Here is a 131,105-nt window from a genome sequence, read left to right as displayed (position 1 = left end):
AGGCAGATCCCTGGGAATCTAAATCAGTTTAATATTTCAGGAATTGAATTCACCCTCTTTTTCTAGACTACATGTTTAGAATAAATTGTAACATGCCCCCCAAGTTCATATTAACCATTAATTTAAAAATTATTCAGCTGCATATTAATCCATTACCAAATTAACATTAAAGCCATTTGCTGGAAGAATAATATAATATTTTTATTTGTTAGCCCAAGGTCTGAAATGTATGGAGTACTAGCACAAAAATGGTTTTCCAAAAACAAATCAATTCACTGTGAAAACTGGTATCTAAATCACAATTGCCTTCTGGTAACGGTAGTTAATTCCAGGAACCCTTGTCCAGTTTACACCTTGTCAAACCCTCCTACAGCAAAAAAAAACCAAAACATTATTCCACTCTTCTTATAATAAGCAGAAAATATGAACCGTGTGGGCAGTGTCCTGCTTTGCTTGCAGGAACTCAGTGGGAGCTGGTACCTCATACAGAAGACCTTCCCACTGTGCTCCCCAGGGTTCAGAAACCCACAAAGGCAAGATGCTCCATGCAGCGCAGGACGCTTGCAAGAGTGTCTCAGGGCCAGCTGCATCCGAGTCACCTCTTCTCACCAGGCTAAAAAGTGATTGGTCGCATCCTGCTCCTGGGGAAGACAAAGGTGTCTCAGAAGTCCGTACCTCTTTAACTCCGAACTGGAAGAACATAGCTTGGTCTTGAACATGGAAATGTCTGTGTTACGGACCTCATTGGAAGTCATTACCTCTCAAGGGAAATGGTTCATAGAGCTTTGTATTGTACATTCTTTCCACATCTTAATTAACAGGTTAAATAATAAATCACTTCATTTTATTGTAGCAAGTTCTCACAATGCAAAACCAAAAAGTCTTAACGCTATTTTAAATGGCTGGGTAATAAAAACGCCTGTAAACTGTCTCTCTCAGCAGACACACTATTGTTAAAACAAGTTCAGTTTTCTCTAAACATTACTGGTATTGAAAACTTGGCCAAACAAATGAAATTAAATAAAAAATTGGCAAAATTTAAAAATCAGCAAGATATAGACTGATTGCTACAAATACCTTCTGCCTTGCTTAAACATTATTTTTTAAAATATGTGTTCAGAGATCACTTATTACATACTGAATAAACCACCCACGGACCAGCTATATGACATTTTAAAGGTCCTCTACTAGGCATTTCTAGTTTAATGAGCTGTTTACAAGTAATTCCAGAATGAATTAACCTAACAAGGATGCAGATTCTAGCATTTTTTATTTCAAAGCAACAGTAAATTGGATTTCTTTGTAAACTGAGTTTCGTTGGTCTTTAACTATTATTATTGTTGTTGTTTTGAAGACTTTTAATATACAAAGCAGTTATTTTGATTAAAAAGAAACCACTGTTCTTCATCCAATGTTCTCATCCAAAACAACTCAATATTTGTACAGAGATACAGCCAGGGAAAGAAAAAAAAAAAGCATTTGACACAAAGATAAGAGAGCACTTAACCACTCAGAATTGCTGCTTGGAAGATCCACATCAAACATATACATTCATGTGACTTGCAGTCCAAGTTTTTGCATACATTCCAAACAAAATTAAAGTGAACTTTCCAATCTTTTAACATAGAAGATATACAGGACCAAGCTCCCAGCACAGTAATTGTATTAGAAAATGTATGCTAAATAAACCACTGAATTAAAAAATAATAACCAAAAAAAAAATCTGTGCACATTCTCAACCTGTGTTTTCAGTAATTTATGTCCTACTTGCCATGCTAAGATAGACATAGTTTTATGAAGATTTATAACTTTACTTTCAAAGGTGAGAGCACACGAGGATCAGATGCCCAGTAACTCTAATAAAGACAGTAAAATATTGCCTTAAAATGAAAAGAGGTGTAAGTGTGAAAAAGCACTGTGTTCTTATACCTGAAGTTGCTATTGCAAACAAAAGTTTCTGGTAGGTAGAGATTAATTTCAACTTTGTTGCTTAACACGAAAACTAACATTAAATACTGACAAGAAATTTCTCTTCACGCTAAGATAGCCTCTGAATAGATCATCATACACTTTGGATCTTTTTTTTTAGTTAGGAATCTGGCTGCCAACACTTTAAAGCTGAATTGTGAAGAAACTGCTTTGACATAAGAATATCCACCCAGGAGCTGCATTACTTTAAAAATGTTTCATAGCAAATTAACTTAACATTCCTGTGCAGGGAAAGACTGAGTCTTTCACAAACAGGTTGGCAGATACTACTGTACGAAGGTAAAATCACTTCTTACATTATTGCCCAGTCACAGTAAAACTAATTTTAATGATTTGTAGTTATAAAGCCACTGGAACATTACAGGCATCATACAATTCTCACCTCATTACTCACCTAACCATTAAGAGACAGGAAACAACCATTCAGGCACAGTAAAGAGGAAGACCTTTCACTAGTGACATGCAGTTATACTTTACCAGATTAAACTTCTGTACTCTCTTCTATTATTATTCACAATTCAGATACTGTTATGCTTTATTATGTTCTGTAAGAAGACAACACATCATCTTAGACCCTGAACAGCTGCAAACATCCCTGCAGGTAGTTTCTGCACGTTTTGTGTATCTTCCTTTTCCTGCCAGTACTAACACTATTACTTCTATCATATACGGTAAAAGTCTTCCAGTTGTGGAGAACCCAAGTAAAAATCCTGCCATTAGACAAGCCTTTCCTAAAATGTAAATCTGGTTCTGTTGAAGTCAGGAAGATTTTCACAGCTGAATTCAGTTAGGGGACAACTTAGACTTAACAGCCTATTCCTTCTCACAGCACAAGTTAGGGATGATGAATTGTAACGTTGGGAGTGACTTGTTCAGCCTTGTGGCCACATCCTCAGGGCTGACATTAATTCATCTTTTATTAAAAATTCCCATAAGAGTGACTCCAAAGGGGAAGCAATACTTTTGAGTACAGATACCACACAGGTGAAGTAACTATTTTCTTATTCTGAGATTTAGTAGCTATTGCTCCTTAATTCTACCCACAAAGTGTACTATTTCTGCAATGACTAATAGGTGTAGTCCCTGCTGACTGTTGTTCCCCATATTAAGTTTTAGTAGGTTACTAACAGTATGAAGCAGGAAAGAAAAAGCACCTTTAGTTGAGAATTCTAATTTTAAATACCAATGGGAAGTACTTCACCAAAAATATGGGCTTAAGCCTTGAACTTTAACAAGGTAATAAAAAATAGGAAGAAGGAAAACAAATATGTATGAGAACAATTATTTTACATAAAATTACATAAAGAATGAATCATACCAGATTACCATTACAGCAGAACAGAATTTGTATATAGTAGTCTAGCAGATGAAATGCATGAGGCTATTTATTCATACACCCGAATATATGTTTTATTATAACAGACAGTATATAATTAATCTTCCAAAAATTCTTGCAGCTATAGACTTCTGCTTCATTTCGAATGGTAATATTTTTATGTTATCATGCAACATATTCAGGTTTTGATTCTTAGTACTGAGTCATTTAGTAGTATCTCTGACTCTCAAAAGCAGTATGTAAATTTATACCAGCTGGTGATCCAGTCATCAACTTCTAGACAAACACAATACCTTTAATTTATTATTCTTCTTAATACTATTTCACACACATATATATTTCAAATTATTTTGCTGCAGGAGAGCAGCTCTTATCCATCACAATCAGAGAAGCTATAACATGAAGAATGACTGCTTCACAGCACAGATACTATTTCTGCTTTCTAATACTCACGTAGATTTTTAGTTTCATGATTGATTTGCGCCACAACCAATCCAGTTCAAAGCTAATGATATGTAAAGTATTAACCTTGTCAGCTGAATAAAATCTTTATATTCAAAAAAGTGAAGAATGAGTGGACAGAGGCACCGACACACACTTCCATGATTCCTAGGAAAACATATTTACAGAAAGCAATTCAGAGCACTTCAATGCAACCAAGCTCTTACAGCTACACTAGCTGTTCCCCACTAATTTTCTACATGGGCACTCTTGAAGAGTGATGATTTTTACCTCTTAAGATTAACGCACTTTCCAAGAAGACTAAAAACAATGGTTCAAAAGTAATACCTTCCGCATAGTATTTTCTCGCACCAGAAAAATCTTAGTAAGCCATCTCCACCCATTTCCAAACCAGAATACTGGTGACCCTCTTCTCTTTCACTTGAAAGCAGTGCAGAAGCTCACAAGTACTAACGTAGCTGTGTCATATGAATTGACATTTGACCAAGTCTTACATTCCTCTTAGTATTTTCTGAACAATTAGCAAACAAGGGAAACAAACAGGAAGATCCTGTTTGAAAAACCCTCACTTTGAAGGGCTGACAAAAGCTGCCTCACTACAGCCATTGCAGCCAAATGACGCTTTCTATGACTGGCAGAACAGAGCAGCACACGGTATTCATAGGGGATCCCTTTGATCCCAAGAGTATCATTTACCTGTGTTACGGGTCATTTAATTATTTGTCTTCTCAGTCAATATCCTTTGATGTAACAAATTCAGGATGCAAATGCTGCAGTATACGGAGCAGTAATTAATTCCAGCAATAATGTCTTCAAAGATGACGTTGCAATACAACACAGAAGAAAAAGCCCCTAAAAAGGAAAGAAGTTAGACATAAATTGTGTATCTCTCCAATTTGGCTAAGAACTAAACTCTGCATACTAGTTTGAGTGAGTTATAAGAGAAGCTAGCTACAGAGTGTAGCCTTTTTCCTTGTTTTACATGATGCATGTAAAAATGTAATCGGCAGATGTAAATTCATGGGACTATATGTTTACACATTCTAAAGAAATGTCATATTAAAGTGCTAAAAATAGCACTCACCTATTTTTTAAATGAAAGCATTCAGGATGTATTCTCATTCCTTTCCTAATAACCCTCAAAGTACAGTGATATTGAAGCCATGCAACACGCATTTGTGCCATTACCTCTAACTTTACAAACCGTACAATTTTTTGAGGTTGATCAAGGCAGACCAATCATAAAATAAGATTTTAGTAGTATAAATAAGAAAAAGTCCACCCTTGCTGGGCTTTTCTTATCCCTTTCTATAATGTACCTATGCTCCTTCGTATTTTCTAAATTCCTCTGAGGCTCACTCTTGAGGTGCCCTGGACTATAAGGGAATATGCCCACTTTTATCCTTAAATCCTAAGAACTAGATTGACTGCAAAAAGATGAAGTTCTGACTCAGAAGACTGAGGTTACACCTGCATGAACAAGTAGTGCAGCCCCACAGGAGAAGGCTTGTTTAAGCAACATGGTGGTGAGGACAAAATATCCACACTACTGGCACTTCAGGAGCATTTACTCAGATACCAGCTTCTGCAGATCAAATGCTCGTTAGCAGTTTGGACTCATCTGTTGCACCCACCTTCAATTCATAATTAGTTAAAAAAGATTCCAGTGTGTAATTTCTGATACTCCTTCCCGACATGAAGTAAAACACAGTAAATGGCAATGATTGGGATATTCACTTTAAAAAGGTGCATTCTGGATAAACAAACAAACAGACAAACAACTAAGTTCAGCAATCCACTGAACAGTGTATGATTTCATGAATATCCGTAGTTAGTGTAGCTGCACTAAAACTTGAAGTTTAATATGCTTACCTGCTTTGTTAGAATTCAGCCAAAGTGCTCAGCCTTAAAATTTGACATTTTACTCTGTTTCATACACTCTGACTCCAAAGAGATGAATTCAAATAAGGCTGGCAAGCAGTCAGGCTGGAGGATTAAAAGTCTGTTTGCATATATTCCTTTTAGACTGCTATCATGGATTTAGACTTTAAGATTACTCTTTGATGCATATTTTCTAAGGTTTTTAATCTGTTCATTATCTTCATATGAGTTTTCTGTGAAGAAGTAAATTATCAGTTTCAAAGTTATGATCTCTTCAACTCGGTGTAACAGATGAACTTGAATAGAAAAGCATGTGAATCCTGACACTTTTTTTCTGAGTGGCAGGTTTGTTGGCAAGAAATTGTCTTTATTTCTATCTATGTTTGCTCATTTCTATAATGGGATAATGGCTGTAGTAAAGGTCATATTGTTTTCATATAGCGCCAAAAAATAGCATAGAATGTTTTGAACTCTACATCAAATAAATGTCCTTACCATTTTAATAATTTTATCCTTGTTTTATTAGATGTACCATTTAACCATCCATTAATGTGGAAACTGCATAAAGTGTTAGCAATTTACACTTGGATGCTAGCCCAAAATAATAACTGAAGATAGAACTGATGAAAACACAGTACTTCAGCTGTTGGCTCTATGCCTCAGTGTATTTTTTTTCCTCAAGCAAAAGATTATCCAGAGTGAAATATTACAGTTTGAGAACACTATAATGCTCCAGAAGAGCTGCATATCCATTAGAGAGAGGGGAGTAAACAACTACTCATAAATATGGATTTTCATCTTTTCTGCTTTGTTCAGATATCACGGGGAACCAGAAAAATAATGGCTGTGTATCACACAGTTCCCACACGGCCTCTGCCAGCCTTTCATATCAGCACCTGTCAAAGTTTGATCCACAAGCTGACTTAAGGTGTAGTCACTCCGAATGGTTGCTTTTCCATGAAACCTCCTTATCTACCTGCTGTGATCGTTAGAGATGGAAGAGGTCATGGCCCTGGGAGGAGTTATTTGCTGACTTTCCTTCCCTTTTTTTCATTTTGTTTTTTTTTTATTTTAAAGATAATCTGAGTGGCGTCATTTACAGCCCTGTTAAGAAAGATTAGCAGAGCTGAAGGACAGTACTACAGATATAAATGTTATGATGTTCTTGCTCCAGGCTGGAAGAGATGAAAGTAGAGTGCTAATGACATAGAGTTTTGGTGTTTGCTTTCAAGTTGTGGCAAGGAACCTGAACGTAAGAAAAACATATTTACAAAGGTATTAAACCGTTATGATATGGATAGGTGCTTTTATGTACCCAGCAATTCTTCCTCCTCTTCCTACCACCTCCTCCTCTTCTTCTTAACACCCTATTAATCAACAAGAATGGAACCAGCAGTGCACATACCATGTATAATAGGCACGATAGCAGAAAAAAGATAAAACCTTGTAAAGGTGAGATTGCAACAGAATTGCAGGCTTCCTTTAGAAACACTACAGGTATATTCAGCATCAACTGACAAATTAATTGAGCTTTTAGAAAACAGCCTAAAATGTAGCACAAAAACATAGTTACACAAGGGACGGGATGGTGATTTTAGCTCTCCATTTGTTTTGCAGTAGGTGGAAAGAGGAGACCAGCTATTTTGAAGCAGTGCAAACCAACCATTTTTGTTTTCTGTCTTATTATTGAAGATTAGGAACAAAGTAGAAAAGGCAATTTATAGATCCAACATTCCATGCTTGATATTAAGACTATTACCAAAGAAAGACCTCAAAGGAACGCATTTTAATGTCAATTATAAACATGAAAATCTGCTGAAACACCTTTCTCAACAAAGCTTGATTAACATTTGAAATCTGAGCTATATAAATGTTCTGAGCGGAACATCCATTTCATTCGAAGTGCAATCACTGTCCTTTCCTTCCAATTTGTTGCCCTTATAAGGCTTCAGGAAACATTTTATATTATTAATCATTACTCCTAGTGATTAGTTTTACAATTCTATAAACATAGACAATAAAATACTGTTGTTTTGGAAAAAAATCATGTGACTTCTTTCTGCATAGAGGAAGTAATCAACAATAATGCATTTTATTTAACACTTAGTAATATTTTCAGTATTTCTGGACCTGATATGAAATTCTTCAGTGGTTTTTGCATTGTTAGATATGTAGTACAAAATATTTATTTTACTTTGCCAAAGCATTTACTACATTTTAGATAATTTTCCCATCCTTTAATTACGACTCCATTCTTGCAAACATATTTTTCTAGAACACTTTTTTTAAAAAGTATGGATTTTCTTGCCATTCTTTTAGTTATTGGATGCAAGTTCTCATTTTCAGACTTAACTATTCTGCTTAAACATATTTGAAACCAAGTTTTATCTACAGCAAATACTTTTTTCCATGCTACATGTTTTTACCATGCTAGAACATCAAGCATCTCTTAAAAATACCCATTACAGCTATTAACATTGTAATGTTCTAAACCAATTACGCAAACACATGCAGAAATTCCTTTTCAGATCTGAAGTCTTCAGCCACCTACATTTGTAGTTGCAATTTTCGTAATTAACCATCTCAAATCCAGTCACAGAATTTATGAATCAGTAACTTTCTGCAGGAATGAATTCCATAAGATGCCTACACACTCAGGAAGACGTGTCCTCATTTTAACAGCGTTTTCCCCTCTGTTTTCTACCCCTTCCTCAGAAGAGTGTTCAGATCCTTTTGCATCCTTGAGTTTGCATTAATTGTATAGCTTGAATGATAGTATAGAGAAAGTGTCTCTCCCTTTTAAAATCCAAAATTTTAGTGAAAGAATGCAAATTAAAGTATTTAGTATTTAAAAAAAAATTATTTGTAAAATTGTTATAACTACTGTATCCATTAAGATGTTTCAAACTGTTAGAAATTACATCTGTTTTTTTATGGTTTTCAAGAAAATTTGCTGATATTTAAGTAACTAGTTTTCAGCCACCATTTATTTGATTCATGCTCATTTTTTAGTTTGGACACTTTTTTGTTAGAGATTTAAAAGCAAAAAGTCAAGGACTGACCTAACTTCAAAACAAAAACTCTGAAAGTTGGCTCATCTTTAACATTCTTTAAACTTCCCTCCTCTTTGACATTTATAACACTGCCCATCTTTGAAGGATAACACATGATCTTAAAGAACGAACACAGAATGAAGTACAAATATCTGCATAGCCACATGCCAATACTGGCGCAACCTTGGAGATATGTTTTTACTTCTCCTGTAGAGACCCTGAAGCTACTGGAGATGGGACGAGCTACTATCGCTGCAGCTGCTGTGGCTTTGGTACATTCAAACTGAGTTACAGAAAATGGTAACAAAACAATGGCATGACTAAAAGAATCAAGTCTGGAAGTAGGATGAGAGTTGGGGTCACAAAATGAGGAAGTATAAATCTAACAGAGAGTTATAAAAAGTCATGGATAGACAGATCAGGAAAGGAAAAAAAAAGCAAGATGAAGAGAAAGCAGGAAATCAGGCAAGAAATAAATTTTGAATGTGATGTTTTTCACTCAATTGTCTGTCCCTTTTACCAGTAGTTACACATGATCTTGCACTAAAGGATCCATTATACTGGCATTCTTTTAATTGCTTATTACCAGAACTACTTCTCTTCATTGCACCACTTAAATGACTCTTAGATGTTTAAGATTTCTTTTTCTTTCCAGCTTGGCTCTTAGTCTGTTTCTCTGGGTTCTTAGACCTTTTTTTAAAGTTTTCAGTGAAAGCTTTTGTACTACCATCCTTGGCTAAACACTTGTTCATAAACACATACAACAGGAAAATGTTACACTTCTTTGGTTTGCTTTTCGTAAGTTTCAGCCAGGCATAAGACTTCCTTGACAGTGGTGCCATTCTTATTGTCACTGTCAGCGTCAATGAAAGCACAACTGGCAAGGAAAATAGCTTCCCTTTTTGTCATATGAATAAAACCAAGCTCAGCAAGTCTAAGAACACAAACTCAGCAACACTAAAAAAACATGGAAGAAGAAATTCTAGCAGAGAAAAAAAAATATGTATCACTATAAATAGAAACTGAGAAAAATATATATATTATATCTCTCTTGATTAAAAAGCAATTGATGTGTACATTCTGCATGCTAAGGAAAACCCAGCATAGACATCAGCAGCCCTTGCTACTCATTTATAGCACAGTGAGCTCAGTGCTTCAAGAAAGCACAACATCCCCTCAATTCTTCAGAGTTCATAAAATTATCTACTTTTTTTTTTTTCCTGGTTTTGGCAAAAGCCTGTCTGTGATTATTCTAGTTATCTCCTCTCAAAGTGTCATTTCTTTACTTTTTTCATTCATAACATCTCTTATTACCCTTCTCTTCTTCCTCCCAAATACCTTCTACAGACTTTGTGAGTTGCAGAGGACATAAAAAGTGCAGTGGGAATATGAATGGCATTTCTCAACTAGTTTTCTTACAGTACGTGTCTTTATCAATGTTCTGTTGTAGGGAAAGAAGTTGTTCACACCTCCTGTTGTAAGCAATTTATTACATTTATGTGTTGTTTGCTTTTGAAGTATCTATTTTGTTCAGGTGGATATCTAAAAAGCAGTATTACTTCAGGGAGGTAGCTTTTGGAATTTTCGTGACAGGTGGCTCCACTACCTAAAGTGTTGGTACGTATTTGCTTAGCTGAATTGGCTGTAGATAAGAGTTATACTGAATAGCCCTCTCTTTCCTCAGAAAGCGCATAAGGCTCATGCAGTCTGTGACACAGCTCTTCCAATTTAGGCACCTCTCTCACTGTTTGTCTTGTCAGAACCTCTACAATTGAAATTGTGATGATTACCAGCATACCTAGATTTTGAGTGGTTAGCTTTTTTGGCTGAAATTGCTTTCCCACATTTGGACTCTTTCTGAAGTGTCCTTGTCTTTCAATTGCTGCTGCGCTTCTGTCTGAATTCGTTGTGTACGTTGAACATTAAAAAAAATGAAGAAAAACAAACAAACAAAACCAAAAAAACCCACATCGCAATCTCCAAAAAATGTTCAGTGGGTTGCAAAACAGAAAATTATATAAACTAATTGTAATACAATTACAATTACTAAAAACTGATGTTGTGTAGGTTGCCTACAGTGACAAAAAAAAGTTCAGTGCCTGAGTAATTCAGCACTTGTTGATAATTTTTAAAATGTCTAAATTTTACTTTTAGCCAAGTTCTGACTTACCTTTGCTAAGAACAGGTTGTTTTAAGCTGCCTCCAGTTCCAACCATTCAGTTCAAATAGGCATTGATCTGTGAACCTAATGACATTTTAAGAGTTGCTTTTAAGACATCAAACCAAACTTGTAAGTATGCTGAACTGCAACTTCTAATTTTAGCAGTTCAAGAATTTCAGGATAAAGACATTGTCTTCATACATATTCACAAAGTATATATATGTCTTGCTTATGGGAATAACTAACAACATGATAAAGAGGAATCTAAGACAGAATCATAATGCTCCATACCATGTAATGTTTTGTATCAAGTGTCTTCAGTGACCTCAGTGAGGAGAATGTAATAATTCATGACCAAACCATAACAAAAAAATGGGACAAACTAAAATAAAGCCCTTGATCCTCTAGATTATTCACAGATTAAGGTGACTGTATTTTCTCTTTAGTAATACCCCTCGACAGCTTTTTTTTTTTTTTTTTTGCATGGCTGGGGACCTCTAAGTAACTGTCTGTGATAAGCCAGACTTCACAACACTTTCTGTGGCCCATTGTGGTTCCGCTCACCCTACCTCCACTGAAATGGTCAGTGGTTATCAGTTGTCTCCAGCGTAAACGTGTGCTACAAGATGGCCTTACAGCAAAGTCCTACCAAAGTTCTTTCCCTTCCCAAAGGATCCTAATACAGTTCATCTGTTTCTGTCCTTTGTTTTTCAACATTCCCAACATTGTTTTCATTTGTTTGCATACCAAAAGCTGAAGATAAAAATAGCTTCCTGTGTTAAAGACCAGCACTGCTGGACTGTAACTCTGGTTATGTCCAGTTATTCCTGAACACATGAGCACAGCTTATTCTGAAATGACAGTTCAACTTGTGTTCTACCCTTCAGGGAAGTTCCAAATCTTAGGCTTAACCTAAGATGTTAAGAGGCCTCTGAATCACCATTTCAAGATGCTAACACGCTCAGGAAGACATTGCAGCATCATTCAACTCACAGCACACTAAAGCTCTGAGGTAGCCTAAAGCTGTGTGTTTTAACATTTTTTGTCTCATTAAAATATTCCAACCATTATACTCGTGTATAACGTATTTCAGACTGGCCTTAGAAATGCTTCTCATTCATGTGTCACTGATTAGTATTTCTTTGATTCTTCAAGCATATATGAAAATGTTCAAAACTATTTGATTTGAGAAATTCAGATTTTATATCCATTCCTATGATGGAAAGCTCACTTTTCTATTGACCAACAGACTCATGTATCTCTATATTAATCTGTGTTCTCCAATACATATCAGTTGCACAGAGTAGGAACAAATGCACCCAGAACACTTCAGGCACTTCTCCAATCACATAAAATATAGAAGAGAGAATGCAGAACTATAAGTTACCTAGACTAGAATACATAAAGTCCAGACAACTGTAAAGACAGTCTCTCTCAAAATTATTTATTTTATTTATCTGCCAGCCCCCATCAAACAAGTCGCTTAGTCTTAAAATCTAAAATTTAAAACATTCAGTCAATCACACATGGAACAGTTTATGACACAGCCACAAATTCCTACTCCTTGAAAATTAGTTTGAGAAAGCATTTCACATATAGGCATGGATGATGATGACAGGGCTGCTTTACATAGTAGTTTTTTCCATAGCGTTGCTTATCTCAAATACTTAGAAACCACCTTCCAAGAGCTATTTAAGAAGGTATGCAGCACGTGCTGCTAAAATTTACCAATGCCTAAATTTTATTGCTATGTTTTATTCTCATTGACAATGTAACTTTTTATTCTGTAGTGGAACTATTTCAATAAAGAAACAATAACGTCAATAGAAAATACTTCTCTGCTGATAAAACTGCAGCTACGTCACAAGGCTAGTAATACTCTATAGTATGACATTCTGGAGTAGACAGGTCTAAGTGACAGCAGCTCAGAAAAGATAAAATAATCAAATATGATCTCTTCAGCTAAAAGCATGTTTGCCCTGTGCTGTGGAAATCCAATCCAGGCCTGATCAAGCAAGCTCCGGAATTACAAGTAGCAAGGTCCCATTAGCACAGCTGAGTGGCAAGGTTTATTAGCTGGAAAGCAGAGCCTATATGATCCCAGCTACACTGCTTTCAGGATATAAGCCACAGAGTGCTGCCCTGTATTATGCTGAGGAAAGAGAAGAGCCAGCATTAGTTGTGACAGTGCTGTTGGGGAGTTGTTTAGAATGGGCAAGCAAAAAAAAAGGCAGCTGAAAAAAATGGAGGCAACAGCAGAGATAGGCTTGTGAAAAAAAAAAAAAAGCAGTAAAATGAGAGACCTGAACTAGAGATAGCAAGGGCAGATTAGGAAGAGACCTTATCTATTCAAGAGAGGATTCAATGGTCTAGAAGCCAGGGAAGCCTTAACTCCTTTACCTCTGCTCCTGAGGACACTTCTAGCCCACTAGCTCAAGGCATAAGTAGCCCCTGAAGAACTGCATGAAGGACTGACCTGGGCAACCCGTCACGTATGTCTCAGCCACATCCAGCCACACCAGTCCTTACGGCTGCCTCTGTGTGATCTCGTTTACTTATAGATAAGCAGTGCACCTAACTAGAAAAGTTAGGAGCCACGTTTCACTACTCAGTAATAAAATATTCAGCTGAAGAGGTACTCTGCTGCTAATGTCATCAGGAATTTCGACCTCAGCATGAGCTCTTGTTCTGTATGAGGTTTTATCACAGTATAAAGATCTCTGCACCCATTTTGCTGGGGCTTGCATAGTTTCTACACCAGAGCAAATATGACTCTGATAGTTATTGAATGTATTCAGGCACTGTATTTTTTAAATATACACAAAACTAATGATAACCACTTTCCATCTTTTTGCTTTTGCGTGTCTTAGAAAATGCCAAACAAACTGTTTGAACTTTGGGAGATATAACTCATATTATTTAAAACAAACAAAACATAAAAATCTAGTTTTGCTGCACTTTTTCTTCCAAAACTGATTGAGGGAGCAGAAAAATGAACAGAATAGACAGACTTCTGGTCACTGCCTTTTAAACTTACTGATATTATTTCATTGTCCGTCTCTTCCCTCTACTATTACTTACACTTATATTATAAAAGATCAGCATTTCAGAAAGGATATCTTTTATTATGCTGATAGACCTAAGTGGGAGAAACAATCTTTAGGACAGGTTTGAAATAGAAGTCACAGGTTGAGAACAATTTCCGTTAAGCTTATATTAATTATATTAATAAATCAGATGATCCAAAGGAATAGAAAAGTTAGAATATATATAACAAAAGAGGGCATTAGTAAGCAAAGAGTTCTTGTGGGACAGACTAAAACGCAAAACTGTTAGGTGATGTAAAACATATGGGAAAAATACAATGTGATAAAAACAAAACAAAAACCAACCAAACCAACCAACCAAACCAAAACAAAAAACCTCAAACTTCTACTGCATTCCTAATATTATATATAACATTTTGGTTTCTATCTCAGTCCTGAAATATGGCTTGTGTGCCTGAAAAGTCATCTGTTTTTCTCAGAGAATGGGTTGATCTAATGAACGATCCTTTTTCCTATAAATCTTGCCTTAAATCACCCACAGCCACAATGATACTATGATTATACAGTGGGGGTTTGGTGGGCTTCAGCTTTGGTTTTGGATGGTACCTACAGCAACAGGCAGTAACCCATGTCCAGGCTGCCTGAGCACTGAGGTGACAATACAACTAATACTGACCCATCACCTCTCCCCTACTTCTTGTTGGTCTTCCAGATCTAGGATAAACTTCTGATGAACATGGGACTAGATGGACCAATGCTATTAGGAGGTACAGTTGTCACCAATTTTTTTACATCTTCTAAAAAAGAAAATGTCTGAGTTTGTATAGCCAAGGACCAGTAACTATGACAAAAATCAAAGCCTAATAAAACGCAAGATACATGGAATTGCATAAATTAGTAGCCAATTGGCATTAAGGTGGTATGAGAAAACATTAAATCATCTGTTATTGCTGTAAAAGAGAACAGTGCCAGTTTACAGCAGACTCTAAATAAATTAAATCAGAACAACTTCTGTGTAAAAACAAGCATCACAGCAAATTAAGACATTCTCCAGTTGTGTGTGAGCAATTAAAACAAACTGAACCAGTACCGCAGTAAACCTATTTTTTAAAAGTGATTAAGAAAAATAAATCAAAGGTCTATTTTTTTTTAATCAATCTTAATGAAAATTAGAATTTAACTACTTAATTAGGTTTTGCAGGTTTTTCTTCTTAATAAGACTTCTTGCTTTTATGTGTTTTGTTAGGAGACCTGGTTTAATGTTTTTATTTCTTCCCAAGTTTACATTTACCAGGGAATATCAAATATTCACTTATGTTTACTTTTTTAGGGGTAGTTCGCCTCTGTCAGTTATTTGATGATGCAGTAAAGAGAACTGGTCTTTTACCATGTTTGTTAACGGATAGATGTTCAGACAGCAATTTAACATACTAACATTAAATATCTTTTAACAAAAAACAAATTTACACATTTTGAATTGAAAATAGTTGTGTTTGATGAAGTGGGGTACTCTCCTCAGTATGCAATGCTGGGACACCCCACTTTTGTCAAAGCTAATTCTGTACAAAGAATTTATTGTATAATGCTAAAACAATGGGAAAACCCAGTTCTTATAGCTCTTCACAAAAATAGAGGAAAAAAATGCATTTTTTATTTGGATAGCCTTTGTCTCCATATAGGTAGATTGTTAAATTAATCTGGGTAAAATAAAAATTCAAAGACTATAGCTAGCTTGGGGAAGAATAGTTCCAAAGTTTTAGGGATTGAAGTTACCCTTTACACAAATCTAAAAATACACAAAGAAATGAAAACGTTTCTAAAAAGCTTTTAAATGTTTTTAGAAGGGATATAATTGTCTAATATCTATTATATCAATAATTGTCTAACTGCTATAACAGATATAAACACAGTCAAGTCCTTTCAAAGCTTACTGTTAAATACAATAGGCCTTTCTTTATAAGTTACCCTACCAAGCTTTTCTTCACTATTTCTTTTCTCTGAAACAGTCTTATTTTTAATACAAGACAATATAGGTATCAGCTTGCACTGACTTGGAAAATGAAGATGTTTATTATATGTGCCATTAATTCATTAACCCTAAACCATGCTATTTTACCAAAGGGTGGACAAGAGATTAGAGGGAGAGAATACCACCCTTTCTCAGCATTAATAAACCCATTCCAAAAATGACACTCTTTGTCTCATTTGTAAGACACATAGTCCCATAAAGCCAAGGCTTATAAGGCTGTATATATTATGTGTACATGTCAACAAGACAAAGGCAGCCCGTCAGTACTCCGGTGTGCTTTCCATCACTGAACAAAAAAAGAGAGGAGCACACAATTTTCAGAAGGTCTCCTTTCATCCCCTGGAAACATCTACAAGACAGACTGAAAGCAGAAGCGAAGTTATTATGCTATCTGAATATATCTGTTGGGCTTCTGGTTAGACAAGAACACTGGGGGAAGGAGGGGTGGGGGGGGCGGGGAGAGTGCTGGAGCAGACTCAAGAAAATAATTAGTAGCTTTTCTGTGAAAATTAGAAATCTGTAACACTCTGGACCTTAGATGCCAGGTCAATAGGTGAACAACCATGTTATCTTACAGAAGTAAGATTATTTTTAATTTACGAGTGTAAAATAAAAGATGCATTTATTGTTAAAAATCACGGTTCTCCAAATGTTTCTACACATTCTTTCAAGGAAAAGACAGTCTTACCACAGTTAATTAATATATCATCTATTTCACATTTTATTAATTTTCTCTTTCTGCTAGCCTTTTCACATGAACAATGAAGCTACAAACAATTTAAAAACATGAAATTTAACAATTAAAAACCCTGACCAAATTATTACGGAGGATTTAGCTTCATCCTCACCCTTGAAATCTGCACTACATCATTGCTGGTCCTCACTATGGGATTATACATATGCATTGAACCTGGGGGAAATTAGTCATAAATAAAGGTTACTGGGATTTTTCTTTTAATTTATTTTGTTGGGAAACACTTTTAAGTCAACAGAAATTTTCTTAAGGTTTTGTTTGTTTGTTTTTTAAACCATTCTGCATCTTCATCAAAAGATAAAAGCTGGGTTTTAACAAAATCTATTTTTAAAGGACCCAATATTGAAGACAAGTACCATTTTCTTCACAAAACAAAACAACCCCACAAACCACAAAACCCAAACACATTCCTAAAGCCATTCCAGTTCAAGATGTTTAAGTTCAGTTAACTAGGTTTAGTATATCTAACACCACCACTAGGATATCATCACAATAATGCTGATAGTATTGCTAAACATGGTCTGATGTCACTGAAGACAAGGTCCCTTCTGAGTAGCAATTATATTTTCTGTAAGTGGAATCCTGAACAAATTGAAAAACAGGCCATTTTTTTTTCTTTAATTAGCCTCGGTGGTTTGAGATTAATATTTTCTGTCCGCACACAAATAAAATATCCAATGGTGCGTACAAGTGCTACACGGGGGCTGCCTCCACCTTCTTCTTTCAGACCTAATCACTCTGTGAGATACTAGAAGTGGAAGAAACTTTGTGGAGCCAAACACAAAGAATGGTTGGTTGATAAGACCACCTGCCAGGGACAGAAAGCAAAGATAGGATTTCCTGTTTGATAACGGAAGAGATACTGAATCTCAGAATAAACTGATAGTATTTCAACAAAACACTGAAAAAAATACTTTTCTGTGTTTTGTACCAGTTTTCTAAGTGTTCTCTACAACTCACTAGGAGAAAGACCTCATACAAATTTCCAAATAACTCACATTTTCATTACTGTTAAGTTTGCTCAGCATGAAGAATTTGCCATCAGTTTTCCAGGGCAAAGACTTTGAGATGTTCTCCCCTACTTACAATGAAATACTTCAGAAGATACATTTCCTATAAATTACCTCATTGAAGAAGGTACTTTTGTTTTATGCATTTCTACTTACCATGACACTCCAGTTAGCAGCCACTGCAATATGGTCAAACCATTAATATACATTATATTAAAACTATGAGAGACTAAATGAGAGGAATGTAAACTCTTTCCTGTGAAATACTGGGCTGAAGAGCTGGCTCTCAATTAAGCCTGACATGATAACAAACACTCCTATTAGCCTAAAATCATTACTTTCACAGTTCTGCATACCTCATGACAGCTATAAAGATAAATTCTAGGCAAGGATAAAACAAGAGTACATTAAATGTATTTATGATTTCAGAAGCTGCAATCAGATAGAAAACACCACTTTTTGTAGCGGAAATCAGTTGCTGCTCACATACATTAACAAGCAGCAACTAAGCATGCTGGACAAAGATGTTTTTCAAGTCTTTCACCTTGTCATACCAAAATTTTCCTAACAATACTTATTTATTCCATGACATCTTGGCCTAGCAAAGTATTCATTCCTGTACATAACTTTAAGGAGACCTTAGTGAAGCTGATGGATCTACCTATTGACTTAAAGATCTGCATACATTCAAGCATACTGTTGGATCAGAACCTACAAGCTGCAAAGGATGGTTGGTAGCTACAATATTCATTGGGACACACAGGAATTGCAAGCTCTCAGGACCTTTCCGTATGTTATGACCTCATTAAAAGCTTCTGATCAGTTGCCAAATATTTACTTAGCTGTTAGAACACTGTTAATGTGTAACAACTGGAACAAACCCTGAAAATAACATATCTCAACCAGCTAGCTGTAAATCACCAAGTTATATTTAAAATCTCTATAAAAACTCTACATAAATCATTTAAGCTTAGAGTGTAATCAATATCAACTTTCTATTTGGGTTCTTCTTGGGTCTTCTTGAAAAAAAAAAGAGGGAAAAATATTTTTGCAGTATAAACATTACTTTATTATTTCAATTACTACTGATACACACTGATAAAATTATACAGTATATTCTTTATCAATAAAACTGTCAGCTAAGTTTATTACTGTTAAGTTTAAAATAAAAGGTCCTAGTAACCACACACAAATCCTTTGAAAAATGGGAGAAGAATAGCAAGTTTGTTTGAGGCTTCCAAAGATGACTGCAGTCAATTTCTGTTTGAATTCTAAGTTTCCATATTTCTAGTATTGCAAGTATTTAAAGTCATGAAACCCTACTGTTGGTATAGAAAAACATATAAATTATCATACAAGAATAGATCATGGCCTACATGCCAGAGACAGACAGCAGATTAAAAGAATAAAAGTTATAGCTGGTGACACTGAAGTAGAATGCACTTATATTAACACAATATTTCTTATACCCCTCATATAATTTATGTAGCTCTCTAAGCACATAGCATTTAGTGTTGGTTAATCAGGATGAAATTAGTACCAATTCAATGATGGCCTGTTAACGCGGGAAGGCTACCCCTGTCGCCATGACAGCATAGCTCTAAGAACAGGTTGCAAACACATGAGAGGACACAAGCAAACACTCAGGAGCACAGCTATTTCACTGTTACACTGCTATGGTTACCTGAGCTAGCACATCAAAACCTTGTATGGGTAAATCACTGCAGCGGTAACACAGTCTTGTAAAGAACACCTCTGGTGCTCGTTCTATAAATTCATTCTTCATTGTGATTTCCAGCTGAAATATCATCCACAAGTTGTCCAAGCTACAGTCCACAGGACATTTTCTGTCGGCCAGAACAAGCTGTGGAGCTTTTGTTCTCAGTCCCTCCCAATCTCCAGACCACAGTACCCTTTCCACATCTTGTGAAAACTATGCAATCACAGTACAACAGATGGGAAATCAAATGGCTCCTCAGGAAAGACTGCAGAAGCAAGAAACTACTGGCACAAAAACAATTAATCCAGCTGGTGTTCTCTATCCTGGCCATTCCTGAGTGCAAAAAACTCTCAACAGGCTGCAATAAATGCCTGGACAGTGGTGGCCCACATCTCTGGCCACCTTCTCTCAAAGCAGCTTGGAAGCCAAGAGGCACTTGTTTGTGTCCATGGGCAGCGCAGCACTCACAAAGCCCAGCACCTCTAAGACTATCCACGAAGGCGCAGACTGGGAGACCTGAACCTCTGCAGTAGTCCCAAACATATGATAGAGGAGTACTGAGCCTTCCCCAGGCTTTTAACATTGGACATCACTGAAATTCACTGTAGATAAAGAATAAGCCTGCAAGTGCCATCTGTACCCAGAGCTTTGTAAACGCTACAAAAGGGAAACAAATACTGAAAATAATTGCAGTCACATTGAATCCAAGCTCAAAATTCTTGAAAAAATGACTTGGCAAAGATGATGATGTTTGATCTCACATTCAGTGGACTTTTGCTACTGCGCCCTTGTAGCAGCAGGACAACACAAGGTGGACAGGGGGTAGAGGAAGAGCATTACTGAGCCCCTGAGAGATATCTGGAGACCCACACAATACAGAAATGGGAGAACTACTGATAGCAGCCTCTGCCACTTCACTGCCCACTCAACCTCCTTGACAGAAACAAGCCTGGAGCCCTGCATATTATTAATCCCTGTCTGTTGCCAGGACAGCTTCCTAGAGGCCTCTAAAGAGTTTAACCTACAACTATGTAACACAGGGGCTATGCCAGCAGCCCCAGGCAGCTATGGCAGCCAGGGCGCTGCACAGCTACCTCATGTCTGCTGCACTTGGAAGGCCTGTGGACTGGCCAGAGGAAGCTTTCTAATTTCAGCTTTTAATTTGCTCACTGGAAATGAAAAGCTGTGTTTTGCTACCTATCAGCACTGCAAGACATACTTGAGCTGTAACATTCATGCTGGGATTTTTCCATCCTGCATGTATTGTGCTGCAAAAATATTAATTTATTTAACTACAAAGACACAAATCATTTTGTCTCCAAGTATATCCTGTAAACCCACTGCTAGCTACCCACTGCTTATCTTAGTGGCTTATTGAAGAAGAAAAAAAAAAATGGGGCAAAAAGTAGCCTTTGTATGCATACATATGCACAGTAGCATCCAAATGTGAAGGCCAGTTTTCAAAAGCACACTAAAAGTCAACCCTCAGTGGGATTTGCTTCTGCAATTACTTTCCATTTCAACTTCTTTTCAACAAAGAAATCTTCCTGAAAAGGTTTAGACAATACAGAGCTGTTTTCATGAGCAATAGAAACAGCATTTCAATCAGTTTATTTTTTGTAAGAAAACATTATGAGTAGAATCACAGAAAACAAATGAGATTGTCTCACAGCCGACCGCAACTAAGCAACACAACCTGGATGTAAGCTGTGCAGTAGTCCATAAAGCTAGAATAAATTAAAGTTTCTTTAAACTTAAATAGTTAAGAAATTCAAGGAAATTGCTAATTACTCTTTCACTCTGTATACATATTTATTTGTATCAGCTTGAAGGACAAAAGCCTAAATTTGTTGACTATATCTTTTATAGGATATATTCATCCCACTATACTCTTACATTTCATAATATCCAATCCAAAATCAAATGCAAGTGGTACTAGTGATACCATCACTCAAGTATGTGGTATGCATATTAGTAATACTATGCACATTAGTAATACTGGTCCAAAAATTGTGAGGTCTTGTCTCAGTTTTGAAAATTTTTGTTCTCACCTGAATTTCATGCATAAAAATTAATTGTGTAAATTTCTGCAAGACCTGATTTTGCTTATGGAATAAATTATATTATATTGTGTTATTGCAAATGAGTAACTGAACACCAATTTTGCACATGAATAAAAGGAAAGTATGCTTCCAATATGAAGAAATACACCAGTTTATGACCAGGACACACAACCACACAGAATTATCTGAATGAAGAATTCTTCAGAAGGAATCAAATTGTGTGGATCTGGTACCTTAGCATCTTCATCTCTGTATCAATAATAACACTATCTCTGTATTTTAAAGGACTCAAACACTGCAATTAGGAAAAAGTTGAAAGGAGCAGGGACCACAGCTTTTGCAAAAGAGACTTTATAAAATGGCAGACATCGAAAAGAAAGTTTCTCAGGGTCTCTGCTAACAGATTTTTAGCATTATTTTGCAGAAGTTTGCAAGCTGAAAATATTTACTAGCCTTAAGAGCAAATAAATCCACTGCCAAATTCAACTGAGAGTTTTAAAAGCTGTGATGCAACACACCTCATGAACTGCACTCCCTGATGGTAGGTTAAGTAATGCATGTAACCTGGTGTAACCTCTTTTCCATAAAGCATATATTTTGTCTGAGAGTTGGTGGTTTTGCCTGCTGTTTTGTTTCCTGGATTAATCTATTTTTGAGTGAGTACAGTATCCATTGCAAAACTCTGATGATCCTGGAGGCTCGAGATCTGCTTTGAGGGCTTAACGCAAGGATGCTTGCAGCGAACACCGAGATCAACTCAGTTTACTCTGAGCTTTACTTTGTGCCTTTTATTCACATTAGATTACTATTTAAAACACATATTGCAGAAACAAAACCAGGGCAAATCACTGCCACCTTTCAAAACTAGCAAAATAAACTCCCAAAGCATTGCTGAACTGCTGCACAGCTGCTTCAGCTTCTACTGGATATCCTTTCATTGTACAATGTACCCAATGTCAAGCATTGCAAAAATCTCCACTACCTCACTCCTGCTAATTTAGTACTTGGTCTTTCCATTGATAAAGATAACACTATTCCATAGAGCTGTAGGTGCTGTACAGCCACTTATCTCCTTATGGGATTAGAAAGGGGTGCAGGTTACAGTGCTCTGTCTTGCAGTAGGCTTTTTCCCCTCAAAATTTCCCACCTTTCCTATCAGTGAAGCTCCAACAGTGGGAGAAATGGTAGGATCATTAGTGTTCAAGATCCAGGGCAAGCACTGACCAGAGCAGTCATCTAGCAAGTGCAGCACTTAAAGCACCAACAGCTTCTTCGGAGCAATCTTTTCAGTGGCACAGACTTTGCTACCACTGCACAGTAACTTAATTAGCCAGAGTACGTAATTAAGAAAAATATGTTGGCACGAATAGGTCTCAGTAGTCTATCATTTAAATCTTGTCTCTTGGAAAATCTGTTAGTAGTTAGAAGCATACAATATCTTGAACAGCTAGTAAAATAGCCAAGGTTAGTTATCATGTAGGTGCTGTTATCCTCACTAAGAGTAAACATTGCAAAACATTTCAATAAACAAAGCTATATTAGGTGCAACTGGAAAACATTGTTCTTTCCCATACAGCAGTCAAGAGACAAACAATGTAGGAATTCAATGAGAAATTCAACATTTTCCTAAATACAAGCCTGACTTTCTTGCCTTTGTTATTTTCCATGTGTTGATAACTTTTATTTGAATATAAGCGTGGAATTCCTGCTTTTCAGCTTGCTTGAAGGTTGGGAAAGTGAAAAATCATACATACCTTCTCTGCTTTTGCACCTCTCACCAGCTGTGTTGGCAACGGAAAGGCTGACCTTCCTGACCACCACAGATAAAGAAATAATTCAGAAAAATACGAAAAGGCAGTACCACAGCCTAGCCAGTGATGAAGAGCCAGGCAGAGCTACAATCTTTTTGCCAGGAGACTAAGACCAAGGAACCATACCAGAAACGTCCAAACCCTCACGGGAAAGCCATACAGAAAGTGCATATTTCTCCTTGTTTGCAAGTCAGTGACTGGGCTTGCAGAGGTTAATATGGAGATTAACAGTGACAACTATTTTGAATACTAAAACACCACACTAGACCCCCTTACGTGAACTTGAGCTCCTTCTTCCAACAGAGCTCCTTCATGTGACATCATATCCCTAATGATAAACTGCAAGCAAGATAGAAAAAATAAAAATCTACTGAAACTGCAAACCAGATTTACTACCCAGTCATAAGTATGAATACGCAAAGAGCTAGAGGGTCATTTGAAAATCTCTCTCAAGTAATTATTCACCCAACCCCTACAGAAACTTGCCAAGCACATCCTAGCACTTCCTGCATTAAAATTTTGCGGTGGCTAGTGGCTGCCCAGATCCAAAACAGAACATCAGTTATGTAGAAAATAATCTCCAGGAAATTAAATCTTTCTAACTGAAAGGCTTTCTGAAAATTGTACAACTGAATGGAGAGATTTTGATAAAAATTAATACTCTTCCAAGTGCACGTGAAGCTCTAAATCTTAGAATTTAGGACAAAAATCTATCTGCGTTTCTTTGAATTTTCCCTAGCAAATATAAACACAAAAATGTATGTTAAATACTGCTGTAAGCACCTCGGCTTCCTAAATGCATAGGTCAGAAGCTGTAGCAGAAAGGTAACCTCATTCACTCTATTTACATGATCACTTATAAAGGGTTTTCATTGTAACGTAAAAAATATATTTTTAAAATAGTTCCCGTGCTGAAACTTAGAGCACAAAGGGTCCAGATATGCAAGGCAGTTACATATTTGAATGTTAACAGGCAAATAAAAATTAATTATAGAACCTTGTGCTGTGCAAGCATTGTGTTTTTTCTTGAACATCACTAATTCAAGACAACATAAATGTCTCTTCAAATTAAGAAAGCTCAGAAATCATGACCAGTGCCAGAGAAGAATCTGACCCCGAATGGGTTGCCAGAAACAGAACATGTGGTCGGGATCACAGGCACTGATGCTCCAGAGTTTGCCTCTTTGTTTTTCTAAATAAATAAGTAAATGAATAAACAAACAAACAAATAGGTAAATAAATAAATAAATTTATTTCCTAGATTAATTTTAGAATCAAATGTACTTGTTAGGGATGGAAAACAACTAAAAAATAACCTCAACTTCAAGCCCATGAAAGTGTGTTTTCCTTAAGGAAAATAATAGGAAATAATAGGAAAATCCTTCAATATGGTTCTGTATGTAACTGATGAAATCATCATTTGCCTAGGAGGGACTTTATGACTATTCAGGTGCATGGCTGGTATTATTTTCATTGTATTAAATGAAATCAACCCTACAGATTGTAAGGTTACAGAAGATAGACCCAAATCTACCAGCGAATGTTGTTCCATTTTGCTATTATTCTAATATTCTTAATATTCTAATTATGGCTTGCACTGGAGTAAGATGCTGGGGATGCTGCCATGGATGCAGCAAACTTTCTTCCCAGTTTAAAATTTCTAAGCTGTGCATCCCTGCAACGCACATGGAAAACCCTCAAAGCCGGGGGGAGAGGTTGGGGAAGTCAAAATTATACAAGGTTTAGCCCAGTCTGAGCCGTCCCCCATTTCCTCTCCTTGAGCACATCTGTCTCCAGTGTCAGGTTACTGGTGCGCATTCTTTCTGCCAGATGACCACCTCGCTCACCATTTTCTTCAGAGCACCCTCACCCCCCAGGCAGGAAAGGCAGCTGAGCACAAACAGGCAGGGAAACAGATTTTTTTTTCCTCAAGAAAAAGCATAAAATGCAAAAGAGGTGGAACGGATTTTAATTTCTGAGTAGGCTGTCATTTCCAAGGGCATTAAAATAATGAAAGAAAGCCCATCACTTTCTTATGAAATTGTAATTCTCAAGCCAATGAGTGTTGTCTAGAAAAAGTATTCTTCACAATTATACTCAATGAAGGAGGCAAACATTACCTTTGGCCTCCAATGCTGTACCCTGGTCTGCAGAAAAAAATATCCTGTATATTCGTGGCTGGCACATAGACCAAATAAAACCATGTGATAATAATCCCCAGTGAAATTTGTGGCAAAAAAAATGCATCACTGATGCCTTAACAACATTTCAAAATTTATCCTTTCCGGCATTTCTTTGCCAACTTTTTCCGCCTTCAAATAGAGACTCATTTTTTTCCCATTTTAGTTTTAATTTGTTGCACAGTTCATATGCCATTTTGCATTGTAATAGAAAAGAACTGGGAAAAGCCCATAATTTTTCCTAATGACATTTGCCATTGGACTTGACTATTTGCTTCATCAAATTATTTTGAAGTAAAGGTTTTATCCCAGATCTTGTCGGGTTGCTGAAGTAATTCCTCCAGATCAGCAGGATGGGTGGATTTGAGGAACATAAAACAAGGAAATCCGATTAGGAACTCTGATATTATATCTTATCTGACACTTGTAAGTCAAAATAAACAAGAATTTTCACTGTCACTATCACTCTGACAGGCATTCAGCATGTCTTGTCATAGCACAGTAGAGATCCAAAATGATACGTGTATTTTTATGGATCTTTAGGATGTGAAGAGATATTATCCAAGGGGGTATCTGATATACAGAGACTGAAAATAGTATTGCCATATATAACAATTAATTTTGGTACTTGAGAAGCTTCATTTAACATTTTATACTGATAGCACCTGAAAGCTGTTCTCAAAAATTAATGACAAACACTAATATTTATGTGCTGGCCTTCAAAGGGAAGGTAGGATTCAATCCCTGACTAGCAGCACAATAGGGAATGCTAATTAATCCCTTACTCCTTACTGCAGGTGTCCAATTATCCTTCTGTCTTGTTGTTATCATCCAACTCTGCTTATTCTACTTCTACCTGTTATTTTATCCTTTGTGCTTCCAGTCACTCACTCATTTAAATTATCAAAAGACTTTATATGTTTCTGTACATGACAAAATAATTTGATATTCCCTCAGTCACTTTTCCCTGATTTCTCCCAATCTTATTCATAGAAATGGCACAATGATTTTAAATTGTTTTTCCCCCCAAACAAGCAGAATGTAACAGCCACTCTGTACTGAAAATGTAATGCAGAATAATTTATTGTGTATCCAGTGAAGTGATACAGTATTGAATAAGACTTACTGAAACATGTCAAGCAAAAGACAATGCCATGTGTGTTACTTACAGTTAATGTCTGATAGCCAGGAAAGGCAGTCATAAATTTTCCTTGTTGGAACTTTTGAAGTTATTTCTGCAATGTGCTAACTATGTTTTCCACTTTCTTGAAGTAAACTGATAATTTGATTCTTTCGATCCTATCAAAGGGGAGGTAGGGAAAAGAGTGCGTCCTGGAAATATAGCAATGGTATAGGCAATAAATGCTGAAATTGTCATTCCTTTATTGTGTTCCTTTCAGATTATAAGAAGGGAAGGTTTTGATTCAAATAATTAATTATTCGAGCTCATAAAGCATTATCTACTGACCTCCAGCTTTCTTATGTACTTTACACTGCCTTTCCTCTTAAGCCAATAAAGACCAAACAAGCCCAAACCAAAACCACACCAGCAAACACTGCGAAAAGGGCAGAACTATTACATCACTGCATTCTGTCTAGTTGTTCTTTGCCTACTCTCAAGTAGTGGTATGCCACATGAAAGAAAGTACCTGAATGAAAGTGGCTGGCAAAAGAACTATAAATTCTAGACTGGGACTGCAATACATTTTAGAAACTTCTTCAGTATGTAAGCATCAAATTATTACTAAAGGGTACAGGAAAATTACAAGAAATCTGTAATGGCCATGCTATAGTGACATGGTCTTTATTATTCAAATAAGTCTTTGTAAATTTTTTCACTAACTGGAATGAATAGCTCATAGTTAAACTAAAGCAGGAGAAAAAAAAAAGCACTTAAATATTGTCTCTTACTGAATTCCCTTAAAATGTAATGTCTCCTCAGTATGTCTGTAAACTTCACCATATACAGGTGCAAAAAAGGCCTAGATAGCCCGAGGGACTGGCAAAGGTCTATGCATTCTTTCTGCCCTTTTAGCTATTTACAGAGTCCCTATCACTTTGAAGTCTGTACTACTTTCCACCTTAAGGTTATGAGTCTGAACCTTATATAGCTCACCGCTGAACGAAAGTCATCGTCATTTACAGGGCTGTATGAATACCATGGCTAGTGTATTCTCATTCATGGCCAACAAGTGAATGTGTCCCTAAAAGCAGCCCTGTGGAGACAACGCTGGAGTGAGATTTAGGATATTGAGGATATAAGCCTCATTCTGTCACAAACTCGCTGTGTGAGGTGGTCACACCACTTCTCCACCACTTTTCTATTTGAAATTATACACTCTTTAGGACAATTCTGTCATTGGCCCCATGGGACCCTAATTTCAGCTGAGCTAGCAGCATCAGTATTAAACAGAAGTCTAGTTTAAAGGCCTGAGATTGTACAGAGATAACATAAAGAGCACCAACCTGCATAGATGAACACTGGGATGGATGCATGTCTGACAGATCAATGTGTTTCAATCAGTAGAGGATTTGCTTTGTTGCTGTTTTGTCCACGACATCTTCCACAGCAGCTTTGACATCATTTTAAAGTAACAACATTAATAATTACTCCCACCATGTATTCAAGCTGCAGGTTGTCATTTAATTCACACAGACATACTTTACCTAGACAAATCAAGTAAACCAGTAATGACACACAACTGTAAGAGGAGGGACTAGCATGCACTATTGAGTTAAATAGGCTTTTAAAGAAAAAGGGAAAACCCACAACAGGGGAAAAAAAATACAATTGAATTAAAAAATTCCACTTAAATTTGAGAAGAAACTTCTTCTCAGTGAGGGTGACAGAGCACTGGAACAGGCTGCCCAGGGGGGTTGTGGAGTCTCCTTCTCTGGAGACATTCAAAACCCGCCTGGACGTGTTCCTGTGTGACCTCACCTAGGCGTTCCTGCTCCAGGGGGATTGGACTAGATGATCTTTTGAGGTCCCTTCCAATCCCAAACATACTGTGATACTGTGAAAAAAAACCCAAAAACATATTACACTCTTTATGGAATTAGGCAACGAACAACTTTTGGACAACTTTTGATAATACTTAGCTATTAGTACTACTAGTATTTCATCTATGCAGAAATGTACTCTTTCATGCAGAAGTGTACTCTTTCCTGCTATTTTAAAACACAAATGTCTTCCAAAAAGGGGCGAGTTTTCATTTTTCTACTCTCCAGGTGCTATTCCATCCCCCCAAATGTTCAGGCTGAAAATAAGAAAAGGACCAGTCAAATTTTAACTGATGCCAGTAATTCACTGGATTTCAAAACCATCACTGCTGCTAAGACATTTCACGGGGCTTGTCTTTCTTCAGGCTTGCATACCTGCACTTTTATCACACCAGCTGTTTTCAGTGCAGGTTACTGAAGCGAGCTCTCACCGTAATCTAGTGAAAATATAATGCAACGTACAGATGGGCTACGCAAACGTAACGTCCTAGCCAAAGCTGCTTTCCCTAAAATGACACTATTGTAACATTTATATCACGTAATAGTTCTGGTTTACCCGTCATGGTTAAAAAAAAAAAACACCACACACACAAAAGCCCCAAAAAACTCGCAAATGAATTCCTGAATATTCTGATCCTTTAAAAATACTTGACGGTACAAAAGACAGCCATTAGCCTTAACTGCTACCAGTTTCACTTTGAATAGCCACAACTTCGCAGCTAGTTCAGAGAAGAGAGAAAGTATTTGAGCTACGAGGAGGGCTGTGCTGGGGGGCACTTCCCAGCTCCCCCCCCCCCAATCAGGAGGGACAAAGGGGAGGGGGACACACACACTTCCTGCCACTGCCATTGCTTTCTGCATGTGGCACCAATATGGGCAATGTAAAGTTTAAACAGTTGCAAATGGGGGAGGGAACATCAGGCCTTGTTTTACGTTGTTGTTTTTTTTTTTTTTCCCTTGGCCGGGTTGAATTTAAAGTGAAGTCGCTGCATTGTTCAGAGGCCTCCGTGCCCCTAATGCATTGACTGGAGCTACTGTTTACACGGACTTTTCATTCCTGTATTGTTTGCTTATGGAAAATAAGGGGGAGTGACACCAAAAAAAAAAAAAAAAAAAAGGAGGAAAGGGAGAAGGGAGGCACGGAGGCACTGACCGCAGAGCAAACCAGGAACCTTGCCCCTGCCTGATCATTAACCTTGCTGGAAGACGCCGCTGCCTGCGGGCTCCCCAGCTTGTCACTGGCATGTGAGCCAGGCGGGGGGGCGCTGCCTGCGGCGCTGCCGGCCCCTTGCAGCCACGCGGGCCGCTATTCTGTACATTTCTTCGCCTTTATACATCTCTACTCCCTTCAGAGCGCGCCTCTACGCTGACTGCAGACATGAGACTCCAACTGCTCCTCTGTATCGTGTTTCTGCTCCTGGCGAGCCTCCTCCCCGCCGCCGGGCAGAGGCCAGGTAAGCGGTGCCGCACCAGGACTGCGTGTGCGGAGGGGGGTGTCGCGCCTGCCCTGGACACCGCCGGCGCGTTTCTCAGACCGCATCCGACACGCGGATTTTGCCCTCCGGCCGGGTTCGTGTCTGCCTGGCTTCCGCGGCCACGCGTTTTACGGAGGGTTTTTGCAGCCTAGGTTTGTATGCTCTTCATCTCTGCGTATAGCGGCAGCGTGGGATCATGCATCAGGTATCTCAGGAGTCTGGCAACTTTGGGAGGGTCAGAATAAAGTAAAACTCAAGGTAGGGAGCTGTTGCACGCCCGCTGCCGGGAAGCACAGCCGGCAGGGGAGGCGCGGCGGAGGGCAGCGGTAGACCCCGGGGAGCGGCGGAGCCAGGGCTGCCCCTGCCCGTCCCGGGGGGAGCAGGACCGCTAGTCCCCGCGCCGCGACTACCGGGACACATTGTCAGTGACCCCCCCGCCTCACGCCCTGCCTGCTTCCCTCCCCTCTTCTCTCTGCAGCCAACCTGGCCCTGCGCAGGAAGCTCCACCGGCACGGCTGCTCCCACCGGCGCTGTGTGCCGCTCCACTCCAGGGTGCCCTTCCCCTGAGCCCCGGCGGGACGGGGGCCAGGTAATCCACACCGCACGGGTAGAACGCACGGCAGGAGGGGGCAGCTGCCGCCGCCTCCCTGCACAGTTCCTGCGGAGCGGGCTGCGGTGGGGAGTGCTCCCCGCGATAAGTACTTTTCCTAACATACACCCGCGTTTCGGAAGAGTTTAAGAGGTATTTGACAAAGCAAATCAAACCGCAGGTGTGATTTCACCCGGTCTCCGGTGGTTTGTTTTGAAAAACAGGTCACAGTGGGACGCGGGGTGAGCGCCCGGCTTTGCCCAGGCCTCGCCGCCCGCTCCGCGTTACCCTCCCAGGCCACCGCTCCCGCGCAAATGCCTTTGCCGAGGCAGAGTGGGAAATCCCCGGGTTTGCTATTATAAATAGGTCCAACTGCTGCCCTGCAAACGTTTAAAGCTATTGGCAAAGCTGAGGGGAAACAGTGTAGTGCATGTGAAGGAGGCATAAAGCGGTAGCTGGAGAGGATGCTCCGGGACTTCCAGCGCTAACACTTCTTTCGTGTTGGATGCAGGGCAAAGTCACCTCGCTCTGCCTGTCAGTAACACGAAGGTAGTAGCATTTACCCACTTCAAAGGGGACTGTAATTCTTAATCATTGACAGCGAAAGACTTTGAGCTCTTTGGATGAAAGGCTATACAAGTGCAAAACATTAATGCTTTATAGCTGATGAGGGCATATACATTCAAATACTGAGTGACTGCAGAAGCACACAGGTAGCATATGTAAATAGGGTAGGCTTCAAAAGGAAACCAAGGCGCTCCTGCAATTTAAGAATGAATAAAACATGCAGTCAGGAGTTTTGCATCTTCTAAACTCATTATATATTAAAATAATGTAGCCCCAGGCATGAGAGCATCATAAACAAATGATGGCAAAACCCAAGATGTTTCAATTTACTAAGCAGTTAACAGTAAAAAAGAGACCAAAGTCAGCCTTTTAACAACTCTATACCAAGAATCTCATCTGGGTGAAAAGAGTGTACACCACTCCCAAACCAGCCATGGAAAAAGGTACCATTCCACTATATAGTGCCGGCCTATAAACACGTAGAATGTGCATATGGGATGGTAAACTGGCAGCTTTGTGAGGCTGAAAAAAAAATACCGTATCTTAAATTTAGTCTCAGATGGGCTGCATACTGAGTGACAGAATTGAGTTTCAAGTAGAAAAAGGTACATGCCAGAAGGATGCTTTACTACTGAATGCTGTCTCCTCACTTCATTCAAAAAGAGAGATTAAATGAGATTTCCCTCATCAGTTTAAGCATAAATCTAAAGACATAAGCAATCGGATCAATTCTCTCCACATGCAGAGACTGAATGACAGGGACAGTGGAATTTAGGTCTAGAGACTTCTTGAATGACTTTTGAATGGCTTGCTTCACTTCCTAAGAAAAGTAAATTTACTCCATTTTCTCCAGTTCAGCTTTCATAATCTGGAGACTGTGCAGAAAACAGTTACGTTTTCTCTAACATGCTCTGAAACAGTACATAATGCATTTAGCTTGAGACTGCAGCTGCTGCATGATGCATAGGCACTCACACTACATAATATCAAGATAAAGCTATTTTCAGCGTTATCTCCTTTTCTTTGGGGAGCTGATTTATTATAACAAAAGTCAGTGATGAAGCCAAACAGTGTACTTATCAATTCATAATATGTATTCATCTTGTAGACATTTAGTTAAAGATAATTCTGCTTTATAAAGCTGTTTAGGAATCCAGAAAGCTTGACTGGGGAATAAGGGGTGACAGGCACCTGAACCAACTCTGTTAACTCCAGTCATCATTGTGGGTGCTCAGCTTCTTTATCTTAAGTAGGATTTACCATCTACGTTTACATTCCCTTCCAGTTTTAGTCCTAATTCAGCAAATATTTACATGCCTGGGTAACTTAACTCAAAGTGAGTAATCTTATTGATCTCAATGGAGTTGTACATATGGATAAAGCTATTTGCAGATGCAAACAGGATGGACCCTTAAGCTTGAATTTCAACAGGTGGTTGGAAACTGGGATGAGCATAGCAGCCTCTCTTTTTCACAACAGTGCTTGAAATGATGAGAGCATTGAATTTGATTTTTAATCAGTTACATAGGCAAAACATGGGACAAAAAAATGGAAGAAAATCTAATATTAGAGGCCTTCTTGCTTCTGGCTTTTTGATTTTTTTTAACCTTTTAAGCTAAAATTTCCAAATTAAGAAACATTTCCCAAAATTTCAACCATGTATTAGATAAATAACAGATTATATCTTGTATAATACATTAGACCTCTAAATCTCTCCTTAATGGTGATTTCTCTCCTTTTTTCCCCAGCAGTTTCATAATGGGCTTTCCAGTGTTTTAAAGGAGCAACAATTAAACCGATATTTAACCACAAATCCAGATCAAGAACTGCTGACCTGATAGAGCCACTGCAGTCCCACCCTCAGCAGCCCTGTCTGCCACATTCTGCGAGACCTGGAGCAAAGGGCCCTGGCTCACACCCTGGGAAGGGAGAGAAGAAATGGATGGTGGCGGTGGGAGGATGTACATGAAATTCATCTGGTTGAAACATTCCCTATAAATTCTTTGGCTCTCATAAAGACCAGTGAAACTTAAAAGACCAAATCAAACACCAGGTGCCTAGAGATGGATTTCCCATGGCATTATTAAGGATCTGTCCAAGGGCACTCAATGGCCTGTACTGTTCGGACTGAGAGAAACCGGACCTGCTGTTGACTACTCGATTCAGGCTGTGTGCAGGGCAGTAGTTAAGAGTAAAATAATGTCAAACTCCAGCACGGAACTACAAAGTCAATTTTTTGTCTATACATATTAATACTGTATAAATACATGTTTTAACACCTAACATTACAGCTTTATGGAATTACCTTAATAATATAGAATTTATTACTGTAATAGCACCAAAATCAGCACCACACTAGTGGTCCTACTGGCTTACTGTATCATAAGCGTAGTAAGAGTTTACAATATAAGAAAGCAAAGAGAGTGTTATCCCTCATTCTATAGATAGAGAATTGAAATACAGAGATAAGAGATTAGCCAAGGGTCATGCAAAACTGATAACTCATATCTCTCAAGTCAGGCCTTAAGGTCAAGCCCATCCTCCTGTCTAATGAGCTGTTACTGCAAAGCCTGTCGTTTGTTTTCTTAAACTGAGCTGCCAAACCAGACAGCTAAACATACTTGAAAATTCAGTACTAGAGAACTATTTGCTTAATAGTAGTTTTCCTAAAATACCCACTACAGTATTATAAATAGAGCACAAAAATAGACCATTGAAAATAAACCTTTGTTTGGTCAACCCCAGTGTTGCATAGTACTCTGTTCCTGTAATTAAAATGAATGGGATATTTGGAACACAGCACTACAATGAATGAGAACTTCAAACAGAAAATAGGATGTTCTTTTCAGCACTGGAGGTCAAGAATACATTGAGCTTTTATTTTACGTTTTGTTTTTGAAAATACACGTTTCACATATTTTTATATCAGCAGAAATTACAAACGTACACTCAAGGAAAACATGGTAGCCCTTTCATTAGCAGAATGAAAACCTGAAAGTAAGTCATACCCAGATTTTTAAGTAATCGCACTAGTCTTAAAATAGTCTTGAAATGAAGTTGAGGGAAGATCAGCAGTGTCATAGTTTAAATCCAGTATTTTGTCTTGCCGCACGCAGCTTCTAATAAGTGAAAGAACAGTAATCAAGAAAAGTGGATAGCTGAAACTTTTTAATCAGTGTCTGTATGTAGCCCCTCATCTCTTAAGAACTTAAAACCTTAATCAGATTCATACTGGCAGAGCTTGACGGGAGTTTCAAATTTCTCCATATAGAAAAATCCTGTTCCAGATGGGATATAAAAAGATGGTCAAACTTTACTATACCTACAAAAAAAAAACCTGGAGGTAAACCTTTAGAAGTTTTGAAAAAAAGCCTTTTCCAAAATCAGAGGCATGCTACCACTGACTTTATTTTTTAAGTATTTATTTAACTTAGCTTTCACATGTATCCATGCCTATGTATGTTTAGAAGGACAAGTAAAGAATGTGGGAAAGCAAGAAAGGTGAAGAGTAACTATTTAACAGTTATGCCTTATAAATGAATATATGGATTTAGTGTGGCACTGGATATTTTATATAATCGTAATTATTCAATTAACTTTGATAAAATAATAAGAAAAACATAATGTTATCTATCAGAGAGCTATATATGCATCTACCTTTACAGATGTAAAAGTAAGTACCAAAGTGTCCTAGGAAGCCCTTTGTCAGTCTACAAAATTATTGTAAATGTCCTTTATACATGCTGATACCATAAAATCTTCTTGAAAAAGGCATTGATTATGATCTTTGATGGATGTGTTTATAAACTGGCTTGTTGACTGTATGTTTCGTAAAAAGATAGTATGCGCTTCAAATAACATCTCATTTTAAATAAATTGTGTACACTTGTCAAAATTTATATTCTTCGGTTGTCAAAGGTAGGGTATCTAAAGAAAACGGAGAGTTTGTCTTGTTTCCATGTGGATTCAGATGGAACTTCTGACACAAATAAATAGTAATTATCATGTAACCATATTCCTCACATTTTCTGTTTTTCTAAAAAACACAAAAGTCTGATAAAAGCCATATAGAAAAAAATTCATTTAAAAGTACCAGTTGGTGTAATCACAGCATGCTCTGTCATGACATCTTGATACTTGATTACTTCAGAACGCAGATTATGCATTGTCTCCATGCCCACACAGAACAAGCAAAAACTTTAATTATCTCAGAATGTTAAATATTGAAATCTGAATGCTCTCACAAACTAAAGAAAATGTCCTTATTTCAGGGGAAAACAAAAAAGGTCAGAAGCAGTGCGAAGCATAGCAGAAGCTGAAATATGTGCTGACTTCTCCTATTAAAGACTGGATACCATAGATAAATTTTTAAGTGCTACGCGGTCTTGCACAACAGAATTAAAGAGCTGAGTGATGCTACTACAGCACAGCACTATATTGGCATCTAACTTCAGTGAGGGCAGGGCTTCAAATTACCTTGTTTTCAGCTGAGCTGGACTTACTTTTGACTTTGTTGAAATCACCCATTTGATTTGCACAACATAAGCTTCATCTGGTAAAAACCAGTTTGGCATGGGAACAGTATATATATATAAACATAAAGCCTTTGGACACCGTGCTACAACAGCTAAATTGACTGAACTCTCCATATGCATAGATGAGCATACATATAAAAGAAGTTTATACAAGTACAAATTGCTGTGTACTGAAAGTCAGAATTGATGTTTGCATGGATGCAGTTAACAAAATACTTGATCCAAAAGTAAACTCAGACTTTGAAAGCTAAAATGCAAGTTTTTGAAATTTAAAATTAAGTTTTTGTCTTGTAGAGCTACATACAAAATTTTTAAATTTTATTTGAAAGTCAGTTTCATTAAATCTTGGAAATTATTTGTCTGTTTTAGAGTGAAATATAAAATGATGTAACAGCAGGTCAACAGGAAATAGAGGTAAATGTAAGGCTGCGGTGAGAAACAGCAGCTCAGCGTGTTCCCAAAGGATAATAAACAATTCACCTCTTCCCTTTACAGTATGGAAGAAAGGAAATTATAGAAGAATAAAGACTGGAAATATTTCCCTTACGCAACATACGTATACTATAAATATCTCAGTATCTGTACACGCAAGGCCAAATTTTGTTAAGGATCACATAAGATGTATACCAACATCAATCAGGAGAAGCATTAGTATGGTAAATAAGTTTCAAATGTGTGACTGTCATCAGATGAGTACAATTAGCATACTGATCTCTCACTGCTGCCCACAGTTTTTATTTTTCTTGCCAGTGATCAGGCTGAAAAATATTTGTACAAAGTGGGAAGCACTCCAACAGCACATATAGCACAACCTATGTCTTTAGTTAGCAATAATGCCTAAAAGCCAAACTCATTCCAATAGTGAGGATGCTTTTTCATATCTCTTGAGTTACCTCAAGGTCAGATTGTTGTCTGCCCAAGCACCTTTGGTCATTGATACTTTCTTTTTTAGATTAAGAATAACTGCAAGCAGGCTTAACTGCATATTTGTGTAGAACCTTAACAAATGAAAATCCTGTTAAAATTGTTTGCAACCAAGGATTTCCTTTTTTGAGGTGAAATACTGAAGCATTTACATAGAGCTTCCACTATGAGCAACTCAGAAAACACAACTACCAACTGAGAGTTTTTCCCCTTGAACATGATGTGCCTTTGTAAAAGATGATCACAATGTCTCTTCTTTCATGTGTACAAAATATTTATCACATTTCAGCATTACATCTAGAAATTAAAATAATCACAACTAAAAATCCCAGTGTGAACATTATTTTGGGCAGCTCCGAATCTTTTATGTTTCTTAGGTAGTCTGAAATACTTGTTTTCCCAAACCTGAAAAACATGTACATTGTTTTTCCACAGAAACAAAAAGCTATTGGGGTACAAACTGAATAAGAATATTATTACTGTTTTTTAAAATGTACAGTTGCAACATACATTAGGAAATATTCCTTTTTTGTTATCTTCTTGCTGCCTTGATTGCAATCTGTTTACCAAGATAAGACAACAGGCCTACAAATATTTATGCATTTCAGCAGCTGTAATTACATGAAGAACATCACTCATTTCTTCAGCTCTTCAGACTCACATGCATTCACCTACATGCAGGTTTGCCACAGCATGCCCAAGAAGGACTCCGATGGTTTGCAGCAGAGCATGTGCAAACCACCACGTTCACCAAGTGATTCTTCTTTTCCTGAAACTTGCCTCTAGTTGTGAGGCTGCAGGGGTGGTTACCAGGCTGCACTGTTGGTGACGGGTCCCGAGCTGCTCCACAGCTGGTCAGATGGTATCAGCCACCACAACACCCAGCACCAAACCCTACTCTGGTGGAGGCTAAAGTTAAGATAAACAAGGAGCCTGTACAAGCATGAAAAGTTTGTTATTTTGGTTTTTTGTTTGCTTGTTTTCAGAAGCTTAATCACGATAGGGTGGGTGTATCATACAGATATAAAAATGAGGGATGGTTGTTTAAAGTTGTTAATAATTTGTGTACTTATGAAGAGCTCTGAATTACAAAGGTCAGGAGATAGAACCTGCACTTTCCCCATCCCATGGAAAGCAATACTGCTGGTTAATTCAAGTTTTACTTTAAGCAGGCTTGGATGAGATGAGGAAGGTATGAGCAATGCCCTCAAAAACACAGTAAAGTTGTTCTGCTACACTGCACAGCCTATTCCTCTATGTTGGAGAGAAACAGGAATAGCAGGGAAGATCTGAAGTGCAATTGAAAAAATGTTATCTAGGAAAGAGAATAAAACTAAGCCTAAAGCTTCAAAACAAGTAAACAGCTATCCTTCTCACATAACAGTTTTTGGCTAGTTTTAAGCACCAAAACTGTGCTGTGAGAACTCCAGCAAAACAGAAAATCTGAACAGACTGCCTGTTGCAACAAGCTGCACCAGCTGCACATGAGCTTAGAAATGACAGAATTCACACTTGTCCTCAGTTGCATTTATTGTGCATGAACTTCACAGTCACATTTTACTGCTTTTCATAGAAATTATATAAATTGATATACACAATCACATCAAAACCTGAGTTCTAAAACCAAAAACATTGGTATTCATTACATTTATACTATAAAACCTTGGATGCATTTTCCACAAACAGTTAATGAGAACAGTCTAGTGTTGATAGCAGCAAAGCCTCCAATGTTTATTTTCCTTCCTGTGTTTGTTGCACACTGAACAGTTTAGTTATTTCTGAAGTTGTGCCCTAGTACCAAAGTAAGCCAGTAAGGTGGATTTTTTTTTTTTAAATTTTTCTTATATTGAACCACAAGACTACTCCTGATGAGAGCCTTCCTCTCAGTTTTGACTAGTGATCACCCATCTCCCCAGAGGTATTGGCTTCTAAAATAATTCTTGGTCTACACCGGTAGACAAAAGTAGTACCTGGAACAGAATGGAACCAGCCTTCCCAATAAACCCATGAGACAGAACCTAGAACTATTGTTTCTCCAACTTTTAGAAGACCTTTCTGTCTTCTGCTGCTTTTCACCTCCCCACATACACCGTTTTAGCTTTTGAATCCAGATGCTGACATTTTAAGGGTCAAAGTAAAGAGCAAGGATGTATGTAACTGATGCATCTTTAAACCCATTCAGTTAGTTCAGTTGGCAGAGTAGAAATCTTGGATTACCAGCCAGACTTCCAGTAATGAGAAAGTCATCAGCCCTAGATATCCTTCTTACAGGTTTTTAAACCAGAATTCTGAAAAACTGCTCAAATTGCTTATAATGACATTGTCTTGTAGCACACACATATGTGAGATTTGCCATTCTAGGACACCCACTGCTTTTTTTTTAATCCTAAATTAGATGCTAAATTTTCCCACTGGCACAGGCAGCAGTTTAATTCCTTTTCTTGACAAAGTACAAAAGGAGACTGATCTAGAAAGCAGGTATCTATGTTGTATAGGATTATTGAAATACACCACCTCTAACATGAGAAGTAATGGGACTCTGACAGAATACATCTAGTCTCAGCGTCAGCACTAGAAACTCAAAATACATCCTTTGTGAAGTCAGATTTTTTTAGAGAACAAATGTGTGTTCTAGAAATATAAAATACTTTGGTAGTTTGAAGCTTAAAGATTACAGCAGTACAAAATGATGGCAACAACTGAACAAAGTTGAACCATTACCTCAGGTCCAACTTTAACCTATTAGGAATTAAAAATCCTTGAAGCTCCAGAACTGAGAGGCAGAGTGTCCAGTTGTAACAGGTTTAGAGTGTATGCAGAGCTCATCCTTCCATCTTAACTTCTATTTCAAAGTGTGAAAGATGATTGAAGAAGAGTCATCTGTACAAATCAGTCTGGATATTAGATTACCTCATGGTCCTACCAGAGCTCCAGCAGTTGTTTTCCAAATGCTGTTAAGTTTTGATCTGCTGAGATGTTAGTGCCAATAGTCTCTTGCTGAGCAGTGCATTGTGTCGCTGAAGATATTCTATTACATCTCCTTGCTTCTCCACTATCTCTTCTAAAGTTGAATTTTCCCTTGAAACAACAAATGAATATGGGTTTTAATAAGTGACAGCAGCTTTCTAACACAAAAAAAATGTCAGAGCTAATTAACAAATGCTTTAACGAGTTTCTTCCCTCAGCTTTAGTTTTGTTGATCTCAACTAATTTTTTGAAGAAGGAGACAATTTACAACACCTTTATGTTTAACCTCCTTTTTGAATAAGAAGGGAGGAAGAGATAAAAGTTTGCCTGAACTTCATGCCATGTATACATAATTGAGTTGGGTATTTCCCGCTATACAGTTACAGAAAAGTTGCAGCAGTATGATCATTCTTACTGTTTAAGAAACTTGAGTTAGTGAGGCAGACAACATGCCAGAAGTATACTGAGAAATCTGTGGCACCTTTTCCAAATACATTAGGAAGTTTATTTTAAGCAGCCATAATATTTTTATTCAGCTGTGGGTTCATAAGCTGTTTAAGACAGAAGTTTACTGATGAACCTGCAGTAGCATACATGATATACTATATAAAGTGATATTATCTGTCACAAGACCATAACAGCAAACAGATGTGCTATTTCAGATCTACCTTATGTACAGCAAACCTCCCACTTAAAACATTTCCAGCTTTCAGACATCCTTCACTTTAATTAGGATAATAACACTGCAACATTAAGTAGAGCCAAGTTGGGAAAAATCTATAAAAGTAGATAATTTTGTCAAATCTATAATACCTAAGAGCATAGCAAAAACAAGTACCTATGCCTGAGCACATTCCAGTCTTCCCTTACACATTATTTTTTCTATTTCACTTGGGAATCTGCCCTCTCAGTACACATGTGAACATCTCGGAGCTTAGAAAGTTGCTCCTCAGCCTTGCAGCATTTTGAGGAAGAACATTGCCCTTTTCATAGTTCTTACAAAGTGCCAAGGAGAACAGCTAGTGTAGGAAAAAGCTTAGGTTCAATAAAAAAAAACCTACGATAGTTAAACTGAAAAAAAATAAACAAGTTCTGTAGATAGAAAGCTTGCAACCTTAACCAGTAGTCTGTACAACCAACTTGAAGAGGTCCTGATCCATAACCTGGGTTGTAGAGGTCATAACATTCAAAAAACATTCTTACAGCCAGGGTCAACAGAAGGCCTGACAGGATTCACTTTTCAATAGACCTTAACTCTCAAGGGAGAGAGAGTCAGACTTGTATTGAGCTGAATTAAAATAACTGTTTTGCAATCAGTTCTCACAGGAAGTTTGCACTCTCTAATCAAAAAAATCCAGAGTCTTTTCCTCAGCTGGTCATTGTTGAAGACCCATTCTCTGGGCATTTGAGAATTTCTCAAGGGAGAAGCTGAATGAGAAAGTAATGAGGTCCACCATGCATTCACCATGGTGTTTATATCAAGATGGAAGTCAGACATTGTATCAAAATTCAAGACAACTCTAAATCCTTCCTGTATCCTGGACATCTACTTCCAAGTTCCATAAAAGCATGTGCATGCTGCATTTGTAACAACAAGGGAAATGCCGAAGTATTAGTCACCTCTGCACTTCAATTTTTTTTTTACTAAGGCACACATACAAAAGCAAGTCATTGTATCAGAAAACTCCTAAATAAATTCTTGTATGGAAATCCATGTGAGTTTTGATGATTGGTTTTTGTTAAGTCATACCAGATTCATTTCAGCAACTGGAAGATGTTCAAGTAGTCAGAAGGTACATAAAGGACAAGCAAGCCAGAAGTCTCAGTGCTAGTGAGGTTTGTGTTGGATACCTTCTCTGTCTCACCAGGAACTTTCTTACCTCTTATGTATCCCACCCACCTTTAAGTACCTTCCCAAGCTGGAAATATATTCCAAAGCCCTTGCTAGAATCTCATGTCCAACTGCTGGCACAGAACAAAGCTGCAAAGTTTTCTTTGTCTATCAACTGTCCACAATTTATATTTTTTTTTGTCTGAAACTGATGCAGAAGCTAGGCTTCTGTAGGCATACTTAAAGTAACAGGGTAAGACACCAGTTTCTCTCCTCAAACTCCCATATAAAGTCAGCTAACACAGATTAAGCACAGTTATTTATAGCAGATTGAAAAAAAATCATGCAACAAGCCATAAATGGTCAAATCATTTGTCCTCATGTTTGAGGATTTCCGTATCTCAGCAAATTGCCATCATTATGTAAAAAGTACAAGACTGTGCTACTTCTCATCTGTGCATGTGAAACAGCAGCCTTAAGCATATAGTTTCCTTCAAAACACTTATCTCCTCCTCTGTTTTGGTTGCGAGATTCAAGATTATATGTAACTCTACAGAAAGTAATGCAATTATATTAGTCAGCATTACCGATATACCATGGTTGAAAACAGCACAAGATTACCTGAATCCAATTTCTGAGGTAATGTGACTAGGGTAGGCATACATCTTTTCTTCTTCAATTATGTCAGGTCTTGGCTTCGCACGATTGAAGTTGCTTATTTTCACTGCAACAAAGTTTTATTAATAAAAGTTGGAAAGCAACCCACAAAAGAAAACCTTTGTGATCAGGCTCTAAGTTAAAAACAATTATGTATTACAGATTTTGTTAAGACTGCCTTAGGATAGGAGTTGAAAAGATAATAAGGTAATCTGGGGAGTGGGGAGGAAGGAAAGAAAAAGCAGACTCTCCGCTCATGTCTGTAACGGCTTTGATTATATGTTAGTGGTGGTTTGGTGGGCTTTCAGTTTGTTTTTCCCCTCAGCCCTACTGCTTGGAAGACCACAGAGAACTGAAGACCCAAATGGCAAAGCCTGGACATACTGCTTAACATCTGCAAAGTTTATTTTGTCACCTAAGAGAGGCTGAAACCTTAGTTGTCTTTGAGAGGGTACTGAGATTCTGTCTCCAAATTCAGGCCATAAATTAAGCTACACACCATAAAAAAAAAGTTGTAGAAGTTATGATACTTGTATCTAGGTCAGAACTTCTAACATAAGTTCTTTGATAAATACTATTTTAGCTAGGCTACCTGCAGTGAAGCAGCAGCTTGTTTGCCTGCTGTAAAACTAGGGCAGACTTGCTACAGAAAGCTATTAAGTATTCAAACCAGAGCAGCTCTGATCAGCTTCAGATTCTGAGCCTTGCAGTGCTGGCTATCAAAACCAGAAATCATTCCTGGGCACCTGTGAATAAAGTTTAAGATTAAATTGAAACAGATATGGAACGGGGATGGGTGGGGGTAGGAAAAGCTGTAGGCACACTCTGCATTATTTATGGAAGGAAGCTGAAAATACTCAAAGCTATTCAGTATCAGACCCCGATTAAAGCAAAGTACCAAGAGATCTGGAGTACACATTTAGGACTGCAGTTAAGGCTGCCTGTGAAGCAATAAATCTAATGCTACTAAAAACATTACAGTCTGGCTCCATGAGAAATCCAAGCTACTGCAGAGAAATACTGTCCTTACAAGTCAATGATATGATGGGGTATCTTACAGGCCACCCTGCTAAAACAATGCTAAGACCCTCCAGAGGTTAACTACAAGTTAGGCTCAAAGGTTAGTTATTTCTATGACTGTATTCCTCTACAAATAAAGCCACAAAGGAATGGGTGTGGAATTCCCAACATGTGTTGTTTGTGGGAATGTTAGTCTTTTACTCAAGTGATACTAGAAGTATGTAAGAAAGTCATTAAATACATATATTTAGTAAACCTTTTAAAGCTTGACTATCAATAACAACCTTACAATAGTAAGCTGACATTTAGAGCTATCTGTATCATACTTCATTCCATGCACATTTACCTCACTTTAACAATTTATATATGTCAAGCCTGTTGTAAGTCAATCACAGCAACTCCTTGCAGATTTCTGAATCCCTGCCTCTGCATGCTACAGCTACATATACATACACTGCTGAATGGAGAGAGTTTTAAGGAGGCAGTAGTACTTCACAGAACATCAGGCATCATACAATTCATAAAACAGCTCCAAGCAAGAAGAAATACATAGAATTACAATCACTTATTCCATGCCACCACTTTTATTTGTGAAGTAGCAATATTTAAATAAGTCAGGTACATTAATTTTCTACAGGTAACTACTAGAATGAGGCAAAAATGCTTACAAAATAATTATTCTACCACAGAGAAACAATTTATGAACTGGTGCTACTTTCCCTCCAAAATTTAGGAGTAACATATTAATGCAAGGAAGAGGTTGATCATGAGTTGCTAGCGTAAAGTGACCGTGATCTCCTCATTGTTGCTCACCTACGTTAGCTGATACTACCTTATCAGTGAGTGGTATCTGGTAAGTGCTTGCCATGGAGAGGGGCATTCTAACCCTGAACAGAGGACTGCCCTTAAAATTATCCTACTGAAGAAACTTCAATGCTTCCAGTCACATACTCTGTGCTGTTTGAGAGAAAAAAAAAAATTATTGGAGTGTCACTATTACTACAGATTCTCAGGCTGTTTTCAAAACTAGGCAAATACATTTGTTTTGCTTCAGGAGAGCTTTAGTTTGATGCTTAAAAATGTAAAAAAAAAAAAAACCAAACCAAAAAAAAACCCAACCAAATACAATTATGCAAAAGAGACAGACGTGCAGGCAGTTTCTTAGCTTACCTAAACATGTATTAGAACAGAAAACAAGTTACAATACCCTCTGGTGACTGGAAGTCTTCCTCATCTTAAGGCAAGTGTAACTTACAAAAATTAACCTCAGTTTTGCATAACAAGCTTTTGAGAATGAAGCTTACAGTGTTGTTTTGGGGCTGCTCTGAAAATAAGGTAGCTGTTGCCAGAAGAGGCCACCTTACTCCTTCCTCGCAATGCAGCTCTGCCCCTCCTTCACTTCGGTTCCAGGTCTCACTGGACCCTTCAAGCCTCCTTCAACTGGGAAGCAAAAATTTGCTCTCCACAACTTCCTAGTATAAGCTGGTTAATGGATCTGATGGGCACAGGAACCAGCACAGTACAAGCCAGGGAACAAGACCCTATGGGTGACAAAACAGAAAGAGTTTGAGAGCACTTGTGGAAATCCAGACTCAGACCTTACTACTATGAAGGCCACACTGCCTTCTTGCAGTCACTTATCCTTTTCTGCCAGGGTAAGAGGCACATAACGTAGCCCTTTGAGCTCCAAGAGGCCTCAGGATAAGAAATAACATTTCACTGGAATTCCTGATGTTCTATTAAATTTTTGCAATTTATCTCTTCCTGAATTTCCCAGGAAAGTAAGCATGCATATGCAAAAAAGGGATGATCTCCAGCATTCTTGGAATAGTTCTCTAGGGCCACCATGCATTGCCTCTATTGCTCCAGAAGACAGTTGGTCCACTTGAGCCATGCTGGTTCAATTCATGGGAAAGCCTGACCAGCCTACAGCACCAGGGCCTCGGCACAGTTGTAAGAGAAGATGTAGTTTAGAGGTGGGACCTTATTTCTTGGTGCATTTTGATTTTAATGTTGTTGCAGGAGAGTCATTAATAGATTTTTGTATATGACCAAGCTGCCTGGCATTATTTCTCTGCAAGTCATTACTAATAACAAAGTTTTCTCCCCCAAAATAAAATACATCCTAGACTAATTACTAATTATGAAATCACAACAGAAGTCAGATTAGCACAAACACTGATCACCACAGCAATGGCTTTTACTTTAAGCCTTAAGCTTCATGCAGTCCCAAAGGATTCTCCTTCCTCCTGTTTGATTAGAAGTCAAGAGCAAACTAAGTTTTGCCCACTTGTTTTGTCCTCCCTGCCCCAGAGAAACCAGCTCTACTGAGGCTACTTAGCTAAGGTGTCATCTTCTTGGTTTAGCTGTAAAATATCAGAAAACATCATTTCAGAAGCAGATGCATAAACTCACTCAAGAGCAGGAACTACATGTCATTTAAACAGATATGAAATTCACAGTAAACACCTCTAATTTTCTTCAGGCAACAAAAATAATGGCATTTTAGTGTCTTATAACTTTCCATATTTTTTTTCCTAACTCAATTATTTTCAATCAAGTTAATGCAAGCCATAAACCCAAACAGTTTTTAAGATAAGATCAGAGAAAACTATTTGGTTCAAACATTTATTAATCAACATTTTAGATAGTACTGAAATAGTTTAATGGAAAGAGGTATATCAAGGCTAGATATTTTACACCAAGCCTAATAGCAGATAACCTTACAAGCCAACAGTGACAGTACAAAGCAATGCCTCACAGTTTTATGAAGCAGTATCTAATTTTAGTATTAGTATAGATTCCAAAAGCCATAATATTTTTTTGAACATTCATTAGAGGGAATCTTCCATTTTGGTGACAAGGAGGAACTGAAGCTTTTGGAGTAGGATTAGGGAAGGAGGAAGACTCTGAAGGGTAAGGCACAATCATGCTATCAACTATGCAAGTCCTGCATGTAAATCCCAGAAGCAGTTCTGATTAGAGCCAGGTACCTCTTACTGCTTCACAGCTTGTGGTGCATGTATTTGAGAACACACTGCTAGACAAGCCTGCGCACAGGATACTTTCACAACAATTATGGATTTATTGCCACTTCACTGGATCAACAGCTTTGAGGTAATACAGAACATTCATTTAGAAGAACCTAGAGATCAGATCAAGCCTGACAACCTTCCCATTTGTTTTGGATTTGCCTTAGTTCTTCTACAAGCACAGGATCATTCTGTATTTATAGTTGCAGGTAAGTGTCTTGGGGTACCCCAAATGAGTTACTGTGGATACAAACAAAACAGTTAAGTAGCAGCAATAAGTTTCACTCAAGAAGGCAAAAATTGCCTCTCACCTGTGTAAATCACTAAGCATGTCAGGGAACTAATCAGCTCCAGGCCCAGGACTCCCAGGATAAGATATAGATACACCTTACTGTGATCAGGAAAGGAATGCTGCATTGATAGAATCAAAAGCAGGGCTGCATTACCTACAAAACAAATATTTCACAGGTGTAACAACTGTTGAAATAACTTTGCGTTCTCTCATCCCCAGTATCTGCATTAGGCTGCAACACTTCAGTAATGGTTTTCCATTTCATACTATACTTGCCTCTTTGTCTAATGTCCTAAAAACAAGTGATGCAGGCTTACAAGTGCTGGCAGCAAAATGAGGTTTCATTTCAGTATTTGACTGCAATGGTAAAGAATTGTGAATTTTCTTTATAGATTTTTCTCACGTAAAGAGGAGTGGAAGAAATGCACTAGAAATACCTAATATATATATGCGTGGGCTTAAAGAGTTTCTAGCCTTGTTGCTGCTATCCATCCCCAAAACTGTTGGGAGACAATTTCCTTCAATTCCTAAGAGGTCACATCAGTCAATTCCAAGAGAGAGGGAGGTTTCCTTCAAGTGGTGGATTTGAGTGTATTTAAGTGAGGCTAACAGAGAGGAAAAAACAAAAAGCAAAACACCTTCCTTTCACAGGGAGATACTTGCATAGTCTTTCATCAGTTGCCTAGCTATTACTTACAAGTTACTGGAAGTTTAACTGAAATGACCACCATTAGTCGAAGAGAGCAACTGTTGAATTACAGACCTAACAAGCTTTTTTTTTTCCCCTTTACACACCCTCTTCTCTGGTATAGAGTGTGAAGCGTTCTTTTCTTCCCTGTAGAAATGTTATAACCAGTGGCTGAATAAAGCACTAAGTGTATTAAAACCATTAATGTAGCTAGGGGACTATACAGTTCTCTTTCATACTGCATTAGGTGACTGAACTGTCAGGCTAGAAGTGGTATCAGCAGCAATTAGCAAGGCAGTGAGTTTGCAGCAATGGAGCCAACCACCTTCTGAACTATGGATGATTTACATAAAGTCCACAGCACACAACTGACTGCACCTGAACATTTATACATGCCCAGAGTTTGTCTGGTAGGGGAGAAGTGAACTCCATCTCATACTGAAGACAGAGCTAAGTATTCCAGATTACAATGCAAGAGGCAGAAATAGTCCTTTTACTCTCTTTCAACACATCCTTAAACGTGCTGTAGCCTCATTTTGTCACTGCACTCCAAACACATCTTTACCTTCAGAGCTCTATCTAGTGGCCACAGCCTGAAGTTTCTACACATTCATCAAGTTGCCCAGCTCTTTTAGTGAGTGGCTGGAAATAAAGCTAGGTTTTTATAGAAAGCAGGACCATGTAACAACAATTTTTGTGAAAAAATAAAAAGAGTCTAGCTATTCAGAAGATTTACAGAAGGGAGATTGGATTATGAGCCACAAAAATACTGTAAAAGCCACCACTGTTCCCTCCCCCCTGCTATTTCTGTGTCAAAAATCCCTTCTAGTTATATGGATTTTAAATTTGTTGAAGTCGTTCGTATCTGTTAGAAAAGCTACACTAGCTAATTATACCAACATTTCTTTCAGCTTCACTGGTCAGTGATGTAACTTGGAACAGAGAGTTAAACCACTCCCATACACTAACCTTCCTCCATAGAAAGTAGAAAAAGGCAGAAGTAGATTAGATCAGAAAATCTCTTATTTTACTGATTTCAGGCAGCTGTTGAGCAACAGGCAAATCAGCTGTTTCTACTTGAATTGCTGAGCTTAGAAAGAAAAGAGGAGTAGTAGTAGTCCTTCTTGGAAGGACTAGCAGTCTTGCCACATATCCAACTAGACAAATGAGTATGCAAATCAAGATCCCTGGCAGCCAAACACAGACCTTGCTGGCTGAACATTTTGTGGCTGAAGACCAGAAGGAAATGACTAGATACTTTACTCAACTTCACACTTGTGGGCATTTTTCCACTACGAAGTTCTTTATGACATATACCTGGCAGGTGAGAAAGCTCAGTCAGGAGGTCTATCTGACTAAAATACCATTTATAAATGCTCATAGGCATTTGAAAAGTTCATAATATATATACATTTATATATAAATGTTCAGTCTTTTATTGCATCATAGTTTAAAGCTTTAAAAGAAAAAACACAAATAGAAAAACAAGTTCACCTGTGGAGTGTATCAGCAGTGGAAGCCTTTTTAGATGCCTTGTTGATCGGTATATTGAAAAGTAACCTCTGCTTCTGACTTTACTGTGGTGGTGCTGGATATATCGTTCAAAAACAACATGTAAAGTCCACAGAATTACTTTTGCAGTGATTATGACAGTTTGCACTTTAAGTGGGTGAGTATAGTTTCCAGGGCACTTATCCTGATTTGGATTGGGGTAAGAACAGAACATGGCTGCTAAAAATGCCAGAACAACAAAAGCAACCTGGAAGAGAAAGGGAGAGAGAAGAAGAGTCTTGAAGTCAACATGTAACTGTAAACAAAACAAACAAAAAAACACAAGCTTATGTAATTTATTCCTTATATATTATTTTCTGAATTGATTCTATGAGAGCTGAAATAATGGATAAGACATTAGACACTTACTACAACCACAACATGTCATTCTGGGAACATATTGATGACTGAAATTTCTAAGTAGTATAATTGTTTTCCAGGAGGGCAACAAGTGTCCAGCAGAACAGAGCTGAGAATTGCCACTCGTCCCAGAATTTCCTCTAAATCAATTTCACTGTTCCAGAGATTCCCCTTCATAGCGAATTTATCTTATTTCAGAATACGTTTTTACTATGTCTTTTTACTTTAGGGGGAACTTCATTTATATTCCTTCAAAAAACAAACAAACAAACAACCCCACACATATTTACACTTGTTTACCACTCTGCAGGACAACCTCATATCGTATTGGTACATTCTACATTTCATTAACTTGAAATTTCATCAATAAAAAATCAACCCTTTGCTAAATCCATTACAGATAATGACATTAAAAAAAGGGAAACATCATATTAGCTTACAAAGTGAATTATTAACACCGGCTAGGCACCTTTGCCAGTTGGTAATCATTATTCAGTATATTTACTATTACCTTTTTCCATTTTGCTCAGAACTTGCATCAGAATGACCAGACTACAGTCAGATTATACATACACTTATCCTTTCATTCTGGTGTCATTATGCCATAACTTTTCCCATCTTCTAGACTCTTCAAGTCTTCAGCATCAGCAATCTTTTGGCCAACCAGAAGGCACATTATGCGGGATGTATGCATACACAGAGGGCTTTTTTTTAACCCTTATAGAATACTTTTGTCAGAAAATACTCTCTACCATTTTCATTCAGTGAACAATACTTTCTCATTCTGGTTCATTCTGCAGAATAGGAATATTTTCTAACAGAACTGAAAACAAAAACAGTTTGTAAGCAATTCCCACCAAGTAAATTGAGAACTTCTAAATCTAACAAAAAAATTGCCTCAAGTCTGCAAAAGTCTAGTACCTCTCATATACTTTAAAAGCATCCAATGTTCTACATCTCATAACTGATAAACACAACAGAACCGAAGATGGAGGCAAGTGTCAGATTTCATTTGGTAGCTTTGTTTCCATACTCAATTGTCTGGACATCTAAGAGCCCACCACCTTCTTCCCACTCCCTGAAACTTATTTTTCATATCTTTGCCATTTCTCAAACTGCCTTCACAGATATTAGCCTTTCAGAACCATTCAATTACTCTTGATATGAGCCACCCTTAGCTTGCTCTGGTTGTGAGTAGAGTCAGGTAATTGGAGGGAAGAAGGGGGAAATAACTTTCACACAACAATCATACCTAAACCAGACATTGTAGAGGACAGACAGGACAGAAAGTTGGAGGAAAAAAGTGTCTGTTTTGTATTATCCATAAAACCATTATTCAAATGCAAATTAAATCCCAAATTACCTTGGGATAAGTACCTAGATTAAGTTAAAATAAGAGGGAGGATTATCCACAACATTTTGTTTAATCCATTATTTTACCACCTCTGTTTCTAACAAAGCTAAGAATAATCGAACTAACCCTTATTTTATTCAGTCCACTTACTGTTCAGTTTGCCATTTTAAACCAGTAACACATCTAGTTCTACTCTTTCCAGGTGTTAATAATGTATTTCAGTGCAGAAAATGGCTATATTAAAGTGATGTGAGCAGGAATGGCCTGGCATTGCAGTTCTACTCATCTGCTATCAGGGTGTGCAAGAAGAAATAGGTAGCTGGCATTCAGGGTGACACTTAAAGATGTTTTGCTTACATTTCAGGACAGTCCAAGAACAGGTGCTTTACCTCAGTACAGGGGATTTTTATATACAAAAAGTTATTCTTAGATAAAGTAATATTTAAGTTCAGTTCTGTGAATGTGCATACACAGAGGGGATTAAGGAAAGATGGGGTTAATATAAAGAAATTATTGCTAGCTTGGACACTTTACACTGCACTCCAGAGTCTCCTGATAGGAGCCAGAAGCCTGCAGAAGAGCAAGGCTTGGCAGAAGGAAAGCCATCCAAAAACCCAGCCCTACCACACTCTAATATATCCTACTCATACACTCCAGAACTGTATGTAACTAGGCAGCTGCCAACAAAGCAGCTATTTGCTGCCTGACTCCATTTCTTGGCACAAAAAGTTGGAGGAAAAACAATACTCCATGGTACATACAGATAACTTTAGAAATGCATTACAACTCTAGCACGTAATAGTATGATGGCTTAACTTCTCCAGGATACTTGTCCCTTTGGCAGGCTGTGCATCAGAAGCTAACCTGGTGCTTCCACATCCCACAAGGTTTGTGCACATTTGCAGAATCAAATTTGCAGAATTTGCAGAAGCAGAGAGGAAAGAAATCCAATAAGCTTGTTTTCCCCATCCATGTTTTCAGCAAGCAAGACAGCAACATTTCATATGGAAAGTATAATGCTGTATTTCACCAAGAGAAAAGGATACTTCTCCATTTCCCTCAAGCGACCAACCAGCCACTGCAACAAGTTCAGCAATAGCAGCAAGACTTTACCTGGAAAAGTGTGTGTTGACAGAGGCCTCCACAGTTTTCCTTCTCCTCACCTCCCCATACTTCTTCCATTTGCAGCAGAAGGGAAGTGATGGGGACAGAAAAGGCAGCAGTTTCCTAGGATCTGGGTGGCTGACATTTGGCTAATCAGTTATGGCAGCAGATAGTAATGCCCCAGGGCTAGGTGGAAAAACATTTACTGCTCTCTTACCAATAGCAGCATCTACCTTCACAATGCAGACCTCAAGTGGCACCCTAAAGGGATGGTACCAGTAGTCTTCTGGTAGTAGAAGGGAATAAGGCTGGATATGCAGTTTTCATTAGGAATTCTGATAGTTTATTCAGCATAGGTCTCTCGTAAGTCTACTTGATAGACAGAGGGGCATTTCTTGATATTACTAAGAGGCACACAACACAATTACTGCTGAAATTGGAAAGTTCAGACATATGGTTTGAACAGCTTTATGAAGCTACCCAAAGAGAGGCCTTAGAGGTCGGTATGTGCTTTTAAAGTTCTGGAAGAGGGTATGTTTTGCAGAGCAACTGGGCACAGCATTTTTTGTCTGAGATCAAATGAAGTTCAAATATAGCTAGCAACATACAGCTCATGTGGCATGTATGTATCTGGTTTTATACACATACTATCTCCAGGTCACTGTTAGTGGCATCATAGAATCATTTAGGTTGGAAAAGACCCTTAAGATGATAGAGTTCAACCACCTACCTAGCACTATCAAGTCCACCACTGAACCATGTGCCTAAGCACCATGCAAATACAATTTCAGTTAGATCTTAGGGTCAGAGCTGTTCACCCTTCCTTCTTCATTTTCGGTTTCCACATGCTCACAAGCAACAATAAGTCTCTTCACCTTATCAAGGATAAACCCACTACTAGACCGGAATCTCTACTTCTGTCTACCAGCCTCAAATAGGCCTTCATACTGTTACATGCCAGATTTGTCCTTTATCTGTGCTTTTCACCCTTAACCTCTAGAAGTCAGAACAGGAAGTAACATTTTGATTCCTTTATAGCTTCATCCACTACCATGCAAAAAACCCTGGAGCAAGTTCAGCTTTACTTGCTTAGTTACCATAAGAAATACCTTAAGTCTTTCCTGTGACATTAAATTCAGCCTCCACAAGGCACTGCATCAAAATTATCTTGGCTCTCTAACTAGTATAAGCACTTCTACAGCAGTATTATTATTTTAAAAGTACATTTCCAACAGCATATAAGAACAAGACTTGTAGCATGTTAGCACTGACAAACAATCAGAAAGAAAACACAGCAAGTATAATGTAGCATTCACGCTATCAAAATTCATTTGCAAGTAATATTTCACTGGTTTGGAAGAATAGTGTATGCAAGTCTCAGAAGAAACACAAACAGCAAGAATCCAGAATAGAGACAGCAAACATTCGTAATGCAATCAAGCTTTCTAAACTTACATGTATTAGCAACAGAAAATTGGCAAGGAGGACTGCTGGGATAGCATGAAATCTTGGCCTCAGCTGGGAATGCAATGTATGAGATGAAAGAAGTGGTGCATCCAGTAGGGTATCATCTTCCAAACTCTGTGTTACTTCCAAGGAACCCTGGAAAAGAAGGGGAAAGCAAAGAATAACAACAGGTAAGCTCTAAAAGTCAGATACAAAGGTTTAGCAACTTCCTGTTATCAAATCAAGATCTGGGGAAAAATTAGATTAGTACCTTGAGATAAGCTCTTAAATTCTACGTAAACTGTCATGACATCTTTAGGTAAGAACTCACTCAGATACTTGTATTACATTTTAAAGACTAAAGGGATCATCACTCCTGAGAGAGGCCTCAAGTATTAGTACGTTTATGTGGAAAGGTGGAACATGTGACAATTCTCTTACATACCTTATACAGGTACTGCAAAAATCCTTATTATTCTTACTTCTATCCAACTAAAGTTGGAGGCAATAACAAAGCTGCAGTGTACTAGTAAGTGTCAGGTGATTCAGTCACTGACATGTCAAAACACCTGCAGCAGTAATTCAAACTGAACCCAGGCAAGAAAGCAGCAGCAGTTCAGAGGGAAGATGTTAACAACTGCTGGGCAAGACATTCTCTGCTTTCAGTAGAGAACATGCAGCCCTTACTTGGCTTGTTGGTACCAAGTATTGGGGCTTTGGCTTCACATTCAGCTCAGATGTTTTGGCTATGTAAGTTTCCAGAAGTACCTTTTTTTTTTTTCTCTTTTTTTTTTTTTTTAAGGTAAAACTAAGTATGGGTGGAGGGAAAAACCTTTTCTTGTGGACAAGAAAATTGCCCCACTGCTACACATCTCTGCTCCTTCCAGGCCAGGACACAGCCATTCAGTATGTCTCAAACTGAACATACACAGCCACTACAAGATCTCAAACCGCTCAAGTTCCCCTCTAGGCATCCTGTTATGTCCCATGCTACGACTTGGTTGCTTCAAGAGAGAAAGAAACTCAAGATTCCCAATCAAGTTTTGACACCTCTTCTCCTGAGTGATACCAGCCACATCCCTGAACAAGACAAGAGCCGGCCCCATCCCACTTCTGACTATGCAGAGACATGCCAGGGTTGACTGGCATAGTGTTTTTAAACTAAGGACTTCTCCTTGCCATGGCAGAAAAGAGCAGAAGCCTCAAGAGAAATGAGGCATGTCATTCTTCTATACACTAGCACAAGAAAAGAGAGAAATAGAGCTTATGGGGTTAGACCTAGGTTTATACTTCATATTAGCTGGGACAATGCCGATTGTCTCTTCAGTATTATTTCACCTACAGACAGCTGCCTACAGTGAAGGAACTAGACATCAAGGATTATTTCAGTCAACAATCAGTTTAATTTTAGTAGTCTCAACACCACATTTGCCCAACCACAGAAGAGTGTGAACAGACCTCCCTCACCTATTTGATACCTTTTAATTAGCCTGGTCTTTGGCTGTAAACAATCCTTGCTGAAATACCTGCCTAGTAAGATGACCTTTTACTGCAAACCTAAAGGTTTACAAGTGACACTCTTCTTATGTCACCAATAAAAAACCCAGAAGCAAGAGTACTAAGATGCCCTCTGTTGCTCACTTCCCTATTTTCAGGGATCAGGTATAACTTTAAGCTCTTTAAGCAAGTGTGCAGGGCCAGCACTTCAAGTCTCCATCTTGCCTCATCCCTTCCCAACACAGAATTACTAACAAAGTTAACAGCTCACACCTCACATAAAGAAAGCAATGCTCCTTAGGACAATATCCTTTGTCTAATGGGAACAGGTAAACTCATCACTTCTGCAGTACCATGACAGATCAGTGCACTCCTTCACAAAGCTTTAACAGAACACGTTTGACCATGTTACTTACTGCGAGACTGACTACTACAATCCATCTTGGCATCCTGAAATCCAGCTAGCATTAGGAGGTGCTGGATGACATAACCTCCCTAAGTAGATATTATTACCAGCAACATGGGGAGGGTGGGAATTAAAGCAAGAAAGATGATGATGCCATGCAGTCAATCTGACATAAAAAAAAAAAAAAAAAAAAATCTCTTAAGTGTCCTAATTAGATCAAACACAGGTTTCATTTAATTAAGAGGAACCAAAACCACAGCTGTTAAAATCCAAAACACCTTAAACATGGGGCTTCTGTTAAGCACTGATGCTACCACAAGCACAGGTCAGGGCTCCATTCAGCCCCTTGGCTCCCTGGCGCGTTCCCAGCCTGTGACCACCTCCGCAGCCGCCCAGCACCAGAAGAGCCGGCAGGAACACGCAGGGCCACCGCCAGCAAGCCTGGCCCGGCTGAGGGGGGTGGAACACACTAATGAACAGAAAAACGCCGTGGTCAGGCCAGCGCACCGCATGTATACAGGAGATAACACTTACAGGATCTGCCTGCAGAAGAAATAACCCAGAAGAACTAAACAAGCCACGGGAGCAGGCTCGATTAAATTAATAACCTTGATTAAAAACACCCGCACACCCAAGTTACTTGGGGTTATTTCAAGCACAGCCGGACAGGGACAGCGCTCGGCAGGGCCCGGCCCCGGCCCGCAGTAGCGCGGGAGGCGGCGGCCCGGCCGGGGAGCGGCCCCGGCGGCCTCCTGACTTCCGAAACGGCCATTTGCGAGGCGCCTCGGCCGGCTGCTCCCCCCGGAAGAAGAAGATAAAGGCCTCGGCGCTGAGTACCGAAAACAGCAAAAAGCAGTGGAAGGAAGAGACGAAACACGAAGCGAGGCGCTCTCCCAGCAACACCCCCCGTCAGCAGCAGCCTGGTCGCTCAGCCCCGCAGGAACGGCTCCTGCAAGCCCGCACTCACGTTGTCCAGGTCCTGCCGCCGCCTCCCCGCCGTCAGCGCCATCTCCAATCACGTTTTCCACCGCTCCCGCTGTATTTAATCGGCGGCCCGGCCGCCGGCTGGTCAGGCCCAGGCCCCGCCCGGCTGTCCCACCCAGCCCCGCCTCGCCATTAGCGCCCCGGCCGCTATTGGGCCCGGGCCTCACGGCACGGCCGGCCCCGGGGTGGGGCCGCAGCCGGCAGGCGTGATCCGCGGGCCGTGGCTGCTCCTTTAGGTTGGGTTTCCCACTTCGCGGTGCGGGGTCTTGTAGCCAGCAGCTGTGACCCAGACTTGTGCTTCCCGGAGCCCAGCCTCGGTGCCGCTCTCTCCCTGGGCGATGCTCCGTCAAGTTGACTCAGCAGCCCGGGACTGAATTTGAAAAGGGCGGGTAGTTGATGCGGGCCCGGGGCTGGTTGTCCGTGCGGGGAAGGTGGCTCAGGAGGCATCGCAGGGTGTGGAAAGTAAGAAAGAAAAAACAGCAGCGGGTGCCTAGCAAAAAAGTGTGGGGTTAAAGGCAGCATAGTGTTGTTGCAGGGACTTCTCAAGGAAGAGGTCTGTGAACTTTATTATTATTTCCAGTGGATCCTTTCTCCATGAACTTGCCTGGTTGCCCCTTCAGACCATGGAAAGTTTTAGCACATAGTAAGTCATCAAAGATATTTCTGGCCCGGTTCTGTGTTTTGTGAAGAAACATGTTTTCTTTAAAACCTGCCCACTGCTCATTTCATTTTATAACCTTTTGTTCTTGAGAGAGCCTATGACCTCTCAGCAGTGTCCATGCTACCCTATGGATCTCTGTCTTATTACTCCCTGGCACGCTTTTGTGTGCCAAATGCTCCTTTACCACTTCAGTTATTCTCTGGCAATCTTTATTAGCTTCTTCGGCCTTTTTCAGTTATATCCTGAAAGGGGAAGTATTAGAATGATGCAGTATTCAAGCATGTGCATAGTATGAGTTTACAAAACAGCATATTTATTATCTGATGTGTGCTCTGTTTATCTGCTAATGTTTCTTAACCATCTGTTTGCTTTATAAGACCACCCATGAGCGCTGAGATGATGTTAGTGAGGACACTGGAGAGGATCAAAGTTGCAACAGGGGCTTAAAAGACAGTAACACTGTTTCATTGCCCGGTTGGGATTGTTCTTTGTGTACTACTTAAGAGAAGCCAGGCCGGTCATCCCAAGCAGCTGGTGCAGCTCTGCCTCTCTTGAAAGAATGCAGGAGTGCCAAAGGGGAAAAGCTGCTTCTGAGGTATGGGCTTCTTCAGGCTGTCCCAAGTTTTTCATCTCTGTTTCTGTGACTTCTCTTGGGTCTTTTTGTAGAAAAATACCTAATGGAATCCTCCCACCCAGAGCATTTACGTCCATCACTTGCATTCATTTGTTCTTGATTTATGTAGAGACACATATTTAATGACCTGGGCAACTACCTTAAATGAAAAGCCTTAAACTTGCTGGTTTCAATTCAGCTCCTGTGATAAGAGCCTGCTCAGTTCCACTTCTCAGTGAAAATGTTCTTTTTTCCTTTTTCTTATTATGCTTCCTCTTTTTTCCTTCCTCAGAAAACTACAAATCCTACTGATCAGCAACCAGAGGACTAAGTTTTTCTGTGGCAGTGAAATGAGGCCACAATTCATGGGTTGCTGTTCACATAATCCGCATCACTTTTGTAAGGTGTTCTGCCTTGTTGAGTAGTTGGCGTGGCAGGCGTGGACTAAACCTACACAGATCTAATAACCATCTACTTTAAAGAGAAGAGTGGTTCAATAGATCAGTCCCAGAACTTCCCATTTCTTTGTACAACTATACAACTTACCTGTGTGGTGCCTTTGTCTGAGCTTTTGGTCAGCTTGAAAAGCAAGAAGTCTACCTTTTGTTTGTTTTGCAAGGAGCACCAACGTCTGTGTTCTAGTTAACACGTCTGTTCTGGAATAACCAGAAATGCTAGTGTGCAGTGTATTGTACGTAGTCCCACAGACAAGTATCTAATAACAGTGCCAGTTAATGACAATGGTTAGAATATTTATGTTTACCAGAAATACATTTATGTCAGTTAAGATACTTTATAGCAATTTATTTTTAAAATAATTAAAATAGTATTAAACTTTTTTTAAGAAACAAAATACACACAAAAAAAAAGTCTCTTACAAAAAATAGTCACAAATCATCTCATGTTGCTTAGCTGCTATTGTTTTCATTTATGATGAAACCAAATGCTGAACTGCACATTTATTTTTCTCGTTTCCCCACATTTTGTTTGCTTGCTTATGTGCATACTTAGGAATGCATACATGTTTTTTGTCTTTTAATCTAGAGGTTTGGATTCTGAATTTGGCAAGGATGATATTTGAGGGGAAACAGTAACAGGGAAAGAGATACAATAAAAAAGAAGAGATTTAGAACAGTTGTTAAAAGACTTCAGAACCAAGAATCCTAAAATGAGAGATTTGATTCATCATTTGGACACCCAAGCTCAAGCAACTACATTTTTTTATTAGCATAATAATTTCAGTTGTAGAAGTACTCCTCCAGTTGCCAGTCTTCCTGAAATACTATAGGCTAGCTATAATCTTGGGTTTAGACTGTTTCTTCAGATATCCAATACAGTCAGCTGAGAAAACACATACTTTGTCTGCATTGTATCAGCAGCATACTATCTAACAAGTGAATGCAATTGCTGCTATGTAGTTCCCATTTCTCTGTGCTTGTTCAGAGATAATTTTCTAACATTCTTTATTTGTTCAGGTATTTATAAATTTGGTCTAATGTATAATCCATTACTGCAAACTGCTGTACACTTACAAAACACCTCTACTCAATGGCTTCCACACATATGCAGTGTGCATGATAAATGGCACTAGACAAGTGTTTGAGGTTAAACCAAATAAACAAATGCTTCTGAGCATTTTAGAATCCTGAAGTCCCAGGAAGTTTGCATTTGTCAACACTCATTTGAATATGGCTAATTTTATATATAAGTATTTTTTCTACTCAATGGAAAACAGAGTGGTCTCAATGGGTTACTGAAAAGCATGGTTGGGGGAAAAACTATGAGTTTAAATATTTGGAATGCATAAATGTTTATTGTACACAACACTAGGTAGCGTTTTTGGAAATATGTGACTGCCGATTTCAACTGGTTTATCTGAAATATGTATATAAACTTTATAGTATTATTCTACTTTTGTTCTTAGTAGAGCACCCAGTCTGTGTTTTGTTTTGGTATACTGTTTTAATGATTAGGTTTGCATGTAATTTTTATAGTTAGAGGTTTTAATGATGTAAGTAAGGACTTAAAGATGTAAGATTCTCTTTTGCTCAGTTCCTGTTCCATCTTCTGGCCGATTTTGCAGACATTGTCATTTTAGTGCATCTGACTTCAAAGTCCACTCCTGAGGGCTCATCGCTCATCCAGTGCTGGGGAGTCTAGACCAGATTAAGGTATGGCCTGTTCTTAAATTACTTCCTCTGCAACTCCATCAATAATGATGAAGATGTCCGATAAGGGTATGGTAAAAAGATGTGTTGTGGCTGAACAATGCTGTGCTATGGCATCCTTATTTGCCGGCTGCCCTTAAGGAAAGCTAATGTAGATTAGAGGCCCAGTCTTAAATCCTATACTAAGGCATAACCTTTCCCATATCAGTAATAATTACAATATTTGGGGACTAACTTTCACAGTTGTATCCTCACAAAGAGGCCTAGTATCTACTTTTCCTCCTCTCAGTTTTATTTAAAATTTGGCATGAATGGAAACAGGATTGGGATCACAACCTTTTTCACAGTCAATTATAAGGTGTAATTATTATTACTGTTTCTTACTCATATTACAGGTGCAATTAATATTTGAACTCTATTCAGCTCCATGTAATATATGCAGTCTGTGCTCTGAAAATATGGGGTTGTGACAGATCCCAGCACAACTAGAAATAGAAAGGGGAAGTGAAAAGGTAAAAATAACAGTAAAGACTATTTTATTTGCATGAATTAGTTGTAATAGTCCTGACAGTCATAATGCTGTAAGCGCAGTCTATATTCTAGCCTCAAATTACAGACACTTCACAGGTACCTGTTTTATTTCAAGCTTCTGTAAGTTGTTAAAATCCTATGGAGATTAAAAAACAGATCACTTCTGAATATATTTAAAATAAAAGAACCTTTCTCTCTATGTATAGCTTCGGATTTTCACGTCATGCAAGTGTAAGTTTTGTGTGCTGAACAGCGTCAGGCTGTTTATACATGGTAATCATGTAACCAAAAACTGCTACTTGCTATGAAGCTTTGGCTTAATAAATAAAATGCCCTTTAAAATTTTGTGGCTGTTAAATGCAAGCTATTGAAAAGAGAAGAAGATAACACTGGTATTAATAAAAACTCTTTCAGTCTTTCACCAATTAATACACAAATTTGAATGCTGGAGGCATAGTGTGGCCATTTGTTAATTCAGCTAATAATAGATTAGTACATATCAGCTAGCAAAACGTCCTGAGTGTCCATAATGAAGCCCAGAGATAAGACTGATGAAAATAGGTAGGTAAAAGTTAATACAGTCATAGAGAGAGAATTTGGACTGCTTAATGCAGATTAGACAAAGGACATAATGTAACAGTGAATGGAAACATTGTGAAGAACAGAATGGGCACTCTTGCTTACTTTAAAAATTTTGCTGAATTTCCAGCTATATTAAAAAACAAATAAATTTAGGTTAAAGAAGAGATAAGTAAATAAGATATATCATGATACTCAGATTTATGCTTTCAGTGTATATTTCTAAAAATAAATATGGATTTGTATCTCTGTTTATTTTTCAAAATCACATTTCTGTTTATATTATATTATAAAGCCATCACAGTATGACAAGCATTTACTTACTGTATAAAGGGAAATGCAGAACTGTTTCTGAAGCTATTTGGGTTTAGATTATATATTGTCTAGGATAATTTTCATGGGAAAAGAGGAATGTTTGAGATAATTTGCCTCAAGAAAACTACTGATAAAATTAAAATAAAAACAGAGGATGAAATTTCAAGGAAAAAAAAATAAATATTTTTTTCCCACAGTTCTTTTTCCTTTTTCTAAATATTTTGTCTGAAAATCATAAAATGAACATGTCAAGAACTAGCTTGCATAAACTAACATTTTAGACTCTATGGTTAAATATTAGCCTTCTGACAAGGGAATCTTTTGAATATTCTGGATTCTGAGGATACCTATTTTTTTTCCCTAACATATTAGTCTGGATAAAAATATTATTCTTTTGCACAGAAAAACTGTCCAGAAACTTTCCCTGTTGCCAGTGAAAATTGACTGCTTACTATATGAGCATCTGCTTGTAGCAGAATTATTGGACTAAGCCTTTTCCTACTTAAATCTTTCCCCTTCATTTTTTTAAACTCAATATAATAGGAGTCCAATTTTACTAGACATTCTGCAAAGTTAAGTGTACCGATCTTGAGCTCTTTTCTTAATCTTTACAATGAATTTGTAATACCTTTGAGTCTTTCGTACACAAAATATTATTCCAAATGGGGATTTACTCAATTTCTGGAACAGCAGCATGATCTGCATTTCACTTTCTACACAACCTGTCTGTGCAAAATTATATCTGGTAACTACATAGATATGATTGTTATGACTTTCTGAATATAATATTTTTTTTTTATTTCATTGCCTTTTTGCACAACAAAATAATTTGTACAACGTGTGAACTATATCCCACTTGTTCTTTCCCAGTCTACAGCATTTTTCATTTTCACTCAAGTACTGCAGACTCTGCAAATACTGTTCCTCCAGTCTTATTTATATATGCATATGAAATAATATGTATTCAGATTGATTCTTTGAGCATACTGTGTCACTTTTCCTAGTGTAAATTGCTCCCTATTACTCTTCTTAGGTAAGCTCACTATATGCATGACTACATGCAATTTGGTGAGTTTATCTATTCTTTTGCTGTAGGCCAATCATAGATACCAAGGACTATTTGAAATTAATAGAATTTCTGTGTATAGTTGTGCATCCAGGAGGCACTAGATGGCAGTATATCAATTGTTTAAATGTAATTTTAATTAATTAGCTGTACTTGTTCTCAACAAACCGTGTAATAGTTGATTGAACTGGTTAGGACTATCTTATTGCTGTTAGAGTGCAGAGCAATTGCAGTGGAGCAGAAGCACACTGACTTCGATGGACTTGCACCAATAGGTATAGTACTATACCTTACAGTTATTATCTATGAATAAAATTACTTCTGCTTCATTTTTCAAGAAAATAATGTTTTGACAAGTTACACAAGCGTGACTGAAAATAAGAATAATCTACACTCTTTTGAAGTAAAATGATCAGGAAAACACTCCAGTGACTGAGAAGACTTCCATGAGCAAGAAGACTACCCTAATGGGTAGTCCTGCTTATCCACATGATATATCACTTGCTAAGGACTGGATCTTGTAAATCCTTCTTTTTTTTTTTTTTTTTTGTGTGTGTGTGTGTACAGGCTGTCCACAAAACCCATGCAGAACACATTTCAGCGAGGTGTCATTCTGTTGAAGGGTGGAGCTCCATCATCAGCTTTGCCTGCAGCTGATTGGGATGGTCCAGCTTTTCCCAAGAAATCCTTGCTGCAGGTTTCTGCTGCTACCTTTGCATCATGTCCAAGTTGTCACATGGCTACAAGGTGAAATCTAATAATTTTTTGTGGGTTTTCTGCTAGTTCAGTGAATGGAACCCACTCAGTATAGAGACCCAATTACCAGGAAGCAACACAAGTCAGAAAGTAGGAGCTGGTCCGTCTCTTCCACAGTCATCTTAAGGCTACACCATACATGAAATACAAACCTTCATAGTGCTGGGCCTCAGATCTGCTCATCAAGATTTATACTTTGCATCTCAGTAATTTGCAGTACTAATGTGAATCAAAGTCATGACCTATACTTGTTTCCATTTGTAATCCTTGCTTGAACTCAGACTACATTTTTCCGTGGCACTAAAATGAACTTGTAATCTACCAGGAACACTGCCCTGTTCAGCACTGATCGCACAGACTGGACTTCTCCACTGAGCAGAACTCAGACTTCATACTATTTGCTTTTTATTTGGCCTTTCTTTCATGAGACTCGGGTTGGAGTATTTAAAGCCTGTTTACCAGGCTGTGTGCTATGTCAGGTCTTTTTGGAAATTGCACCATGTCTGGTTCTGGTTTTGAAAACTGAAAAAAAACAGTCCTTAGTTACTAATTTTCTTCATCACATAAGGTCCATGAACTCTACAGCATAAACCTTACTGTTTACCTGTTTTCATTAAGTATCACAGTATCACGGTATGTTAGGGATTGGAAGAGACCTCAAAAGATCATCTAGTCCAATCCCCCTGCTGGAGCAGGAACACCTAGGTGAGGTCGCACAGGAACATGTCCAGGCGGGTTTTGAATGTCTCCAGAGAAGGAGACTCCACAACCTCCCTGGGCAGCCTGTTCCAGTGCTCTGTTACCCTTACTGAGAAGAAGTTTTTTCTCAAATTTAAGTGGAACCTCTTGTGTTCCAGCTTGATCCCATTACCCCTTGTCCTATCATTGTTTGCCACCGAGAAGAGCCTGGCTCCATCCTCATGGCACTCACCCTTTATATATTTATAAACATTAATGAGGTCCCCCCTTAGTCTCCTCCAAACTAAAGAGACCCAGCTCCCTCAGCCTTTCTTCATAAGGGAGGTGCTCCACTCCCTTAATCATCTTCGTTGCCCTACGCTGGACCCTCTCCAGCAGTTCCCTGTCCTTCTTGAACTGAGGGGCCCAGAACTGGACACAATATTCCAGATGTGGTCTCACCAGGGCGGAGTAGAGGGGAAGGAGGACCTCTCTCGATCTACTAGCCACCCCGCTTCTAATACACCCCAGGATGCCATTGGCCTTCCTGGCCACAAGGGCACAGTGCTGGCTCATGGTCATCCTGTTGTCCACCAGGACCCCCAGGTCCCTTTCCCCTACACTGCTCTCTAATATGTAATTTCCCAACCTATACTGGAACCTGGGGTTGTTCCTGCCCAGATGCAGGACTCTACACTTTCCCTTGTTAAATTTCATTAGGTTATTCCCCGCCCAACTCTCCAGCCTGTCCAGGTCCCGCTGGATGGCAGCACAGCCTTCTGGCGTGTCAGCCACACCTCCCAGCTTAGTGTCATCAGCAAACTTGCTGATAGTACACTCTATTCCCTCGTCTAAATTGTTAATGAATATATTGAATAATATTGGCCCCAGTACTGAGCCCTGAGGCACTCCACTAGATACAGGCCTCCAACTAGACTCTGCACCATTGACTACCACTCTCTGGCTTCTCTCCTTAAGCCAGTTTGCAACCCACCTCACTAGTCTATTGTCTAGACCACACCTCCTCAACTTAGCTGTGAGGATACTGTGGGAGACTGTGTCAAAGGCTTTACTGAAGTCAAGGTAGACCACATCCACCGCTCTGCCATCATCCATCCACCTTGTTACATTCTCATAAAAGGCTATGAGGTTGGTCAAGCATGACTTACCCTTGGTAAAGCCATTCTGACTGCCCCTAATAACCCTCTTATCCTTGATATGCCTTGAGATGGCACCAAGGATTAGCTGTTCCATTACTTTCTCAGGGACAGAGGTGAGGCTGACCGGTCTATAATTACCCGGGTCCTCCTTCTTGCCCTTTTTGAAGACTGGAGTGACATTTGCTTTCCTCCAGTCCTCGGGCACCTCCCCCGTTTCCCAAGACTTGGCAAAGATGATGGAGAGTGGTCCAGCAATGACTTCAGCCAGCTCCCTCAGCACCCGCAGATGCATCCCATCTGGACCCATGGCTTTATGGATGTCCAGACTATTTAATTGCTCCCTAACCCAGTCCTCATCGACTAAAGCAAACTCCTCCATTGACCTGGCTTCATCCGGGGTCTCAGGGGTACAGGGCCCCTCAGGACAGCCTCCGGCAGAGTAGACAGAGACAAAGAAGGCATTCAGTAATTCTGCCTTCTCTGTATCTTCTGCCACCAGGGCACCCACCCCATTCATCAGTGGGCCTACATTGCCTCTGGTATTAGTTTTATCTGCTATGTATTTGAAAAAATTCTTTTTGCTGTCCTTGACCCCTCTCGCCAGCTGTAATTCTAAGGAGGCCTTGGCTATCCTAGCTGCCTTCCTACATCCTCTAACAGCAGCCTTATATTCCTCCCAAGTGGCCAGACCCTGCTTCCATGACCTGTAAACTCTCCTCTTCTGCTTGAGCATACCCAACAGATCCCTATTCAACCACGCAGGCCTCCTGGCTCCCTTCCTTGACTTTCTTCGTGTGGGGATGCTTTGATCCTGAGCGTGGAAGAAGCAATCTCTGAATGCAATCCAGCTATCTTGGGCCCCTTTTCCTTCAAGCAGTCTTGCCCATGGGATTTCCCCCAGCAATTGCTTGAAAAGGCCAAAGTTAGCCCTGCTAAAGTCCAGGGTTGCAATTCTACTTGCTATTCTGTTCCTGTCACCCAAGATGCTGAACTCCACCATCTCGTGGTCACTGCAACCCAGGCAGCCCTCAACCTTTACTGCTTCGACCAGACCCTCCTTGTTAGTGAGGATGAGATCCAGCAGTGCACCTCTCCTAGTCGGCTCCTCCACCATCTGCATGAGGAAGTTATCATCAATGCACTGGAGGAACCTCCTGGACTGTGGCTGGCTGGCTGAATGGTCCTTCCAGCAAACATCAGGAAGGTTAAAATCCCCCACAACAACCAGGGCCTGTGACTGTGAGGCCACTCTCAACTGCCCATAGAAGGCCTCAACAACTTCCTCAGCCTGATCTGGTGGCCTGTAACAGACGCCCACAACAGTGTCACCCCTGCCAGCCTGCCCCTTGATCCTGACCCATACACTCTCAACTCGCTCGTCATCCACTCCTGGGCAGAATTTAGTACATTGTAGTTGCTCTCTCACATAGAGAGCAACTCCACCACCATGCCTGACTGGCCTGTCTTTCCTGAAAAGGAATGTATGTATCATTCTTAAGTGCTCCAGCAATTGCTTACACAGAAGAATAGTGCTAGAAAAACTAAACATTTTTATCCATGCTTAATTGTGTTTAACTGATTTTGGTCACAGTACAATTTATTTTTGAGAGCAGCTGCTTTGTTATGCCTTATTTCACATTCCAAATTTACATGTCTTATTTTTTTCTCTCTCTGCCTACTCTCCAGTACGTATTCCTCTGCAATCTCATCCTTTTCTCAGTCTTCTGCACACACATGCTTTTCCTTTTCACATTACTTATCAATGTAATTCTTCCCAACTGCATTCACGTCCTTAGCTAAGTGGTTCTCAGAAACTTTGAATATTCCATTCTTATAGAGAAAAAAAAAAAGAGTCTCTTACACTGGAGTAAGGCCTTTTAAGATTAGTTAATGATAGATTAATGCTGATATTAGTGCTCAGACAAAAGAATGCAGTAATAGCTAATGCCTGTATTGACCTCAAGTCCTGAGGTCATGAATGCCACGTAGGTCCTTGTGGATTGTTTAGATGCAGAGGCCTTGGTTGTATACAAGTCTGTTGCTGGATGGTAATGTTACTAGGGGGTGAAATGCACAGGGAAAGCAATGGATGTGTGCCATGAATTATTTTGGATAAAAAATACTTATTTTTATGCAAATTTTATATATAAATTACCCACAACTAAATTCAGTAGTATACAAATATAATAGATAACCTAGCAGATAAAAAAGTGAGGAAGGACCTTGTTTTTCTGTTTGAAGCAATAGCAATACAGAGATACACTGAAGTCTTCAATTCTAACCCCTTCCTTTCTTCTTCGTCATGAACAGGATCCCAGCCTTAGCAGCATCTTCTAATAAGTATTCTGGCCAAATTGTTAAAAAGCTATGTCTTCTAATATGTTAAACAAGAATAAATATTCTTACAAGTGTATTTTTGTCCTTTTTGAAGAGGTCTTCCTAACTTGCGTTTGTCAATTAGAAATACTGGTACAAACTTATTTCACTGTTCTCTGTGGCTAAACCTAATACAGATTTCTTCTAACATGACCACGTCAGCACGGTATGTGATGTCTTAAAGATGCTTGTAGAACACCATGTATACATGCAGTTACATTGACTGTTACCAGGATTGCTTATTCCATGTGTAGAGCTGTGTAACTCATGGAACTATATTGCTAGAAAACAGAGCATTTTCAGTGGATGTACTTCACTGATGTCTGGTGGCAGGATTTCTGTATCATTAAAGTACCTCTAGTGTCAATATAGCCAAAGAACCGTGCAGTCACTAGTAAGCATTGGCAGCATTCCTTTAAAACTCTCTAAAACAAGTAGGAAAGGACCAAGAGTTGTTACAGGGCCGTCCTAAACACAATTGGGAGTTTCCTCAGTAAATGCAGCGATTTGAATTGCTGCAGCATAAACAAACATGGCAGCTGTTTCATCATAGGTAAGAAATGTAGCCTCTTCCCTTTCAAAACAACATATAAACACCCCCACACGTATTTAAGTGTTTTTGTTTCTGTTTTTTCTCTGTTATTTTCTAAGAGGAGGTATTGGAACAAGCAAAATCCCATAGAAATCAAAACATTGTATTTAAAGGATGTATTTTCTCATGGTTAGATGTGTAAGTTGTTTTGCCATAACCACATAATGCATTTTGGATGCAGTCATTTTTGTTTCAGCTGTTTATGATTCCTTTCAGGACTAGTGAAGTACAAAGACATAATTTTAGAAAAAAAAATAGAACCCTGCCCTATTTGTGTTTCATTTTGATGTTCTGTATCACAGAAGTTACTTCAACTAACATTAAACATTTGGCTCAAAAGCCAAAACAACATCGCAAGAAAATGACAGAAGTCCCACATTGGAAATGCTTAAAGTTCATTTAAAAATGAACGTTATTAAACAGTACTGCTGTTTGAACAAGGGGCAGCATCAGCAGCTGCCTATATGCTTGCAGGATCTATATGTGTGTACACAAATCCTCATCAGCTTCCAGAGAAGTTTACAATGACTTCATACTCTAATGTGGTCCCTTAAACACAGCACAATCTACTACTAGTAAGATTCATGTAGGTCTTACAGATCAGTAAAAGTAGGATCTTTGTCTTACAAAGTGACATGAACAGGAGTTAGCTCTGGGGGAACAGAAACCTACCAGTGTGATGTGACAGTTGTCAGCAACTCTCTGATCTACCCATGCCAGACCTGCTGATGAACTCAGAACTTGCTGACTCTAGGACACACGAAGCCAGCTGAATTTTAAACCTCTGTTTCAGGGTGTATGATTGCTGGCTGGCCCCTTCGGAGCAGACTGCCCTGCAAGCAGGTTTTGTTGCATCTTTCAAATCTTTAACATGTAGCTTGTCTTCTCCAATACAACCCAGAGGCAAATCTAGTTGTCTCTTGAGAAGAGACAAATTCAGCAGTTACAAAGCACAGATTTCATAAAAACAGGCACTGACAATTGCAATTATTTCATTTAGGAAAACCTCCAGTGGAAAGCCATTGAAAAAATGTAAAAGTGTTCTCAGATCAAACATCACAGTGCAGTGAAAGAGGATTGGTAAACCGAGAAAACTAAACCAGCATTTTTCAAATGAGGAATATTATTAGAGATTAACAAACGTGAAATAAGAAATTAGAATACATTTAGTTTTATTAACCTGTGTTTTTATTAGAATCATTGATGAAGGCTTTATGTATCCATCTGTAATATTCTTCACTCAAAATGCACCTGCCATTTTCTGGTTTGCCTTATTACAATGTGCTGTCACTCTTAGAAAAATAGTTTTCATCAGTGAGAGACTTATTAGTTATAGATTAACTTAATCAATGTCAAATCTCTGGTGAAGAAGCATTTTGTTTTTACTGATACTATAACTCTTGAATAGCCAAATCGTGTTCAGCTTGCTAACCACTACATAATCTTCTGAGATGCGGAAGTAACTTACAGGCATTTAAGTACAGTGAATTCTTCTTGAATCCCTCAAGTTAAAAGTTGCCAAACATACTATTTTTCATTACTGTTTGAATTAGTTTCGCTTACAAAGACACGTGTTTGAAATAGATCCCAGTCCTGTTTGTGTTTCTTTTTGCCTAATGGCAAACATAAAACCACAACTCAAGTACTTAATGGTCAACATCAGTGATGTTTGTGATTGTACAACTAGAGACAGGAGGGCAGCTGTGCTGAGTAGCAGAGTCACTGTTCTGCTGGACTGGTTCAAACAAAAGTGGAAGAGATCCAGGAGGTCACAGTGAACCAGAGCACCAGCGCAGCAGCCTGTTCAAACCCAGCGCCCACCTTCTCTGCCCCGACGTTCTTTTGGGTTCTGCTTTGGCTTCCATTCTGAGGTGGCACCACCTGCACAGGCTGGTGTCACGCCAGCTCCTCGCCTGGCCTGGGTCGCTGGTCGTGGTCGCTCTCCGTTAGGGATGGTCTTCTCGGAGAAGAGACCTGTGACTATTTTTTTTTTTTTCCTGGAAAAATAAAAAAGGAACAGTCTCGCCTGGAGGGCCTGGAGCAGGTCCGTGTCCCCCCACGGGGACATCACGCCATCCTCCTTCCTCCTGAGGCCGCCCTGCCCCGGGCGCTCCATGGGACACGTCGCCGGCGGGACAGCTCGGGGCGTCGCTCTCCGGCCCTGCCCTGATCCGCCGCGCTCCGGCAGGTGGGCGATCCCCGCTCAGGTGCCCAGGGACGGAAAGGGGCACTGGACCCAGGCGCGTCCCCTCCAGGACACGCTTCTGACAGCGAAGGGGAACAAACCCGCCCGTCCTTCTCCCAAAGGCGAGGGGCGCGCAGCCACTCGGGCGGGGCTGCACCACCCAGGCAGCAGCCGGCGCCGCAGCCCCGAATGCTCCCAGCCCAGCGCCCGGGCGGGAGGCTCCGGCGCTGGGGAGCCTGCGCACCCGCGACTGCGGCCGCCGGCACCGCCTGAGGGGCGACCGCCCCCCCGCCTCACAGGGGCCGGGCGCCCCCATTCCACTGCGGCGCCTGCGCGCCGCGGCCCGTCCCCGCCACCGCTCTCCCGCGGGCGGGAACCCGGAAGTGGGCAGCGCCGGCGGCTCCCGGCGGGCCGGCGGGCAGCGGGGGCTCCGCCGGAGGGGCGCAGCCGGCACCCCGCAGCGGGGCAGCGGCGGCTGGCATGGTGCTGGCGGCAGCGCGCCGCGCCCGCGTTGCACGGAGGAAGCCCGAGCGGAGCCGCGATGGAGATGCTGCTGCCGCCCGTGTGAGTGCGGCAGCGGGGCGGGCGGGGAGGCTGCCGGGCTCCCCGAGCCCGCCGGGACGGCGGTGCGGAGCGCTGGGCAGGGCTGGGGGCACGGGGCCGGGCCCAGCCGCCCAGCAGCGAGCTGAGCTACCGCGGCGCTCCGCAGCGCGCCCATCCCGCGGCGCGGCCGGCCCGCTCCGGGCCGCTCGGCATCGGGAGGGAGCGGTGCCCGCGGGCAGCCCCTGCCCCGGCGGGGGGCAGCCGGTGGGGGGCAGCGCTGGCGGGAGGGTCATGTCGGCGACCGGGTGGCGGAGCCGGTGTCTGGTGCCCGGCGGGCCAGGGCTCCCCAGGGCCAGCGCTGCCGCCCCGGGGTTTGAGATGCCCCGTCGTGCCGCTGCCGCCCTCTGCGCTGCCCGCGTCGGCAGGGCGCTGGGGGCCGGGGCGGGCATGGGGCCGGCGGGCCGGGCCGTGGGGCAGCGGGCGGGCAGGGATGCCGGCACACCGCGCCCCCCTTCCTCCTCCCCGCCTTCCGTGTGCCTTCCAGCTTGCGGGGACAGGCCTTTTTTTATTTATATTTTTTTTTCCTCCTCCTCCTCAGTCCTTCTGCTTCCTCCATATGTGGTCCCAAATTACACTCCCCGTTTGACTCAGCAGTCATGCTCATCACACTCTCGGTTTTCTGGTTATTTAGTTAAGCATCTTTTTTAGTAGCAGTGCACTAGGCAAGCCACCTATTTCGAGCTGCACTTCAGTTGGGTTGATCCAGCCTGTTATATGCTCCAGTTCAGCGCAGCTTCATCCCGCGCCTTCGGGAGGTTGTTTTCAGGTACGTGTAGGTGAGGCTTTTGGGATCGAACCAAAGGGAACCAGTTGCACCAGCAGTGACCTAACTGGTGAAATGGTAAGAGATGCTCAAGTAGCTTCGGGCAGACGAGCTGTTCTAGAAATAGAAGGCATGTGACTGACTGTTTTGTAGGCTTCATTACCTTAAAACAAAATCATCCTTTGTGACAAACTAGTGAAACTTCAGAGAATTAATGTATGCTTCATAGGAACTCCTCCATCTAGCCACATTGCTTGGCAGCTCTTTACAGGCAGCTCTGACCAGCGTTTCTTGCATATATGTATGTGATGTGTATATAGTTTCTATATGTGTGCAGATATGTACACATCAGTATTTGATGTATTACTTTGGAATGTAAAAAGCATTCTTATCTTGTACTTGGTATGTCAGTGGTATAATTAAAAGCTGTGTCTCTTCTTCACAGTTGGTCTTTGGTGTTTTGAATGTTCCCTGAAGTCAGTAACTTCTGTGTATCATTTTTCTGAATGCTGATCACTACATATGTCAAAGAATTTAGAAGAGTAATATTCAGTGTAAAGGAGTTTGCTAGATAGGATGTCTTTTTTTTTTTTTTTTTTTTTTATACTTCCATACAGCAGCATGTGCATGTGCTCTATAACATATAACTTGATTTTTTTTTTTTTTTTCTGATTGATGCAAATTTCCTGTCTTGCTTGGCCCCTTTCAGCAGTGAGTTTTATAATTTTCAAAACTGAGCATGTAAGTTTTAATTCATAGCAGTTCATGGTACAGTGTAGCAAGTTCGTAGTTTGAGTTCTGCAGAGGGACCTTACTTTGTTAGCCAGTGTTTTACAGATACTTTTTAAAATTCCTTTGTTGCTTGATGCAGTTTTGTGCTGTTTTGCTCCAAAACTTTGTAGCTAGTTTTAGAATAATGAAAAGTAGACCCAACTACTTTGCTTTGCATGTTGTTGTAGTACGCAGAATATAGAGTTCTGGGTTAAAATCTTAAATTATAATTGAAATTTTATTTTAATCTTCCTTAGACATGCCCAGGTAAAAAGTTGTTGGTATGGTGGAAGAGAGGCTGGGTTCAATGCATATGTTCAATTTGACTATTACCGAAAGCTAGTAAGATTGAGTTTTCGTTTGAAATCAGTTCTCTGAGGTAAAGTGACTTCAGTGACTTTGCTTATTTCCAGCTTGGTGGTTCAGGAATATAGTTACAGTAGTGCAGGTAAAAACATCACTGATGCTAAGCATTTTCTGAGTACTACAACAATGTAATTTGCCTTGCAAAAATAACATTGTGATTGTAAACACGAAACTCATTGGCTTCACTTGGCATAAAAAACCCACTTGTGGTTTGAACAGTCCTAGTGCCTGAGTGGTGTGCATAACTACTTGTCTGCAAAGGTTAGTGGCTGTAGAACTTGGGTATTTCTTAGAAAGAGGTAATTGTAGACACAGTTAATGACTTTTCATACTGCTCAGTTTTTCTCTTGCTATTTTGTGTGGGTTTTGAGAGTAAGGAAAATTAAGGTGTTGGTCATCTTTTGCTTTTCAAAACATTGAGTGGATCAGCAAAACTACCCAGTTTTTCTCATACTCACCTATATTTCATACTGCTGCTAGGGAAAGCCAGGACAGTTGCAGTAGTCATCACGCGGTCTTCCTGTCAGAGATGAAGTGGGAGCTGCATGAACCAGTAAGGGAGGTCCTGGTGGAAGGGCAGAGAGCAGCTTTTGTCTTGCAGGCAGTGAAGGCCTTGAGAGTCAAGGGTGATGGATGCTGTGTTCTGCCATCGATTTGTATGGGCAGCAGGCTAGAAGTTCCCAAACCTCTGCCCCTCTTCTCACTTCAGGGTTTATTGGAAATATTCTGGAGCGTCATCTTCATGTTTTCCTTAGTGGAGACTGTTGTTAGCCCTGGGTGCTTCTGTTAGCCTTGCTAGTGTTGGTCACCAATTTTTTGCTTCCTTAGGAATTCTACCTACTCTTCCACGCTGTTGGTAATAGGGAAATGAAAATTGCTTGGAGTAAAGAATAAGCTGAAGCACAAATCTTTTCCTTGTCTCCAAGGTGAAAGTGGAGAAGATAAGAGTGACAGAACTGGAGATTAGACAGAAGTATTAACTCTTCTTTTCTCTTTCTTTCCAGATGTACCAAACTTTGCCATCAGAAACCCTTGGATCTGAAAGATGATAACACTGAAATTCACTGTCCTGTTACAGTAAATCCATGGCACATGAAGAAAGCTTTCAAAGTTATGAATGAATTAAGAAGGTATTACTTCACTGTATACATCTGCCTGGAGTCCATAATACATTTTTAACTTTAAGTTAATAATAATAGTTTATTTATGCAATTTCAGAAGTGTAGCTGATGAAAAGGATCAAATATCCATTGAAGTGATAGCTGAATAGTAGTCATGTGATGATAGCTCAAATGTTTTTCCCCACATAAGTTAATCAAAGCTAGGTTTATGAGACTTGAAAATTATTTAGAGGTTGTATTTAAGGAGTTACAGCTACTGGTCCTGTCTTATATGTAGTTGATACTGGATAGATGAGAAGTGACTCTTTAGTTGGCTCTTTGCATGTCTGTTGTTGATTTTTGTGGTAGGCTGTGAAGTGGATAAATGGTAAAATTTTGTATTCTGGAGGCAAAGGTCACAGTCTAACAAATGTAAACCAACTGACAGTATGCTCTCTTTTCTTTGTTATCTTTTGCTTGTCCCCTGGTGGAAATTGATGAACTCCCAAATCAAATGTTGAAAGTAACTTTTCTTAATAAAGTTTTATGAGACCTTGAGTGATACTACCATCAGTTTCAGCAGAGCTGGGAGAATGGTGCTGATGCTGTTCTTAGCACTCATATTGATTTATTTTCTACATACGAGTAGGTGAGATGGTGTTGAAAACTGTGACAGCTGGTAATTAGAACTCACAACTGAGCTGTGGTAATTAGAACTCACAACTATCACTGACAGTAATTCAGTTTTATAACTAACAGCAACAATGGAGAAATTAAATAAATAAAGCCTTTCTCTGGCACAGACAATACCGGAGGGTGTGAAAATCATGTAGTCTTTTGTAATTTCCCATATAAGATTAAAAACTGGAGAGGCTTCACCTGAAAAAAGTCAGCAACTGATACCCTATTAAAGTATGCCTTTGATCTTCGCTGTTATGTATGGGTAAATTGTTAATACTATGGTAGAGACTGTGATCAGATCAATGCATTTATCTGTCTCTGACAGATTGTACTGCACTGGAAGAGGGGAGAAAATAATATGTTGACTATATGACTTAAACGCAGCTCAAAGACTTCCTTAGTCTGAGGATAATGGCATAAGGGCAGAGACTATTTTTCTAGTATGTTAACAGCCTAGTTGCTTTATGCTGGAAGGACTGAGACTTGTTGCTTCCCCTTCCTTACGCCTTTGGCTTTTTCGAGGATCCCAGTAACCAGATTTAATTTTTCAAAACGTGTAATAGAGCCTGGCTAGAGTCAGCAGCCATGACTTCTGAAGGATGAGCAAGAGTTTGGATGAAGAAACAGTTTTCCAGAATGAATCTTACAACAGTTTCAGAAGTCAGAAACCTTACCTGCATTTTGTTGTCTTGAGAGTAAAAGATTCATGGTCTTCCAGCAGAGCGCATTGTTGAAGGCCTAGGATTATTTTCAGAATATAGTTTAGTTTCCATGGTTACTCAAATTTGAATTGCTGTAGAAGCAATTTGAGCAATTTTGCCTTACATGTATAAATAGTTAAATTTGGAATAGGAGTAGTGTCATGCAAACCTTAACTATTTCTTATTTAATAAGCTTGCTGATACAGCAATCTTTACTATTTGAATACAGCTTTTAAAATGGTAAGTGCTGATTATAAACATTAATATTTGCATTTATTTGTTTGAATTAATACATGGAAATATTTTAGAAATGTTTCAGACTTTGACTTTAAATGAAGACTTAATCAAGGAAATTATATTTTTTATTTTATTGACTACATTTTTAAAGTGGTTTCTGTCTCAGTTCTTCTCATTAGTGTAGCACAAGCAGGTATTTGCCAGAGCTATACTCTCCAGAAAGTGGATAACTAGTGAAGACATAATTTGCTTAAGCATCTAAAATACATTGGTTTTGGAATGCATAAGTCTGTGAGTTTATATTACATTTTTGGCTGCTGTCAAGTTTCCTGGATCTATTAGCTCTTCAGAGGGTTTTTCTGTGCCTTCAAATTTTGACAAATTTGACTAATTTTGTCCTTGGTATTTTTTGCATTTCATTACTCACAATTACCTCAACACTGAGTCAGAGAGATCATTAGGATAGCTAATCAGTTCTTGATATGTGAAGAAATTACCCTCTGATGCTTATCTTTGCTCTTCATTATAATTTGCTTTTATCACAATGGAATTTGACCTTATTTATATTTGTTAAAATCTTCATTCTTACAAACAAGACTGTACCAAAATCTTTTGAAGATGTGGGTAATGACCTTTCTCTATATAAACTAATGAAGAACAACCTGCTAGCTGGTAAACAATTATTGTTCTTAAATCTATACTTTTTTTTCCCTCCATTTCTTGTTTCCTTCACCAAAATGCTGTACTCCCCAGGCCTTTGTTCATTCAGTCACTATACAAGCAAATGGTTAAAATGTTGCTTCAGAACACAAGCTTTTCCAAAATAAATTGGTGTGCCCTCATGAAGGTGCTGAGTTGCCGTGGAAGCCACAAGATGCTTGCAGCAGAGTACGTGATTAAGTTTATAGGCTTTGTTTCTTTATCAGTAGTTTATTTAGCTTGTCAGTTTTGTAGTAAGCGAGGATGTATCCATTCACCTAATGCAGTACCAGACTAGAGATATATCCAGAATACCTCTGACTTGCTATGTCTATATATGTGCAATGGAATTAATTCGCTGGAGTTTTGCATTGATGTGTTTCTGTTGCTTCAGGCTTCACTGTTCTCTTTGGTATTTCTTTGCAGCTAAGTATCAAACCTTTTGTTCCTGTTTTCAAGCTGCGTGCAGGTGTCTGAAAAAGCTGGGTCTGACCTCTTATGTGCAGCTTTCTGTTTAAATTTTTGTATAATAAATGTAATGGTTGTTTTCAAGCTCCTCTGAATTCTGTGTTTTATCTTAGTATGGTCATTACCTTATATTAAACATATTTTTGTTAATAACTGTATCGCAGGCTAAACTTACAAGATTTAAATAGACGTTGTAGGTATTAAGAGCTGAAAGGGGGAAAATATTCTAATACTAGGATTGCAATATGGCCCCAAAGGTTGGCCACCGAAATTTTTGGTGTGTGACCTCCAGTAGGCAACCTTACTTGAGGCTGAACTCAAAGATTCCTTGTTATCTGTAAGATCTTATTTCTTACCTCAGTTTTTTAGTGTTTGGGTAGATAAAATTATTTTTTCGATCATAGTTATTCAAAGAGGCCCAGACTTCCAGTGAAAAGATTTTATAAATTGGACTGATACAAATTTTTGTTATTCAATGCAAAAAAAACTTCTATGCAAGAGATCGCAATTATCACAATTCAGTTGTCTGGTTTTAGAGTTCTGTGTACCCAAGCACCATCTGTAATCCGATTGAGTAATAGCCATGTGGTTGTGTAACACATTTAAAAACAATGCTTTATCAACACTATCTGCCTCCTTCTTTTGAGGGCATGGGAAAAGAAATTGTGAGAGAAGTTATATGATTTTCTGTTGTAGTTCACTTGATAAAATTGCTTTCTTTATATTTCTAAATAGTCAAAACTTGCTGTGTGACGTGACGATAGTAGCTGAAGACATGGAAATTGCAGCGCATAGAGTTGTGCTAGCTGCGTGCAGCCCCTACTTCCATGCCATGTTTACAGGTACCACATGTTTCAATACTTACTGTGTTCTAATCCAATCCAACTGTATAAAGCTCAAAATTAAAAGACTTTTGCTTTTTAGGATCTCCTTTAATATTTAGATAAACCAACACGTACATTTGGGTTTCCTGATGGATTAGTTTTTGCAGTCTAAAGACATACTGGCAACTTATTCTATGTTAGCACGATGAATGCTTTAAAAAGTCTCCTTCATTTAAAACAATTTATACATTAAATAAGCCAGGAGTAGTAGATTTGTTATACCCTTCAAGGCTGTAGTAATCTCACTTGTCCAAAAGAAGGTTAAAATAACTTCCATGTGAATTTTGGAGTCAATTGTGTCCTTTAACAAGTACTGCTGCTATGTTCTATAGTCCCCAAGTACTGTAGGCTGTTAGTAGATATTAAAGCTTTCCATGGCTTTGGCAGCCTATGGCTGGAGTGCATGTTTCAGTATTTTTAGGGTAATTCTCTGTGACAGATGTACTCTGCATCATTGCCACAAATTTTCTGTGCAGGCTTTATTCTGCCTCTGCCCGCTCCACGCTGGCCAAGTTGTTGCTTTGCTACTACAACAGGAACGCTGAAGGCTTGTGACGCTGAGATGGGTTCAGATATGTAGGAGCCTCTGGCTGAATTCCTGTGCTGTGGATTTAATTTCATAATGGTTATAGACACATTGAAATCATGTGGAATTTGGTGTAAAAGTGATAATGCTACTAAATGCATGTTAAAATTAATTTTTGAAGTCTTGCCTGTTCCTTCTCACATCTCGTGCCATTTTAGTAGCTAATGTTGACTGTCTGAAATGAAAAGCATTCTCTGCAGCATGTTACTTCTAAATACCAGCTCAGGTCGAGGCAGAAGTGTGACTCTTGGGCTATCACTATGCAAGCAAAATGGAGTTTTAATAACTTAAATTGTGTGCAACTGGAAGGTTGAAATATGAAATACTGTTGTGTCCTGGGGAAGCAGCTGATTATTCTTGATTTTATGTGCAAATATTTGACATAACCAAAGCTACAAGTGGAGTCACTACTAGCAGCAACAATGCTTTAAAGTTGTGTGTAAAATTATATATCTCTTCCTCTGGTAGTTTGTCAAGTTTGCTTTTGCATTTGAAACAAGCATTGCAGGTGACTGATAGATTCTTTCTTAATTTTTCCTGCTGTCCTTCAAGTTAGAAAGAAAGCAGCTGCTTCTACAGTTCCCTTCCATCACCTTAGCAACAGAAACACAAGCTTCTTACATTAGTTCTGTATTAAAGATTAACTGTTGTTGACTGTCACATTGAAAATACTCTTTTCATGGAGTGTAGTTTTATATTATGCTTTCTGTGGTTAAGACATTTCTGCTTGCCCCGACTGCCCTTTCTGTGAAAGAGTTTATTACCCGTGAGGAGTGCCAGTGCTCTAAGTGTCCGTGGCCACTCTCCAAAGGGAATCGCTGAAATCTTGCTTCTTCTCTTGCTTCAGTCCCTTTACAAATGTTTAGCTTGTTTTATGTTTTTAAATATTCATCTCCTTTGACACCCAGTGGTGCAGGAAGTGGGAAGAGTTTAACCTGTACATCTGTGGCAAGGTTAGTGTGGTTGGTGAATTAAATTGGTGGGAGTTTAAATATAATTCAACTGTGGCTTCAAGATTTATTGACGGATTTTCATACTCCTCTCATAGGCTGCTTTCAGCAAGGCCCAGCTGTGGTGTTGATGTATTTCAGCCACTCCCCACTGAAAAAAATCCTAAGTTCATCATAATTTTTATCTCCATGAACCCTGCAATTCACACTTCTCTGGATTTGTATTCTCATCCAGTGATCTGCAAGTTCAAACAAGCAAGTTTGATCCCTTCACCAGCTACAACCAAATGGAAAAGTATATTCCTCCATCCAGAATAAAACAGTAACTGAAAAGACAGTAAGAAAAATTGCACTTTAGTGCTTCAGGGTTAGTTCTTGACTAGAAATTAAAAGCTCATATTTAGACACGTTTGCAGGTTACTTCCATCTTTCTCTGAGTCGTTAGGTACTGACTGCTATGCAGGCCAGGATATAGCATTAACTGAGATCAAACCTTCTGCCTCGGGATTTTTTCCTGTTTGCACTTGTAATGGTAGAAGTAGCCCCATTAAATCCAGAAAGAAAAAGTTACTGCCTTTTAAAGTAACAAAATCTGTTATGTTAGTAAAAATTATCCTATGGGGGAGGAAGGGGGAGAGATTAAGCATTTGAGACTGTTGTTAGGAATAATTCTTTCTTCTGTAGACAGTGGAATTCTTTAGAAATATGTATTGTGATCAGAATTAAGTACACTTAAATGTTTAGAGGAAAGTATTATAAAACATCGGTAAAGGGACATTTTAGTGGCCTTAGGGCCTGCCTTGGGACAAGTGTGACCTGACTTTGTCTTTTCTGTGATGGCAGTTGTCCTCAGGGAATTACCTGCTGTCTTTGCTTCCATTCTCCATTTGTAAAATTCTGTTTAGATTAAAAAAAGAAAAGCCTTCCTTACAGTACTTTGTGAGGGAATGTATAAGCTTTTTAGGTAGCATTTTAGTAACTTCAGCTCAGCTAGTGCTCTGCTGCTCCTGCTTGGGAGGTTAGAAAGCAAAGCACTGAGCTGGTCCATTCGTGATACACTTTCAGTTCCCAATGTGCTTTCCCTTCTACTTGCACTATGTTTTCCTGTCACTAACAACTCTGTGGAGATGTGGTGGTGCTGCCTCCAGTCATGAATGGAGTGGCTCAGCAGGTTGAATTCTAGACTGAGACTGCCTGGTGAGTGAACCTATGATTTCCTGCATATGATCTGTCAAACAAGTCTGGAACACAAGAGTGTTCCAATCTAGAATTGTTGTAAGACTGCATGTCCTTTTTTTTTTTAATTTTAATTTAATTTATTTATTTATTAGATTCTGGGCTCTGTTGTTAAACAGAGAGAATGCCTATCCATTGCTCTAGAAGCCTTGACACAAAATCTGAAAACAGAACTAATGTGCTTGCAGAATATCAAACTCTCCCACACACACGATTTTCCCAAAGGACCACCTCCACAGCAGCTTGCATAATAAATGACTTGCAGCATGCATGCTCTGAAGATCAATAGGTTTAATCTGTGTCAAACTCAATGTAGAAACTTGGAATACAGGGCCCTGCAGAGAGCACGCTGCAATCGTCTTTCAGTGGTGTCGGGAAATGATTCAGAAGAGCAGGTGAAAAGAGAAAGTTCTAGGGGGCTGGATTTTGCTGGTTTTGAGGTGGTTCTTCATCAGTGTTTTCCAGAATGCTAGCAACCTGTGCTGCCATTAAGTAGTAGTATGTTGCTGTAGATCGTCTTCTTCACTCCCTACCATTTAAAGGGTTGATTGATAATGCCATTCCTTACCCTTCAGCTGAAAAAAGTCATTAATAATAGTAGATTTATCAGTGATGATCCCTTTGTCAAATGCGCTGGGTAAAATGCATTGTTTGTCACTAATCCTGGAGACCCCAGGATAACGAACAATGAAAAAGGGTATGTATTTCATAAAGAAATATCAGCAATGATAAGCATCTTCTGATTCACTTCCCCATCCTGTCTGCTCTGTTGTTGTATACATTGAATTTGTTGCCTCATCAATACCCTTATCTCTAGATGTCTAGGGGAAAGAAATAAGAATACATCCAATAAAGAAGAATAAGAAATGTGTGTATCCAGAGACTGGGATATACTCTTCCAAAGTCAAAGCTGATATGTCTACCAACATAACTGGTGTAGTTCATGTTTTGCTTCTCAGTGCAAGTTGATGCAAAAAGGGGTAAAGGTCTGAGATGACCAGGTGTGTGGTTGGTAGTCGTGGATAAGGTTATAATCATTACTTCAAAATGTGTCTTTGGGCAATTACTTCAAATATAAGCAGAATGTTGCATTTTGAGAAACATCATATTTTAGAAGGTGGAAGCTATTTTGCAGGCCTTCTTATGAAGATTGGTTGTGGCGTATGGCCAATATGTCAGCCTCCACAAAATGGGATCCAACAAGTTTTCCCTTGCTTACCATTTTATCTTAGCTTGAGTTTTAACTGCTATAACAGATGTGTAACAGAGGTGAAATTGCTGAGAGAGTAATAAGTAGGCAAGCAAAGAAATATGTATGCTAGTTCTTCTGTGGGGATATACATTTTCTTTTTAAAGTAAAGTGACTCCAGACTGCATTTGGTATGCTCCTTCGATTAAGAAGTTAATAAAGCTAGAGTATTTTAATAGCTTGCTTTGCCAGCAAAAATGTTTTTGTATGCATTTGAAGAGTTTTATTTAGGCTTGATAACAATATTTTCCTGATACTATACGCTGGTGAAAATAGGTCACCTGCAGTAAAGTATTAACCCAGGTAGCATTTGTGTGATGGTAACAACAAAACCTTTCTCTTTGGATGGATGAAGGAAAGAAATTGAATTATTATTATAATATGAAGGTTGTTTTACTATCACAACTGATCATACACAAAAAGTTCTGCTTCTGGCAGGAGCAATTACTATTAAACTTTTACATATGTGCTGTATTTCTATCTAATTTATTTGACAAACTGTATTTGTAGGTGAGATGAGTGAAAGCCGAGCAAAGAGAGTTCGAATAAAGGAAGTTGATGGCTGGACTTTGAGGGTGCTTATTGATTATATTTACACAGCAGAAATTCAAGTTACAGAAGAAAATGTGCAGGTAAGAGTGAGAATATTTTCTGCAAAGAAAGAGATGTAATGTGCAGAGTAATTTATTTTGTCAGTGTGGTTCAACTCTGACGTGAAATCTCATCTGCAAACTGGAATTTTTTTCAGACCTCATGCTTTCAAAGCAAGGAGTCATGCTGTTTTAATTCTGGGTCAAATTCAAAGACTATTGAAGTAAAGGAAGGGTCAGTTCACTTCAATGGGCTTTGCAAGCAAACCTAATGAAATACAATAAAATAGGTGGTCTACTGAGCCTAAAATTAATGCTGTTGGTCACCTCTGTACCGCCCTTTCTATGATACTTTAGTGCAATTTACATAAACAAAGTAGATTTGCTTCTAAATGTGAAACCACGATCTCCAATTAAGCTGTTCTGTTTGTTTTAATATATTTTTTTTCCTACTAGCCTGCGGAATAAATTATTTTCTCCTGCTCAGTCTCTGCACCTTGCCAGTGGCCAGTTGTGGAGAAAGTTTTAGGTACTACTGTTTGCTTGGTGTTTTTTAAATCAACTAACATCTAGCATGAAGGCTTTGCCCATCTCACACAAACAGAGCTAGTCAGTTTTTCTAATCAGCTGTAGCTTAAGCTGAAATTTCAATTAGAATAAAATGAACACCAAGTTAGAAAATATAGCTTCTTGCCCTGAATGTTTTCTAGCCACAAATCTTGAAGATGAACAGGGTAGACTTTTGTTCCACTGTCTTTTGAGATTTGGTAAATTTAAAACTAGTTGCGTGACAGGTGACATATTTAATTCTCTTGTTTTTCTGCTAGCTCTTTGCCCTTGTTTCTGGTCTTGCCCAGTGCCAGATTACCAGCAGTTATTTTGCTGCTTTTACAGGGATCAAAAATATGTTACTGTATTTGGCATTGAAAACTTCTGTTGCAATTGTGTATTCTGAAATTAATTGCTTTTATTGGGCATTAGGCTGAAATTAATAGTTTTTAATTGGCTCTTGAATCTGGTGAGGTCTCTGCTAGTTTTAAGTATGCTTGCTTGAATGCCTAGAAATGAAAAGTATAACTGACTTGAAACAAAATATCCTATTACTAAACCCTATATATCTTAGGTAATACCATGAATCTTAATTCTGCAAGAATAATTTATTGTCACATACTTCTTAAGGAATTGTTTACTTCTGGTCTGATGATAGGTGTATGTAATGAAAAAAATAACTGATATGATGTTGTATCTTGGCAATCTGGTGGTTGTGCAAATCTCTATCACCGTGAAAGACCTTGGGCAAAATCCAGAGGCGTCAGAAATTCCCTAATAGACCTCTTCTTGCTTGCTCATGCTGGCTTTTCATCCTTGAAGCAGAATATTCTGTCTTGCTGATACACCTTAATGACATTAATCTTCTACTTTTGATGCATAATACCAGACTGGATTTAACAGGCAGCCTGCTGTGTTTCGGCTGTAGGTGCTGCCTAGGAGGATGTGTTTTAGCCCATCGCTGGCAATACTGACTCTTCTATGTTCATGGGAGTGAAATGTCAGTGTTATGTTTCTTCCTCATACAGAAATCATTAAAGGCCAGAAATCTCCAGGTTTGAAGCTCCTGAGTCTGATAGGGCTTTCATTTTCACAGCTCCAGATTATCTGGTGATGTTGTTGGGGATGGTAATATAAATAATATCACCTGGCGAGTGACATTACAGGTTTGTGATTACTTGAGTACTGAGGAGACAGTCAAGCTTTTAAATGGATTTGGATTTATTGCAATATAGTTGCACTTTAATGTTGATACTGAATTTACTTGTAATATGACTGGTAACGAATGTAGAGCTGTTCTTTGTCACTTTCATCCTTTTTGCATTATTAGTACTAGGTATGTACTGTTTATTTGCATTACAGCAGAACCAAGCACTGTGGATAAAAACCAATACACTGATGCAGGCCCTTTTCCTTAAGTTTGAAAGCCAAGGTGGGAAAATGGTTCCTCTGAATTTCTGGAAACTTAGAAACCTGGTGCAGACTGTCAGGCTTAGTTAAAACTGTATTCTCTTTATAGACACGTTGCATACTCTTGAGATGAATTCTAGCTCTCAACTTCTTGTTTATATAACAGGAGTAAGTATTGCTAGAAGGTATTGTGAAATTTCAGTAATGGTTAAGGATTTATTTTGTAGGAATACAGAACCATGAATACATAAGATGCTGTGTAATATTGTCTCTATAAATTTTTGATATTACGGCTAATGTGCTAAACTGAATCTTCAGCTTGTAGGTAGCTGGTTATGATTCTTATTCTGATACCTTTCATGGGATTTCATGTGCATTATTCTGTCTCTTCAGGTCATACATGCTAAGAATTGCTATTAAATTAATTTCTAATACATAATAAAATATTGGTTTGAAAATGATGTGAGCACTTCATGTTTAAATAATGCAGAATTGCTAAGTACTCTTTGGTATTAAAATAACTACATTGTATATGTATGAAAACTAATTATAAATCAGTACTTAGTGGTATAGGCAAGCTCACTGGTCTTTCTCAAGGGGCGGGTAACTATGAGCTTCTTTCATTAGTACCTTACCTGATCTGGACATGAACAGGAGATTACTTCCTTACTGTGCCTTTGCAGCTTATGAGTAAGAGCCATTCATTTCTGGTCCTTACTGTTGCATTCTCCCTTGTATGTTTTTGGGCAGGAGAGGGAGGGAGCTGTAGAAAAGTCAGGTGTAATCAATGATGGAGGAGAAAAACACATTCATTTAGTGCATAAACGTATCAACATGGGATGCCCTCAGCACTGGTTGTTGTCACTGCATTAGTTAAATACAAAGGAACTTCTTGTCTTCAGTTCATGGTTCAGTAAATCCACCCAGCCCTCAACAGTAAGAGAGCTGGTATATGAATGTGTACATTCTTAGTTTTCTTGTAGCATTTGTCCTTCATTTAGAATGAGTTACATTATCACTCATCTCTAATAGTATTATGTGGAGTGCCATACTAATGTTTCTGTCCTATTTACATATTATGTCACGTCTTCCTGCATTCTTAACTCTTTCTTCGTCTTTTTTTTTTTTTTTTTTTTAGTAATGAAATTAAATGTCAGAATTAATGCAATATCACATTTTTCATCTTTTAAGAAGGGAACATCAAAGTTAATATTTTCAGGAGGCAAATCAACTTCCTTGCACTTCAGGTTTTTTTTTTTGGTTTCCGTACAGGTATGAACTACACGCAGTGCACAATGTGGGAGAGTTAGTTACTATAAGAAGCCCATGCGTGAGTAACTCTCCCACACTATGCGTATGTATTTCAGCATGTATTTAGTCAGCCGTATACCTCGGACCTCTTCTGAGCACAAATATATTGGAGAAGAAATTCCTACAGTTGTTTGCCAACTGTGGATTTGTTAAGGGCTTTAGAGGTCAGCCTGGTACAGGATGAGTGGGGTATGATTGGGGTAAACATGGGATAAAGCTGGTTGTGTTCCTTTCTGATTCCCTGCTGCAGTTCTCTGTTCCTGTAGTTGTGCTGATACAACTGTTTGCTGGACTACTTAGTAAACCAGATCACTGAACTTATATGAAAAAAAAAAACAAAACAACAACACAACACTCCTTCCCACTCCACTCCCCCTGCCTTTTTTTTTTTTTTTTTTTTTTGTGAGTTATTCTTGACTTGGATCACTTCATGGATCTGGTTTATAACGTGGCCCTGCTGGCCGTTGAGTTCACACAATACACTGGGTTAGTGTATTGAATTGTGAGAACATACAGCTGTGTTGGGAGTGGACATGTCCCTGCTGCATGGGAGAAAGACCTACTGATAAACATGCTGTCTTGCCTTTGAACAAGCATTGTGCACAGGAGGTAGCAGAAGAGAAAATAACAAATAATGGCATGTTTACAAAGCTCTGCCCTGGTGTATTTTTCTCTTGATAGAATTTTGTAAGGTACAACCAACACAAAGCCCAAACAAGCCCTGAACAAAATCCTTTTTAATATGTATCATTTTTTGTGTTCATTTTCTGAATTTATTCAAGAACAATGTTTCTATAGTAATAGGCATGTTATGGGCACAAATACATAGTATGTGTGCATCTTTCCTTTCTAACTCTAACTGTTCATGCACAAATTACTGTCTAAGGTATAACAGACATGCTTCTGTTTGTATGGCGGCATGGGCAGAAGGGCTGGCAGCACACTTGACTTGAGGTGCTGTCAAAACAGGGTCTGAATAAGCAGCTGATTTCCCTAAGAAATCCTCAAAAGGAAGATCCTCACGTTGTCCAAAATTTCACTAAGGCAGTCATTTTGCAGTACAATATTTGGCAACGTGGGCTTTGCTGATTCGTGCTGCACCTCATCACCTGTAGGGTCTGTTAGTTGAACAACTTGGCAGAGTTGTTGAATCCTGAAAATTCCTCTAGCTTGAAAATGAGCAGATACTTCACACCAAAAGCTGGAGGAGTCTCACGGCTTATGAAAACAGATGTGTGCTTATCAAGATGGTCAGCTTCTGAATTTTGTTTGTGGCCTGACACACTGTTGGACAGGCAGGATGGAGAGTCTGTTAAACAAAGCAGAGAGGAAGGAGGAATGGGAGGTTACAGGGAATACCTTCAAAAATTGAAATCTGTTAAGTGAAACAACAACTGAATGTATCTAGTCCTGGCAGAGCATATTTCATCTAACAGTGGAAACTCTGTAACTACCCTTGTGTAGTTTGTTCCAGTTGCATTAATAGCTTTTGTAGTTCAAAATACAGTATCTGAGTTTAATCTTCCTTGGTCTGTACTAGACCAATTTCTGGTACTTCTGCTGTGTTGTAGAGCAACTTGTTACTAGTTTCGCTTAACAGTGTTATGCATTGGAGGACTATTCCCATTAATGTAATTTATTTTATTTTTGTTTAAGCTGACTCATAGACTTTTCTTTGGAGGCAGTGTTTTCTAAATCTTACCATTCTTCTTGATTTTTTCAGTTTCACCTGTATGTACATTTGCGACATTCAGTGGCCACAGTTTGACCCAGTAATCCATTGAGGCCTTTTTACTGCAGACTAGAATGAAATTATGCTGTGGATAAAATACAGAGCCTGTTTCTTTGTCATTGGATAAGATCTCTTATCCACTAACGACATTGATTCCAGTAGTCACTTTCTCTTTATGGCAATAAAGAGAGGGAGGGAGAATGAGAACATGAAAGTAGTTGTCATGCAGTGGGAGAAGGACATCATCTTAATTTTGGTAAATGCCAATTTGAGTGATTTGTTGTTGTAAGTGTTTATGCTTATTAGTGTAATGCTTCTGAAAAAAAAACACCCCAAAACCCAAAAATAGAACCAGCAGAAGACATCATCTGGTTTATAGTAGTAGAGTGTCTTTGAATAAGTTTAGTGGGCAAGACATCAGTTTCACACTGGGAACTGTCTGTTATGAAGAGATGCCAATTTGCAAATCTGTTTTCAGAGTACAGCCGCATGTTAAAACTGGTTTCAATCATGAATGCAAAGAAATTAATCACTTTCATTTTGGAGAAATGTTAAATTATATTGAAATATATTGACCATTAAATAAACCCCAGCAAGAACAGAAAATAATGGCCTACTGAAAATCTTATAAACTAATGTCTGATTTGGAAGTGGGACAGCAGGGGAGGAGAAGAAAGTGTACAGGTAATTTAAGAAAAAAAATGTTTGGAAGAATTATGTAGAATATCTTTTGAAGAGACCATTACACAGTATAGAATGAAGAGGAATGAGTAATCCAGACTTGTTTCTGTTGAGCAGGACAAAAACAAACAAAAAAACCAAATCAAACAAAAAACCCCAAAACCTACCGAGGAGTAGATATTAATTCCAATAAAATGTAGTAGAAATATGGGCCATCAGTAATATGAAGTTCATGTAAACATACGGTCTCTGTTTCCCATACCTAATCTTTACCAGATGCTAATTTAAAAGCAAAATTAAATTTCTTTGCAGCATGTAACATTCCTTGTTTCTTTTTCTGATGAGCACTACAGTAGGCTCAGATCAAAGTATTCAGAATAAATTGTATGATATTTAGAAGTGGTTTACTTATGATACACCACACAGTTCTGTGTGGGTGGGACATGTGAAATGAGCTGTTTAGGGGCTACCAGTTTCTTCTGAAACTTGTATTACCAGAATATCAGATTTGGTAATGAAGTTTTTTTTTCATCATGCATGTGTCTCATAATGATTTCAGATTTCCTCCTTCAGTACCCTTTCCACTAAGGGACAGGTACACAAGTTTACAGGAATTTAGTTAAAAAGAGGGTTCAGGATCATGATGGATTTATCAGTTTAACAATTTCCTACTGCATATCAGCTAGAACAACAGCAGCTGTTCGCGTGTGCTTTTAGCTTGAAGAAAATATAAAATGACTTTGCATAAGCTACTTAGTATGTGCCACAGTCTTTGAGCACATACATGATCAAATTACTGTAGCTTAAATTCTAATAATCTTCAGAGCCATACTGTCCTTATATCTGAGCTGAGAGTCAAAATACTTCTAGGAATATTTTGATGCTTGTCAAGCTTTAACCTCAAAATAAATACTTTGTATATATGAACTGATGACTGGACTAACAGTCTTCATACGAGTTAGCAGCACTATGATGTGTAAAGAGCATGAAGCTTGTTTTTTGAAACAAGTTTCATTTTAGATACCTCACTTTGAGTGTTTTTCAAGAGTTTCTAAAGCCTACCAGTAAATTACACCTTTGAACGCTAAAGAGCATCTCTTTTTCTTTGTTGGATCAAGGAATGTCCCTAACCTTTCAAAGGACTTTATTCAGTTTTCTTTATAAACACAGGGAATTTTCTGGTTTAAATGGGGTAGACTTTTCCATTTTAGAACCAAAGGCTGAGTGTCCTTTACAAATGTGTGACTGGGCATCATAAGAGGAGAGAGTTCATTTCATTACTTGCACAGAGACGTGCATTCTGTGTCCTGTAAATATGCCTGCTGCTGCAGAAGTGGGTGGGAGAGATAAAAGGCATATTTATTCAACTGAACTGAATGCTGTGAGGTTTCCACTGAGTATTATCATACAGTGGATTCTGTTTTAAATATAACATATATATATTTTATATGTATAACTGCTTTGAGACAAAGTAATTCTCAAATTGCTTCCACAGGAACTTGGTTGTTCTCCTTCAGAGATGCCTGGAAAAAAAATCCTACACTTGATTTAGGAACCTGAAAACGACAGGAAGGGAATAAGTTTGGTCTTCATGCGTTTGCAGATGTGCCTCTCTAACCACCTCTTCTTTAAGGGCTTTTTGATTATCAGGGAAAGTGAAAGAGCTCAAATGAAAGTATAGCTTGAAAAGACAGAGTGCTAGGTAGGCCGGATCTAGGCAATTACAGCCCTATTGGTCATGATTGCATGTCACCAAGAGATCAACAGATAATTAATATAGGTCCAGTACCTCCCCAGTTGTGCACTCTACCGAAATGCATGACTCCTTAAGGAGAGTTTATCCTGAATTAATATCAATCACTGAATGGTTTTCAAATAGACTACTGTACACTCGACAGTGCAGTTTGATGGCAGGCTGGAAGCAGTCACAATCTTCTAGCAGATGCGGGTAACTTCATAGAAATATTATGGCTGTACCACAGGTTAAATTCAGTATGCCTTAAGTTTGCAGGCTGGTTGTTGGTAAAGGCCTTTTGTTTACTTTTATTTGCTTCTACTTACCACAATTGCCTGGTGATATAATTTTAAAATAATTTTTCAGAGAATACTTGCACTACTCATTAAAATCTTTGCCATATTATTTATTAATTGAATACAAGTTTTGAATTTCTAGATGTATGCTTTAAACCAGTGGGCTTTTAACCTCCACAGTTCCTTTCACAGCTGTCCTCACGCATCTCCACAATACCTGGACAGCCACTTCTTACAACCTTTTCACAACTTTTTCATCTTGGTTTAGCCTCCCAGGTCTTTCAATGGCTGCTTGCATGTTTGGTGCTGAAGACAGAATCTTGGGACATCTGAGTATCCTTCTGAGCTGGTATCTTGCGTCTAAAGAACAATGAAGTTAGGTCAGATAATAACAACACTATTGAATATAACAGTGATACTTTTTTGTTTTTTTTTTCTTCCTTCTAGAGTACATTTTTTTTGAGTGAATGAGTCTAAGTTGATTATCTTACTGTCCCTAAAAGGTGGAGCAATATTGCTCTGATTTTTCTGTTAATAGCCACAGTAGATTTTTTTTTTTTATGAGAATAGCTCTGACTTTACCTTAAAGCTTATAAATATCATTGACAGCGTCTTCTGAGCTGAAATCTGTAAATTTGTCTTTCCTGTGACTTAAATGTAACTTGCCAGAAACTCTTAGCAAAGTATCCTGGGACAGCACATAGTTTTTTAGACAGTTTTTTAGGCGAAATGTTCATTAAAACTGTAAAGCTATCTTCCAAGCTGCTTATCTAGCTTTATTTTTCTGACCTGATATTGAATTCTGATACCCAAATAATCTCCTGTAAGCTTAACATTTTGGACAGATTTGGCTGTTGACCATTGATAGAGCTGCTCAAGAATGGATTTTCTCTCCATGTAAGATTAAATATCATGAAATGTTAAATTGTCATACTGCGTAATTTTTCAGCACCATTCAAAAAAGAAATGGCCATTGCACTGTTTTCTGATGCCTCAAATCAGCACAAATATAACCTTGCTTTGATGTTTTGACCTGCTAAGACTTGATAATCCTCTTATATGCCACAGCAGCTTGTCATACCTGCCCCTCCAGCCAGTACGTCTCAACATCTTTCAGCTGAAGGGCCAAGTGTTAAACTATGTACCTGGACTCTTCTAGTGCTCCTGTGAGTTTCCGTAGGAAGCAGGTAATTTGTCAAGATACGACTTTTATAAATGGGATACAGGTACATAATTTCTCATCAAGCAGAAGTAGGTTATGCACTGACAGACTAAATTGTCACCTGCATTAATTTTCAGATGAAATACTGTTGTCAAAAATGAGTAATTGACACTGTTGTCTGTAACTACTGCTTTAAGTATTGAGCCACACACTTAGAATTGGGGCTAAAATTCAGGAATGCCAATACAAAATGTTTCTCCTCTGTCTTAAGTGTGCTGAGGCATTTGAAGACTATGTGGTGTGCTGCAGCACGCAGAGCCACCTAGCTTTACTGGCGATTCTTTTCACTGTGGTTCACAGATTATTCCCTTGTGAGAACGTTTTGGAAAGAGAGGGAGGAGAAAGGTTAGAAAACAATGGTATATGCAGAGGTCTTAAGGAGAAAGGGTATCTTAAGTGGTGCTTTCAACCTTCTAATTGATGTGACAGCTTTTGTGTTCCCTTAACAATCTTTTACATAGTAATTCTTATAAAATATTTGCGGACAGCCTCCCCCGCTTCAATATATGATGAGTAAGGTGCTAATTATTGAACCCCGTGGTGATAAGTTGTAATCCTGCTTGGTTCTGAGGGAGTTAAAACATTTGTGATGATTTTTGGCTCTCTCACCTTCCGCATCCTCCACCAGCAGGTGTTTGCTGGACTTGGCTCTTGTAGGTGTCCCATCCCTGGAAACACTCAAGGCCAGGCTGGACAGGGCACTGAGCAACCGGAGTTACTTGCAGATGTCCCTGCTCATTGCAGGGGGGTTGGACTAGATGACCTTCGAAGGTCCCTTCCAACCCAAACTATTCTATGATTCTATGAAGCTGTTCTTATGCTGTCCACCATCAGGTTTCAGCTTACCATCACTTTTTATGCTGCCTTCATGGAGACCTAGAACCTTCTGTCCATAAGCTTAACTTTTTCCTTTGCTAATAGGTTTTGGGCAGTTGCACTAATTCTTAATGGCACTTTCCTTTACAAAAAGTGTTTTGTGCAATAGAGCTATTGAGTGTCAAAAGCTATCAGCAGTTGGTGATGTTATTTCCCTGACATGGATATTATTAAAGGTTTAGGAGGAGAGGGATTATGTATTGGATCATATTATAGACCTGTAAAAATAAACAAGCTTTTGGTCTTTCTGCTCATCTCTATCGTGCCTGCAGGGGCATTGCTACTAAATTCTGGAAGCTCTTGCAAATTCCAAAGTTGTATCCAGAGTTATCCAGGTTAAAATGTTTTATAAAACTGGCTCATCCTAATGACTTCATGATTAAAACTGAATTAAAAAAACACAGTTAATCCTGATGTGTGTTGAAACCACTCTTTATATGGTAATCCAAACTTTTCCTTTTATTCTTTTATGCCAGCATAGTTCTAATATTATTAGGGGCTTGCTGACACTGCAGAGAAGTACTGAAATCCAAGCTGGCATGAATTTCATTATAAACCCTATTCATGGAAACATTTTTAAGTCTTACCGGGCAAGAATTTAGTGTTGGACTAAACAGCCTTATAGTATACTGTTTGATTGTGTGCTGAAAGAGCGTACCAGTGGAGTACCACTGCGTTTTGCTGTTGTACATATTTTATACATTTGGCCATCTGGGTACCTCTTTTGACCCATTTCTTTTTGAATCTGTGACAACAGCTCTGAGGATTTTAATAATGTGAGGACACAACTAATATGTGGCTTAGCTGGAGGAAAGACAGTGGCACACTTCTTGAATATATATGCATTGTAAGACATGTCAGGCAACAGTAAATGATCTAATTTTTCCAGTGAAATAATCCTACTGTGCATTCTTCATTTGCTTACACGTGCCTGCCTGTCAGAGTGAGTGTAGGAGGGAAGGGAAAAGAGAAATGTGATCTTTCTACAGGCATATTTTATTACCAATACAAGCTTCATTAATTTTTTCTTTAAATGGCTAAGCTTTGTATAAAAGAGCTGCTGACCAAAATACTAAGTGAACAACTTTGTGGGAAAACTTAATGTTTTGCTCTCTGTCAGTCTTAAAATGCATATTGAGTAGTATGTATTTTTCTCTACATATTCTTTTTTTCCATAGCATATATTTTGTGACTTTAGCTATTACGTGTGTGCAAAGTGGAAACTGCCTGATTTTTGTGGCACAATGTTATTATGTACACCTCAGAATTGATATGGTTACTGTATTGTTACTACCCTTTCAGTGTTTGTTTTCCTCAAGACTGAGAAACTGGGGGTTTTAGTTTGGTTGAAGGTATTATTCCATTCACACCTGACTCATAGACATTTGATGCCCTCTTAGAAAACTTCCTTTTCTGATTTGGCTTACTTTGTGACACATGATAGCAAGAAATCACGCTGTGTACTTGAGGAAAGTGATAAAGATTTTTGAATCTGGTAGCCTGATAACAGCAGGGTGGATGCAGCTCCATGTCCCCAAGCTCCAGCTGGTAGTGAGGCTGAGCATGTATTTCCAGTAGGTACATACGCAATCACATGTATACAGCATACATACATCCAGCCTGGCACACAGATCAGTGCAGCCAGAAACACTCAGCTGTTGTCTTGTCTCTGTCTTGAGCTGGGCTCTCTTCCTAAAAAGTCTCTTGGACGTGTCTGTTCAACACCTTCTTTTACATTGTGGTGTCAGACCTAGAGCAGACCTTCCCAAATTATGTTTTAAGCCAAACCGAATAAAAATAATTTGTGCTTCTTCACTTAGGAATAAAATTCCTTACTATTCTCTCCCCCTGGATATAGATGGTACAGTGAAGTTTCAGGAGGTAGGTAGGAAAGGGAGTTTGTAGAGAAGGCACTTGCAGTTTCTGCTTTTTAAAAATGTTATTTTCTGAAGATACCTTGTTGCTGTTTCTCTCTGTCCTCCAAGTGATGCTTTATTCACATTTTGTTGGCATTTTCCAGCCAATGAATCTTGTTATAACATCTTTTTTTTTTTTTTTTTTTTTTTTCTTTTCCCTTTTTTGCTATGGTCTTGCTGAACACGACATCCTAGAACTTTGTTCATAAAGAAAATTAGGTAGTCAGAAAGGTATGAGCCTTTGAAGGATGATAAGATACCTGAATGGAAATTTGAGCTGTTGTACATCAGCTTTTAGTTGCTAAGGAGAAATACCTAAGGGAGAAATAGAACTGAGAATGAGCACAAGGTATTAAGCTGAATCTAAAATGTGGATCAAAAGGTATAAGGAGTGAATGAAAATTGTCCTGAGGCTGTAAAAGACTGTCTTGGATTATCAAACGCCAATGTGTGTGGGAGGCAGAGAGTCTTGAACTTCTTCTGGATAGAGTCTGAGGTCTGACAGACTGAATCATAGATTTTTTCCCTGTTTCAAAATCTTTGTTTCTTCAGAAGATGATTGGGGGGGGGGCGGGGTGTAGGGGGAGTAAAACCCACTTATTTCTGCTTATATGAAAGAGAGACTTCTGGGCAAGGGCAGTGAAGAGGCTTGTAGCTTGGCTGTGCCAGCATGGTCTAAGCAAGAGCCAAGGAATGAATCAGAAACCCATGGAGGAGGTGATGAGGTGAGACAGAAGTGGGGTTGAGGTAGGAGTCCATTATAAGTGAGATACTGATCTGTAATCCAGCACTTCAGAAGCATGTGATGCCGCTTGATGTGGGAGGTGAATGGGAAGTCACTGAGGGATTTAAACAGGCATGTTTAATTTAAATGATAAAAAGAATAAAACACTTTTACTCAGCACTGTGGCTCTAAATATAACAGCTGTTCATTTCCTGCGTGTTGTTTCTTTAATGAGTGATTTAGGAGAGCGTGTAGGCTGCCAGAGCCACGCATGAGCAAGGTGCCAAAAACTAATTAAGGTAGAAAGTCCCAGTTATGCCAATGGACTATGCAAGGTGCATCCTCTTACAGATCAAGGACAGGATTAGAGAAAGGGTCAAAAAATGAGGCACTGAAGCAAATGAGTATCAGAAAACTAGGGCAAACAAGATTTTATAGAAATGTATATAAAAAATAATTCTTGCCTACCAATGCAGAAGAAACTTTTAAAATGAGGTGGGTGAGGCTGTATAAATGTTATATTCTCTTGCTGGCTATTTCTTCCAGTTTCAGCTCACATTTTGGTAAATCAGTACAATGTCTCTAGTGATCCTGAGCATTAAAGAGACTATCAAGGATTTTTTTATTGTTAGTGTCAGGTAACATGTGGAAAGTGCAAACTTTCCAGATGTTTTTAAATTCTGCTTTTGAGTTGTGCATAGCTCCTAAAAACCTTCTTTAATTCTTTGAGTGGTCCAGAAATAACTATATCAAAGGCTTTTGAAAGCCAAGTTAGTTATTGTCTCTCCTAAATTGTCACATGATGAGCAATAAATGCATCAAAAATCCCTAGGGAACTCAGAATCAAAGAGGAATAAATAGTTGGTTTTCACTGTATCAAAATGGTTATAATGTGTCATAAGCTTCCAAAGAAGGATGGATTTTCTTTAGTTTTGAAAAGTGGGTAGCAAAAGGTGTAGATGTTGAACTGGTTAAAGGATTCTTTCTCAAGACGAGACAAAAATAGAAAATTTCAATGCTTTCTAGCTGAGCTAAATGTCGGGCTAGCATGATTGCAGACCAAATTTAATGTTGGAAAGTGTGAAGTAATGCATGGAAGGAAAAATTTGAATTACTCCTACGTATTGCTATGTTTTATATTAACAGCTTTTCTTAGGATAGAATAACATATTGTAGTCACCTTAGAAAAACTTCTGCTCGTTGTGAAATAGTGGCTTTAAGAAGGAGTGTAAAAAATGGCACAGCAGCATCGGTATGTCATTGTACAAATCTGTATTCTCACCTGTAACACTGCTGGATGTTCTGAAATATGACAGGAATAGCACCCTTTGGGGAAAGGCTTTGGGCTGTTAAAGTCATGGAAAAGCTATCATTTAAGAGATGGAGTGAAGGCACGCATCTTTTAGGTTGACTGTGAGATGGCTAAACAAGGACTCTATTTTTCCTCCAATATCTGTTTGTTTCAAAGACTCCACATACCCCTTTTAGGGGTAAAAGAGTTAGTTATTTACTTATGCCGAAAGATAATAAGCTTTTCTTCAGGATACCTAGAGAGAGGAGTGTATGAAAACATACATGTGCATATAGATTATTGTTATTATGCTTAGAGTGGATACCAAATGAATAGTGCATGTTGCTGCAAAACACATGAGAAGGAGGAGCTGCTGAGGATGCAGCAGTTGAGCAGTGTCCTTTTCTATAATAATAGCTGCACTGACTGGTTTGGAAATGACTGCTTGTGAAACTGTGTTCCAAAGCAGGTATTTTCACCCTGTGAGGTTTACCTCCCTAATTAGATGAAAGCAGTTGACGTCCGGGTTTCGGTTGGGTTTACCTTTTCTACTTTCCTCCTTCCTTTTCCCCTTTTCCCTGGAAGGGGGCAGGAAGAGGATAGGGATGGAGCTGGTAGAAGTAGAGCAGTGCTGTGAAGCTTCATTTCAGTGAATACTGGATTTAACCACATGTTGGGTAAGGGAGGAGGACATAAGAAATTCTGTCTCGAGCCAGCCTCCAAGCTTGGTTCCAGTGTGCCTGAGAGTGTGGAGATCCCTGGCTGGTTGCAGTAGAGCTAGATAAAAACAGTTCTAAGAAGGGCAAAATTTTTTGCCATTTCTTCCTCTCTTTTACCCCTCTCCTACTTTTAGAAGAAGCCTGCATCCCTGGCCCACCAGCCAAAACTACATCTACCACCACAATCTTTTACTGTGCCCTTTCAAACCTGTAAGACCAGGCTCTTGTCCCATTGCAACCCTTACATTTATTTATCTATGAAGCACTGGACACGGCCAATTTCATACACCTTTCTGTTATTGTGGATAAAGATGGGTGTTCCTAGACTACCTGGAATGAACAGGCTATTGCTTTGGTCTAATATATAGTTAGCCCTGTATTTTAATTATTAACATGATTTAAGGTTGGTCTCAGAACTGAGCAGAAGTGCTCAGCACCAGAAGGGTGTTTGCCTTCTAAAAACAGGGTGGGAAGGTCATGCAAATAGAAGAGCATGCAGAAGGAAATTATTATTTTTTTTTTCTTGCAGTTGCCTAAGGAGCAATGCATTGCTTTTTCTTTTTAGGAGACAGGGATTTTACCCATTATTTGAAAATAAATTTGGCTAAAAAACTTTTAAGTTCTAGCCTAGCCTGGAAAATATTTTTAGCTGTTTGTTTTATGGGCCAGCTAGGATTGCAATTCTGTTGTGAGAGGTATTATAGTGACAAGCTATAAGTATGTTGTGGCCCAAAAGAGTTTACAGACTTGAATAGATTATTTAAAAAAAAAAAAAAGAAACGGAGAAATGATGACCCATAGGTAGGTCAGAAGTAATCAGGACTGACATCACAAGCTTCCTAATTTTAAAAGCCTGGTGCCTTCATCCCGCCTCACTAGTATGTGGTTGCCCTTTAACTAGACGTGAATGAATAAGAACTTCTGTATGTAAACTGCCTTCTCAGACCGAACAGCTTCTGTAACTTTTCTGAGTCTGTGATCTTTAGAATGATCGCGCTGCTAGGCTGTGTTAGAGACTCTTCTCTCTCAAGTCAGATGAAAGTAGCTACTTCGCAGCGATGACCTTTACCATAGGCATCCACGTATCTATTTCTGTGTATGACCATAAAGCTACCTGTAGCAAAACCTGAAACACAGCCCTTGCCAACTGAAAGAGCACAGGTCATTTGCTTGTTTTTAAGGCATTCTATGCAAATGAAAGCATGTGTGCCTGTCCACTTCCCTGTAAAATTCGAGGTGCTTATTATGAGTAAATTAAGCCACTTAAAGTACAGATTACATGTTTGACATCTCTTGCTTGCAAGTAGGTTCAGCATTATGTTGGTAGACCTACGATGAAATTTCTGAAAGTCGAATAAAGGTTTTCTTGAAAACACTTTTTTTCTGGATATTGGTCATGCTTTAAATCATGATACGTATGCATTAAACCTCTATCTGAAAAATCTTTCAAATGGGAAACTAGATGGTGTTTGCTGTGGGAATTCTGTCCCTACATACCTGAATTTTATAAGCCCAACATCTAGATTAAAGTCATTATGAAATTGTCACTAAGCCTAATGTGGTTTATTTTGTTTTGTTTTGTTATTCCTAGGAAGAATTCCCCTGTGACTTTTCTAGGAGAATATAAATATGGTCTGCTGTAGGAAACTGACAAGTAAAAGATTATCTCAATAAAATATAAAAAACCATAACTGTAATGCTAAAAGTTCAGAGTACTCAAATGTCTTTTGAGTCCACTGAAGGGCCATTTATTGCACATTAGATGTTAATCTTGCCACAATTTTGTGTTGAAGATAAGCACCATGCACACAAAGCATTTCTATTTCATGTTATTTCTGTTGTCCTTAGTTCTTTGGTTTGTATTAATATAAATCTCAGTAGTATGGATACATCTTTTGTACCAGAGAGTGGGATACTGGAGAAAGTAGAGGTTCACAATTTACTATCTCAATTATGCTGCTGTTTGTTTTCAGCACAGGCTTTAGGGTTTTTCAAATTGTGTTTCAATCCCTCTCTTTAAGATTGCCAGCAAATACGCAGTTGTATCAGCACACCAAGCCTTGTTACCAGTCAGTCTGTAATGTAGAAAAACAAACAAAAATAACAAAACCACAACAAAGTCCTTCCACAATGCCTTCCCTCTTAGCCCCCAAAGCTGTCTTTTATACTTTAGGAAACGTAGCACATGAATGTTTTGATTCTTTGTCAGCCTTTTAAGTATTTCTTTTTAGAGAATATTGTAGAAATATTTCTATCATAGTAATCTTTGGTATAATTGAACTCAGTGTATCTGTCAGTGGTGTCTGAGGCTGGTCTGGTCCTGAAGATGTGAGATGTGATGGGTAAATCCTGTAACTGAAGCGCACAAGCTAAAAGCATTGGCTGATACAGCGGTTCTTTATGTGGGTCAGCCTTTACAGAAAGATCGAAGACAACATAGTATGAGTTTGTTATCCTGCCTACTTAATTTTTTCAGCTTATTTTAATCCTTCTCTAGGGGAGCTTTGTGTGCTATTTGACTGGCTAGCACTTCAGCTCCAATTAATTAAAGAATAAATTGTCCAGTTTCTGAATGACAAAGTACCAGCAGCAAGTTGCTTTGTTCAGACTCTAGTTAGTCTTGTTTGAATTATCCTGTCCCTAAGAAAATATGAAGGTATTTTTTATGCAGCTGTATAATCTTTTAAGCACTGAATTACAGTATGATGAAGGATTCTGAGCTTTCATTTTATTTCTGTTTCACTGTTTCTGTTTCACTGTACCTATACTTAAATTCAGTGACCCAAGTTCAAATAAAAACCTGTTTCTATTAGATCAAAATGTTTACGTATTTTTTTCACTGAAAAAAGTCTTCAATTCTAAGTAGAATTATTTTAGGTTCAAGAATGTTTCACTCCAAGTGAGACAATGTTTCAGTTCTATTTCCAGGATCTTTTTAACAGAAGAAGAGGCTATGAAAGTCTGAGATCATGACAGTTAACAAAAATAACCATCAGAGTAGAATATCAGTCTTTCTTCTTTGGCTTAAGCCAAAAGACACTGTTACATGGTGGTTAGGACACTGTTCTGGTAGAGTAGATACAGTAGAAGCCTCAGGCCAAAGAAGACTGCATGGACACTATTAATTGTAGCATATTACTTGATTAAAGTGACCCTTCTATAATTTTGTTTGCTTCATGCATCTTTTTTATGCATTTCAGCAACCCCTAACTGCATCCCACATCTATCAAAAACTTCCACACCTACCCCTTTCCAAAAAACCCGAGAAAAAACCAAAGCAACCACCTCCACCCCAGATATTTTAACTAACAATTACTAGTTTGTTCAGATTAATCCTCTGAAGTGATGTCTCTTCTAAAGCCATTTTTTGAGCAAATCAGTTGCTTCCTATAAATTGCACATCAGTGTAACTGAAATGGACTCTTAAGTACAGATTATGATGCTGGTTAAAAACGAGGTATGTAGAACAGTTACTTTTTCCTTACACTTCCCTTCAGTCTGTCATGCTGCTTAGTATTTTGTAGATCATGTCAGTCATTCAAAATATTACATGATCATGATTGTTTTCTTGTTTTCACCTGAAAGTGCTCTACCAATTTGTGGCTAGTGCTAAGGGAATGTGATGGAATGGGACTGTATCTTGGTTAGCAGGCTGATTCCTTCCTCTGATACTATAAAACTGCCACCTACACCTGGCTTTTAATTGAATGTGGCTCATTAAACTAAAAGATGTGTTGATACATCCAAGTCTTCACAGTAGCGGATAAAGCCATGGGTGTTAAATACCCCAAAGGTATACTTTATGAAATACATGGTATCATGTTCTAAACTCGCAGGTCACGCACATCTCTAAATCCAGTGAAGCATTTGATTTGTCTGTATTTAAACATGGGAAAAGTGCACTTGCACATCTTGTCCATATAGAAATGCTAGAAGGGTTCAATTTTCCAAAACTGGAACTTCTCTATTTTGTCCCACAGATGCAAGTGTTAAAATATTTGTATCTATTTTAATGGTTTTGTATGCATACTCCCAAATAGCGTAATTTCAATGCAGTGCTGAATGATTTCACTGGAATATGGGCTACATTTCAGTTAGAAACCACAGTTTTAATTACAGCACAGATGCGTTTAGATGAGAATAAAAAAAAATAGGATAATTTGGATGATCTTTGGCCATTCCTTTGATTTCATTCTTCCCTTCTTTGTGCCATGATAGTATAAAAAGGGATGCCCATTAGGTCATCCAGCAGCCTTTGGGTAGGATGGACTTCCTTGTCTGGTGTGGAGGCACTCCAGGGCAGCTTCTCTGACCCACTTCTTCTAGATAGTCCATGAAGAGAGTTTAATGTTCGATATAAAATTTACTTATTTGAAGATACCTGGTGTTACATAGTGCTATGTTTTGATTTACCAGAGAGATACAGCAATATACTGAAATCACAACACAAATACAATATTGCAGTTGCAATTTACACTTGGATCATCATGCAACCATGATTTACATTACTGGTCTCTGTCAGGATGTTGGGCATCCTCAGTTCACCAGGAAGGGAAATGTGGGCTAAAGCCAGCTCAAGCTCCTTCTGATGGTTGTTCAGTTTTTATACTTTATGTTGGGTTGAGCCACAAATGCACCTCTCACCCCACTGGTCTGGCTACCTGGGGAAGACATTGCACTGTAATAATTGTCTAGGGAAGGTTGTTTACACAGCCTGATGACTCACTGGTGCAGCCGTAAGTCTAAAACAAAGGTTCCCCTCCAGTCCTCTTTGTGTTGTTGCTTTCTCTACGCTATTTGGTGCTAGTGCCTTACATTTCTTCCCTGAATTCATTGCCCTTGCCCATCTCTTCTTAGCTTTCTTGTGTGGTAGGGCTTGGGTCAGTCATGCAGACTGTATCTCCGTGAGAATGTTGTGAACATGTTCCTTGTGAGCTAATGGCTCACACGTAACTGGAGAGGTGCAGACCTGAATACATATATACTTTGGTCATGTGAGGTAAATATGTCCAGCTGCATTAGGGTGAACAGAGACATGGTGCTGTCTGGGGTCAAAAAAATAAAAAAGGGAGAAAAGCTGCAAGCAACATCATAACCCTCAGTCGTCACCGGGCTCCTGGCATGTATCTGAATGGCCACCAGAGAGGGCAGCAGCCTCAAATATGTGTTGACAATTTAGCTGGGTTATTTTGAAGGGCTTGAATCTACCCCAGTGAAAACAGGGATCCAAGTTTAGGGCCTTAAGTGGATCCCTCCTGACTTTGCAGGTGATCCTGTAGGTGGATTTTAAAATACTTTTACCCGATCTCATTCCTTTTTGTCTCAGTGAGATTGGGAAGGTGTGTTCTGCACGGCGGGTGTACACAGCTTTGGGAATAGGAGTGTCACTGTAGAATGGAAAACTAGGAGGAGATAACTAGGAAATAGTCTTCAAAGACTTGTAAGGGTTAAATGCTCTGCTCTAGGAAATGTAGTAGTCGTTCCAAGATTCACCACCATGACTTTGACATCAAAAGGGAATACGTAATTCCTTTCTTGCGATCTGTAATAATAATCGCTTCAGTTTTGTTGATTATGAAAACAACAACCACTGTGATGAGGATACGTTTTCATAGAAGAAGCAACTGGAGATGATTTCCCCCCTCCCCTTCTGAATTTCTTGCAGTACAAAGCAGTCTGCATATTAAAGTATTTCTTTAAAGGAAAGTTAGGATACCCTCTACTGGCTATTTTTGGAAATAAATCTGAGCTGTAACCTACCAGTTTAGAGTCAGCAGCAGTTAAACTTAATCTGCACTGCAGTTTTAATGTAGTCTTTCTTTATGAATTTGAGAGGAGGTTGCATTTAGTGTGGTTGGTGGGGTTTTTTTGTTTGGTTGTTTTTTTCCTATGTAGTTCTGTCCCTCGGTTGAGCACTCTAAATGTGTCTGCGATGAAACTGTATTTTTAAATGCAGGTTGTTACAGCTTCCAGGCTGACAGTTCTATAGGTACAAATGGAAATAGCTAGATGTTATCACAGTTCTTGTTGCCTAGTAACCAAAGCCCAAGATATAATTTCATTGGGATAAATTTGATGCACTTTGCCTCTCTTTTCCTTTTATAATAGTAGCAGAATGCACATGAATATAGATTTAAATGTCTTGTTGTCTAATAACTAAAACATATTGAAATCTGTAACTTTACAAACTCAGTTACAATGATTTAAGAACTGATGTAAATTTTCCATAATGAAGAGTGATTTTGTAACATTGTTTTAGTATTCATACCAGTGAGCAAGTCTCAGCGTGACTGTGCATACAAATCGTCAATTCTTTTCTGCATACCATTCTCAAATGTCACCTTTCCATTTCTTTTACTGATTTGATGATGATTTTACATATTTTTCTACTGAATCCTTTCAAGCAGTCAAGGATTGTTCGCAGAGTTATTTGCTCAGCTATACTGATAACGTGCCTAAAATTATCTAGAACATTATTTGAATTAATTCCTGAATTTGTAAGCAGGTGTGAAGTGTTTGCTTCATTGGGGCAAGTTGCGTGAATAAATACTTGTATTAGATTTCTAGCCCTGATTCTTGATATGTAATTTCATGATCATATCTTATCCTAGAATTCACTATCAAATGATTTGTTTACTCGCTGTTGTAACTAAATATATTGTAGTTCTAGTAATAGAAGTTGTATTACTAATATTTCCTTCACATTTTCATAAACATATGCTAAAATAAAATGAGTTCACTTTACTGTTTTAACCTTGTCGCTTGTAACCTTTAAGCTTACTAAATTTGTTTTGAATTGTGTGTCTTCATCTGACGGTTGTGCCTGTTACATGCAGATCTTCTCCATTTAATCTAGTTTTTAGTTATTTTGCTTAGCAGCAGACTCTGTATCTCAATGCAGTCAAATTTGTATTTTTCCTTTATTTCTCTTTAATTAACAGTTGATATTCAAAGCAAACTCTTTTAAATATATGATCCTTCTTTTTTGCTCTCTACATTGGTAGTCAAATGTGTAAAATAGAGGCTATAGTGGATTATTGCTTCAAATTAGAGATTAATATCTTGATGAACAGAAAGAGGGTTTTCAAGCCGGCTTCATATATGGCGGGCTGGGGGAGAGGAACAGCCATAAATAGCAGAAGCAGGACCAAAAAATGAAGTTGAAAGCAGACATTAGCTTTACAATGTTGTATTGCCTGAAGTCCTTTTCGGTTTATTTTGGGCCATAACAGTTAGTTTTATTTCAAGATAAAAGCCTGAAGTGTAAGCAAGAACAGTAGCTTTTTATAAAGCAAATAGATGCTTACAGAGATGATACTAAACACTTGATTCTACAGACAGTTACTAAGATTAAAACTTCTTCCATAGAGCAATAAAGTAGAAGCATATTCTACAGCTTTCATGTAGTAAGTGTTAGACAGGTTTCTAAATTGTTTTACTCTACCAGCTCTTTTTTTCCAGTTTCCTTCTTGTTTGGTTCTCCTTAATTCTACCCAAATGAAAAGCAAACATTAACAAGAGTAGTGCAGTTGTTACCTTTGACATTTGTTTTGTTTGCTTATTGATGCAGCCTTATAGTATATATTTTCTCTAGATGTGACTAGTTGCAAGGCTTCCATGTAAAAATATTGCCTGTTGTCATCCCCTGAAGAAGCAAGCTAACACTGATTTCACACTTGAATGTTCTATAATACAAGTCTCATTAAAATAACTGTCAAAGGCACAGAAAATGAAAATATTGTGAAGAAGAAGTTATAGATAGCGGTATAGAATTTCGCTCAAAGGCACATTTATAGTTCACCTAAATCTTATGTTTAAGTTTTACTAAGCAACCAAAATGTGTGTCATACAGTTTTTTTTCAGTTCTTCTTTACTTTTTGCTTGCTTTATTTACACTAATTGGTTATTGATATGGATTTTTAATGAGTTATAGAATATATTATATGCTCAGATTTTTAAATGCCTGAATTGTCATTCTTCAGTGAAGGTCACAGACTTCTTTGGAAATTGAATTGAATCCTTACTGGAATCAGTTACATAAAGATGCTTATTATTGATGCTAAAAAATGGTACAATGTGCAGTGCTCGCATACAAACAAGATTTACATATTCTATCATGGTCTAGAAAACTTTGATTTAGAGAAGTATCTAAAGCTGAAGGTTTGGAAGTGAGATGTAGTTATGGAGTGTTGGTAACAGTAAAAAGTGAACTTGTGAAAGAATATTGTGAAGAGTTTACATGAAGTGTAAGAATTTTAATCTATGGAATGATTTCCCAGTGAACACGGTGACAGAGATTGTTGCTTGTTATTTTAGATCTTAAATGCTATTTGCTGGGAGGTAAATCATGTTGGGGTTTAAGTTCTTTAGTTGCATAGTGCTGAAATTTTTGTCTCTCTTTTAGTCTTTTATTTTTTTTATGGATTATTTTGTTTTTTTTTGTTAATATTGAGAATACTCTTGTATAAGCTCAGAATCAAACTGGCGTATTAACTACGTGTTGCTCCTTTCAGGTCTTGCTACCAGCAGCTGGTCTCTTGCAACTGCAGGATGTGAAAAGGACTTGCTGTGAATTTTTGGAATCCCAGCTTCATCCGATCAACTGCTTGGGAATTCGTGCTTTTGCTGACATGCATGCATGCACAGATCTCTTGAACAAGGCCAACACATATGCAGGCAAGTTATCATTAGTATAGCATATAGCTTGAGATCTGTGTGCGTGGGCACACACAGGGTTCCATGCCCACCCAGTAGCCCCCAAAGAAAACAGAATTTTATCCAAGATATTGCAGACATGTATCTTCTGACAAAGAATGCATTTGATATGAATGTCTTTAAGAGAAATAGTATCCTGGCTGGAACATAGTTATAATAATAAAAAAGGCACAGCATCTTCATGGCCTATCAGTGCCACACAGGGTCCAGGCAATTTGTAATCCAGAAAAAAAAACTAGCTTGCTGACTTAAAATTTTGCACCATCACTTAGAGGAGGAAATCAGGAGAGAAGAGTTAAAATTCTGGCAACTGCCATAAGCCAAAGTCTATAGGAAGCTACATGGTGTAACAAAAAAGATGCAGGCTGAGGGCATGGAGCTATCTGTAGCCCCTGTACTGCACTGGCTAAGAAGCAGTAAACATACCATGATTATTGTGTTATCAACTTGTCTTTTGAAAATCCTACTCATCTAGCCCAAGAGTTGACATTTCCTACTGTAAAGGGTACCTTTAGTCCAGAGGTATTGAACTCATTTTCACCGGGGGCCACGTCAGCCTCACGGTTGCCTTCAAAGGGCTGAATGTAATTTTAGGACTGTAATGCATTTTTAGGAGTAATTTTAGGAGTAGCTACTTTTATATATTGTCCTAAAATTACATTTGGCCCTTTGAAGGCAATTGTGAAGCTGACGTGGCCCCCGGTGAAAATGAGTTTGACACCCTTGATATAGCCTCGTTTTTCTATCTTGACACGAAGTGAATAGAGGTGCATCTTGTAACTAGCCATATAGCTCAGTCAACAAAATTCTGCTTTCCTTGTAAGGAGCACTTGCCATTGGATTATCTGTCATTTTTTTTCTGAAAAAAATGTTCATGAAATACTTAATTTTAAGACTATGCCACTGATATCTGTAAGAGGACTGGCTCATGACAAAGCTTGACATTTTTGAAAATTAGATTCTCACTTTGCTTGCTGTTGTGAATGAAAAAGCAATTCTGTGGTAAAGTAACACTAGTGTTGTAGGTGGTTGACAAGGGAGAATAATTATTCTCTTTTTCTTGATGCTGGTAAGGCCTCAGGTGGAAAAATGCTGAACAAAACTTTAAGACAGATGCAAACAGGTTGAAGTGAATCCAAGGGTGTTTAACATTAACATATTAAGAAAACAGACTGACCTATGACAAAGGCTATGAGAGAAGAACATGCTTTCAGTCAAGAAACTAGGAGACTAGGAGGATGAGAAGGAATACAAATCTTCCTCTGCGTAAAAATGACTGAGAATGAGTAAGATTAATTCATGAGGTATTTTTAAAGTGATTTTATATATTAAGTTAAAGTTGAACTGTAAAAGTAATAAAGATCAGGCAAGCTGTCTGTGGAAGTCATGGACTCCCCACTGTTAGGCATCTGTAAATAAACTGGTTAGGCTAACTTCTGATTTGGGTTGATCTAACTCACTCCCGTGAGCAAAACTAGATGATTTGAAGTTCTTTCTAGGTTAAATTTCTATGATTCTGTGAAGGCTGAAATCCTTTTTTAAAATTTTTCTTTTATATTCCAAATGCATTTTCTGCTCTTGGAAACTGATATAAATGTATTTTCAGATCAAGTATTACTAAATTGGTAATTTTTAACGTAATAGATTAAAATCTTGTTTGACTGCTCTTGATGCCAAGACAGGTTGCATAATGTAGGTTACTAAAAAGCAAACAAAACATTGTGTAAGTTTTAAAGTTTGTAGCATAAAACTGAGACCAAAACTAAAGCTTTCAGTTTGTTCAAGTGGCAATGATCTCACTGTTCTTTTATATGTAGAGCGCCTCAGGGTCTTGGAGTCAATCCAAGACATTGCACTGAGGAATTACTTTTTAGTGGTTGCTTTTTTTGTAGTGAAAACTAAAAACAAAACAACCAACTGCTTTTATAGGGTTTAACTTACTAGCCAGATAAGTAGCACATTTTGATTAGAGCTTTGGCAGTGAATATTCAGCGAGTAGGACAAATTTGTTTGGAAATTCAGAAGTGGCGGGTTGCCAGAGGCTAAGAGTGACTCCCAGGTGTGCTCCTTACCTGCAGCTTACACTGTCTGCCCCATCCCTGATCTGTCACTGTCTCTTCAGTGTCTCTTGGATGTTTCACTTTTACTTCAGGTTCAGCAAAACTGAATTGCTTTCCATCTAATCTTCTTTCCCTTCTCCTTGTCTGCCTCTGTCACTGGTGACTTCAGCGTTTTACCAGTCATTCAGGTTCATAAACTTGACAACTTCAACTCTCCTCCACTATTTTCTCTCACCTGCTCAGTTGTGTGTTCCTCTATTTTGTTTCTTCTCTCCCTACCAAATCTACTCCATGTCATGTTTCCCTTTTGCTGCAATGTAAATCTATCTTTGTCGTGACTTCCTCTCTGCTAAGGTAATTTTACTGATTGTGCAATATTCCTTTTCCCCCTGGATCAAATTCCAACCTCTCATCCTTGGCATTTCCAGATCAGCAGAATTGCCCTCACTTGAATTTTTATTTCATCTCTCTCTCTACTACTTTCATGCTTTGAACTAACCTTCTCTCTCCTCCAAAATCAAACTGCTTTCCATTTCTGTCAAATTCCTCCAGAAACCACTTTCCTTGTCTATGCTTCCATTTTTGTCATTGTATTCTTGGCGTCCTGCTGGCCCATACCATGAGCTGCCAGCTCAACTCTTACTGTGTTTATGCTGTATCTGTGTGGCGAATTTTAAAGCAACCCACACTCTGTTCTTACTCTTGAGATAAATATGCTGTGCATAGTCAGGCTGTGAGCTATTTCATTATATTGCACTCTCTGCACTGCTTTCCTTAATCCCTAGCACTCTGTCAGGCTTAGTACAAGAGCAATACAGAAAAGAGAACTAAAAATGAAATACTCTGATACGACTGCAGACAAAAAAAACCCCATAGGATTGTGCTGCTTTTCATAACTTTTCTAAAATATACAGTGACAAATTAGCATCATTAAGAATTAGTACAGAGTTAGAAACTGAAGATTTTCCTGAAATAGAGCACTAAGTGCTTCAATGCATATATCTAGGTCCAAATAATAACTTTTTATTGCCTTGAGTAATTTTAGACCTTTACAAGGTCTAAACAGGATTTTGATGAATGCTTTCGGTTGCCTTAATTCCTAGAAAATGTGTTTTCCAGTACAGATCTTTTGTTTCCACTTCCAGGAGATTGTAGTATCTCCATCAAGAATGGATGCTTCAGGAAAAAAACAAAACTGCAGCAAACTCATATGATTAGATGTCTGTCAATAGAATCCTTGGTTACTGTCTTAAGTATGAAACTGAGGTTTACAAATCTGGCATACTTAGATTTTAGTCTAGGGAAATTGTATTCAAACTATTTATATATCAATTAAAAAAAAATTCAAAAGCTATTCAGGTTGGTTTTGAAAGTGCTAGCTTTTGTAATGCATATGTTACCAGAGAAGTTCGCATGTATGTGACTGAATGACTTTGTGATAACTGTGTTTGGACTGTTATGCAAAATGTTTTAATTAAGTCTTATTGTCTTTGAGTAATATAATATCCAATCCAAAAGAGTATCATATACCTTTCCAGGTCAGTGTTTTTCCTCTTGAATTTTCAAGCTTCTTACTGCCTGTATCTCAGCCATCATAGCCTGTTTTCCCCTCTGTTCTTTTCTTGAATAACTCTTGGTACATTGTCAAGGCTTTTTCTTACGACTGAAATTGTCTCAAAATTCTGAGCCAAAGATGAGTGGCTTTGCCATTTCAGAATTCGGCCTTGTGTCACAGAGAGACAGTCTCCCAGGAGCTGACATTTTGGGATTAAGGCTTCAGAAACCAGAATGAGTACAGAAGAGGATTATTAGATTGAAAAAGCAGTGAAAATATTTCCCTGCTAGAGAAAATCAAAAGCATTTGGATGTTTAACTTCTAGTCTTTATTTTATTATGCTTGCTATTTTATATTTAGGAAAAAGAGGCAGGAAGATACTTCTGGTAATAGACAATGACAGCAAGGTTACGTACAACGTGGAGATAAATAGGTAAAGCCTTTTGATGAAGAGGGGTATGCCATCTTGGACTAGAGAGGCACTTGCTCAGTGCTTAGGCCTTGATATTTCTTAATTGCAACCGAAGAAGAATAATAATGTACTTCCACTCACCGTATAGACCAATGCAGCCTTTGGAATCATTGGATAATTTGTGGAAGAAGTGTCTTTTGAGGACCAGCTTTACATGGCAAACCTTGGCTTTTAGCATTGCACTGATGAGATGTCGAAGAAACTTTTTTAATGGAACCTTAGCATGTACTGTGAAGCAGGGATTGAGGTGTTGTACTTAACTGTGGGGTGCAGCGTTCTTGGTGTGGTGCTCTGAATTTAAAACTTTGAGCACTAACTAGACTCGGAACCATGTATGTCTTCTGTAGACTATTCTCGTGTACATTCGTATGCATGAGATTGAAAGGATGTAGTTAGCAGAATCGTTCTTACGATTCTATTCTGAGTAGCAACGTCTGTTGCTATGCTTCTGTTACCCTGGCTGCTATGAATTTCATGGTGTTCTCAAAAGAAGTTATTTAAGCATAAAAGTGACAAGTAAATCAGTTTTTTTTTTTTTCAAAAAAAAAGGATTCTGTAATCTTCAGCTTCTGCTGGTTCTCCAACTGGCAGAGCTTGAATCTGTCCCTCTGTAATAAGGCTGTGGTTTCTGCTTCACCAGTGACTTATGTTAGGCCATTAGCAAAGACCTTTGTCTCGAGCCAGAAAAACCCACAATATGACATTGTGAATTAAAGCAATAGTTTAAAAATCTAATTCTTCCTAAATATTTTTGTTTCATCTGCTTGAGAAATTATTGTTGTTCCTTTAAGTGAATGCAGGGCTTAGATCTCTCCAAGCTCCCATGCTCTGCATTGCTCTAAAACAAGAGGTTATCAGTTCAGAAAGAAGCTACGTAATCATTATCTCTTTTGTGTAATGGAAATACTTGGCCTCAACCAGACAAAAGACACTTAGGAGACTTGATATATTTGATTGTGATATTTTGTTTCACAGACTAGTATATGTTGGATTACTGTTATAAAAGGATCTAGGGAATATGGGGATTTCACCCTTTTTCCAGCTGCAACCTCTGACACTGATAAGCTCTGGTCATGTTTTTCATATAATGTGGCTTTGGGAAATCTTTACAAGAAGACTTCTGAAAGTGCATGAAATGTTAAAAAGATTTCTGGAAATGGATATTAAGTATCAACAGCTGCCAGAACACCTTAGAAAAATGTTAGAAAATGACTGAGGCATGATGATGGAACAGAAATTTAGGAAGTCTTGAATGTCATACACAAACACTGACAACAACCACAGTCATAACACGTAAAAGAGAGGAGGGGTTACAGTCTCTTATTTTTGGCCATCATGGTTCTCTGAAAGGTTTTTAACCTGATGGAGCTTCAACAGACCTTTGCTTCTGTATTTGTTTATTCCATTTAGTAAAGGCAGTTCAGCCAGAGAAGCTCTGACTGTAGGTATATAAATAAATGAAATAGTGTTTGAATTAATCACAATTGCTTATAGCATAAAATGTCCTGTGCAGATTTCGGATGTAGTGTTTCTTCCTATGTAACTGAAAAATAAAAAGTTAGTGACAGTATCTTTATGACCAGCTAGACCTTGTGCCTTTCAGGTCGAAGAGGTAGGTCAAGCACTTACTGCTGCTGTGTGTATGTCGAACTCATGTCTCCAGACTCATAACGCAAAATACCAAAAACCAGTACTTTCACAGCTCCTATTGTCTTCCTTTGCTCTCCATGCTGGCATCATTTATTATACATGCAAACATTTTGTTTACTAGCTCCTCTCATGTTGTTAAGAACTTCCTTTTGTCCTTTTAGTTTGTCCCTGAAGTCCCATCCTACTGGTACAGGGCAGACAAGGACAGATCTTCAGCTATTCAAACAGAAACTGTCTCTATAGGTTGTGAAAATGTGAAAATCTGTTTTTCATATGCAATTGGAACAGATATTTTAGAAATGTCCTAAAATGGAAGGGATTTTTTTTTAAAGGCAGATTTTAGTTTTGATAATAAAGAAGTAGGATCCTACTTGCTTAGGAAGTGGGACTTGGGGAGCTAAGTCTCTGCAGCTCTGCAGCTTGTTTCCAGGCTGCCAGCTGGCTTCAGTATCTGGGTGAAGTGGCAACAAGCAGTGCAGGATTCCAGTATGAATTTGGCAAAGTTTCACACTATGTGGAAAATTCTGATTGGGGGGGGAGGGAAAAAAGGTATTTTGTTTACTTATGAAAACTTCCAGCCATATAGTTCTATCTTTTTGCTTATTTAGGAGCTGTTAATGAAGAAAGAAGTATATTACCTAATGAAACAAACCAAGCTAATTTGAGATTTTGCAGGAGACAGATGCATGAAATATTTAATCGTGTCATAAGTTTCATGATATTTGATGTTAATATCTCCAGATTATTGAAGCTTTCAGGATGTGAGCAATAATATTGGATAATTTAAATCCTAACTCAGGAGGAAAAAAAATACATGCACCCCCAATACTATTTTTCTCTCATATTTATTGGAAAAAGAGAATCTAAGTGGGATTTTTGGAAGTCTTAGTACTGTATAATATTATTTTCAAGAAGTTAATGTCCTTCTTGTTAAAAGGAAGCAAAAAGTTTGAATTTCATAAGCATTATTTTTATATATAATAAAAGAATGCCATCTGTCTTCAGCACTTGACCAGCTTTAGATAAATTGCTGTTGGCAGATTTATTTGGTGTTTTTGCATTCCCTTGTTCTTTTTCAGTTTCCAATTGTTTTGAATAATCCATTTAGCTCTAATTTCAATTGGCCTCTGCCAAAAGGTTATCTATCAATCAGTGTAAGATGGTCTCCTTGGCAACAAGAGATCTGATTTTTAAGATACAGGTTATTTCACCTCATCTCTTTTTTTGATGACTAAAATTTAGATAGCAATCTACTCTCATATTTGTCTCTTTTTTTTTTATTTTCCTGTAATTCATTCAGCTGAAGATTTATTTCTGGGTATTGCTTGAGAGCCTGAGCCTGTAGCTACTGAATGAGAAGTTTGTTTTAATATCTCCTTTTTTCACTCTTCTTTCTTATCTTGGCTGCGTGCCTTGTTTTATATTTTAAGCACAGAGTCTGACATCCAGTAAAATAGCCTTAGCTTTTGTTGAAGTTCTGTCTGTTTTTTTTTTCCAGATTTTCTTTTACAGTTCTCTTCCTAGTATGAAAACAGGAGACAGCACCATGTTCATTGTGAATATTCTCAGCTTCTACTTTTTGGGTTTAGATGCTGGGTCTTTTCCTATTTAGAGCATGTCATAAAGCTAAATCAACTTTTAAAAAGCAAGGCTTTTGTATATAAGCCTGTAAAATCAAGTGGGTATTTCTAGTTTACGAAGTGTATCCTGTTGGATCAGCTTTCTTGGGGGAAGATGAACAAGGCTTCTGAACCTCAGATTTGTTTGAGACCTGGATCATGCTTCTTCCTAACTCAGCTTCTGAGTACAGTCAGGCATGCTGTTTTGTGACACTGTCACTTGAAATTTGGAGTTTATCATAAAACTAATTTATGCAAATTACATTTCCCAATTTCTATTTGCCATATGCAAATAGTAAAAATAATCAGATACTTATTTCAATAATTGTACCTTGGAAAATTCTACTTCAGCTTAAGACCCTGCGTATTTGTAGTCTTAAAGCAACCAGACAAAAATTTGTAAGGAGTGGAAAAGTAATGGTGGTGTTTTAAAAATCAGTAGTATTTCTCCTCATCCTTTCTCTCCCATTGCCTGGAATATGGCAGAAAATACTACACATCCATAATACAAGAATGCTGCAGGATTGAAGGGACAGGTAGTAATGATTGCATGAATCAAAAGGCTGGTAGGATGAGGGACTGAAAAGGCAAGGACTGTCTACTTAAAACAGAGATGAAGGCTAAAAGGAATATAGAATAATTAATGATTTTCAGTAGAAAAGTTTCAGCTTTCCCTATCATTGTATTCAGGATATTCCATGAAAACCGTTCAATGGTAAACTGGGTGTTAAATTTAAATGTGGGCCTTTTTGTTCAATGAGATTGTGGCATTATTACTACAGTAAGGTGTTAAAGAATTTACCAGGATTCAAGGCGACTGGATTGTATCTCACTAAATTTATTGTTTAGTAAATTGTGGTTAAGGTAAGATATCATCCTTCTGGCTACCATTCTCTCATCTTCCATGGTTATAGTAAGACCTTTATGGGAGGAGCTTATTTTGTTATCAGACATTTCATACATATTCCTGGACTTTTGTCTGAAGCAATTTGTGCTGCCTGGTTCAAGGAACAAGATGCTGAACTAGATAAAGGACATGAATTATACTGTGTTGGATTTACCTTTTTATGCTGTCTAATCTTTAGTTTAGTGCAATAAAAGCTGTTGTACCCTGCAAAGTCAACCTGAAAAATTTAAAGACTATTTGATCTCTAAGCATTCAACATTATTTAACTTTTTTTTTTTTAAAACATATTAAGGCAGTTTGTCAAGCATGGATTCTTAACTATAGTAGCACTAGAGAAGGCTTTATAAAGTTCTTTAGTTTGAATATGCTTTATGATCTTTCTTTACTTGGTCTAATTTTGAGTGGATTCTTAAATTCCCATTAACAGTTGTTCCTTCTAACTTCTGTTAAGGATAACTGAAGAGGGGGAGAATAACCTTTAAGTGGATGGAGCTGCTTTTTATGCAACTGAATGGCTTAAAAAGCAATCTTAGGGAAGCGAGAGGACAACTGAATAACTGAATGACAACATGATAAAGATACAAGCTCTATGTTATAATGTCTCATTCTACAACTAAAGCATTGATTTTTATCAGTTTTGTTTACTTTGAGGCATTTAAAAACAAGCAAACAAACAAACAAAAAAAAAACAACACCCACAACCAACCAACCATAAAAAAAACCCCCAAATCCAAAACCAACCAACCACCAAAGACCCCACAAATAAACAAAGCACTTGAGGAAAAACTACACATCTTGTTGTAGATATTGTGCTATGTAATATTTTTATGACCTTGGAGAAGCTCTGAGAGATGCAACAGTAATCAGACCTGTTGTTTGATTTGACCTATATTAGATTGCAAAACTTCTGGTTAGTTCTAATGTATCAGCCATTGTTCATGTTGAACTGCACATTTAAAACATTTGTCAACAGCACAGAGGGCATATACTTTTTCTGTGATCTTTTTTGCTGTGTTTGTATGTACAAAGATAGCAAAATGAGATTTAAGTAATTGTCAACGACAAGGGCTGAGATGAGCCAGTGCTGAAAATGTTAAATTTCTATGATTGTGCTACTTTTAGTATTATGTGTTTTAGTACTTCAATTATTTTTAAGAATTTTTAAATACAAAAGCCGCTTGTGAGACCAGGCTTTAACCTATAGAAGATATTTTAAGTTAAGGTATCGCTTCTATATATGACAAAATAGCAGATATATTGACTTGTTTTCTCTATTTTTCCTCTGCTGCTTCAATGCTTATTGTGGGATACCACTGTAAGTTAGAGTATTGCTTTTCCTCCAAACAGAACAGCACTTTTCTGATGTCGTTCTTAGTGAAGAATACCTCAATCTTGGTGTCGAGCAAGTGTGCAGTCTTATATCCAGTGACAAGCTCACAATTGCCTCAGAAGAGAAGGTAAGACCAGCTGGGTCCCAGTATTCTTTTTATTCTTTGGGGTGAGAGAGTGAAGTGCTCTTACTGCACTTGTGCACTTGTTTGGATGCGTTGTTTCCTCGGTGAAGTTAGGCATGTATTGTCCTCATGGTTAAAGGATTTTTCCCAAAACTGTTGACAATTTTTCCCAAGTGTTGTCAGTCTGATGTTGAAAATTATTCTCAACTCTTAAAAATCCTAAAACAGTATTAAATCACATAACCATTTGTTGTTTGAAAAAATGGAAACAAAATTAAATGCAAAACGCTTCTTATGTTTTAGCAGAACAAACAGGACACATGCTGTGAGTCACATACACAGGAGTTTGGTTTACCAAGAGATAAATAACTCAAAAATAGTAGTTTGAAGAGGAAGTGTATGCCAGATACTGACTTAAACATCAGCAGTCTCACAAAAATATTAAAGCTCTGTATGTGTATGTGGGCTGTCAACCCTGACTGAAGAAATGTGGGTTGCAAAAGGAGATGGCTGGGTAGCTTGGTGTAACCACACTTGACTTTAAATATATGTGTTGGTTCACCTTTAGCTAGATCTCCTTCTGTTAAAGCCATTTTTGAAACTCTCTGATCTTCACTGAGCCTAGTGCATCTCTTTGAACCTCTAAGGGTTTACAAGTTGTAAAAGTATTCATTTTTTAATCCAGTTGTGATCAATTTAAAATATGTTTGTTTTCTTTTTTCCAAGGAGTATATAGTTGTACTAACACCTCTGTTCAAAAGAGGCTAAATTGTATTCAAAAGCATGTTTGAATACTGATTTGTATGGCTAGGTAGTGTTTCATGTTAAAAACTTTTGAAATTTTGAATCTAAGAGCTATCTGCTTAAACCACAACTAGCAAAGTCATGTTGCTGTTCCCAAAATACCCTGAAGGTCCAGTTTTATCACTTTGATTTTGATACCTGTGATGCTGCTTCTGTGGATTATAATTAAGGTTTTAATGTTCTAGTGCATGACAAGCTGCTGTGCAATAGAGGAGAAACTAGGCTTGAGTACTCTTCCCATAAGACTCAGTGATGACAAGTCATTTGAATGATGAGGTGGCAGGTCAGTTTTCCAAGAAAGGAAGAAAAGTATGAGGATTGTAATATCCCTGCTGCTGTGTTGTTTGTTTACCTAGTTTTATTGGATTTTCAGTATCAATGAAATTATTGTGTGCATTTTGTCGATGTAGTGCAGGTATTCTTGAAACGTCAGTAGAGGGGTGACGTAAAAAGAGACTGGCTATTGCATCTTCAGAATTTAGTAGTGGGTAAATATAGAAATAATGGGAGCTGTAACTGGTGTTGTCTTCTTTCACGTTAGGAATTTTAGTATAAGCAAAAACTGGTTTTTGGAGGCATACTGCTATTTACTGAATTTGTAAGTCAAAGGGACTCGCATTTGTTTGTTTCCTGGAAGGTATTTGAAGCAGTGATAGCGTGGGTTAACCATGACAAAGATGTCAGGCAGGAGCTAATGGCACGCCTGATGGAGCATGTTCGGCTGCCTTTGCTTTCCCGCGAATATTTAGTTCAGGTAAGCAAAAAAGGAATACTAATTCTTCTGCATGTGAACATTCCAGTTTCTTTTTTTAATGCCAGATGGATAATTCTAAATTTAAATAGTGTAATGCAGTGTGTCACTGAAAGTAGAAATAACCACCCAGCCACCATTACACATGTACATGCACGCACACACACAGAGTCAAAGGAAGGATTGCCACATAGCAGATATCCCATATAAGTCATTTATCTGTTTGGCTGGCTACTTGTCATGCTACAATAGTAATTTGAATGATTTAATTAGCTGAGATCAGGTTAGGTTTCATTTTTAATATGATATTTAATACAACACTTTGTAAGTGAATTTTAAATTTCAGAATTGAATCTATTGTCTAAGTTAGTTAGGACTTGCTGATAAAGGAAACAGTTCTTTAGCTGGTTCAGATATAATACATTTTTTCAACTTTTATAAGATCATTTGAATATTTAGGTGTCGGGTCAAATATTTAAGATTGAAAATACCAGTTCGCTATTAACATGGGTTAGTAGGTATAGTAGCAGTCTGGTAGATGTTTATTTTAAAAATCCTGGGTTTGTGGTATTAATTTTTTCCACTTCATGTGGGTTGTTTTGGGGTTTTTTTGGTGTTATGTTTTTTTTTTTGCTTTTGTGGGTTTTCATGTTTTCTTTTGCTGTTGTGGTTTTTTATTGTTGTGAGGTTGTCTACTAGTTTGTTAAATTCTTTTCCCCACTCACACCTTAGTGTGTTCTGTACTCTGTATTTGAAAAGTCAGTAAATGTGCTTGATTATGAGGAAATAATTTGCCTTGCCTAACTGTTTCTTCTACTCACTAATGAAGAGAACAAACTTTTTTTGCAGTGACTGCATATTGCCATCACATAAATTCATGTCTAACTAGTTAAACTACAATCTAAAAAAATCAGAGTAATCTGCATTTGTGTGATATAACACAGACTTTATTACATTTCAGATTATTTGTGTTTCACTTCCTTAACATGCTCAGACCTTGTTAAACTTCTATTAATAAACAGAGAGTTGAAGAAGAAATATTGGTTAAGAACAGCAGTGCTTGTAAAGATTACCTCATTGAAGCGATGAAGTATCACTTGCTGCCAACTGAGCAACGAGCATTGATGAAGAGCACTCGGACGAAACTGAGAACACCTGCTAGCCTTCCAAAAGTAAGACTGTTATTTTTCCAGTGTACTTATTTCTTCAAACTCTATTTTAACTTATTTCATGAGGACATGACTGTCACTTGGGGTATTCCCGTAAAATTGTTTATCACAAAAATGTAACAAGTGACTACCTTTATACTCCATACTACTTGTGATATAGATGTTTTAGTCTCCCATCTTCAGCATTTGAGAAATATAAGAAATATACAGTTGTAGGCCTGGTGTTACAGCAGAAGTAAGCCTGTTTCTTTGAAACAACAAAATCCTAACAAAGACTGATGCTTCTGAGTGGGGGCATTTATTCATTTTTAGCTAAATATAGTCTTTTGTTCATTTTAGAAGAAGAAAATGAAACAAACATCTGTTATTATCTTATTCTCTATGAAATAAAGAAGTTTATCCTCATAGTACTATTATGGCAACTGCAGTAATGGAATAAGAGGTTCCATTCAGCAGATTTAGTACATTTCTCTCAAAGGGAATGTTCCATTGAGCACCATAGATGTTGAGTTCTCATACTTGAGGTCAGAGTAGGATGTGAAGAATCAGCAGGATCTACCCTATTCATGGAAGCTCTATCTGGACTCTAATTGCTTCCTGGTTTTCTAGTTCAGATATTTCCTCTGGACACAATGATTACAAATTGCATGTGTTTTTTAAAAAAAATTATTTTTGCCTGGTTTGCAAGATTCAAATTTCTTATTTAGGAGAAGCATCCTTTAATTATTTCTTGTACAGAAGCTTGTTTTACTTTTTGACACTTTTTTGATCTCTCAGGTTCTCTCATATATGCAAATAATTTTAAAAAGATTGTCTCCCTTTTAGTTGATGATGGTAGTTGGAGGACAGGCACCAAAGGCAATTCGCAGTGTTGAATGCTATGATTTTAAAGAAGAACGCTGGCATCAGGTGGCTGAATTGCCTTCCAGAAGATGTAGAGCAGGTAAATGATACCTCATTTTTTGTTGCAGTTGGTAATGCTTCAGAATTAGGCGTCTGTATGAAGTATCGTATGTTCTTTCAAACAGTACTTAAAATATTTATCTGGAAAGTGCTAAGCCTTGACTTCAGTGATCATCCTTAAAATTCTAATTACTTGCTGATCTGGAACAATACAAGTTTGATAACTTGATCTTAAGTTGTGCTTCAGTTTGTAATCTCTAGAAAAAACTGCTTTATTAGCTCCCATAGATGCAGAGGATAAATAAATTTAAGTATTACTGCATTATAGCAATGAGTAATTTTACTATTAAAATACCCTATTATTATTAAATGGGATGAAAAATGTGAAGAAGTGACAAATCAATACCAAAAATGTGAAAATGTGATCTTAAAGCAACCGAGATACCTCAGCAAGAAGAAATTCAGCAAGCACGATATTCAGAAGTGTGAGCTATTAGTAACAAAAAGTGTCAGAATTTCTAGTGCTTAATCTGAATGAAACATGGCTCTAGGATACTGTCAAAAGCCTGGTAGTATAGTACTGTAAATTGTGTATCTGCATCCTTAGGACAGAATGGGATAAAATTAAATGACAAAGAGACTAAACCACTCATCTTTCATCCCTGTTTCCCTGCTCTAGGAATGGTGTACATGGGAGGCATGGTTTATGCTGTTGGTGGTTTCAATGGTTCTTTGAGAGTTCGCACAGTAGATTCCTATGATCCGGTGAAGGACCAGTGGACAAGCGTTGCCAATATGCAAGACAGGAGAAGCACACTGGGAGCAGCTGTATTAAATGGCCTTCTTTATGCTGTGGGAGGATTTGATGGGAGTACAGGTATTTTTGCCTTTATACACTGCTGATTAGCTTTAACTAATCTTGACATAATCGTATCAAATTTGATTATCTCTTTCCTGGTAGCTGTGATGGCACCAAGCATGAGGGCAGCCTGGTGTGGAATCTGCTTTAGTGGTTGTGTCTTTCTACCTGAACAGTGGACTGTTCACTCCTGTCAAAGAGTTTAGGCTCAGTGACTAGTGAAACTTTGACAAGTTCCTTTTCAGTATTCTTTTTGTAGTCAGAGTCCTTAACATGTGGGAGATGTGAGCAGAAAAATTACCTTTTATCCTGTTTTCATATGAAATATCCCTCTGTGTTTTCACGTAGTACTGTAAATAGGATTACAAACAGCTTTCTCTGACTTGTGGGAAGGCTTTGGACATACACTATTCATTCTGTTCACAGATACAGCAAACCATTTAAGCAGAAAAGATCCTCTTCCTTAATAACGGTTATTGAAGCTTATGTAGGAAAGCACATTGTGACTTAATTAAAAAGAAAGAAAAAAATTCAGGGAGTAATTTTTCAGAGTTGCACGAAAGCTTTTATTAGTTTGCCCACTTTCAGACACCGAGAATGGGTTGACTGAAATTTGCTACCTAAAGGACATCAGTTGTGCCTTTTGCACAGTAATTAGCAGTCCTTAAAATTAAATAATTTGAATTTTCAGATATGAAGAATTTTCCAGAAGGTAGACAGTATGTTGCACCTAGATTTATAGAGAAAATAATGTTATATTGTCTTCGTAGGTTTATCATCAGTCGAAGTTTACAACTTGAAGACTAATGAATGGTTTCACGTAGCTCCAATGAACACAAGAAGAAGTAGTGTTGGTGTAGGTGTTGTTGGAGGTAAGTTGACAACTGATATTAAAAAGAATGGGGGAGGCAATGCAATATTTTTTTTTTTTTCTCGCTTTTGAAAACATACTTCAGATTTGTATTTTTGCTCAACCTTGTAATGCAAATGGTACAAACAATAGGTAATAATTCTACTTGGTTTTGACCAGCTTTTAGTATAGTTGTTTTAATTTTTTTTCAGAGCTTCACTTGTGTCTGAGGCCAACTGAGGAAAAGCTTGCTAAGCGTGCATGCTCTAGGTTACCCATGCCAGCAAAGCTAGAGAGCCCGGTTACTGAAGCTATGACCTTATGAATTGGTTTTTAGTGCTGTAGCACTGCAGTGTTGTAAACTCTGTTATCTGTGGCTGACTGTGCTGGTTGCACGCTGGGGATGATCTCAAGGACAGTGCCAGGAAAAGTGTTGACTTGTGAGTCAGCTTGGTGGTGAACAGCCTGGATGTTGCTTGCACAATGCGGACCTGGGCTGGCTTGTGGGCCTTGAAACAGTTTTAGGTGTGTGTTTTAACTTCTGTTTCTGATCTGAAAATGCAGACTGTACAAGTAACTTTCCTCTGAACTTTCTAAGAGGCCTATTTTTGAGCTCCCAGTGTTGGACATACTTGACTTGGCTTGTTTTTGAACAATTTTTAATTAAAACCAGGGTAAAGTACCATTGTATTTCAGCTAGGCAATTTAAAATCTTTTGACTCACGTTGTTCTTGTTAGACACTGTCTGCCTTTACGTCCTGAACTTGACAAGAACTATAATGTATTATGTTAAACTAATTACAAAATAGAAACTCAGTAACTGATTGACAACAGGTACTGGTAAATACCTGAGAGAGAACAATGTACCTTCAGAGAATGATGACTTCTCTTCAACCTGTGTACCAGGATAGTCTATGTGCATTAGAAACTGGTAGGTGTCTGTTGGTTGCCCTTTCTAGGCAAACTGTATGCTGTTGGTGGCTACGATGGGGCGTCACGTCAGTGCCTTAGTTCGGTAGAATGCTATGACGCCAATACAAATGAGTGGACCTACGTTGCAGAAATGAGCACTAGACGGAGTGGAGCAGGTGAGTGGTGAAGAAACAACTATCCTTGTAAAACTGAAGTTAGTTTGTGGTTTTAAAATGTATCTAAAAACATCAAAGGTAAGCTGAAGTCTGCGTCTGATGGAATCTGTTAGTCTCAGATGGCTGATAAAATGCAGGTTATAAATACAAAACTATCCAATATAGTAAGATTCAGTCTGTTAATAGTAAATCTCTTTCCTTGCTTTTTCATACTTTTCATATTCCTCCTTTTCCCATAACTGTTTATGTTTTTAACATACAGACTAATATGCATGGATTGTGACAATTTAATATCATTTAAATACTGAAGTATCAAAATCTAGATGGCCAGGGTGAAAACATGTCATTTCTTCAAAGATGTCTTTTTGCCAGTGTAGGGCTGATTTTTCTGATGGCGTTTTCAGGTTGACTTTACGTGTGAACTATGACTAGATTTCCACCTCTTTGGAGGACTTGTTCCGCATTCTGATTCACTGCAGGAAGTTTTGTCCTTGTTCATTCTTAAGTTTGTATTACTGGTTTCATCCTATTACTTCCACTTATGTACCCTTTGTTTCATCTTCAGTAATTCTTCTCATCACCTGGTGTTTACATCCTTTGGATATGTATAGGCTACTACATGTTATCCTTTCTTATTGTTAGCCAAGGTATATCCATTTATTTATTTATAATTTTTTTTTTTTTTTTAAATTTTTTTTCCTTCTTGAAATTCTGAGTATGTATATTTCTCTTTAAAGACATCAAAAGTGCCTGTGGTATTTGCTTTTGTTTAATGAAATGATGCTTCCACAGCTCCAAATTGACTTGAGCATTTTCATTATCTATTTATATTATGGACTCAAAACTCATTTGCTGTTTACTGTCCTCTATTTGTCTTTTGGTATTTCAGGTTTTCTCAACTCGCAGAAGTTGTTTTATTTCTCTAGATCTGTTCCCATGGACTTTTTCAAGTCAAATTACATGATATTATATCTCTACATTTATTTTTTTAGTTGTTTAAGTAACTTTTTTGTCAATGGTGCTTTTTAGCAACATCCTTCAAATACCTAGTGGTGATTGCATTAATGTGCTTCATAATTGGAAGAGTTGTTGCTACAAATAAAACTGGATGGACTTCTAGTGTGCTCAGTAGATGATTAATAGTTATCCCAACTTTACATCTTGCCTTCCATTATTCTTTATTAACTCTGAACAGTTTTTAATCCATGTAATGATGTTTAAATTAAGTCCAAATTGTTTCAAAAGAAATATATAAAAGTACTAAAATAATTACTATAAGTAAGATATTTATTTTGGGATACTTCCATTATAACCTCACAAAATCAGAAGTTGATATGTCTCATTGCTAAATGCAGTGTTTTGATTGTATTTCTAAACTAAATCTGTGATGTTAATAAAGAAACATTATACTCTGTACCTTGAGAAAACATCATTGTCTTGTGAAACTTCTAGTTAGTCTTTGCATCTTGGAAGTAAATTCTGGATTAAAAACTGGCCAGAGTTGCCTACTCTGGTCTAATATCAGCAAGTTTTGAGGATAACTTTTTATATAAATGGGCAATTACAAGTATCATTATAAGGACAAAAGTGTTGGTTGTGACAAAGTTTCATTTTGCAATCTGCCTGCACAGCCATTTTACCTCAGCTTTTTTTTTTTTTTTTAATATTCTGGTTTTGCGAATTATCGTCGTGCTTGTAGCCTGTTTAAACTCTATATATTTTCAGATTTTTAAAAAAATATTGTATTACTTCTGCAACTCTGAAATTTAGTGCCTTAGATACACTAACTACTGGGATCTTTCTGCCCCTCTCCTCCCTCTCCTTGTCCCAGAGTTCAGGACCGTGTTTGTTTACTCAACTCTCTGCTGCCTTTTACCTTGCCCTCTGATGAAAAAAAGATTGGAGAGGAAAAGTAAATATTGCCAGTTACTTCAGATTTATATAATTGAGTTAAATAATCAACATCCTTCTGTGCTATTCTGTTAAATACATGGAAAATTACATTTTTGCATGGGGAAGGAATGGGTGGTAATGTGAAAATCCTGACTATTGATTGAGCTTGGCTGTAGTGGCCAAATATCCCAAACCACCAGAATTGTTTCAACTGGTCATCAGTCCTGGTGGTGTTATGGGTGCTAACTAAAGAGAATTTTGTTCCTATGTGAAACCTTTGATCTCTGGTCATCATCGTAAGGAACATAAGCCCATCTCTTCTGTTCCCACTGCTTCAGCTTCATTGAAAAACTTCAGAGGTTAACCTTCAGTTATTCTTCTTTAGTACAAATCTCAGTTGATCAATACGGGGACAGATCTGTTTCCAGCAGCATACTGGGATGAGGAACTTCAGTTTCAGATAGAGGCCATTTGGGAGGGATGAGAGATATAAGACAGGGTCCTGAAAAATGGGCAGGAAAGAAAAATTAACAAAGAAAGGAGAACTCAGAAGACGACAACAAGAGGATACAGACGGAAGGAACAAGAAATAAGGTAGGACATGGAAACTGGGTGTGGGATTGAGGGAAAATGAAGCGCCAAAGAGGAATGGAGGACATGATTAAAAATGAGGAGCTATCAAAGAAAATATGGCGATGTGGCAGAGAGAAAACTCTACACACTGAATAGAAAGGTTGGTAACTATACAGAAAGCCTGGGTGGGGAGGCTTTATATCACAGCACATATTTAAACTAAAAATCTTAGCTCTTCTTCTAGCTCTGTGATGTTTAATGCTACAAAAGATGAATGTTGTATTATCCTGTCTGATAATGTGATCAGAGCGGGAGAAAGAAAAGCTGTCACGCTATACTGTGACGTGATAGCTAGAAACAATAGTAGTAAAAGGAATTAAATTAACTGGGAAGGATATGGGGAAATGTTAGTAGTGAATATCACCGATAAAGCATTAGATAGCATGATTTATAACTCAGTGTCCTATTAAGAAGCTATTTTTCAGTCTTGCAGTACCAATGAACTCTTCCATGTTTCTTCCCCTTTTTCCTTCAATTATTAAAACATGTCTTTTTAAAAAGAAAATTTAGTTATTTCAGCAGGAGTCATTTCTCTCCCCATATAGGAATGGCTCTTACATACCATATCAGTGATATGTTTTCAAAGATATTTCAGCTGGCTATTAAGGTCTTGGAGTTCTTTTTTATTTAACCCAATATTTCTTTTTCTCTGACTTAACTAGTCTTTTGCATTCAAGCTCTGCCCTTTCCATGGAACCCTTTAAGAACTATGGTTGCAAATCTGTATCTCAGCTTTGAGTTTCATAATCTTAAATATGGCATATATTAGATTTCCCAATGTACTTCCATAGTTGTGTTTTTTCGATTGTCTTTATGGTCCATCACTCACAAATTTTAATGCAAAAAACCACCCCTGCATTTTTGAACATCTATTATGTTTCGGTTCTAATAGTGCTTTATGAAGTTGAGGAATAAATAAACAGACCTTCCTTCCTGCTTACCCTATTACCATCTTTCTAATATGTACAGCCCAATTAGCAAGTAGATATAGACTAGCTTTATTTCTTCCTTCATCCCAAGCTTACAGATTGATAACATCTTGTTGTGAAGGAGACCCTTTAATATCCTTTTGGATATTTTGATAACTGGAGCTTGGTTCAAGGAAGCTTGGTGTTCTCCAAATCTTGGAGGAGGAATGTGCTCACTCTGTTTACTTTTGTTTCATAAATGTTTACCAGGTATTCTAACACCTAAGTGGAAACATCCCTGTTGCATAATGTCTAACCATTCAGCTTTTATCCTCTGTACCACACAGTTTTTACTTTCTAAAAATTCACTTACGCTTTATCATCTTGTCAGATTTCTGTTATGCTGGCTGAGCACACTGTCTCATTTACTGTCACTTCTAATTAGTCCTAGATTTCAACAGTCTTCATTTTCCTGCACATCACTTTTTGTCCAAAATTTTCTAAGTCTTCTGTTGCAGAGCAGCTTTGTTCTTTGTGTGCTGCAATATGGTTGATGGACAAACAAGATATTTAATTAGTGCCTTGCTGTAGTTACTGTCTTTTTGCTTTAATGCATCCTGACCCAAATGTTTTCTGAAATAGTTCTTAACACTGACTGGATGAAGGATTTATGTTAGTGGACATAATATTTACTGTTTCTTCTTTGTATCAGTCAAACCATTCTCTGGTTAATTTTGGGTATTTTCATATGTTTGCAGGTGTTGGTGTGTTAAACAATTTATTGTATGCAGTAGGTGGTCACGATGGTCCTTTGGTAAGAAAAAGTGTTGAAGTGTTTGATCCTGTGGCCAGTACGTGGAAGCAGGTTGCAGACATGAACATGTGCAGAAGGAACGCAGGTATACGCTACAATTACTTTGACATAGTGGTAAGATCATTTAGTGTAAATGGCATGTTCCTGCATTTCTGCTGCTTTCATGATGTCACAGAATAGAAAACATAATTTATGGGGTGAGAAAGCCAATTGCTAATCTTCATATTGGTTTCCCATCTCTTTTTAGGTGTTTGTGCTGTAAATGGTCTCTTGTATGTCGTTGGAGGAGATGATGGTTCCTGTAATTTATCAACAGTGGAATATTATAATCCAACAACTGATAAATGGACCGTTGTATCATCTTGTATGAGTACAGGAAGGAGCTATGCAGGTAATGTATATAGATATTTTTTAACAGTCTTTACAGTACAACAGCTACAAAATTTGACAAATCATCCACACAAAGTCCTGCGTAAGGTAAAACCTAAGATACTGGAACACGTCTGAAGAATCTGATGGCATGTTTTGAATTATGACTTAAAACAATTATTCACTACAAGGAAAAAAATGGTATTAAACTGTACTGAAAATGGATTTAACATGTAAGTGGCGAGTCAGAAAGATGATTCTGGCAGGATCAGACCTTTTTTTTTAACAAGGGATTTGTGTCTCAATCTACAGAGATCCATTTCTGAAGTTCCTTTGGGACTTGATATTTAGGAAACAAGGGCTGTTTCAGGTATCTTTTCCTTCAATAACTGGAGTTTCTCAAAGGAGTTATTAAGTGAACGTTAAGGACGTGCTTAACTTACAATAAACTTCAGTAATGGCAAGTTTTTCCAAGTCACAGAAACTTTCAGAACTTTGTACTGACTCAGACAACTTTCAGAGAGAAGTTAGGGAAAATATGGACACTGATGTTGGTACAATTTTTTGATGTTATGCTAATTGCAAGGTATTATAATAATACTTGATTTTAATCTTCTTGAATTTCTTTGAAATACTACCTAAAGATTTATGCCTTTTTTTTCCTCACTGTAGGCGTTACAGTTATTGACAAACCATTATGATCAATAAAGGGATTTTCAACTCGATTATGCACTAGAAGCAGCCTTCAACAAGTGTATTTGAAGTGACTGAGTCTCTAAGCACTTCTCTACTTGTAGCTGCACCTTGAGTCACAGTGGAAGATGTGACTGTCTACAATTACAGATGACAGATGATGAAGATTACTCTAGGCAGAAGCAATGTGTAGGATTATCCTGCAGTTGAGCAGAAGCTGATTGAATTTTTGAAGTCTAGTGGACCATTTCTTTTTTATAGCAAAGTCTTAAAAAAAAAAAGCACCACTTTCATAAGGACCGACTTAGGTCAGTCATGACTGAGAAATGGATTGTCAGTGAAGAATGGTGTGTATTCTGGTGAAAGTAAATTTTTGTCTTATTTTTTCCAGAGACTAATAAATATATTTAAAGAAATGAACTGTCAGTCTTCATAGTAGGTATTGAATCCCACCTCAGTAATTCAAGCTGGCATGGGGTAAATTTGTTTCCTTTTATAAAACTTTTGTTACATAAATATAATATGTGCATATGTTTGTGTGAGCATAAGTTGCTTTCTATTGAATTCTTCAAAACCTGATTTTACTATTTATAATTTGGCACAGTACTTTGAATATGCCAGTACTATGTTGTAAAACAGAGTTGTATTTTTTGATATGTAATAATGCTTAACACTACTAATTCCCACTGAAGGAGATCAGAGATGGTATAACAGTTCTTGAACAGGTGTAATTTCAAGTTTTTTTTTAATAAAAATGTTGTCTGCACTTACGTTTTTTTTTTTTCCCTGTTAAATTTGGGTCACATTTAGATGTTACTGCTTTCTTACCTTTTTATCCGAAAGGTGATTTGGCATGAAAATAACTGAAAATTTATAATGAATGTACAAAATTGTGTTGAACTTGCATGGTACTAAGGCCTATTTATGCGTGTAACCTTAGCTTCTTTCAGCTAATATCTGACTATACTGTACATGGCCATGCTTACAAAGCAGCTCATTTTTATTCATTCTTGGATGGCCTCCTTTTAACATTACCAAAGTTATTGTCATATTTGAGACATTTTCTTCAAATAAAAGTTTGTATATTGTTTCCTAATGGCAACAAGTTGCTTAAAACTTGTGTTTCTCAATACAAGTCTCAAACCAAATAATCTTCTTGACATTGTTGAAGTTGGTTTTGTGGGTTTTTTGTTTGTTTGTTTTGTTTTTTATTATTTTTATTTTTAATTGTTAAAAACTGGGGGGCTGGAGGAGACAGGGGTTGCTGTTCTCTAAATCTGAATGCAAGGAAATGGAAAAAAATTGTTGAGGTTTAGGAACTGGTCATGTAAATATCACTGGTTTGCTCCAGGTGTGTTTCTGAAAGCTTCGGTTTTCAGTTAAGGTAGTGGCCACTTTTAAGTTCCAGTGAAACTATTTGAGCTGTGGAATTAGTATGATGGTTAAGAATAGCAAAGATTTTTTGCCAGGTGCTGAAATTAAATGGATGATTGTACTTTTACTGTTGATATTGTACGATGCATCGTGTGTTTGCAATAGTGGGTTTCACTAGAATCATTTTATTTGAATTGTGCATTTGTATTATTTGTAGAATTTTACCTGCGTGATACCAAACTCAGTGAATGGGGTTCTGGTCCATGGTATTTCGATGTATATTCCCTTGTATGTCAATCTTTTTTTTTTTTTTTCTTTTTTTAATTTAAGGCAGGAAGCCCGTGTGAGCTGCATGGCCGAGGATGCGGGCACAGGCCGCTCCTCCCTAAGAAAAGGGGAGGATGGTGAGTCAGAGCGCTGCCCCGCCGTGCAGCGCTGCTCAGGTGAAAGAGCAGCCGCCGCTGTAAACGAAGCGTCGGGAGCGGCGCGGCTGGAGGTAGCGGCACTGGGGGCTCCTCTCTAGACTGGACGCTCGGCAGCTTCTGCAGCCGCTCACGCCCGGGTCCGGCCGTGTGGAGATAGGCGGCAGGTACCGCGGCGGGGGCCCTGGGGAGCGGCTCCGCACACATGCCGCAGCCGAAGAGCCGCGCCCCCCGCCGCCGCCGCCTCACCCCGCCCGCCTCTGCCCACCTGAGGTCCCGGTCTCTTCATCACGTCTTTGACGTCACCCTGCCTCCCTCCCGCTTCATTGGCCGCACGCTGAGGTCTCACTATCCTCACTCCACCCCTTCAGCCAATCGGTGCGCTGGAGCCGCAGCTCCGTCCCTGCCCCCCGCACTCCTGACTCTCGGCCGCTGCCGCCAGCCAATGAGCGCCGCGCCGGGGGTTGCTGCGCGGCCAATGGGAGGGCGCACTTGAAGGGCCGGCGGTCCCGGCAGTTGTTATTGCTGCGACGGGCGCTGTTGCTGCGGGTGCTGCCGGTGCACTTTCCGCGAGGGGCCGCCGCTGTCATCTAGGTGAGGGGCGCCCGGGGCCACCGGGCAGGGGGAGGGCGGTGTGTCTGTCGGTTGCGGCCTGACGCGGGGGTGCCGGTGCCGTCGCCGGGGTGCGGGCGCCCGACCGGCGGCGCGGCTCGGCCCTGCGCCACACCGCGTCTCGCCGCGCCGAGGGCCGACTGTGCGCGGCCGGGCGGCTCCCCCGGGATGGGCATTCCTCTCGTCACTGTCTGGTGCGTTAGTGGCGTCTGCCCACTGGCGGCCTGTGCCACGGTGTCTCTGTTTCCTCACAGGGTCCGGAAGGGACGGACGAGCCCGATCCCCGCGGCTTGCCGGCTGCCTGTCCGGGAGGGTGAGTAGCCTTGCGTGGCCATCGGTTCAGGAGCTCGGGTTGTAAGCTGCCTTGGTATCTGCTCTGATGTATTTATCGTTATTAAAATGGTATCTGGTATCTGCTGTGATGTGTTTGCTGGTAATAAGTAATAATAGCATCCTGATGCTATTGCTAAGAAAGAAAAATGGTAGTTAATGTTGATGGATATTGAGCTTGATGCATCGTTTATAGAATCATAGAATCGTTTCAGTTGAAAGAGACCTTCAGAATCATCCAGTCCAACCATAGCCTAACCTAACTCTAGCATTAAACCATGTCCCTAGGGTCTTAATCTAAAAGCCTTTTAATCACCTCCAGTGATGGTGACTCCACCACTTCCCTGAGCAGCCTGTTCCAGTGCCTGACAACCCTTTATTTGAAGATTTTTTTCCTGTTTTCCAATTTAAACCTCTCCTGGCTCAACTTGAGACCATTTCCTCTTGTCCTATCGCTTGCTACTTGGGAGAAGAGACCAACAGCTTCCATGCTACAATCTCCTTTCAGGTAGTTGTTTATGTTAGACCTAGTCTGTGTGTATTGACTAGGGACTAACTAGCGTCTTCTGGCCTGCGAACTGTGTGGATGTTTTAGAGCAGAAGATGGACCTGTTGGAGGGGGGTCCAGAGGAGGGTCACAAAAATGATCAGAGGGCACATTGCATATGGGGAGAGCCTGTGAGAGTTGAGGTTGTTTAGCCTGGAGAAGATGTGGACCCCTGACTGCGGCCTTTCAGTGTATGAAAGGGGGCTTATAAGAAAGATGGAGAAAGACTTTTTGCCAAGGCCTGTAGCAACAAGACAAGGGGTGATGGTTTTAAACTGAAAAGCGGTAGGTTTAGATTAGAGATAAGGACAGCACTTTCTCCAGTGAGGGCAGTGAGACACTGGAACAGGCTGCGCAGAGAAGCTGTGGATACCCCACATCTGGAAGAGTTCAAGGCCAGGTTGGATATTGAGCAACCTGGTCTAGTGACCAGGGCAGAGGGGTGGACTAAATGAACTTTAAAGGTCCCGGCCTGAACCAACAAGGAGCCTACTCTGTGGAAATCGCAGAAGTTCTGGGCGCCTGCAAGAATGCTGCCTGTATGCTTTGGGGATCTATGATGAAAACTCCCTTACTTATGAAAAGGTGGAGTGCCTCAAGCCAGCTGCAGTCTAAAGGTAGCCTGCTGTGTTGATGTAATTTGCATGCATTCTGGCTCATAGCTATGAGAAGAATGAGGCTGGTTAACTGGGAGATCACAGTTAATTTAATTTCTAAATCTGGTTTGAACCCTTCTGTACTCTTTTAGTACAGAATACAATTATCCTGCAAAAGATTTGAAATAATAGTTGGGTAATGATTAATATTTCTTTATCCTTCTGCTCCCTTAAACTAATCTCAAAACTTGAGAGCTCATTGCCTTCCCTGTTTTTTACGTATCTTAGTTGCTACCTAGTTTTAAAGTAATTTTTTTTGTTTGAGGATTAATTGCTGTTTTGTTTTTCTCAAAATTTTCAGGTTACTTATAGACAACTGTAGAAGAACTGTAATTGTGATGCTTTATGTATGAGCAATGGCAACGAATGACAGTGTTAATATTTTGAACTCTGCCTATCTGGCAGTGGAATATATAGACTCTTTTTTGCCTGACAATCCCTTGCAACAACCATTTAAAAATGCCTGGAATTACATGCTGGATAACTACACAAAGTTCCAGATTGCAACTTGGGGATCACTTATAGTTCATGAACTTTCATACTTCTTGCTCTGTGTACCTGGATTTGTCTTTCAGTTTATACCATACATGCAAAAGTATAAAATTCAGCAGGTAAGATGAAGTTGTGAACTATGCACTTTCTGATATGTCTTTGAAAGTGTGAAGTATTTCTGAGGGAGCGTATCTTTTTAGCCATGGTAGTATAAAGAGAGAAGGTGTGTCAGTCACTGTGTTAGCAAAGTTAAATTTTCTCCATGTAAGCTTATATGTCAGCAGGGGAAGGTATAGTAGAATCACATCATCTGGTGGTAGAGGTGTGTCTTAGTATTATGAAAGAATTAAATGATGTGCTTATTTAATAGCAGGTGTCTCAAATTATCTAAATGTACACCCTCTTGAAGGGATTTTCAAGTATTTTAATAAAGGAGAAATCCTAGTGTGGATGGAACACTCCTAATTGGTAGCAAAGCCACATCCAGTATCTAAAGATTATTGTCTTCCACCAGTTCCTCATAATATGAATTAATAATCAATAATACCAGCCTCTGAAATTATTACAGTCAATGGTAAAATGTCTCCCTGCAAAAACTGCATGTTTTCAAGACAAGTATTTCTTCACAAGCTTGTATCTTTGGCTTCTCTTTGTATTATTTTAGCTATGGAAATGCATTATGTTATTTTAGGTATGGATATA

General features: G+C 38.5%; 4 protein-coding genes and 1 long non-coding RNA gene across 17 annotated transcripts in view; 4 read left to right on the top strand and 1 right to left on the bottom strand.

The window, feature by feature from the left end:
- Window positions 1-29,443: 29,443 nt before the first annotated feature.
- APELA (apelin receptor early endogenous ligand) lies at window positions 29,444-35,140 on the top strand. Of its 2 annotated transcripts, none has more exons than XM_021287561.2 (3): window positions 29,444-29,953; window positions 30,453-30,563; window positions 32,882-35,140. In XM_021287561.2, exons 1-2 carry the CDS (start codon window positions 29,878-29,880, stop codon window positions 30,539-30,541), a joined length of 165 nt encoding a protein of 54 aa, XP_021143236.1. In that variant the 5' UTR covers window positions 29,444-29,877; the 3' UTR covers window positions 30,542-30,563; window positions 32,882-35,140. The 2 variants fall into 2 exon arrangements, with proteins under 2 accessions (XP_021143236.1, XP_013222452.1); XM_013366998.3 differs by having other exon boundaries at window positions 29,447-29,953; window positions 32,879-35,140.
- A 2,961-nt stretch (window positions 35,141-38,101) lies between these two features.
- TMEM192 (transmembrane protein 192) lies at window positions 38,102-55,910 on the bottom strand. 5 transcript variants are annotated; one of them, XR_010472282.1, is made up of 7 exons: window positions 55,762-55,910; window positions 52,901-53,047; window positions 48,571-48,835; window positions 46,408-46,542; window positions 44,369-44,605; window positions 42,009-44,021; window positions 38,102-39,667 (listed from the first exon to the last, which is right to left on the bottom strand). XR_010472282.1 is itself a non-coding variant. In XM_065061399.1 (6 exons), exons 1-6 carry the CDS (start codon window positions 55,801-55,803, stop codon window positions 39,544-39,546), a joined length of 816 nt encoding a protein of 271 aa, XP_064917471.1. In that variant the 5' UTR covers window positions 55,804-55,910; the 3' UTR covers window positions 38,102-39,543. The 5 variants fall into 5 exon arrangements, 3 of the variants coding, with proteins under 3 accessions (XP_064917471.1, XP_021143234.1, XP_064917472.1); XR_010472281.1 differs by having other exon boundaries at window positions 42,009-42,111; XM_065061399.1 differs by lacking the exon at window positions 44,369-44,605 and having other exon boundaries at window positions 42,009-42,111.
- Window positions 55,911-56,039: 129 nt separating this feature from the next.
- On the top strand, window positions 56,040-66,718 carry LOC110358796 (uncharacterized). The gene is made up of 4 exons (XR_002413540.2): window positions 56,040-56,421; window positions 56,817-57,034; window positions 59,136-59,223; window positions 62,279-66,718. It is a non-coding gene; the product is annotated as an uncharacterized LOC110358796 (long non-coding RNA).
- A 2,601-nt stretch (window positions 66,719-69,319) lies between these two features.
- KLHL2 (kelch like family member 2) lies at window positions 69,320-127,075 on the top strand. Of its 8 annotated transcripts, XM_065061390.1 has the most exons (16): window positions 69,806-70,022; window positions 72,966-73,091; window positions 75,434-75,568; window positions 76,583-76,689; window positions 81,263-81,384; window positions 104,318-104,480; window positions 114,130-114,239; window positions 115,678-115,794; window positions 116,814-116,963; window positions 117,786-117,903; window positions 118,543-118,740; window positions 119,493-119,594; window positions 120,532-120,660; window positions 124,853-124,993; window positions 125,156-125,299; window positions 125,950-127,075. In XM_065061390.1, the coding sequence occupies exons 1-16, from the start codon at window positions 70,000-70,002 to the stop codon at window positions 125,976-125,978; spliced, it is 1,914 nt and encodes a 637-aa protein (XP_064917462.1). In that variant the 5' UTR covers window positions 69,806-69,999; the 3' UTR covers window positions 125,979-127,075. The 8 variants fall into 8 exon arrangements, 7 of the variants coding, with proteins under 7 accessions (XP_064917464.1, XP_064917462.1, XP_064917465.1 ...); XM_065061392.1 differs by lacking the exons at window positions 69,806-70,022; window positions 75,434-75,568 and adding an exon at window positions 69,320-69,461; XM_065061393.1 differs by lacking the exon at window positions 75,434-75,568.
- A 1,105-nt stretch (window positions 127,076-128,180) lies between these two features.
- Window positions 128,181-131,105, top strand: part of MSMO1 (methylsterol monooxygenase 1) — a 9,094-nt gene continuing 6,169 nt past the window's right edge. The window contains exons 1-3 of the mRNA XM_065061398.1: window positions 128,181-128,360; window positions 128,633-128,691; window positions 130,213-130,522. Of these exons, the coding sequence (XP_064917470.1) occupies window positions 130,268-130,522 (255 nt within the window). The 5' untranslated portion in view covers window positions 128,181-128,360; window positions 128,633-128,691; window positions 130,213-130,267. The remainder of the gene's footprint in view (window positions 128,361-128,632; window positions 128,692-130,212; window positions 130,523-131,105) is intronic.

Source organism: Columba livia, chromosome 4, assembly GCF_036013475.1.
Source record: "Columba livia isolate bColLiv1 breed racing homer chromosome 4, bColLiv1.pat.W.v2, whole genome shotgun sequence".
NCBI lineage: Eukaryota > Metazoa > Chordata > Aves > Columbiformes > Columbidae > Columba > Columba livia.
Note: the sequence above shows the minus strand (reverse complement) of the source record. Positions and strands in the feature narration are given on the sequence as shown.

What these genes read in the sequence shown, in the direction of transcription:
- APELA (XM_021287561.2), top strand. Translation starts at nt 29,878, where the DNA reads ATGAGACTCCAACTGCTCCTCTGTATCGTGTTTCTGCTCCTGGCGAGC. An exon ending in CGCCGCCGGGCAGAGGCCAG is followed by an intron (nt 29,954 to 30,452) that starts GTAAGCGGTGCC and finishes TTCTCTCTGCAG; the next exon opens with CCAACCTGGCCCTGCGCAGG.
- TMEM192 (XM_065061399.1), bottom strand. Translation starts at nt 55,803, where the DNA reads ATGGCGCTGACGGCGGGGAGGCGGCGGCAGGACCTGGACAAC. An exon ending in ATTTTCTGTTGCTAATACAT is followed by an intron (nt 48,836 to 52,900) that starts GTAAGTTTAGAA and finishes TTTCTCTTCCAG; the next exon opens with GTTGCTTTTGTTGTTCTGGC. An exon ending in ACCTCAGAAATTGGATTCAG is followed by an intron (nt 39,668 to 42,008) that starts GTAATCTTGTGC and finishes TGTTGTTTCAAG; the next exon opens with GGAAAATTCAACTTTAGAAG.
- KLHL2 (XM_065061390.1), top strand. Translation starts at nt 70,000, where the DNA reads ATGGAGATGCTGCTGCCGCCCGT. An exon ending in GTTATGAATGAATTAAGAAG is followed by an intron (nt 73,092 to 75,433) that starts GTATTACTTCAC and finishes TGTACTCCCCAG; the next exon opens with GCCTTTGTTCATTCAGTCAC. An exon ending in CACAAGATGCTTGCAGCAGA is followed by an intron (nt 75,569 to 76,582) that starts GTACGTGATTAA and finishes ATTTCTAAATAG; the next exon opens with TCAAAACTTGCTGTGTGACG.